The sequence below is a fragment of the Patagioenas fasciata genome, chromosome 13 (assembly GCF_037038585.1).
Source record: "Patagioenas fasciata isolate bPatFas1 chromosome 13, bPatFas1.hap1, whole genome shotgun sequence".
NCBI classification, from domain to species: Eukaryota; Metazoa; Chordata; class Aves; order Columbiformes; family Columbidae; genus Patagioenas; species Patagioenas fasciata.
Window position 1 is genome coordinate 2,624,878 of NC_092532.1, and position 141,586 is coordinate 2,766,463.

The 141,586-nt window shown below is 60.5% G+C and overlaps 1 protein-coding gene and 1 long non-coding RNA gene across 2 annotated transcripts; one reads left to right on the forward strand and one right to left on the reverse strand.

The window, feature by feature from the left end:
* The first annotated feature begins 41,519 nt into the window (after positions 1-41,519).
* On the forward strand, positions 41,520-78,278 carry LOC139829074 (uncharacterized). The gene is made up of 2 exons (XR_011741291.1): positions 41,520-41,765; positions 77,818-78,278. It is a non-coding gene; the product is annotated as an uncharacterized lncRNA (long non-coding RNA).
* Positions 78,279-78,371: 93 nt separating this feature from the next.
* Positions 78,372-84,305, reverse strand: LOC136115613 (uncharacterized). The gene is made up of 6 exons (XM_071814425.1): positions 84,165-84,305; positions 82,207-82,282; positions 81,961-82,049; positions 81,638-81,769; positions 81,136-81,257; positions 78,372-80,982 (listed from the first exon to the last, which is right to left on the reverse strand). Exons 1-6 carry the CDS (start codon positions 84,165-84,167, stop codon positions 78,801-78,803), a joined length of 2,604 nt encoding a protein of 867 aa, XP_071670526.1. The 5' UTR covers positions 84,168-84,305; the 3' UTR covers positions 78,372-78,800.
* Between the last annotated feature and the right edge of the window lie 57,281 nt (positions 84,306-141,586).

The following is a 141,586-nucleotide window of genomic DNA, read 5'->3' on the forward strand; positions in this document are numbered from 1 at the left end:
ACAGGGCCCGAGGAAAGCCGACAGGGCCCGACGGAGCCCGATAGGGCCCGAGCAAACCCGACAGGACCCGATGGAGCCCGACAGGGCTCGAGCAAACCCGACAGGGCCCGAGCAAACCCGAAAGGGCCCGACGGAGCCTGACAGGGCTCGATGGAGCCCGACAGGGCCCGAGCAAACCCGACAGGGCTCGACGGAGCCCGACAGGGCCTGAGGAAACCAGACAGGGCCCGACGGAGCCCGACAGGGCCCTAGCAAACCCGACAGGGCTTGACAAAGCCTGACAGGGCCCGAGCAAACCCGACAGGGCCCGAGCAAACCCGACAGGGCCCGACGGAGCCCGACAGGGCCCGAGCAAAACCGTAAGTGCCCGACGGAGCATGACACGGCTCGATGGAGCCCGACAGGGCCCGAGGAAACCCGACAGAGCCCGACGGAGCCCGATAGGGCCCGAGCAAACCCGACAGGACCTGATGGAGCCCGACAGGGCTCGAGCAAACCCGACAGGGCCTGAGCAAATCCGACAGGGCCCGACGGAGCCCGACAGGGCCCGAGCAAACCCGAAAGGGCCCGACGGAGCCTGACAGGGCTCGATGGAGCCCGACAGGGCCCGAGGAAACCCGACAGGGCCCCACGGAGCCCGATAGGGCCCGAGCAAACCCGACAGGGCCTGATGGAGCCTGACAGGGCCCGGGCAAACCCGACAGGGCACGCTGGAGCCCGACAGAGCCCGAGCAAACCCGACAGGGCCCGACAACGCCCGACAGGGCCCGAGCAAACCTGACAGGACCTGACAAAGCCTGACAGGGCCCGACGGAGCCCGACAGGGCCTGAGCAAACCCGAAAGAGCCCGACGGAGCCTGACAGGGCTCGATAGAGTCCGACAGGGCCCGAGGAAACCCGACAGGGCCCGACGGAACCCGAGAGGGCCGATGGAACCCGAGAGGGCCCGAGGGAATCCGACAGGGCCCGACGGAGCCTGACAGGGCCCGAGCAAACCCGACAGGGCCCGACAGAGCCCGACAGGACCCGAGCAAACCCGAAAGGGCCCGTGCAAACCCGACAGGGTTCAACAAAGCCTGACAGGGCTCGATGGAGCGCGACAAGGCCCGAGGAAACCCGACAGGGCCTGACGGAGCCTGACAGGGCCCGAGCAAACCCGACAGGGCTCCACGGAGCCCGACAGGGCCCGAGCAAACCCGACAGGGCCCGAGCAAACCTGACAGGGCCCAACGGAGCCCGACAGGGCACGAGCAAACCCGACAGGGCCTGACGGAGCCTCACAGGGCCCGAGCAAACCCGACAGGGCCCGAGCGAATCTGACAGGGCCCGACGGAGCCCGACAGGACGCGGGCAAACCCTACAGGTCCCGAGCAAACCCGACAGGGCCTGACAAGGCCCGACAGGGCCCAAGCAAACTCGACAGGGCCCGACGGAGCCCGACAGGGCCCGAGGAAACCAGACAGGGCCGGACAGAGCCCGACAGGGCCCGAGCAAACTCGACAGGGTTCGACAAAGCCTGACAGGGCTTGATGGAGCCCGACAGGGCCCGAGGAAACCCGACAGGGCCCGACGGAGCCTGACAGAGCCCGAGCAAACCCGACAGGGCTCGACGGAGCCCGATAGGGCCCGAGCAAACCCGACAGGGCCTGACGGAGCCCGACAGGGCCCGAGCAAACCCGAAAGGGCCCGACGAAGCCTCACAGGGCTCGATGGAGCCCGACAGGGCCCGAGGAAACCTGACAGGGCCCGACGGAGCCCTATAGGGCCCGAGCAAACCCGACAGGGCCTGATGGAGCCCGACAGGGCTCGAGCAAACCCGACAGGGTCCGAGCAAACCCGACAGGGCCCGACGGAGCCCGACAGAGCCCGAGGAAACCAGACAGGGCCCGACGGAGCCCGACAGGGCCCGAGCAAACCCGACAGGGCCCGACGGAGCCCGACAGGGCCCGAGCAAACCTTAAAGGGCTCGACGGAGCCTGACAGGGCTCGATGGAGCCCAACAGGGCCCGAGGAAACCCGACAGGGCCTGATTGAGCCCGATAGGGTCCGAGCAAACCCGACAGGGCCTGACGGAGCCTTACAGGGCCCGGGCAAACCCGACAGGGCACGCTGGAGCCCGACAGAGCCCGCGGAAACCCGACAGGGCTCGACAAGGCCCGACAGGGCCTGAGCAAACCTGACACGTCCTGACAAAGCCTGACAGGGCCCGACGGAGCCCGCCAGGGCCCGAGCAAACCTGAAAGAGCCCGACGGAGCCTGACAGGGCTCAGTGGAGTCCGACAGGGCCCGAGGAAACCCGACAGGGCCCGACAGAGCCTGACAAGGCCCGAGAAAACCTGACAGGGCTCGACGGAGCCCGACAGGGCCCGAGCACACTCGACAGGGTCCGTCGAAGCCTGACAGGGCTTCAGAAAACCCGACAGGGCCCGAGCAAACCGTCAGGGCCCAACGGAGCCCGACAGGGCCCGAGGAAACCAGACAGGGCCCGACAGAGCCCGACAGGGCCCGAGCAAACCCGACAGGGCCTGAGCAAACCCGACAGGGTTCGACAAAGCGTGACAGGGCTCGATGGAGCCCGACAGCGCCCAAGGAAACCCGACAGGGCCCGACGGAGCCCGACAGTGCCCAAGCAAACCTGACAGGGCCCGACGGAGCCCGACAGAGCACGAGCAAACCAGACAGGGCCTGACGGAGCCTGACAGGGCCCGAGCAAACCCGACAGGGCCCAACGGATCCCGACAGGGCCCGAGCAAACCTGACAGGGCCCGACGGAGCCCGACAGAGCACGAGCAAACCCGACAGGGCCTGAGCGAATCTGTCAGGGCCCGACGGAGCCCGACAGGACGTGGGCAAACCCGACAGGGCCCGAGCAAACCCGACAGGGCCAGACAAGACCCGAGAGGGCCTGAGCAAACCCGACAGGACCCGACAAAGCCTGACAGGGCTCGATGGAGCCCGACAGGCCCCAAGGAAACCCGACAGGGCCCGACGGAGCTTGATAGGGCCCGAGCAAACCCGACAGGGCCCGACAGAGCCCCACAGGACCCGAGCAAACCCGACAGGGCCCGAGCAAACCCGACAGGGTTCGACAAAGCCTGACAGGGCTCGATGGAGCCCGACAGGGCCCGAGGAAATCCGACAGGGCCCGACGGAGCCTGACAGGGCCCGAGCAAACCCGACAGGGCTCGACGGATCCTTACAGGGCCCGAGCAAACCCGACAGGGCCCGAGCAAACCTGACAGGGCACGAAGGAGCCCGACAGGGCCCGAGCAAACCCGACAAGGCCCAACGGATCCCGACAGGGCCTGAGCAAACCTCACAGGGCCCGACGGAGCCCGACAGGGCACGAGCAAACCCGACAGGGCCTGACGGAGCCTCACAGGGCCCGAGCAACCCCGACAGGGCCCGAGCGAATCTGACAGGGCCCGACGGAGCCTGACAGGACGCGGGCAAACCCGACAGGCCTTGAGCAAACCCGACAGGGCCTGACAAGGCCCGACAGGGCCCGAGCAAACCTGACAGGGCCTGACGGAGCCCGACTGGGCTCGAGCAAACCCGATAGGGCCTGACGGAGCCTGACAGGGCCCGAGCAAACCTGACAGGGGCCGAGAGAACCTGACAGGGCCCGACGGAGCCCGACAGGGCACGAGCAAACCCGACAGGGGCTGACAAGGCCCGACAGGGCCTGAGAAAACCCGACAGGACCCGCCAAAGCCTGAAAGGGTCCGATGGAGCCCGACAGGGCCCGAGCAAACCCGACAGGGCCCGAGCAAACCTGACAGGGCTCGATGGAGCCCGACAGGGCCCGAGGAAACCCGACAGGGCGCGACGGAGCCTGACAGGGCCCGAGCAAACCCGACAGGATTCGACGGAGCCCGACAGGGCCCGAGCAAACCCGACAGGGTCCGACGAAGCCTGACAGGGCTTCAGCAAACCCGACAGGGCGCGAGCAAACCCGACAGGACCCGAGCAAACCCGACAGGGTCCGACGGAGCCCGACAGGGCCCGAGGAAACCAGACAGGGCCCGACAGAGCCCGACAGGGCCCGAGCAAACCCGACAGGGCCCGAGCAAACCCGACAGGGTTCGACAAAGAGTGACAGGGCTTGATGGAGCCCGACAGGGCCCGAGGAAACCCGACAGGGCCCGACGGAGCCTGACAGAGCCCAAGCAAACCTGACAGGGCCCGACGGAGCCCGACAGGGCTTGAGCAAACCCGAAAGAGCCCGACGGAGCCTGACAGGGCTCGATAGAGTCCGACAGGGCACGAGGAAATCCGACAGGGCCCGACGGAGCCTGACAGGGCCCGAGCAAACCCGACAGGGCTCGACGGAGCCCGACAGGGTCTGAGCACACTCGATAGGGTCCGACGAAGCCTGACAGGGCCCGAGCAAACCCGACAGGGTTCGACAAAGCCTGACAGGGCTCGGTGGAGCCCGACAGGGCCCGAGGAAACCCGACAGGGCCCGACGGAGCCCGACAGGGCTCGAGCGAACCTGACAGGGCCCGACGGAGCCTGACAGGGCTCGAGCAAACCCGACAGGGCCCGAGCGAACCTGACAGGGCCCGAGCAAACCCGACAGGGCCCGAGCAAACCCAACAGGGCTTGAGCAAACCCGACAGGGCTTGACAGAGCCTGACAGGGCCCGAGGAAACCCCACAGGGCTTCAGCAAACCCGACATGGCCCGAGCAAACCCGACAGGGCCCGAGCGAATCTGACAGGGCCCGACGGAGCCCGACAGGACCCGGGCAAACCCGACAGGTCCTGACCAGGCCCGACAGGGCCTGAGCAAACCCGACAGGACCCGACAAAGCCTGACAGGGTCCGATGGAGCCCGACAGGGCCCGAGCCAACCCGACAGGGTTCGATGGAGCCCGACAGGGCCCAAGGAAACCCAACAGGGCGCGACGGAGCCTGTCGGGTTTGCTCGGGCTCTGTCGGGCTCCATTGGGCCCTGTCGGGTTGGCTCGGGCCCTGTCGGGTTTGCTCGGGCCCTGTCAGGCTCCGTCAAGCCCTGTCGGGTTTGCTCGGGCCCTGTCGGGTTTGCTAGAGCCCTGTCGGGCTCCTTCGGGCCCTGTCTGGTTTCCTCAGGCCCTGTCGGGCTCCGTCGGGCTGTGTTGGGTTTGCTCAGGCCCTGTCGGGTTTGCTGGAGCCCTGTCAGGCTTCGACGGACCCTGTAGGGTTTGCTCGGGCCCTGTCGGACTCCGTCGAGCCCTTTCGGGTTTGCTCGGGCCCTGTCAGGCTCCGTCGGGCCCTGTCGGATTTCCTCGGGCCCTGTCGGGTTTGCTCGGGCCCTGTCGGGTTCCGTCGGGCCCTGTCGGGTTTCCTCGGGCCCTGTCGGAATCTATCGAGCCCTGTCAGGCTCCGTCGGGCTCTTTCGGGTTTGCTCAGGCCCTGTCGGGCTCTGTCGGGCCCTGTCAGGCTTTGTCAGGTCCTGTCAGGTTTGCTCGGGCCCTGTCGGGCCTTGTCGGGCCCTGTCGGGTTTGCTCGGGCTCTCTCACACTCCAGCATGCCCTCTTGGGTTTGCCCGGGCCCTGTCAGGCTCCGTCAGGCCCTGTCGGGTTTGCTCGGGCCCTATCGGGCTCCGTGGGGCTCTGTCGGGTTTGCTCGGGCCCTGTCGGGTTCTGTCGGGCCCTGTCTGGTTTCCTCGGGCCCTGTCGGGCTCCTTCTAGCCCTGTCAGGTTTGCTCGGGCCGTGTCGGGTTCGCTCGGGCTCTGTCAGGCTCCATCGAGCCCTGTCGGGTTTGCTCGGGCCCTGTCAGGCTCCGTCGGGCCCTGTCGGGTTTCCTCGGGCCCTGTCGGGCTCCATCGAGCCCTGTCAGGCTTTGTCAAACCCTGTCGGGCTCCGTCGGGCCCTGTCGGGTTTGCTCGGGCCCTGTCAGGTTTGCTGAACCCCTGTCAGGGTTCGTCGGACCCTGTCGAGTGTGCTCATACCCTGTCGGGCTCCTTTGAGCCCTGTCGGGTTTGCTCGGGCCCTGTCAGGCTCCGTCGGGCCCTGTCGGATTTCCTCGGGCCCTGTTGGGTTTGCTCGGGCCCTGTCGGGTTCCGTCGGGCCCTGTCGGGTTTGCTCGGGCCCTGTCGGGCTCCGTCGGGCCCTGTCGGGTTTCCTCGGGCCCTGTCGGGCTCTATCGAGCCCTGTCAGGCTCCGTCAGGCCTTTTCGGGTTTGCTCGGGCCCTGTCGGGCTCCGTCGGGCCCTGTCAGGCTTTGTCAGGTCCTGTCAGGTTTGTTCGGGCCCTGTCGGGCCTTGTCGGGCCCTGTCGGGTTTGCTCGGGCTCTGTCGGGCTCCGTTGGGCCCTGTCGGGTTTGCTCGGGCTCTGTCGGGTTTGCTCGGGCCCTGTCGGGTTTGCTCGGGCCCTGTCAGGCTCCGTCAAGCCCTGTCGGGTTTGCTCGGGCCCTGTCGGGTTTGCTAGGGCCCTGTCGGGCTCCGTCGGGCCCTGTCTGGTTTCCTCAGGCCCTGTCGGGATCCGTCGGGCCCTGTCGGGTTTCCTCAGGCCGTGTCGGGTTTGTTCTGGCCCTGTCAGGCTTCGTCGGACCCTGTCGAGTGTGCTCGGTCCCTGTCGGGCATTGTCGAGCCCTGTCGGGTTTGCTCGGGCCCTGTCGGGCATTGTCGAGCCCTGTCGGGTTTGCTCGGGCCCTGTCAGGCTCCGTCGCGCCCTGTCGGGTTTCCTCAGGCCCTGTCGGGCTCCATCGAGCCCCGTCGGGTTTGCTCGGGCCCTGTCGGGCTCCATCGGACCCTGTCAGGCTTTGTCGGGTCCTGTCGGGTTTGCTCAGGCCCTGTCGGGACTTGTCAGGCCCTGTCGGGATTGCTCGGGCCCTGTCGGGTTTGCCCGCGTCTTGTCGGGCTCCGTCGGGCCCTGTCAGATTCGCTCGGGCCCTGTCGGGTTTTCTAGGGCCCTGTCAGGCTCCGTCAGGCCCTGTCGGGTTTGCTCGTGCCCTGTCGGGCTCCGTCGGGCCCTGTCAGGCTTTGTCAGGTCCTGTCGGCTTTGCTCAGGCCCTGTCGGGTTTGCTCGGGCCCTGTCGGGTTTGCCCTGTCCTGTCGGGCTCCGTCGGGCCCTGTCAGATTCGGTCGGGCCCTGTCGGGTTTGCTCGGGCCCTGTCGGGCTCCGTCGGGCCCTGTCAGGTTTGCTTGCGCCCTGTCGGGATCCGTTGGGCCCTGTCGGGTTTGCTCGGGCCCTGTCGGGCTCCTTCGTGCCCTGTCAGGTTTGCTCGGGCCCTGTCGGGTTTGCTCGGGCCCTGTCAGGCTCCGTCGAGCCCTGTCGGGTTTGCTCGAGCCCTGTCAGGCTCCGTCGGGCCCTGTCGGGTTTCCTTGGGCCCTGTCAGGCTCCATCGAGCCCTGTCAGGCTTTGTCGAGCCCTGTCAGGTTTGCTCGGGCCATGTCGGGTTTGCTCGGGCCCTGTCAGGCTCTGTCGGTCCCTGTCTGGTTTCCTCGGGCCTTGTCGGGCTCCTTCGACCCCTGTCAGGTTTGCTCGGGCCGTGTCGGGTTTGCTCGGGCCCTGTCAGGCTCCGTCGAGCCCTGGCGGGTTTGCTCGGGCCCTGTCGGGCCTTGTCGGGCCCTGTCGGGTTTGCTCGGGCTCTGTCGGGCTCTAGCATGCCCTGTCGGGTTTGCCCGGGCCCTGTCAGGCTCCGTCAGGCCCTGTCGGGTTTGCTCGGGCCCTATCGGGCTCCGTGGGGCCCTGTTGGGTTTCCTTGGGCCCTGTCGGGCTCCATCGAGCCCTGTCAGGCTCCGTAGGGCCCTTTGGGGTTTGCTCGGGCCCTGTCGGGCTCCGTCGGGCCCTGTCGGACTTGCTCAGGCCCTGTCGGGTTTGCTCGAGCCCTGTCGGGCTCCATCGGGCCCTGTCGGGTTTGCTCGGGCCCTATCGGGCTCCGTCGGGCCCTGTCGGGTTTCCTCGGGCCCTGTCAGGCTCCATCGAGCCCTGTCAGGCTTCGTCGGGCCCTTTCGGGTTTGCTCGGGCCCTGTCGGGCTCCGTCAGGCCTTGTCGGGTTTGCTCGGGCCCTATCGGGCTCCGTCGGGCCCTGTCGGGTTTCCTCGGGCTCTGTCGGTCTCCATCGAGCCCTGTCAGGCTCCGTCAGGCCTTGTCGGGTTTGCTCGGGCCCTATCGAGCTCCGTCGGGCCCTGTCGGGTTTCCTCGGGCTCTGTCGGTCTCCATCGAGCCCTCTCAGGCTCTGTCGGGCCCTGTCGGGTTTGCTCGGGCCCTGTCGGGTTTGCTCAGGCACTGTCGGGTTTGCTCAGGCCCTGTCAGGTTTGCTTGGGCCCTGTCGGGTTTGCTCGGGCCCTGTCGGGCTTCCTCGGGCCCTGTCGGGCTCCATCGAGCCCTGTCAGGCTCCGTCGGACCCTATCAGGCTTTGCTCGGGCCCTGTCGGGCTCCGTCGGGCCCTGTCGGGTTTCCTCGGGCTCTGTCGGTCTCCATCGAGCCCTGTCAGGCTCCGTCGGGCCCTTTCGGGTTTGCTCGGGCCCTGTCGGGTTTGCTCAGGCACTGTCGGGTTTGCTCAGGCCCTGTCGGGTTTGCTTGGGCCCTGTCGGGCTCCGTCGGGCCCTTTCGGGTTTGCTCGGGCCCTGTCGGTCTCCGTCGAGCCATGTCGGGTTTCCTCGGGCCCTGTCGGTCTCCGTCGAGCCATGTCGGGTTTCCTCGGGCCCTGTCGGGTTCCATCGAGCCCTGTCAGGCTCCGTCGGGCCTTTTTGGGTTTGCTCGGGCCCTGTCGGGCTCCGTCGGGCCCTGTCAGGCTTTGTCAGGTCCTGTCAGGTTTGTTCTGGCCCTGTCGGGCCTTGTCGGGCCCTGTCGGGTTTGCTCGGGCTCTGTCGGGCTCCGTTGGGCCCTGTCGGGTTTGCTCGGGCACTGTCGGGTTTGCTCAGGCCCTGTCAGGCTCCGTCGACCCCTGTCAGGTTTGCTCGGGCCCTGTCGGGCTCCTTTGAGCCATTTCGGGTTTGCTCGGGCCCTGTCGGGCTCCATCGAACCCTGTCAGGCTTTGTCGGGTCCTGTCGGGTTTGCTCAGGCCCTGTCAGGCTCCGTCGACCCCTGTCAGGTATGCTCGGGCCCTGTCGGGCTCCGTCGGGCCCTATCAGGTTTGCTCGGGCCCTGTCGGGTTTGCTCAGGCCCTGTCAGGCTCCGTCGAGCCCTGTCGGGTTTGCTCAGGCCCTGTCAGGCTCCGTCAGGCCCTGTCGGGTTTGCTCGGGCTCTGTCGGGTTTGCTGGGGCCCTGTCGGGCTCCGTCGGGCCCTGTCGGGTTTGCTCGGGCCCTGTCGGGCTCCGTCGAGCTTTGTCGGGTTTGTTCGGGCCCTTTCGGTTTTACTCAGGCCCTGTCAGGCTCCGACAAGCCCTGTCAGGTTTGCTCGGGCCCTGTCGGGTTTCCTCGGGCCCTGTCGGGCTCCATCGAGCCCTGTCAGGCTCCGTCGGGCCCTTTCGGGTTTGCTCGGGCCCTGTCGGGCTCCGTCGGGCCCTGTCTGGTTTCCTCAGGCCCTGTCGGGCTCCGTCGGGCCCTGTCGGGTTTGCTCAGGCCCTGTCGGGTTTGCTAGGGCCCTGTCGGGCTCCGTCGGGCCCTGTCTGGTTTCCTCAGGCCCTGTCGGGCTCCGTCGAGCCCTGTCGGGTTTGCTCGGGCCCTGTCAGGCTCCGTCGCGCCCTGTCGGGTTTCCTCGGGCCCTGTCGGGCTCCATCGAGCCCTGTCGGGTTTGCTCGGGCCCTGTCGGGCTCCATCGGACCCTGTCAGGCTTTGTCGGGTCCTGTCGGGTTTGCTCAGGCCCTGTCGGGCCTTGTCAGGCCCTGTCGGGTTTGCTCAGGCCCTGTCGGGCTCCGTCGGGCCCTGTCAGATTCGCTCGGGCCCTGTCGGGTTTGCTCGGGCCCTGTCAGGCTCCGTCAGGCCCTGTCGGGTTTGCTCGGGCCCTGTCAGGCTCCCCTTGTCCTCAGGACTCATTCTCACATCCTGGGCACCCCCCATTGTCCCCAGAGTGCAACTTGTGGGGGTCAGGATTTGGCGTACAGGGTTTGGGGGTGCAGGGTTTAGTGGTGTAGGGTTTGGGGGTGCAGGTCTTGGGGAGGCAGAATTGGGGGTTCAGGTTTTTGGAGTTCAGGGATTTGGGGGTGCAGATTTTGGGTGTTCAGGACCTGGGGGTGCAGGATTTGGGGATGTAGGTTTGGGGTGCAGGGCTTAGGGTTTCAGTACCTTGGGTTGAAGAGGTTTGGGGGGAAGGGTTGTGTACGGCAGGATTTGGGGGTGCAGGGCTTTGGGCTGAATGTTTGGGGGTGCAGGGTTCGCATGTTTAGGAACTGGGGGTGCAGAATTTGGGTTTGCAGGTTTGGGGAATTTTGCGGTAAAGGATTTGGGGTGCAGGGTTGGGGGACGCAGGATCTGAGGGTGCAGCGTTTGGGGTGCAGAGTTAGGGGCTGCAGGATCTGGGGTGCAGGGTTTGGGGGGCACTGTTTTGGGGGGAAGGATTTGCGAGATGCAGGGTTTAAGGGTTTAGAATTGGAGGTGTCGAATTTTGGGGTGCAGGAGGTGTGGGGTTTGGGGTTGCAGGATTTCGGGGAGAATGGTTTGGGGGTGCAAGACTTGAGGGTGCAGGGTTTGGGGGTTTGGGACATGGGGCTGGAGGATTTGGGGATGCAGGATTTGGGGTGCAGTGTGTGGGGGTGCAAGATCTTGGGGTGTACGAGCGTTGGGTGTGGGATTTGAAGGACAATGATTTGGGGGTGCAGGGATTGGGGGTGTAGGGTTTTGGGGTTGCTGCGTTTGGAGATTCGGGATGTGGAGGTCAAGGATTTAGGGGTACAAGGGCTGGTTGCAGGATTTGGGGTGCAGGGTTTGGTTGCAGGATTTGGGGTGCAGGGTTTGAAGTGCAGGGCTAAAGGGGGCAGGATTTGGAGGTGCAAGATTTGGTGGTCTGGGGTACTGGGCTGCAGGGTTTTGGGGTGCGGGATTTGGGGGTGCAGGTTCCATGTCTTTAGGAACTGGGCGGGGAGGGTTTCTTGGTGCGGACTTTTGAGTGCAAGTTTGAGGGGCCTTGATTTTGGGGTGCATGGTTTGGGGGGCAGGATTCCGGGTGTAAGGTTTTGAGGTGCAGGACTTGGGGGCGCAGGTTTCACGCGTTAAGGAACTGGGGCTGCAGAGGTTGGGGGTGCAGCGTTGTGGGCTGCAGGGTTGAAGGGTGCAGGATTTAGGGGTACAGGTTTTGGGGGTGCAGGAGCTGGGGGTGCAGGCTGTAGGGATCAGAATATGGGGGTGCAGGGTTCTGGGGTGCAGGATCTGGGTGAGCAGGCTGTTGGGGTACAGAACCTTGTAGTTCAGCGTTTAGAGGCAGGATTTGGGGGTGCAGGGCTTTGGGGTGAGGGGTCTGGGGTGAGGGGTTCAGGTGTTCAGCACCTGGGGGTGCAGGACCTGAGGGTTGGAGGATTTGGGGGTGCAGGGATTTGGGGGTGCAGGGATATGGGGTGCAACTTGTGGGGTGCAGGGTTTTGGGTATAGGGTTTTGGGGTGCAGAGTTTTGGGGGGGGGGATTGGGGGAGCAGCGTTTCAGGGTGCAAGGTTCAGTGGTGCAGGGTTCTGGGGGTGCAGGGTTTAGCGCCAGAATTGGGGGTGCAGGGTTTGGGATTGCAGGGTGTTGGGGGAAGGATCTGGGGATACAAGATTTGGGGTAGCAGGGTTTTGGGGAGCAGGGTTTCGGGGTCAGGCTTTAGGGGGACAGGGTTTGGGGGGCAGGGCTGGGAGGGATGATTTTGGGGTGCAGGGTTTAGGGCAGCAGGATCTTGGGGTGAAGGGGTTTGGGGTGAAGGGTTGGGTAGGACAGGACTTGGGGTGCACGATTTTAGGGTGCAACTTGTGGGGGCAGGATTTGGGGTACAGGAGGTTGGGGGTGCAGGGTTTGGGGTGTAGGATTTAGTGGAGCAGGGACTGGGGGTGAAGGTCTTGTGGAGGCAGAATTGGGGGTGCAGGTCTTGGGGAGGCAGAATTGGGGGTGCAGATTTTGGCTGTTCAGGACCTGGGGGTGCAGGATTTGGGGATGTAGGTTTTGGGGGGTAGATTTTGGGGTGCTGGGTTCGGCACATGGGTCTGGAGGATTTGGGGGTGCAGGGTTAAGGGGTTTAGGATTTTGGGGTGCACAGTTTAGGGTGCACGTTCTGGGCATGTATGATTTGAGAGTGCAGGGCTTTGGGGTACAGGATTTGGGGTGCAGGGTTTTGGGGTCAGGATCTGGGGGTGCAGGGTGTTGGGGAGAAGGATTTGGGGGTGCAGCATTTTGAAGTGCAGGGTTTGGAGGAGGGAGGTTTTGGGGGTGAAAGATTTGGTGGTTCAGGTTTTGGGGGTGCAGTGTTAAGAGGGTGGAGGATTAGGGGTGCAGGATTTGGGGGTGCACTGTTTGGGGGTGCAGGGTTTAGAAGTCAGGTCTAAGAGTGCAGCATTTGGGGTGCAGGGGCTTGGGGGGAAATTTAAGGTTGCAGAGTGTGGGGTGCACAGGACTGGGGCTCAGGATTTGGGGGTGCGGGGTTTCAGGGTTCAGGATTTGGAGGTGTGGAGTTTTGGGGTGCAGGGGATGGGGGTGAAGGATTTGAGGCTGCAGGGTGGTGGGGGGAGGATTTGGGGGTGAGAGATTTGGGGTGCAGGATGTTGGGGTGCAGAGTTTTGGGAGGCAAGGATCTGGGGCTGCAGGATTTGGGGGTTCAGTGTTTAGGGCAGCACAACCTCGGGGTGCAGGGGTTTGCAGTGAAAGGTTTGGTAGGGCAGGATTTGGGGTGCAGGATTCTGGGGTGCTGGGTTTGGGGTACAGGATTTGGTGTTGCAGGGATGGGGTTGAAGGGCTTGGGTTTCCAGGCCTTTGAGGTGCAGGATTTGGAGGTGCAAGGTTTGGGAGGGAATTCTTTGGGGTGCAGGGTTTAGGGTTCCAGGAGGTGGGGGAAGGACCTTGGGGTGTAGGGTTTGGGGGGGCAGGGTTTTGGGGGAAGGATTTAGGGGTGCAGGGTTTTGAAGTGCAGCGTTTCAGGGGGGCATGATTTTGGGGGTTTGGGGCACTCACCGCCGGGTCCTGGCGCAGCAGCTCCTGAAGCCCCGCCCACAGCCCCTCCCAGCACAGCCATTGGCTGCGGGCCAGCGCCAGCCCCGCCCATGCCTGGGGGTCACCAGAGGTCAGCGGGGTCACCCTGAGCCCCCAATGTCCCATTGACCCCATTGATCCCAATGTCCCCATTGACTCCCATTGATCCCCAATGTCCCCAATACCCTCAATGTTCCATTGACCCCCAATTTCCCCCCAATTTCGCATTGACCCCAATGTCCCATTCACCCCATTGACCCCAATGTCCCATTGACCCCCATTGCCCCCCAATGTCCCATTCACCCCATTGGCCCCAATGTTCCCCCATTGACCCCCATGTCCCCATTGATCCCAATGTCCCCCCATTGACCCCAATGTCCCCCCATTGACCCCCATTGCCCCCAATGTCCCATTCACCCCATTGGCCCCAATGTCCCCATTGACCCCAATGTCCCATTCATCCCATTGACCCCAATGTCCCCATTGCCCCCAATGTCCCCCATTCACCCCAATGTCCCAATTGACCCCAATGCCCCAATTGACCCCAATGTCCCCCCATTGACCCCAATGTCCCATTGACCCCAATATCCCCATTGACCCCAATGTCCCATTGACCCCAATGTCCCCCCATTGACCCCATTACCCCAATATCCCCATTCACCCCAATGTCCCATTGACCCCAATGTCCCCCCATTGTCCCCATTGACCCCAATGTCCCATTGACCCCAATGTCCCCCCATTGTCCCCAATGTCCCATTGACCCCAATGTCCTATTCACCCCATTGACCCCAATGTCCCCCCATTGTCCCCATTGACCCCAATGTCCCATTCACCCCATTGACCCCAATGTCCCCCCATTGTCCCCAATGTCCCATTGACCCCAATATCCCATTCACCCCATTGACCCCAATGTCCCCCCATTGTCCCCATTGACCCCAATGCCCCCACTGACCCCAATTTTCCCCCAACATCCCCAATGTCCCCATTGTCCCAAATGTCCCCATTACCCCCATTGACCCCAATGTCCCATTGACCCCTATTGACCCCATCACCCCAATATCCCCATTCACCCCAATGTCACATTGACCCCAATGTCCCCCCATTGTCCCCATTGACCCCAATGTCCCATTCACCCCAATGTCCCATTCACCCCATTGACCCCAATGTCCCCACCACCCCCATTGTCCCCAATGTCCCATTGACCCCAATGTCCCATTCACCCCATTGCCCCCATTGGTCCCCATTGCCCCCCATTGGCCCCAATGTCCCATTCACCCCATTGTCCCCATTGACCCCAATGCCCCCATTGACCCCAATTTTCCCCAACATCCCCAATGTCCCCATTGTCCCAAATGTCCCCATTACCCCCATTGACCCCAATGTCCCATTGACCCCCATTGGCCCCATTGATCCCCATTGCCCCTCATTGACCCCATTGACCCCAATGTCCCCATCACCCCAATATCCCCATTCACCCCAATGTCCTCCCATTGTCCTCATTGACCTCAATGTCCCATTCACCCCATTGGCCCCAATGTCCCATTGACCCCATTGGCCCCCATTGTCCCATTCACCCCATTGGCCCCAATGTCCCCCCATTGACCCCAATATCCCCAATACCCCAATATCCCCATTCACCCCAATATCCCCCCATTGCCCCCAATGTCCCCCCATTGTCCCCAATGTCCCATTGACCCCCATTGATCTCCATTCACCCCCAATGTCCCATTGACCTCAATGTCCTATTGAGCCCATTGACCCCAATGTCCCCATCACCCCCATTGACCCCAATGTCCCCCCATTGACCCCAATGTCCCATTCACCCCATTGGCCCCAATGTCCCCACTGACCCCAATGTCCCCACCACCCCCATTGACCCCAATGTCCCATTCACCCCACTGACCCCATTGATCCCCATTACCCCCAATGTCCCATTCACCCCATTGACCCCAATGTCCCCCCATTGTCCCCACTGACCCCAATGTCCCATTCACCCCATTGCCCCCAATGTCCCATTGACCCCAATGTCCCATTCACCCCATTGACCCCAGTGTCCCCCCATTGTCCCCATTCACCCCCATGTCCCATTCCCCCCAATGTCCCCATTGACCCCAATGTCCCATTCACCCCCATGTCCCATTCACCCCATTGACCCCAATGTCCCATTGACCCCAATGTCCCATTACCCCCAATGTCCCATTCACCCCATTGACCCCAATGTCCCATTGACCCCATTACCCCCAATGTCCCATTCACCCCACTGACCCCAATGTCCCCACCACCCCCATTGTCCCCATTGTCCCCAATGCCCCCTTACCTGTCTCACCTCCCTCTCCAGCTCCGCTCCCACCCCCCCAATCCCCCTCAGCGGGGCCAGCCCGGGGTGCAGCTCCTGCAACGGCTCCTCCTCTGCATTCATTAACAATTAACACCCTCAGCAGCGCTAATTAACACCCCCCCCCACCCCCCCATATCCCCGCTGCCCCCTAATTACCCCCTAATTCGCGCTAATCACCCCTAATTCCCCCTCATTACTCACCCAGCAGCCCCTCGATGTCCGGAGCCGCCATCTTGCCCCGCCGGGAGGGCCACAAACCACCTCAAAATTGACCCAAAATAGCGCTTTTTCAACCCAAAACCCTCCCGGTGATGCTCCCCGAGCTGTGTCCCCAAAGCCCCCGCTGTTGTCACCTCGGGAAAAGCGCGAAAAAAGCGGCCCCGGGGGTCCCCGCGCTTCGCTTCGCGCTCTGAGGGAAAGCGCGGGAAAACGAGCGGAGACGGAAAGAGCCGAGCGGAGCCGAATGGGCCCGAGCGGAGCCGAACGGCGCCCGAGCGGAGCCGAACGGCGCCCGAGCGGAGCCGAATGGGCCCGAGCGGAGCCGAACGGCGCCCGAGCGGAGCCGAACGGCGCCCGAGTCCCGGCCGGGGCCGAACGCACCCGAAGGGACCTGAAGTCTTCCCGAAGGGGTCCGAGTGGAGCCGAACGCACCCGAAGGGACCCGAACCCACCCGAGTGGACCCGAACCCACCCGAGTGGACCCGAACCCACCCGAAGGGACCCGAACCCACCCGAAGGGACCCGAACCCACCCGAGTGGACCCGAACCCACCCGAAGGGGCCCGAACCCACCCGAAGGAGCCCGAACCCACCCGAGTGGACCCGCACCAACCCGAAGGGGCCCGAAGTCTCCCCGAAGGGACCCGAACCCACCCGAAAGCGCCCCAAAAGGCGCCAAACTCCCAAATCCCCCCCTTTTTACCCCAAAACCCGTGTTCCGCTCCCCCCCCGGCCCCTCCTCTTCCTCCCCGCCACCCCCCCCCCCCCCCCCCACTTTCTCCCCCTTTTTCCGCCTCACGATCGTTTCCCGCCGCGGCGGCGGCTGCGAGCGAGGCCACGCCCCCTTCCTCAGGAGGCGGCCAATGGGAAGCGGCGGGGGGGTGCGTGGCCACGCCCACTGTGCGTGGCGTGCGCGGAGGCGGCTCCGAGAGGAGCCGAAGATACACGAAGGGAGCCGAAGGGACCCGAACGCACCCGAAGGGACCCTAGTGGGGCCCGAACGCACCCGAGGGGACCCTAAGGCACCCGAAGGGACCCGAACGCACCCGAAGGGACCCGAAGGGACCCGAGTGGGGCCCGAACTCACCCGAAGGGACCCGAGGGGACCCGAACGCACTTAGGGGGCTCCATGAGTCACTTATGGGTCACTATGGGGCACTCCTGGGTCCCTAAGGGGGAAATTATGGGGGTCTATGGGGAGTTCAGGAGGGACCCAGGAGTACCCCAAGGGACCCAGGAGTACCCCAAAGGACCCAGGAGTGCCCCAAAGGACCCAGGAGTTCAGGAGGGACCCAGGAGTGCCTCAAAGGACCCAGGAGTGCCCCAAAGGACCCAGGAGTGCCCAAATGTGTTGTGTTTTGTTTTTTCTCTCTTGTTTATGTCCTCTTTTACCTGAAATGGGACAATGGGGGCAATGGGGGCAATGGGGGGCAATGGGAGTCAATGGGGGGCAATGGGGTCAATGGGTCAATGGGGTCAATGGGAGTCAATGGGGGGCAATGGGGATCAATGGGTCAACGGGGTCAATGGGGGCAATGGGAGTCAATGGGGGGCAATGGGGGTCAATGGGGGGTCAATGAAGTCAATGACTCAACGGCTCAATGGGGTCAATGGGGATCAATGGGTCAATGGGGTCAAAGGGGATCAATGGGTCAATGGGGTCAATGGGTCAATGGGGATCAATGGGGGGCAATGGGGATCAATGGGTCAATGGGGTCAATGGGGTCAATGGGTCAATGGGGGTCTGTGGAGAGTTACTGGCTGTGTGCTGTGAACAAGCCAGGGCTTGATGCGGCTGTGCTACACGGAAGGATTTCCCTGAGACACCAGAGACAAAAGGAAAGTAAACAGAAGCTGCTCTGCCCTCGACCCAGGCTGCAGGAGGGGCGTTGCCGCTGCGCATGAACAGTCTGTGAACAGTGCCCTGCAGCCAATCACCATAGTGGGGGGGGGATGAGTGACTGTGAGTGTAACCAATTGTAGCCTGCACTTGCCGCATGGCCTTTTGGTATAGAGTATATAAGGCTTGGAAAAACGTGGTCTCGGGGACATTGATATTCAGTGTTGTTTAAGAGTTCATTAAAGAGTACGGATGGTAAATTCACATTGAATTAGACTCCTTACTCTCGCCCGGCCCGCCCGTTCGATCAAAGAGCTTATGCCGGCGTCTGGATTCGTCGAATTTACTACCACTACAGGGGTCAATGGGAGTCAATGGGGTCAATGGGTCAATGGGGTAAATGGGGTCAATGGGGATCAATGGGTCAATGGGTCAATGGGGTCAATGGGGTCAATGGGTCAATGGGGTCAATGGGGGTCAATGGGGGTCAATGGGTCAATGGGGATCAATGGGGGGCAATGGGGGGCAATGGGGATCAATGGGTCAATGGGGTCAATGGGTCAATGGGGGTCAATGGGGGTCAATGGGAGTCAATGGGGTCAATGGGGTCAATGGGGGTCAATGGGGTCAATGGGGTCAATGGGGTCAATGGGTCAATGGGGTCAATGGGGGTCAATGGGGGTCAATGGGGGTCAATGGGGGTCAATGGGGATCAATGGGGATCAATGGGGGGCAATGGGGGGCAATGGGGGGCAATGGGGTCAATGGGGTCAATGGGTCAATGGGGGTCAATGGGAGTCAATGGGGTCAATGGGTGTCAATGGGGGTCAATGGGTCAATGGGGTCAATGGGGTCAATGGGGTCAATGGGGGTCAATGGGTCAATGGGGTCAATGGGGTCAATGGGGTCAATGGGATCAATGGGGGTCAATGGGGGTCAATGGGGGTCAATGGGGTCAATGGGAGTCAACGGGGTCAATGGGTCCCAGGGTCACATTCCCGCTGTCCCTGTCCCCGCTGTCCCTGCTGTCCCAGGGCTCAGTGCTCACTCTTCATTGGTTCCTGGCCTTTTGCATTCATTAATATTCGGTTAATTATTCGTTAAGGTTTTCTTGCCATAGTTGAGCCCAGCAGGAACCCCCGGGGTCCTAAAACCCTCCCTCTCTATGGGTCCCTATGGGTCTCTATGGGTCCCTATGGAGCTCTATGGGGCTCCTTGGATCTCTATGGGGTCCTATGGGTCTCTATAGGTCCCTATGGGGTTCCATGGGGCTCTGTGGTTTCCTATGGGCCTCTATGGGGCTCTATTGGTCCCTATGGGTCCTTATGGGTCTTAATGGGTCTCTATGGGGCTCCTTGGGTGTCTGTGGGTCCCTATGGGGCTCTTTGGGGCTCTATGGGTCCCTATGGGGCTCCTTGATGCTCTATGGGTCTCTATGGAACCCCCAGGGTCCTAAACCCCTCCCTCTCTATGGGTCCCTATGGGTCTCTATGGGTCCCTATGGGTCTCTATGGGGTTCCATGGGGCTCTGTGGCTCCCTATGGGCCTCTATGGTCTCTATGGGTCCCTATGGGGTCCTATGGAGCTCTATGGGTCTCTATGGGTCCCTATGGGTCTCTACAGGCTCTACGGTCCCTATGGGTCTCTATGGGGTTCCATGGGGCTCTGTGGCTCCCTATGGGCCTCTATGGTCTGTATGGGTCCCTATGGGGTCCTATGGAGCTCTATGGGTCTCTATGGGTCCCTATGGGTCTCTACAGGCTCTACGGTCCCTATGGGTCTCTATGGGGTTCCATGGGGCTCTGTGGCTCCCTATGGGCCTCTATGGTCTCTATGGGTCCCTATGGGGTCCTATGGAGGTGGGTGGTTTTTTCCAACCAAAGTGATTAATGAGTTTTTAGGGTTTATCCCAAATGATGGGAACCCCCGGCTCCTTCCTTCCCTCCTTCCCTCCTTCCTTCCTTCCTTCCCTCCTTCCTTCCCTCCTTCCCTCCCTCCTTCCTTCCCTCCTTCCCTCCCTCCTTCCTTCCTTCCCTCCTTCCTTCCCTCCTTCCCTCCTTCCTTCCCTCCTTCCCTCCTTCCTTCCCTCCTTCCCTCCCTCCTTCCTTCCTTCCCTCCTTCCTTCCTTCCCTCCTTCCTTCCTTCCCTCCTTCCTTCCTTCCTTCCCTCCTTCCTTCCCTCCCTCCTTCCTTCCCTCCTTCCTTCCTTCCCTCCTTCCTTCCTTCCCTCCTTCCTTCCCTCCTTCCTTCCTTCCCTCCTTCCTTCCTTCCCTCCTTCCTTCCCTCCTTCCTTCCTTCCCTCCTTCCTTCCTTCCCTCCTTCCTTCCTTCCCTCCTTCCTTCCTTCCCTCCTTCCTTCCTTCCTTCCCTCCTTCCCTCCTTCCTTCCCTCCTTCCCTCCTTCCTTCCCTCCCTCCTTCCTTCCCTCCCTCCTTCCTTCCCTCCTTCCTTCCTTCCTTCCTTGCCCTCTCATAACCGCACGCGAGCCCCGATGCTGAGGGCCCTTGAGCTCCTCCTCGCCTTTGAAAACAACACGGCCGACCTCATCTTGTTGATGATGGGGATCTCCTGGAGCAGGCCAGGGATCTTCTGGAGATCCTCGGAACGTGGTGCTTTCCTTTGAGCCCACGACTTCTCTGCCTGGGGCCTCTTCCCATTGGACGCTCTTGGAGGAGCCACTGAGTTTTTGGAGCTCGCCACCTCTTTTGGATGAAGCTGGAGCAGCTGGGGATGGGCCTGGGATGCTGGGCAGGAAGAGCCAGGGCCGGTGCTGGACCCTCCCCAGCCCATTTCTCTCTGTTCGCTCCTCCAGAATCCTCTGAATCTGATGGTGAAGATGACGAAGATGACGAAGATGACGAAGATGACGAAGATGACGAGCGCGGCCCCATGCGGGAAGACATCAAGAAGCTGATGGAAAGCAAGAAGAAGCAGCAGTCGCTCCAGGAGAGCTTTGGATACCCCAGACCACCCCTTGTGCTTTGGATGCCCACACCACCCCTTGTGTTTTGGATGCCCACACCACCCCTTGTGCTTTGGATGCCCACACCACCCCTTGTGTTTTGGATACCCCAGACCACCCCTTTGGGGAAGACCCTCCGTATGCTGAGGTGTTGCGTCTCCTTCCTCTTCATCCTCTAAAAGGTGTTTGGTGAAGAGCAGAGATGGAAGCGGGGGTTCCCATCATTTGGGATAAACCCTAAAAACTCATTTTGGTTGGAAAAGACCCTCGAGGTCATGGAGGCCAAGCATAACCCACCCCTGGCACTGACCTGTATCCCTGAGGACGTTGTTTTGTGACACCATGGGGACCCCGCCTTGTCCTCAGGGCCCATTGTGACATCCTGGACACCCCCCATTGTCCCCAGAGCCCATTGTGACATTCCAGGACTTTACTTTGTCCCCAGGGCCCATTTTGGCACCATGGGGGATCCCATTGTCACTGGGGCCCATTGTGACATCCAAGGACCCCCCCTTGTCCCCAGGGCCCATTGTGACATGCTGGGGACTCCCATTGTCCCCAGGGCCCATTGTGACATCCTGGGGACCCCCTTTGTCCCTGTCGAGGGTTAAGATTCCTAACCCCAACTCCTAACCCCAACTCCTAACCCCAACTCCTAACCCAGACCATAACGCTAATCCTAATCCTAAACCTAAGCCTAATTCCTAACCCTAAACCCAATCCTAACCCAATCCCTTAACCCTAACCCAATCTCTTAACCCTTATCCCAATCCCTTAACCCTAACCCAAACTCCTAACTCTAAGCCTAAGCCCAACCCAGACGCCTAAGCCCAACCCAGACGCCTAAGCCCAACCCAGACGCCTAAGCCCAAGCCGAACCCTAACCCAAACTCCTAACACTAAGCCTAACCCTAACGGAAACTCCTAACCCAAACTCCTAGCCTTAAGACTAACCCTAAATCCTAACTCAAACTCCTAACCCTAAGTCTAAGCCTAAACCAAACTCCTAAGCTTAAGACTAAGCCTAACCCAAACTCCTAAGCCTAACCCTAACCCAAACTCCAAAACCTAAGCCTAACCCTAACCCAAACTCCTAACCCTATGCCAACCTTAACCATATTCCTACCCTTTCCCCCTAAACCTGAAGTCTTACTGCTTACACAAACACTATTCCCTAACCTTAATCCTTACTCCTAACATTAACCCTAATACTAACCCTTATCACTAAACACATCCCTACCCATAAGCCCTAAACCTAATCCTAATCAAACCCTAACAATAACCCTAACCCTACCCCTAACACCTATCCCTTCATCTAAACTTCTAATATTAGTCCAATCACTTACTGTAATCCTAAAGCAAGGCTAAATCGAAGACCAACCTCTACCCCTAACTCCAACTCTAAACCTAATGCTTAGCCCTCTTACTCTAATCAGAAATCTATGCCTAAACCTAAAACCAAACTCTATCCCTCACCCAAAACCCCTCACCTTAACTCTAACCCTAACCCTAATCAAACCCTGACCCTACCACTAACTCTAACCCAAACGTAACCCTAACCCCAGCCCTACTTCCTAAAACCAACCCCTAACCCCAACCACTTCCACTGACACTACTCTCTATCCCTAACACTAATCAAATCCTAACCCTAACAGAAACGATCCCAAAGCTCAAAAGTGGCCCAAAGTGCCAAAGCAATCCCAGCTTCGATCTGAAACGGGCCCAAAGGCTCAAAGCGCGCCCTGGGATGGGGCCGTGTGGCACGAGGCTGGGGGGCAGGGAGGGCCCCACAGGGACTCAGTGCTGGTTTCTGCCCTGTGCCAGCACTCCCAGCCCCTGCTTGCCCAGAACCTGCCCCTGAAGCAGCCGCAGCCCCTCTCCCCTCCCTGCGGGTGTCTGCCCCCTGCCCACACCCTGGTGCTGCCTGGCTCGCCCTGCCCGGCCCAGCCCGGCTGCTCTCCCGGCCCCAGCCCCAGCCCTGGCCCCACTGCTGCCCTGCTGAGCTGCTCGGGGCTGGGTGCTGCCCCTGCTCGCCCACCTGCTCCCTGCGCTCGGCTGGAGCAGCCTGGGCGTCCCGGGCTGGCAGGGACACCAGGAGGAGGAACAGGGTGAGGACCATGGCCCCCACGCTCGCCCCATGATGCTGCTGCTGCCAAGACACAGCACAGCACGTCACCGAGGGGCTCTGACCTCACAGTCACATTGGAATCACCACATCTGCACACTGCTGCATGGCCTTGTGCTACACCAGCATGGAAGGAACAGAAGTGGAGAAGGGGGCACCTATTTTGGGAGGCAGCTCTGCCTGTGGGAGTGCACAGGCTCTCACTTCTTGCTTCCCAGAAATCAATCAATCAATCAATCCCAAAAGCTACATATTAATAGTAAATTTAAATAAAAAAAGCCAACTTCAAGGGTCTTTACTTGTAGCTATATTTGTCAGGCAGCTCTCTGGGAAGAAACCAGCTTTTCCTGCTAGTTTGACCACAGCTTCAATGCCTTTAAAGCCACCACTTCTGAGCTCTGCTGCTCCAACACAGCCTCACAGCCCAGCAAAATCATAGTGCAGGCAGAAAGCTTCACCATACAGAGATGGAGACAGTCAGGAATACGTTCCTCTCAAAAGCAGACACTGCAAGCCACTCTTCCTCTTGCTTACCAAATTCAGACAGCGTTAGAAAACAACAACAACAAGGAAGCGAGATTCTTCTTTTATGCACCCCATTGTATGGACCATTCAACATCAAGTCCAACCGAAGTCTGAACCTCCGAATGAGAAATGCCATCTTCAAATTTCTAGGAAAATGAAGGGCTTTGAAGTGGCAAGACCATAAAATGTTCATTAAAGCACTGCCATGCAAGTCCGCACCCCTGATCACAGACCACCTGCCCTGGTACCAAAGGCAGTGATGTTCTCAGCTGACATCTGGAAAGCAGCACAAAGTCTCATGTTCTCCAGTGCCAAACATGTAGTTTGGAACTGAAACAGGGCAGTAAACCATCTCCAGTCAGTCTGTTTTCATTCGAGTACATCAGGACAAGTTCAGTTCACGTTCACCAGGAATCACAGCAGGTCCCACCCGTCCCTGCAGACCCCAACACCGCTCCTGTGCAGGGTCCCCAGGAGCAGTAAGCACAGAACAAGAAACCTCCCTTCCAAAGAAGGCCCACAGCTGCTCTTCCAACGAGCTGCATAAGCAGCAGCTGAGAACAACCTCTGCTGTAGCTGCACCAGGCTCTGCTGTCTGCAGAAGGAGAGCAGCTCCTAAATGATCCCCAGCCCTACAGACACAGCCCAGGGCAGTGATGAGGAACCACCAGAGTGCAGGGACACCTGGCCATTCAGTTGAAGCTGCTGGGGAGAAGGACAGAGGACTAGCAAGAGACAAATCAGACAAGAGAGAAGACAGAGGAGCTGAGAGAGAAACAAACACACAGGGAAAAGGACGGAGAGATGAAGGCAAAAAGGCACAATGAGCTGGGATGAGACAGGGAGGAAGAACCAGCAGGGCTGATGAGCAGGACAGAGAGATGGGGAGGGGGGAGGAGGAGAAGCAGGAAGGGGCTGGAGAAAGACAGGGAGGGGGATGCACAGATGGAGAGACAAAAAGAAAGACAGGGAACAGAACAAAGGGAATGAGAAATAAAGCAAAGTTGGGATCCAAATGAAGAGACTGGAAAGGGGAAACATGCAGCAAGGAGCTGGAGAAAGAGGAAAAGAGGGCTGGGGAGCAGGAAAGAGGAAGAGAAGACAACGAAAAGGCAGAGCCAGCTGGACAGGGGTGATATAGTGAGAAGGGATGGCACTGGGAACAGGGATGGGAGACAGAAAGAAAACCAGGACAGAAAGACATCAAAAGGAAGAGGGGCAGTAATCTGGACAGAGCTGGAGAAAGAAGCAGCCGGGAAAGGGAAGACAGGCAGAAGACAGAAGGGGAGCAGGAGAGAGAAAGAACAACAAGGGTTGGGGGCAGGACAGAGATTGGGGAAAAAATCCTGGGGCGGGCAGCAAGATGGAGAGGGAGTAAAAAAGAAGAGGGGCAGGAACAGGTGCAGGGAGCAGGACAGAGGGATACAGTGAGAAATGATGGGGCAGGGAGCAGGACACAGCAACAGAGCAGAATGTGACAAAGAGAAACCAGGGATGATGAGAAGCACAGAGCAGCGGAGACAGAGAGGGAGATACGAGAAACCCTGCACAGAGGTGGAGACGGGTGGAGGAAACGGTGAGGAAGAAGCAGAGAGGGGCAGAGAGAGAAGAGATGAAGAGAGAGAAGGACACGGTAGGAAAGAGGAGGGAGCAGGGAGGGAGGGAGGGGAGCACAAAACAGGATGAAATGAGCCCAAGGCCCCAGCACTCACCACAGTTCCTGCTCTCTGCACTGCCAGGCAAGCTGTGCAGTTCAGGCCCTTCTGTCTGCCTGCCTTTCCCTCCCCTCCTATTCTGTAGCTCCAGCCGTTTGTCCATCCCGCACCTAAGAGAACACATGGGTGTCTGACAGCTCTCACAGCACGAGGCTCCCCAGACGCACCCCCCCCCCACACACACACTATACGGCCGGACAGTGATTTTCCCCACTTACACAGACCCTGCGGTGCACGTTTGTGATCTGCTCTGCTGAGGCTGCTCACAGGGACTCTTCCTCACCCAGAGGGGCAGCTGTCTCTGGTGCAGCTGCAGCAGCAGCTGTGGGGATCCCCTGCACTCCACCCTCCAGCTGCTTCCCCTTCTCCTGCTCTCTCCAGCCCCAGCCCCAGCAGCTCCTCTCCAGAAAGTGCCCCCTGCCCCCTCCCCCGCCCAGGAGAACAAGGCCAGAGCAGCCCACACACACCTGGGCCAGAGGCAGCAAGACATCTCCAGGGCCCCAGAGGGAGGAAAAAGGGCCCCAGGGCTGGGCCGGGCGCTGCTCGGCCTCGGGCAGCTCCACGGGCGCCATGGCAAAGCTCACGCTGGCCGCCTGCAGAGCAACCGCCTGCTCAGCCTGGGCTGCGCCACCATTGGTCGGGAGGGCTGTCAGTCTCCTCCCCTGAGCTGATCCTGCAGCTCAATGGCTGCCTGGGCAGTGATTCTGTCCTGCTTTGGGGCTCGCCCTGCCCTGAGGTGATACTCTCTCTGATTGGCGGCCTGAGGGGTTACTCCCCCCACAGTGTCCGCCTTCCCTGACCCGCTCTTTTCTCTGATTGGCTGTCTGGGATTTCCCACTGGCTCCCCCCACCAAATAATTGGTCAGGTTATTTGTCAATCATCCCTCTGCTGCACTCCCACCAGGTGTGATTGGTGCAGCCAGCACAGCCCGCCCCTGAGCGCTGCCCAGTTTGTCCAACTGTCGCCAACTGTCCTGCAGGTCTCAAAGCTCGATTGGCTGCTTACGTTTCAATCACATGACTTGCCCCGCCTCCTCAAATGTGATTGGCTGCATTTCATCCCCTGGCTGTCCACAGACTTCCGGGCGGTTGTTGCCAGGCAGCGGCTCCACCTGAAAATGAAGCTGCGGGCCCTGACCAAAGGCCGTGGGTGATGAAAGACGCGTTGGGACCCTAAACATGGGGATTTGGCCCCAAGAAGAGGGCTCTGGGCGCTCAGAAGGACGGGCAGATGCTACAGATGGCGCTTTGGGCCCTGCACACGAGGGGACCCTCTTGGCTCCACCCGAGCTGGGTTTGGTGCCTGTGACCCCACGTTCCAGCTCTGCTGTGCTTTCTGACCTCATGGGCCCTCTTGTCCTGTCAAACTTCTGCTGCCAAACCCTGCTGTGGGAAACAATCCCCTTGCCAAGAGAACAGCCCCGGGCAGGATCTCTCAGCAAAGCGTATTTTATAAACGATTTGGCAAGACCAGGTGTTCTACCCAAGGACAGCACAGGGAATGGGACAAAAAGCCCCCGCTTACACATCCACCAACCCCAGCTGCACATTCCCTGCCCTGCTGCCCAGCGCTTGGCACTGCAGGGGTTACAGACTCCCCAGGGCTGGCCTCAGTTTACCTGTCTCATTCATCTAATTAACAACCCTCTCACCTTATTGATTTATTTGAAATATGGATTCCTGGCTCTTTGGTTGCCCTTCCCCCTCGATTATCTTTTTAAACACAGTGATCAGTTTGGACTGTGAGCACCTTGGTGCCACCCTCGCCACCCTTGGCCACCGCCACCGCCACCCCAGTGACCCCCACGGCTCCACCAACGAACTGGAATGATGGCACGGGGCGTGCGTGTGTCTCTGGGGTCCCTGTGGCCAGCTGTGTGTCCCACGGGTGTGTGTCTGTGCTGGGGCACGTATCCCATGGCTGGCATGGCCAGGACAAGCACGTCTGCAGGATGGAGCTGCCCCAGCCTCCCTGCTCCTGTGCTGGCTCTGACTCGTGCCCATGACCCAGCCCGTCTGCACATCCCAGCAGTCTCTGTGACCCAGGCCATCCATGTCCCAGCCTATCTCTATGTCCCAGCCCACCCCCGTGTCCCAGTCCATCTCCATGTCTCAGCAGCCTCTGCGCCCCACCTGTCCTGGTTTTGGTAAAAACAAGTTTCTCTTTTAGTGAATTTTGCCTGTCAGCCAAAGCCTTCATGTCAGCTGCATTTTCCTGGAGAACCAGACACATGTTTTGGCAAACCCAGCAATGCAATGGAAACTTATTGACAAGCACAGATGGACATCTCGCGAGAGGGGCAACGAGAAACCGGTGAGCAACTGTGTATAACATTCCGTTCACGTGAATACTTCATATAAAAGCGGGAGATCACGAGGATCTTGTCCCTTTTCCTTCCCTTTTGCCTTTTTCCTTCCCTTCTGCTCATGGCCGACATCAGGAGAGGACCTTGCTGGTCGTCCCTGCGAACGGAGGCCAGTGAGAGACTGAATCCAGCTCCGGTTGGCTGCAGAGTCCAGTCCAGAACTTTGGGTGCTGGCTCTGCAGTTGCTCAGACTTACAAGATGGGTTTTGTATATTTGTATTATTTTCTCTGTTCTCATCAGTAGCATCAGTAAAACATCTTGAACTTTTCCAGCTCTCTCCCCTCTGTGCTTCTTCCCCTCCCGATCGCCTGTGCTGAGTGGGAAGGGGGGAGAGGGAGGGACAGAAGGGGGAAGTGGGGGGCAGAGGAGGTTGACAACACATCTGCCAGGGTTTGATTGTCACCCCGCAATCTTAACCCTCGACAGGGACAAAGGGGGACCCAGGATGTCACAATGGGCCCTGGGGACACCGGGGGGTCCTGGGATGTCACAATGGCCCCTGGGGACAACGGGGGGTCCTGGGATGTCACAATGAGCCCCAGTGACAAAGGGGTTCACCATGGTGCCACAATGGGCCCTGGGGACAAAGGGGGTCCCCATGGTACAACAATGGGCCCTGGGGACAAACGAGGTCCCAAGGATGTCACAATCGGCCCTGGAGACAAAGAGAGGGTCCCCTGAATGTCACAATGGGCTCTGGGGACAAGGGGGGTCCCCAGGATGTCACAATGGCCCCTGGGGACAAAGGGGGTCCCCAGGATGTAACAATGGGCCCTGGGGACAAACGGGATCCCCAGGATGTCACAATGGGCCCTGGGGACAAAGGGGGGTCCCCATGATGTCACAATGGGCCTTGGAGACAAGGGGTGTCCCACCCTGTCACAATGGTCCCTGGGGACAAAGGGGTCCCCAGGATGTCACAATGGGCCCTGGGGACAAGGGGAGGTCATGGGATGTCACAATGGGTCCTGGGGACAAAGGGGTCCCCACGGTGTCACAATGGGCCCTGGGGACAAAGTGGAGTCCTGGTATGCCACAATGGGCCCCAGTGACAAAGGGGGTCCCCACGGTGTCACAATGGGCCCTTGTGACAACAGGGTCCCCAGGATGTCACAATGGGGTCTGGAGACAAGGGGGGTCCTGGGATGTCACAATGGGCCCTGGGGACAAACGGGGCTGCCCAGGATGTCACAATGGACTCTGGGGACAATGGGGGTCCCCAGGATGTCACAAAGGGCCCTGGGGACAAGGGGGGTCCCCAGGATGTCAGAATGGGCCCTGGGGACAACGCGGGGTCCTGGGATGTCACAATGGGCCACGGGGACAAAGGCGATCCCCATGGTGTCACAATGGGCCCTGGGGACAAGGGGGTCCCCAGGATGTCACAATGGGCTCATGGGATAAAGGGGGTACCCACGGTGTCACTATAGGCCCTGGGGACAACGGGGGGTCCCCACGGTGCCACGATGGGTCGTGTGGACAAGGGGGTCCCCAGGATGTTCACAACGGGCCCTGAGGACAAAGGGGGTCCCCACGGTGTCACAATGGTCCCTGGGGACAACTTGGTGTCCTGGGATGTCACAATGGGCCCTGGGGACAAAGGCGGTCCCCAGGATGTCACAATAAGCCCTGAGGACAAAGGAGGGTCCCCAGGATGTCGCAATGGACCTTGGGGACAATGGGGGGTCCTAGGAGTCACAATGGGCCCGAGTGACAAATGGGGTCTCCATGGTGTCACAATGGGCCCTGAAGACAAAGGGGGTCCCCTGAATGTCACAATGGGCCCTGAGGACAATGGGGGTTCCTGGAACGTCACAATGGGCCCTGGGGAGAAAGGGAGGTCCCCAGGACGTCACAATGGGCCCTAGGGACACAGGTGGCTCCTGGGATGTCACAATGGGCCCTGGGGACACAGGTGGTCCCCAGGATGTCACAATGGGCCCTGGGGACAAAGTGGGGTCCTAAGATGTCACAATGGGCACTGGGGACAAAGGGGGTCCCCATGGTGCCACAATGGGCCTTGAGGACAATGGGGTCTCCCCAGGATGTCACAATGGGCCTTGGGGACAAAGGGGTGTCCCCTGAATGTGCATAATGGGCCCTGGGGACAAAGGGTGGTCGCCAGGATGTCTCAGTGGGCCCTGGGGACAATGGGGTGTCCTGGGATGTCACAATGGGCCCCAGTGACAAATGGGGTCTCCACGGTGTCACAATGGGCCCTGGGGATAAAGGGGGGTCTCCAGGATGTCACAATGGGCCCAAGTGATGAGTCCCCACAGTGCCACTATGGGCCCTGGAGACAAGGGGGTCCTACGGATGTCACAATGGGCCCTGGGGACAAGGGGGGTCCCCAGGATGTCACGATGGGGCCTGGGGACAACGAGGGGTCCTGGGACGTCACAATGAGCCCTGGGGAAAAAGGGTGGTCCCCATGATGTCACAATGGGCACTGGAGACAGTGGGGGGTCCTGGGATGTCACAATGGGCCCTGGGGACAAAGTAAGGTCCTCGGCTGTCACAATGAGCCCTGAGGACAAGGTGGGTCCCCAGAATTTCACAATGAGCACTGGGGACAAAGTGGGGTCCTGGGATGTCAAAATGGGCCCTGGGGACAAAGGGGGTCCCTTAATTGTCACAATGGGCCCTGGGGACAAGGGGGGTCCCCACGGTGTCACAATGGGCCCTGGGGACAAAGTGGGGTCCTGGAATGTCACAATGGGCCCAGAGGACAAAGGGGGTCCCCATGGTGCCACAGTGGGCCCTGGGGACAAAGGGGGTCCTGAGACGTCACAATGGGCCCTGGGGAAAAGGCGGGGTCCCCACGGTGTCACAATGGGCCCTGGGGACAATGGGGGGTCCTGGGATGTCACAATGGGCCCCAGTGACAAAGGGGGTCCCCATGGTGCGACAACGAGCTCTGGGGATAAAGGGGGTCTCCAGGATGTCACAATGGGCCCTGGGGACAAAGGAAGTCCCCAGAATGCCACAATGGGTCCTGGAAAGAAGTGGGGTCCCCACCGTGTCACAATGGGCCTTGGGGACAAAGGGGGGTCCCCAGGATGTCACAATGGGCCCCGGGGACAAAGGGGTCCCCAGGATGTCACAATGGGTACTGGGGACAAAGGCGGGGTCCCCATGGTGTCACAATGGACCCAAGTGACAGGACGAGTCCCCACGGTACCACTATGGGCCCTGGAGACCAGGGGGTTCCCCGGATTTCACAATGGGCCCTGGGGACAAGGGGGGTCCCCAGGATGTCACAATGGGCACTGGGGACAACGAGGGGTCCTGGGATGTCACAATGAGCCCTGGGGAGAAAGGGGGGTCCCCACCCTGTCAGAAAGGACCCTGGGGACAAGGTGGGGTCCTGGGACGTCACAATGGGCCCTGGGGACAAAGGGGGTGTCCATGGTGTCACAATGGGCCCTGGGGACTAGGGGGGGGGGGTCCCCTCGGTGCCACGATGGGCCCTGGGGACAAGGGGGTCCCCAGGATGTCACAATGGGCCCTGAGGACAAATTGGGGTTCTGGGATGTCACAATGGGCCCTGGGGACAAAGGGGGTCCCCATGGTGCCACAATGGGCCCTGGGGACAAAGAGGGGTCCCCAGAATGTCACAATGGGCCCTGGGGACATTTGGGGTCCCCAGAATGTCACAATGGGCCCTGGGAACAATAGGGGGTCCTGGGACGTCACAATGGGCCCTGGAGTAAAGGGGGGTCCCCAGGATGTCACAATAGGCCCTGGGGACAAAGAGGAGTCCCCTGAATGTCATAATGGGCCCTGAGGACAAGGAGGGTCTCCACGGTGTCACAATGGGCCCTGGGGACAATGGGGGGTCCTGGGATGTCACAATAGGCCCTGGGGACAAAGGGGGTCCCCAGGATGTCACAATAGGCCCTGGGGAAAAAGAGGGCTCCCCAGGATATCACAATGGGCCCTGGGGACAAAGAGGGGTCCACAGGATGTGCACAATGGGCCCTGGGGACAAAGGGGGCTCCCCAGGATATCACAATGGGCTCTGGTGACATAGGGGTCCCCAAGATGTCACAACGGGTCCTGGGGACAAGGGGGGTCCCAAGGATGTCACAATGGGCACTGGAGACAAAGGGGGGGTCCCCACGGTGCCACGATGGGCCCTGGGGACAAAGGGGGTCCCCAGGATGTAACAATGTGCCCTTGGGACAATGGGGGCTCCTGCGATGTCACAATGGGCCCTGGGGACAAAGGGAGGCCCCAGGATGTCACAATGGACCCTGGGGACAAAAGGGGTCCCCGGGATGTCACAATGGGCCCAGGGGACAACGAAGCATCCTGGGACGCCACATTGGGCCCGGGGAAAAAGGGGGGTCCCCAGGTTGTTCACAATGGGCCCTGGGGACAATGGGGGTCCTGGGATGTCACAATGAACCCTAGGGACAAAGGGGGTCCCCAGGATGTCACAATGGGCCCTGGGGATAAAGGGTACTCCCCAGGATGTCACAATAGGCCCTGGGGACAAAGGGGGTCCCCAGGATGTCACAACGGGCCCTGGGTACAAGGGGGGTCCCACACTGTCACAATGAGCACTGGGGACAAAGGGGGTCCCCAGGATGTCACAATGGGCACTGGAGACAAAGGGGGGGTCTCCACGGTGCCACAATGGGCCTTGGGGACAAGAGGGTCCCCACGGTTTCACAATGGGCCCTGGGGACAAGGGGGATCCTCGCCCTGTCACAATGGGCCCTGGGGCCAAAGGGATCCCCAGGATGTCACAATGGGCCCTGGGGACTGCGGGGGATACTAGGATGTCACAATGGGTCTTGGGGACAAAGGGGGTACCCAGGATGTCACAATGGGCCCTGGGGACAATGGGGGGTCCCTTGAAGGTCACAATGGGCCCATGGGACAAAGAGGGTGCCCACGGTGTCACAGTGGGCCCTGGCGACAAAGGGGGATCCCCAGGATGTCACAATGGGCCCCGGGGACAAAGTAAAATCCTGGAATGTCACAATGGTCCCCAGTGACAAAGGCGCTCCCCATGGTGCCACAATGGGCCCTGGGGACAAAGTGGGTCCCCAGGATTTCACAATGAGCACTGGGGACAAAGGGGGGTCCCAGGATGTCACAATGGGCCCTGGGGACAAGGGGGGGTTCCCATGGAGTCACAATGGGTCCTGGGGACAACGAGGCGTCCTGGGACGTCACAATGGGACTTGGGGACAAAGGGGGTCTTCCACAGTCTCACAATGGGCCCTAGAGACAAGGGGAGATCCCCAGGATGACACAATAGGCCCTGGGGACAAAGAGGAGTCCCCCTGAATGTCACAATGGGCCCTGGGGACAAGGGGGGTCCCCATGGTATCACAATAAGCCCTGGGGACAAAGTGGGGTCCTGGGATGTCACAACTGGCCCCAGTGACAAAGGGTATCCCCATGGTGCCACAATGGGCCCTGGGGACAAGGGGGTCCCCAGGATGTCACAATGGGCTCATGGGATAAAGGGGGTACCCACGGTGTCACTATAGGCCCTGGGGACAACGGGGGGTCCCCACGGTGCCACGATGGGTCGTGTGGACAAGGGGGTCCCCAGGATGTTCACAACGGGCCCTGAGGACAAAGGGGGTCCCCACGGTGTCACAATGGTCCCTGGGGACAACTTGGGGTCCTGGGATGTCACAATGGGCCCTGGGGACAAAGGCGGTCCCCAGGATGTCACAATAAGCCCTGGGGACAAGGGGGGTCCCCAGGATGTCACAATGGGCACTGGGAACAAAGGGGGTACCCACGGTGTCACTATAGGCCCTGGGGACAACGGGGGGTCCCCACGGTGCCACGATGGGCCCTGGGGACAAGGGGGTCCCCAGGATGTTCACAATGGGCCCTGGAGACAATGGGGTGTCCCCAGGATGTCACAATGGGCCCTGGGGACAAAGAGGGTCCCCAGGATGTCACAATCGGCCCTGGGCACAAAGGGGGGTGCTCATGGTGTCAAAATGGGCCCTGGGGACAAAGGGCGTCCCCAGGATGTCACAGTGGGCCCTGGGGACAAAGTGGTCCCCATGGTATCAGAATGGGCCCTGGGGACAAAGAGGGGTGCCCTGAATGTCACAATGGGCCCTGAGGACAAAGGGGGGTCCCCAGGATGTCACAATGGGCCCTGGGGACAAAGTGGGGTCCTGGAATGTCACAATGGGCCCAGAGGACAAAGGGGGTCCCCATGGTGCCACAGTGGGCCCTGGGGACAAAGGGGGTCCTGAGACGTCACAATGGGCCCTGGGGAAAAGGCGGGGTCCCCACGGTGTCACAATGGGCCCTGGGGACAATGGGGGGTCCTGGGATGTCACAATGGGCCCCAGTGACAAAGGGGGTCCCCATGGTGCGACAACGAGCTCTGGGGATAAAGGGGGTCTCCAGGATGTCACAATGGGCCCTGGGGACAAAGGAAGTCCCCAGAATGCCACAATGGGTCCTGGAAAGAAGTGGGGTCCCCACGGTGTCACAATGGGCCTTGGGGACAAAGGGGGGTCCCCAGGATGTCACAATGGGCCCCGGGGACAAAGGGGTCCCCAGGATGTCACAATGGGTACTGGGGACAAAGGCGGGGTCCCCATGGTGTCACAATGGACCCAAGTGACAGGACGAGTCCCCACGGTACCACTATGGGCCCTGGAGACCAGGGGGTTCCCCGGATTTCTCAATGGGCCCTGGGGACAAGGGGGGTCCCCAGGATGTCACAATGGGCACTGGGGACAATAGGGGGTCCTGGGATGTCACAATGAACCCTAGGGACAAAGGGGGTCCCCAGGATGTCACAATGGGCCCTGGGGATAAAGGGGGTCCCCAGGATGTCACAACGGGCCCTGGGGACATTTGGGGTCCCCAGAATGTCACAATGGGCCCTGGGAACAATAGGGGGTCCTGGGACGTCACAATGGGCCCTGGAGTAAAGGGGGGTCCCCAGGATGTCACAATAGGCCCTGGGGACAAAGAGGAGTCCCCTAAATGTCATAATGGGCCCTGAGGACAAGGAGGGTCTCCACGGTGTCACAATGGGCCCTGGGGACAATGGGGGGTCCTGGGATGTCACAATAGGCCCTGGGGACAAAGGGGGTCCCCATGATTTCACAATGGGCCCAGGGGACAATGGGGCATCCTGGGACGTCACAATGGGCCCTGGGGACAAAGGGGGTCCCCATGGTGTCACAATGGCCCTGGGGATAAAGGGGGACCCCAGGATGTGTATAATGGGGCCTGGGGACAATGGGGGGTCCTGGGATGTCACAATAGGCCCTGGGGACAAAGGGGGTCTTCAGGATGTCACAATGGGCCCATGGGACAAAGGGGGTACCCATGGTGTCACAATGGGCCCTGGGGACAACTTGGGGTCCTGGGATGTCACAATGGGCCCCGGTGACAAAGGGGGTCCCCGTGGTGCCACAATGTGCCCCTGGGACAAAGGGGGTCCCCAGAATGTCATAATGGGCACTGGGGACAAGGGGGGTCCCCAGGATGTCACAAGTGGCCCTGGGGATAAAGGGGGTCCCCATGGTGCCACAATGTGCCCCTGGGACAAGGGGGTCCCCAGGATGTTCACAACGGGCCCTGAGGACAAAGGGGGTCCCCACGGTGTCACAATGGTCCCTGGGGACAACTTGGGGTCCTGGGATGTCACAATGGGCCCTGGGGACAAAGGCGGTCCCCAGGATGTCACAATAAGCCCTGGGGACAAGGGGGGTCCCCAGGATGTCACAATGGGCACTGGGGACAAAGGGGGTACCCACGGTGTCACTATAGGCCCTGGGGACAACGGGGGGTCCCCACGGTGCCACGATGGGCCCTGGGGACAAGGGGGTCCCCAGGATGTTCACAATGGGCCCTGGAGACAATGGGGTGTCCCCAGGATGTCACAATGGGCCCTGGGGACAAAGAGGGTCCCCAGGATGTCACAATCGGCCCTGGGCACAAAGGGGGGTGCACATGGTGTCAAAATGGGCCCTGGGGACAAAGGGCGTCCCCAGGATGTCACAGTGGGCCCTGGGGACAAAGTGGTCCCCATGGTATCAGAATGGGCCCTGGGGACAAAGAGGGGTGCCCTGAATGTCACAATGGGCCCTGAGGACAAAGGGGGGTCCCCAGGATGTCGCAATGGGCCTTGGGGACAATGGGGGGTCCTAGGATGTCACAATGGGCCCGAGTGACAAATGGGGTCTCCATGGTGTCACAATGGGCCCTGAAGACAAAGGGGGTCCCCTGAATGTCACAATGGGCCCTGAGGACAATGGGGGTTCCTGGAACGTCACAATGGGCCCTGGGGAGAAAGGGAGGTCCCCAGGATGTCACAATGGGCCCTGGAGACAATTGGGGGTTTTGGGATGTCACGATGGGCTCTGACGACAAGGGGAGGTGCCCATGGTGTCACAATGGGTCCTCAGTGACAAGGGGGGTCCCTATAGTGTCACAATGGGCTCTGCAGACAATGGGGGGTCCTGGGATGTCACAATGGGCACCAGTGACAAAGGGGGTCCTCATGGTGCCACAATGGGCCCTGGGGAGTAAGTGGGGTCCTGGGATGTCACAATGGGTCCTGGGGACAAAGGGTGATCCTTTGATGTCACAAGGGGCCCTGGAGGCAAGGGGGTCCCCAGGATGTTACAATGGGCCCTGGGCACAAAGGGGGGTCCCCATAGTGTCACAATGGGTCCCCAGTAACAAGGGGGTCCCCACGGTGCCACGATGGGCCCTGGGGACAAGAGGGGGTCCCCATGGTGTCACAATGGACCCTGGGGTCAAAGGGGGTTCCCAGGACATCACAATGGGCTCTGGGGACAATGGGGATCCTGGGACATCACAATGAGCCCTGGGGACAAGGGGGGGTCCTGGGACGTCACAATGGGTCCTGGGGACAAAGCGGTTCCCCAGGATGTCACAATGGGCCCTGGGGACAAAGCAGGGTCCTGGGACGTCACAATGGGCCCTGGAGACAAAGGGATTCCCCAGGATGTCACAATGGGCCCTGGGGACAAAGGGGGTCCCCACAGTGTCACAATGGTCCCTGGGGACAAAGGAGATCCCCACAGTGTCACAATGGGCCCAGGGGACAATGGGGGGTCCTGGGACGTTATAATGGGCCCTCGGGAAAAAGGGGGTCCACATGGTGCCACAATGGGCCCTGGGGACAACGGGGGTCCCAGAATGCCACAATGGACACTGGGGACAAGGGGGTCCCCAGGATGTCACAATGGGCCCTGGGGACAACGGTGGCTCCTGGGATGTCACAATGGGCCCTGGGGACAACGGTGGTCCCCAGGATGTCACAATGGGCCCTGGGGACAAAGTGGGGTCCTAAGATGTCACAATGGGCACTGGGGACAAAGGGGGTCCCCATGGTGCCACAATGGGCCTTGGGGACAATGGGGTCTCCCCAGGATGTCACAATGGGCCTTGGGGACAAAGGGGTGTCCCCTGAATGTGCATAATGGGCCCTGGGGACAAAGGGTGGTCGCCGGGATGTCTCAGTGGGCCCTGGGGACAATGGGGTGTCCTGGGATGTCACAATGGGCCCCAGTGACAAATGGGGTCTCCACGGTGTCACAATGGGCCTTGGGGACAAAGGGGGACCCCAGGATGTGTATAATGGGGCCTGGGGACAATGGGGGGTCCTGGGATGTCACAATGGGCTCTGGGGACAATAGGGGGTCCTGGGACGTCACAATGGGCCCTGGAGAAAAGGGGGGGTCCCCATGATGTCACAATGGGCACTGGAGACAGTGGGGGGTCCTGGGATGTCACAATGGGCCCTGGGGACAAAGTAAGGTCCTCGGCTGTCACAATGAGCCCTGAGGACAAGGGGGGTCCCCAGAATTTCACAATGAGCACTGGGGACAAAGTGGGGTCCTGGGATGTCAAAATGGGCCCTGGGGACAAAGGGGGTCCCTTAATTGTCACAATGGGCCCTGGGGACAAGGGGGGTCCCCACGGTGTCACAATGGGCCCTGGGGACAAAGTGGGGTGCTGGAATGTCACAATGGGCCCAGAGGACAAAGGGGGTCCCCATGGTGCCACAGTGGGCCCTGGGGACAAAGGGGGTCCTGAGACGTCACAATGGGCCCTGGGGAAAAGGCGGGGTCCCCACGGTGTCACAATGGGCCCTGGGGACAATGGGGGGTCCTGGGATGTCACAATGGGCCCCAGTGACAAAGGGGGTCCCCATGGTGCGACAACGAGCTCTGGGGATAAAGGGGGTCTCCAGGATGTCACAATGGGCCCTGGGGACAAAGGAAGTCCCCAGAATGCCACAATGGGTCCTGGAAAGAAGTGGGGTCCCCACGGTGTCACAATGGGCCTTGGGTACAAAGGGGGGTCCCCAGGATGTCACAATGGGCCCCGGGGACAAAGGGGTCCCCAGGATGTCACAATGGGTACTGGGGACAAAGGCGGGGTCCCCATGGTGTCACAATGGACCCAAGTGACAGGACGAGTCCCCACGGTACCACTATGGGCCCTGGAGACCAGGGGGTTCCCCGGATTTCACAATGGGCCCTGGGGACAAGGGGGGTCCCCAGGATGTCACAATGGGCACTGGGGACAACGAGGGGTCCTGGGACGTCACAATGAGCCCTGGGGAGAAAGGGGGGTCCCCACCCTGTCAGAAGGGACCCTGGGGACAAGGTGGGGTCCTGGGATGTCACAATGGGCCCTGGGGACAAAGGGGGTGTCCATGGCGCCACAATGGGCCCTGGGGACTAGGGGGAGGGGGGTCCCCTCGGTGCCACGATGGGCCCTGGGGACAAGGGGGTCCCCAGGATGTCACAATGGGCCCTGAGGACAAATTGGGGTTCTGGGATGTCACAATGGGCCCTGGGGACAAAGGGGGTCCCCAGAATGTCACAATGGGCCCTGGGGACATTTGGGGTCCCCAGAATGTCACAATGGGCCCTGGGGACAATGGGGGATCCTGAGACGTCACAATAGGCCCTGGGGACAAAGTGGGTCCCCATGGTGTCACAACACCCTGGGGACAATGCAGGGTCCCCAGGATGTCACAATGGCCCCTGGGGACATTAGGGGTCCCCACAGTTTCACGATCTTAACCCTTGACACCCCCCAACTACTGGGTCCTTAGGGTTACTCCCGGGTCCCTCCTGAACTGAATCCCCGCCCGAACTCCTGGGTCTGATAGAGGGCACGAACATTTTAAGGGTTAACAAAACATAATTGGGTGCCCACTAACGAGCCAACACTTTAGGGCTGAGCCACACGAGCCCTTAGTTCAGAGCTTTAGGTGAACTCATGGTAAGGAAACCAGAACCCAGCAGTGCCAGGATCAGGAGTTTTACGGCACCAGCTGTGAACTCGAGGGGACGAGAGAACCGAGATTTACAGCAAAAAGGGGGTGCCAGGCTGGGTTCAACCGACCTGGAGCTTGGGTCCCAGTCCATTCAACACAAGGAGCCAAACCTGAGGAAGCTGAAGGAGCCTTCATCCAAAGACCCCTCCTCCAGAGCACCAGGTGGCGCCGCGCAGGCGAACAGGGGGCGTCCAGGCGGAGACTACGGCAGTGATGAGCGGGAAAGGTTCTGGATGTGTGCGGGCGCTCTGGGGTCGTTGGGACACGAGCACATCGCTGTATTTAAACGCAGCTCCTGCCGCTCGGAGCGGCGCACGAGGGGTGGAACCATCGCTCCCCTTGCGCCCGACGGCGAAACGAACGCAGCTGCTCTGGAGCCCTGCGGGGTGTGGAGGTTCATGGCTCCGGAGGCTGTAAAGTTGTTTCTGCGCCTCCGTTCCCCTCATGGTCCCCCCATTCCCTTCACACCGACCCTCAATCCACCCCCCACCCGACCCCCAGCTCCCCCCAAACCCCGACCCCCAGCTCCCCCCCACCGACCCCCAAATGCCCCCCCGACCCCCAATTCCTCCCCAGACTGACCCCCAATGCCCCCTCACACCGACCCCCAAGGCCGCCCCCGCACACCAACCCCCCAGTTCCCCCCTCAAACACCGACCCCCAATCCCCCCCCGGACCCTAATTCCCCCTCGCACTGACCCCCAACGCCCCCCACACCAACCCCTAATGCCCCTCACATCGACCCCCAAATCCTCCCCAGACTGACCCCTCAAATCCTCCCCAGACCAACCCCCAACTTCCCCCCCACACCGACCCCCAATTCCCCCTCACACCGACCCCCAATGTCCCCCCCCCCACACCAGACCCCAATTCCCCCCCACACCGACCCCCAATTCCCCCCACACTGATCCCCAATGCCCCCCCCCACACCGACCCCCAATTCCTCCCCAGACTGACCCCCAATGCCCCCTCACACCGACCCCCAAGGCCCCCCCTGCACTGACCCCCCCACACCGACGCCCCAATTCCCCCCTCAAACACCGACCCCCAGTGCCCCCCCACTGGACCCTAATTCCCCCTCGCACCGACCCCCAATGCCCCCCCACACACTGACCCCCAGTTCCTGCCCCCCACACCAACCCCTAATGCCCCTCACATCGACCCCCAAATCCTCCCCACACTGACCCCTCAAATCCTCCCCACACCAACCCCCAACTTCCCCCACACCGACCCCCAATTCCCCCTCACACCGACCCCCCAAGCCCCCCCCACCGATCCTCAATTCCTCCCCACACCGACCCCCAATGTCCCGCTCACACCGACCCTCAGTTCCTCCCCCACACCGCCCCCCAATTCCCCCCTCACACCGACCCCAAATCCCCACCACCACACTGCCCCCCAAATCCCCCCCTCACACCGACCCCCAATGCCCCTCACGCCGACCCCAATTCCTCCCCCCACACCGACCCCCAATGCCCCTCACGCCGACCCCCAGTTCCCCTCACAACCTCCACCAAAACGGCGGCGCCTCCCTCTCCTCCCTCCCGCCTTTTCCCGCCACACACTCCCGGACGTGACGCCGGCGAGGGGGCGTGGCCGGCGGCGAGGGGGCGTGGCCGCGGCGCCGGCGGGCGGGAAGCGCCGGGGCGGGAAACACCGGGTGAGGAGATCGCGTCCCCTCGTGTCCCTTCATGTCCCATCGTGTCCCCTCGTGTCCCTCGGGTCCCCTCATCGTCCCCTCGTGTCCCTCGGGGCCCCTCGTGTCCCCTCATCTCCTCAGCACCCCCGCTGGAGCCCGCCCGTCCCTCCCCTCCAGGAGAGACCCCGGGGCTGGGGCGGATCCGCCATCAATCCCCCCACAGACTTTTTCTCTCTTTCATCCCCCTTTTCCCTCTTTTCCCTCTTTCCCCCTTTATCCCTCTTTCCCCCCTTTTTCCCTTCCCCCCCTTTTTCCCTCTTTTCCCTCTTTCCGCCGTTTTTCCCCCTTTTCCCTCTTCCCCCTTTTCCCCCCCTTTTTCCCTCTTTTCCCTCTTTCCCCCTTTATCCCTGTTTCCCCCCTTTTTCTCCCTTTCCCCCCTTTTTCCCTCCTCCCCCTCTTTTCCCCCTTTTTCTCCCTTTTTCCTTCTTCCCCCCCTTTTCTCCCTTTTCCCTCTTTCCCCCTTTATCCCTCTTTTCCCTCTTTCCGCCCTTTTCCCTCTTCCCCCCTTTTTCCCTCTTTTCCCTCTTTCCCCTTTATCCCTCTTTGCCCCCTTTTTCCCTCTTTTTCCTCTTCCCCTCTTCCCCCTCTTCCCCCTTTTTCCCTTTTCCCCCCTTTTCCCCCTTTTTCCTCTTTCCCCCCTTTTCTCCCCTTTTCCCTCTTCCCTCTTTTCCCTTCTTTCCCCCCTTTCCCTCTTCCCCCCTCTTTCCATCTTATCCCTCTTTTCCCCCTTTATCCCTGTTTCTTCCCTTTTCCCCCCCTTTCCCTCTTTCCTCGCTTTTTCCCTCTTTTTCCCTCTTTCCCCCCTTTTTCCCTCTTTCCCCCCTTTTTCCCCCTTTTCCCTCTTTCCTTGCTTTTTCCCCCTTTTCCCTCTTTCCCCCCTTTTCCCCCCTTTTCCCTTTTTCCCCCTTTCCCCCCTTTTCCCTCTTCCCCCGTTTCCCTCTCCCGTTTTCCCGTCCCTCCTCCCATTCCCGTGCAGCCCAACCCCTTCCCCCCTTTTCCCCAGAGCAGTTTTCATACAGATCCCCCCTTTCCCCCCAGCCCCGAACCCCCGGGGGTTTCTCAGCATCAGCAGCCACTTCACTCCCCCCAATTTAACTCTTTGTGTCCCTTTTCCAGGCTCTTTGGGAGCCCGGGTGTCCTGGGGCCGCTCTGGTTTTTGCTCCGGGGTGTTTGGAGCCCGGTGACCATGGACCTGTTTCCCTTGGGCGACGAGCTGCGTGGCTTTGCCCAGAGCCCCGGGCTGCTCTGCGGGGAAGCGCTGGACCTGAGCCTGGAGCCCAGTCTGAGCCTGGAGCCCAACCTGGAGCCCAACCTGAGCCTGGAGCCCGACCTGAGCCTGGAGCCCAACCTGAGCCTGGAGCCCAACCTGAGCCTGGAGCCCAACCTGAGGCTGGAGCCCAACCTGAGCCTGGAGCCCGACCTGAGCCTGGAGCCCAGTCTGTGCCTGGAGCCCAACCTGAGCCTGGAGCCTGACCTGGAGCCCAACCTGAGCCTGGAGCCCGACCTGAGCCTGGAGCCCAGTCTGTGCCTGGAGCCCAACCTGAGCCTGGAGCCTGACCTGGAGCCCAACCTGAGCCTGGAGCCTGACCTGGAGCCCAACCTGAGCCTTGAGCTCAGTATTTACTAATGATGGTCAGTATTTATTAATGATGATCAGTAACTATTAATAACGGCTAGTATTTATTAATGACGCTCAGTATTTATTAATGAGGGTCAGTATTTATTAATGATGATCAGTATTTATTAGTGGTGATCAGTAATTATTAATAACGGTCAGTATTTATTAATGATGGCCAGTATTTATTAATGACGATCAGCATTATTAATAAGGATCAATATTTATTAATGGTGATCAGTATTTATTAATAACAATCAGTATTTATTAGTGATGGTCAGTATTTATTAATGGTGATCAGTATTTATTAATAACAATCAGTATTTATTAGTGATGGTCAGTATTTATTAATGGTGATCAGTATTTATTAATAACAATCAGTATTTATTAGTGATGGTCAGTATTTATTAATCGTGATCAGTATTTATTAATGATGGTCGGTATTTATTAAGGACAATCAGTATTTATTAATGATGGTCAGTATTTATTCATGACAATCAGCATTATTAATAAGGATCAATATTTATTAATGGTGATCAGTATTAATAATGATCAGTATTTATTGATAGCAATCGGTATTTATTAATGATGGTCAGTATTTATTAATGGTGATCAGTATTTATTAATGATGGTCAGTATTTATTAATGGTGACCAGTATTTATTAATAAGGGTCAGTATTAATGATGATCAGTATTTATTAATGATGGTCAGTATTTATTAATGATGATCAGCATTATTAATAAGGATCAATATTTATTAATGGTGATCAGCATTTATTAATAATGATCAGTATTTATTAGTGATGGTCAGTATTTATTAATGGCGATCAGTATTTATTAATGATGGTCAGTATTTATTAATGGCGATCAGTATTTATTAACGATGGTTAGTATTTATTAATGGTGATCAGTATTTATTAATAATGATCAGTATTAATGATGATCAGTATTAATGATGGTCAGTATTTATTAATGATGGTCAGTATTTATTAATGACAATCACCATTATTAATAAGGATCAATATTTATTAATGGTGATCAGCATTTATTAATAACGACCAATATTTATTAATGATGGTCAGTATTTATTAATGGCGATCAGTATTTATTAACGATGGTTAGTATTTATTAATGGTGACCAGTATACATTAATAACGATCAATATTAATGATGATCAGTATTTATTAATGATGGTCAGTTTTTATAATGGTGATCAGTATTTATTAATAACGATCAGTATTAATGATGATCAGTATTAATGATGGTCAGTATTTATTAATGACAATCACCATTATTAATAAGGAGCAATATTTATTAATGGTGATCAGCATTTATTAATAACGATCAGTATTTATTAGTGATGGTCAGTATTTATTAATGGCGATCAGTATTTATTAATGATGGTCAGTATTTATTAATGGTGACCAGTATTTATTAATAACGATCAATATTAATGATGATCAGTATTTATTAATGATGGTCAGTATTTATTAATGGTGATCAGTATTTATTAATGATGGTCAGTATTTATTAATGGTGATCAGTATTTATTAATAACGATCAATATTAATGATGATCAGTATTTATTAATGATGGTCAGTATTTATTAATGGTGACCAGTATTTATTAATAAGGGTCAGTATTAATGATGATCAGTATTTATTAATGATGGTCAGTATTTATTAATGGTGATCAGTATTTATTAATAACGATCAATATTAATGATGATCAGTATTTATTAATGATGGTCAGTATTTATTAATGGTGATCAGTATTTATTAATAACGATCAATATTAATGATGATCAGTATTTATTAATGATGGTCAGTATTTATTAACGGCGATCAGTATTTATTAAGGATCACAGTCTCACAGTATCACAGTATGTTTGGGATTGGAAGGGACCTGGGAAGCTCATCCAGTGCAATCCCCCCATGGAGCAGGAACACCCAGCTGAGGTTCCACAGGAAGGGGTCCAGGGGGTTTGAATGTCTGCAGAGAAGGAGACTCCACAACCTCCCTGGGCAGCCTGGGCCAGGCTCTGACACCCTCACCATGAACAAGTTTCTTCTCATCTTTCAGTGGAACCTCCTGTGTTCCAGCTTGATCCCATTGCCCCTTGTCCTACCATTGTTTGCCACTGAGAAGAGCCTGACTCCATCCTCGTGGCACTCACCCTTTATATATTTATAAACATTAATAAGGTCACCCCTCAGTCTCCTCTTCTCCAAACTAAAGAGCCCCAGCTCCCTCAGCCTTTCTCCATAAGGGAGATGCTCCACTCCCTTAATCATCTTTGTTGCCCTACGCTGGGCCCTCTCCAGCAGTTCCCTGTCCTTCTGGAACTGAGGGGCCCAGAACTGGACACAATATTCCAGATGGGGTCTCACCAGGGCGGAGTAGAGGGGAAGGAGGACCTCTCTCGATCTACTGACCACCCCCCTTGTAATACACCCAAGGATGCCATTGGCCTTCCTGGCCACAAGGGCCCAGTGCTGGCTCATGGTCATCCTGTTGTCCACCAGGACCCCCAGGTCACTTTCCCCTACACTGCTCTCTAATAGCTCATTCCCCAACCTATACTGGAACCTGGGGTTGTTCCTGCCCAGATGCAGGACTCTACACTTTCCCTTGTTAAATTCCATCAGGTTATCCCCCGCCCAACTCTCCAGCCTGTCCAGGTCTCTGATGGCAGCACAGCTTCCAGTGTCAGCCACTCCTCCCAGCTTCGTGTCATCAGCAAACTTGCTGATGGTACACTCAATTCCCTCCTCTAAATCATTAATGAATATATTGAATAACATTGGCCCCAGTACTGACCCCTGAGGCACTGCACTAGGTTCAGGCCTCCAAGTGGACTCCGCACCATTGACCACCTCACTACTCTATTGTCTACACGACACCTCCTCAACTTAGCGGTGAGGATGCTGTGCAGACTGTGTCAAAGGCTTTACTGAAGTCAAGGTAGACCACATCCACCGCTCTGCCATCATCCATCCACCTTGTCACATTCTCATAAAAGGCTATGAGGTTGGTCAAGCATGACTTACCCTTGGTAAAGCCATGCTGACTGCCCCTAATGACCCTCTTATCCCTGATGTGCCTTCAGATGGCACCAAGGATAAGCTGTTCCATTACTTTCCCAGGGACAGAGGTGAGGCTGACCGCTCTATAATTACCCGGGTCCTCCTTCTTGCCCTTTTTGAAGCCTGCAGTGACATTTGCTTTCCTCCAATCCTCGGGCACCTCTCCCGTTTCCCAAGACTTGGCAAAAATGATGGAGAGCGGTCCAGCAATGACTTCAGCCAGCTCCCTCAGCACCCGCGGATGCATTCCATCTGGGCCCATGGATTTATGGACGTCCAGACTATTTAATTGTTCCCTAACCCAGTCCTCATCGACTAAAGCAAACTCCTCCATTAACCTGGCTTCATCCGGGGTCTCAGGGGTACAGGGCTCCCCAGGACAGCCTCCAGCGGAGTAGACAGAGACAAAGGCGGCATTCAGCAATTCTGCCTTCTCTGTGTCTTCTGCCACCAGGGCACCCACCTCATTCATCAGTGGGCCTACATTGCCTCTGGTATTAGTTTTATCTGCTGTGTATTTGGAAAAGTTCTTCTTGCTGTCCTTGACCCCTCTCGCCAGCTGTAATTCTAAGGAGGCCTTGGCTACCCTAGCTGCCCTCCTGCATCCTCTAACAGCAGCCTTATATTCCTCCCAAGTGGCCAGCCCCTGCTTCCATGACCTGTAAACTCGCCTCTTCTGCTTGAGCATACCCAACAGATCCCTATTCAACCACGCAGGCCTCCTGGCTCCCTTCCTCGACTTCCTACGTGTGGGGATGCTCTGATCCTGAGCATGGAAGAAGCAATCTCTGAATGCAATCCAGCTCTCTTGGGCCCCTTTTCCTTCAAGCAGTCTTGCCCATGGGATTTCCCCCAGCAATTGCTTGAAAAGGCCGAAATTAGCCCTGCCAAAGTCCAGGGTTGCAATTCTACTTGCTGTTCTGTTCCTGCCACACGAGATGCTGAACTCCACCATCTCGTGGTCACTGCAACCCAGGCAGCCCTCGACCTTTACTGCTTCGACCAGACCCTCTTTGTTAGTGAGGATGAGATCCAGCAGTGCACCTCTCCTGGTCGGCTCCTCCACCATCTGCATGAGGAAGTGATCATCAATGCACTGGAGGAACCTCCTGGACTGTGGCTGGCTGGCTGAATGGTCCTTCCAGCAAACATCAGGGGAGTTAAAATCACCCACAACAACCAGGGCCTGTGACTGTGAGGCCACTCTCAGCTGCGCATAGAAGGCCTCATCAACTTCCTCAGCCTGATCTGGTGGCCTGTAAGAGACACCTACAACAGTATCACCCCTGCCAGCCTGTCCCTTGATCCTGACCCATACACTCTCAACTCGTTCCTCATCCGCTCCTGGGCAGAATTTAGTACATTGCAGTTGCTCTCTCACATAGAGAGCAGCTCCACCACCACGCCTGGCTGGCCTGTCTTTCCTGAAAAGGGCGTAGCCATCCGTGACCACATTCCAGTCATGTGAACTGTCCCACCACGTTTCTGTAATTGCCACCAGATCATAATCTCCCGACCGAACATAGGATTCTAACTCCTCCTGCTTATTCCCCATGCTGCGCGCATTGGTGCACAGGCATTTCAGGGAGCGAGCAGAGCACACCAATTTCTCCCTAGGGGCACAGGAGGCCACCCGGTCCTCATCTGTTTTAGAATGCTGCCCCACTGGGGCAAGCCCAGCTACAGCCCCATCCCCCTTCGAGCCTAGTTTAAAGCTCTCCAAATGAGCCCAGCTGATTCCTGCCCCAGCATCCTTTTGCCCCTGCGAGATAAGCCTTTCCTACATAACACTGTCCGGACTGGAGTCTTATAAAACCAGCCATTATCAAAAAAACCAAAGCCCTGCCTGTAGCACCAGTCTTGGAGGCAACCATTTAGAGACTGAATTTTCCCATTCCACCCCACATCATCACTTGAAGAGGGAAGGAGTGAAGAGAAGATCACTTGAGCCTCTGAATCTTTCACCATCCTTCCCAAGACCTTGAAGTCATTCTTCATTCCCCTCAGACTACGGGAAGCAGCTTCCTCCCCATCTGTCTGGAAGACCAGCAGCGGGTAGTAGTCTGTCGGGTGCACCAGTCTGGGGAGCTCTCTAGCAATATCCTTGATCCGGGCTCCAGGTAGACTACAGACTTCCCTAAGATGAGGGTCAACCCTGCATATTGGGCCCTCTGTTCCTTTCAGAAGGGAATTTCCTATTACAATCACCCTTCTGTCTTTCTTATCAGAGGTAGTCTGCAGTTGTGTAGTCAACCGCCTCTTCCTATGTGATCTTGTAGGCAGGCTTGGCACCACCTCCTCACCTACCTCTTCTTCAAGATCCAGGGCCTCAAACCTATTACGGACGGGCACCTGGGGAGGCAAATCAGGCAGGGAGGGGGGCTGCCTGTGATGCCGAACTGGAATAAGCTTCCAACCCTCATCTTCTTTTAGGTCGGTTACCTCTGCCCGACAGCAACAAGGGTGGGGCTGTCTCAGGACCTCCGCCTCTGTCCGGGAGGGCAGGAGGTCCGTCTCCTTTTCGGGGGTACCTCCCTGGGGCCTTTCCGACCGGCACGTCAGGGTGTTACTCCACCAGTCGAACTCCCTTTCGCACTCCCTGATGGACCTCAGCGTCTCAACCTCCTCCTTAAGCTTCGGGAGAGCAGACCCAGGAGTTCAGGTGGGGATTCAGTTCAGGAGGGACCCAGGAGTACCCGTAAGGACCCAGTAGTTGGGGGGGGACCCAGGAGTGCCCCAAGGGACCCAGGAGTTCGGGAGAGAGGACCCAGGAGTCCTGGAGAGGGGACCCAGGAGTTCAGGTGGGGATTCAGGTCAGGAGGGACCCAGGAGTTCGGGAAAGGGGACCCAGGAGTGCCCCTAAGGACCCAGTAGTTGGGGGGGGACCCAGGAGTGCCCCAAGGGACCCAGGAGTTCAGGAGAGAGGACCCAGGAGTCTGGGAAAGGGACCCAGGAGTTCAGGCGGGTATTGAGGTCAGGAGGGACCCAGGAGTGCCCCTAAGGACCCAGGAGTTCAGGAAAGGGGACCCAGGAGTACCCCTAAGGACCCAGTAGTTGGGGGGGGACCCAGGAGTGCCCCAAGGGACCCAGGAGTTGGGGAGAGAGGACCCAGGAGTTCAGGTGGGGATTCAGTTCAGGAGGGACCCAGGAGTTTGGGAAAGGGGACCCAGGAGTACCCCTAAGGACCCAGTAGTTGGGGGGGGACCCAGGAGTGCCCCAGGGGACCCAGGATTTCAGGAGAGAGGACCCAGGAGTTCCGGGAAAGGGACCCAGGAGTTCCAGAAAGGGACCCAGGAGTTCTGGAAAGGGACCCAGGCATTCAGGAGAGCGGACCCAGGAGTTCAGGAAAGGGGACCCAGGAGTACCCCTAAGGACCCAGTAGTTGGGGGGGGACCCAGGAGTGCCCCAAGGGACCCAGGAGTTCGGGAGAGAAGACCCAGGAGTCCTGGAGAGGGGACCCAGGCGTCTGGGAAAGGGACCCAGGAGTTCAGGAGGGGATTCAGGTCAGGAGGGACCCAGGAGTGCCCCTAAGGACCCAGTAGTTGGGGGGGGACCCAGGAGTTCGGGAAAGGGACCCAGGAGTTCAGGAGAGAGGACCCAGGAGTTCAGGTGGGGATTCAGTTCAGGAGGGACCCAGGAGATTGGGAAAGGGGACCCAGGAGTGCCCCTGAGGACCCAGTATTTGGGGAGGGACCCAGGAGTGCCCCAAGGGACCCAGGAATCCTGGAGAGGGGACCCAGGAGTACCCCTAAGGACCCAGTAGTTGGGAGGGGGACCCAGGAGTGCCCCAAGGGACCCAGGAGTTCTGGAAAGGGACCCAGGCATTCAGGAGAGCGGACCCAGGAGTTCAGGCGGGAATTCAGTTCAGGAGGGACCCAGGAGTTCAGGAAAGGGGACCCAGGAGTACCCCTAAGGACCCAGTAGTTGGGGGGGGACCCAGGAGTGCCCCAAGGGACCCAGGAGTTGGGGAGAGAGGACCCAGGAGTTCAGGTGGGGATTCAGTTCAGGAGGGACCCAGGGGTTTGGGAAAGGGGACCCAGGAGTGCCCCTAAGGACCCAGTATTTGGGGAGGGACTCAGGAGTGCCCCAAGGGACCCAGGAATCCTGGAGAGGGGACCCAGGAGTACCCCTAAGGACCCAGTAGTTGGGGGGGTACCCAGGAGTACCCCATGGGACCCAGGAGTTCAGGAGAGAGGACCCAGGAGTCTGGGAAAGGGACCCAGGAGTTCCGGGAAAGGGACCCAGGAGTTCTGGAAAGGGACCCAGGCATTCAGGAGAGCGGACCCAGGAGTTTAGGCGGGAATTCAGTTCAGGAGGGACCCAGGAGTTCAGGAAAGGGGACCCAGGAGTACCCCTAAGGACCCAGTAGTTGGGGGGGGACCCAGGAGTGCCCCTAAGGACCCAGTAGTTGGGGGGGGACCCAGGAGTGCCCCAAGGGACCCAGGAGTTCGGGAGAGAGGACCCAGGAGTTCAGGTGGGGATTCAGTTCAGGAGGGACCCAGGAGTTCAGGAAAGGGGACCCAGGAGTACCCCTAAGGACCCAGTAGTTGGGGGGGGACCCAAGAGTGCCCCAAGGGACCCAGGCGTCTGGGAGAGGGACCCAGGAGTTCAGGTGGGGATTCAGTTCAGGAGGGACCCAGGAGTTTGGGAAAGGGGACCCAGGAGTGCCCCTAAGGACCCAGTATTTGGGGAGGGACCCAGGAGTGCCCCAAGGGACCCAGGAATCCTGGAGTGGAGACCCAGGAGTACTCCTAAGGACCCAGTAGTTGGGGGGGTACCCAGGAGTACCCCAAGGGACCCAGGAGTTCAGGAGAGAGGACCCAGGAGTTCAGGTGGGGATTCAGTTCAGGAGGGACCCAGGAGTACCCCTATGGACCCAGTAGTTGGGGGGGGACCAAGGAGTGCCCCAAGGGACCCAGGCGTTCGAGAGAGAGGACCCAGGAGTCCTGGAGAGGGGACCCAGGAGTTCAGGTGGGGATTCAGGTCAGGAGGGACCCAGGAGTTCGGGAAAGGGGACCCAGGAGTGCCCCTAAGGACCCAGTAGTTGAGGGGGGACCCAGGAGTGCCCCAAGGGACCCAGGAGTTCAGGAGAGAGGACCCAGGAGTCTGGGAAAGGGACCCAGGAGTTCAGGCAGGGATTCAGGTCAGGAGGGACCCAGGAGTGCCCCTAAGGACCCAGGAGTTCAGGAAAGGGGACCCAGGAGTACCCCTAAGGACCCAGTAGTTGGGGGGGGACCCAGGAGTGCCCCAAGGGACCCAGGAGTTGGGGAGAGAGGACCCAGGAGTTCAGGTGGGGATTCAGTTCAGGAGGGACCCAGGAGTTTGGGAAAGGGGACCCAGGAGTGCCCCTAAGGACCCAGTATTTGGGGAGGGACCCAGGAGTGCCCCAAGGGACCCAGGAATCCTGGAGAGGGGACCCAGGAGTACCCCTAAGGACCCAGTAGTTGGGAGGGGGACCCAGGAGTGCCCCAAGGGACCCAGGAGTTCAGGAGAGAGGACCCAGGAGTCTGGGAAAGGGACCCAGGAGTTCAGGCGGGGATTCAGGTCAGGAGGGACCCAGGAGTGCCCCTAAGGACCCAGTAGTTGAGGGGGGACCCAGGAGTGCCCCAAAGGACCCAGGAGTTCGGGAAAGGGGACCCAGGAGTACCATAAGGACCCAGTAGTTGAGGGGGGACCCAGGAGTGCCCCAAGGGACCCACGAGTTCAGGAGAGAGGACCCAGGAGTTCCGGGAAAGGGACCCAGGAGTTCCAGAAAGGGACCCAGGAGTTCTGGAAAGGGACCCAGGCATTCAGGAGAGTGGACCCAGGAGTTCAGGAAAGGGGACCCAGGAGTACCCCTAAGGACCCAGTAGTTGGGGGGGGACCCAGGAGTGCCCCAAGGGACCCAGGAGTTCGGGAAAGGGACCCAGGAGTTCAGGAGAGAGGACCCAGGAGTTCAGGTGGGGATTCAGTTCAGGAGGGACCCAGGAGTACCCCTATGGACCCAGTAGTTGGGGGGGGACCCAGGAGTGCCCCAAGGGACCCAGGAGTTCGGGAAAGGGACCCAGGATTTCAGGAGAGAGGACCCAGGAGTTCAGGTGGGGATTCAGTTCAGGAGGGTCCCAGGAGTACCCCTATGGACCCAGTAGTTGGGGGCGGACCAAGGAGTGCCCCAAGGGACCCAGGCGTTCGAGAGAGAGGACCCAGGAGTCCTGGAGAGGGGACCCAGGAGTTCAGGTGGGGATTCAGGTCAGGAGGGACCCAGGAGTTCGGGAAAGGGGACCCAGGAGTGCCCCTAAGGACCCAGTAGTTGAGGGGGGACCCAGGAGTGCCCCAAGGGACCCAGGAGTTCGGGAAAGGGGACCCAGGAGTACCCCTAAGGACCCAGTAGTTGAGGGGGCACCCAGGAGTGCCCCAAGGGACCCAGGAGTTCGGGAGAGAGGACCCAGGAGTTCAGGTGGGGATTCAGTTCAGGAGGGACCCAGGAGTTTGGGAAAGGGGACCCAGGAGTACCCCTAAGGACCCAGTACTTGGGGGGGGACCCAGGGGTGCCCCAAGGGACCCAGGAGTTCGGGAGAGAGGACCCAGGAGTCCTGGAGAGGGGACCCAGGCGTCTGAGAAAGGGACCCAGGAGTTCAGGAGGGGATTCAGGTCAGGAGGGACCCAGGAGTTCGGGAAAGGGGACCCAGGAGTGCCCCTAAGGACCCAGTAGTTGGGGGGGGACCCAGGAGTGCCCCAAGGGACCCAGGAGTTCGGGAAAGGGACCCAGGAGTTCAGGAGAGAGGACCCAGGAGTTCAGGTGGGGATTCAGTTCAGGAGGGACCCAGGAGTACCCCTATGGACCCAGTTATTGGGGGGGGACCCTGGAGTTCCCCAAGGGAACCAGGAGTTCAGGAGAGAGGACCCAGGGGTACCCCTAAGGACCCAGTAGTTGAGGGGGGACCCAGGAGTGCCCCAAGGGACCCAGGAGTTCGGGAAAGGGGACCCAGGAGTTCAGGTGGGGATTCAGTTCACGAGGGACCCAGGAGTTCGGGAAAGGGGACCCAGGAGTACCCCTAAGGACCCAGTAGTTGGGGGGGGACCCAGGAGTGCCCCAAGGGACCCAGGAGTTCAGGAGAGAGGACCCAGGAGTCTGGGAAAGGGACCCAGGAGTTCAGGCGGGGATTCAGGTCAGGAGGGACCCAGGAGTGCCCCTAAGGACCCAGTAGTTGAGGGGGGACCCAGGAGTGCCCCAAAGGACCCAGGAGTTCGGGAAAGGGGACCCAGGAGTACCCTTAAGGACCCAGTAGTTGGGGGGGGACCCAGGAGTGCCCCAAGGGACCCAGGAGTTCAGGAGAGAGGACCCAGGAGTCTGGGAAAGGGACCCAGGAGTTCAGGCAGGGATTCAGGTCAGGAGGGACCCAGGAGTGCCCCTAAGGACCCAGGAGTTCAGGAAAGGGGACCCAGGAGTACCCCTAAGGACCCAGTAGTTGGGGGGGGACCCAGGAGTGCCCCAAGGGACCCAGGAGTTGGGGAGAGAGGACCCAGGAGTTCAGGTGGAGATTCAGTTCAGGAGGGACCCAGGAGTTTGGGAAAGGGGACCCAGGAGTGCCCCTAAGGACCCAGTATTTGGGGAGGGACCCAGGAGTGCCCCAAGGGACCCAGGAATCCTGGAGAGGGGACCCAGGAGTACCCCTAAGGACCCAGTAGTTGGGAGGGGGACCCAGGAGTGCCCCAAGGGACCCAGGAGTTCAGGAGAGAGGACCCAGGAGTCTGGGAAAGGGACCCAGGAGTTCAGGCGGGGATTCAGGTCAGGAGGGACCCAGGAGTGCCCCTAAGGACCCAGTAGTTGAGGGGGGACCCAGGAGTGCCCCAAAGGACCCAGGAGTTCGGGAAAGGGGACCCAGGAGTACCCTTAAGGACCCAGTAGTTGAGGGGGGACCCAGGAGTGCCCCAAGGGACCCACGAGTTCAGGAGAGAGGACCCAGGAGTTCAGGTGGGGATTCAGTTCAGGAGGGACCCAGGAGTTCCGGGAAAGGGACCCAGGAGTTTCAGAAAGGGACCCAGGAGTTCTGGAAAGGGACCCAGGCATTCAGGAGAGCGGACCCAGGAGTTCAGGAAAGGGGACCCAGGAGTACCCCTAAGGACCCAGTAGTTGGGGGGGGACCCAGGAGTGCCCCAAGGGACCCAGGAGTTCGGGAAAGGGACCCAGGAATTCAGGAGAGAGGACCCAGGAGTTCAGGTGGGGATTCAGTTCAGGAGGGACCCAGGAGTACCCCTATGGACCCAGTAGTTGGGGGGGGACCCAGGAGTGCCCCAAGGGACCCAGGAGTTCAGGAGAGAGGACCCAGGAGTCTGGGAAAGGGACCCAGGAGTTCAGGTGGGGATTCAGGTCAGGAGGGACCCAGGAGTGCCCCTAAGGACCCAGTAATTGAGGGGGGACCCAGGAGTGCCCCAAAGGACCCAGGAGTTCGGGAAAGGGGACCCAGGAGTGCCCCTAAGGACCCAGTAGTTGGGGGGGGACCCAGGAGTTCGGGAAAGGGACCCAGGATTTCAGGAGAGAGGACCCAGGAGTTCAGGTGGGGATTCAGTTCAGGAGGGACCCAGGAGTACCCCTATGGACCCAGTAGTTGGGGGGGGACCCAGGAGTGCCCCAAGGGACCCAGGCGGTCGAGAGAGAGGACCCAGGAGTCCTGGAGAGGGGACCCAGGAGTTCAGGTGGGGATTCAGGTCAGGAGGGACCCAGGAGTTCGGGAAAGGGGACCCAGGAGTGCCCCTAAGGACCCAGTAGTTGAGGGGGGACCCAGGAGTGCCCCAAGGGACCCAGGAGTTCGGGAAAGGGGACCCAGGAGTACCCCTAAGGACCCAGTAGTTGAGGGGGCACCCAGGAGTGCCCCAAGGGACCCAGGAGTTCGGGAGAGAGGACCCAGGAGTTCAGGTGGGGATTCAGTTCAGGAGGGACCCAGGAGTTTGGGAAAGGGGACCCAGGAGTACCCCTAAGGACCCAGTACTTGGGGGGGGACCCAGGGGTGCCCCAAGGGACCCAGGAGTTTGGGAGAGAGGACCCAGGAGTCCTGGAGAGGGGACCCAGGCGTCTGAGAAAGGGACCCAGGAGTTCAGGAGGGGATTCAGGTCAGGAGGGACCCAGGAGTTCGGGAAAGGGGACCCAGGAGTGCCCCTAAGGACCCAGTAGTTGCGGGGGGACCCAGGAGTGCCCCAAGGGACCCAGGAGTTCGGGAAAGGGACCCAGGAGTTCAGGAGAGAGGACCCGGGAGTTCAGGTGGGGATTCAGTTCAGGAGGGACCCAGGAGTACCCCTATGGACCCAGTTATTGGGGGGGGACCCTGGAGTTCCCCAAGGGACCCAGGAGTTCAGGAGAGAGGACCCAGGGGTACCCGTAAGGACCCAGTAGTTGAGGGGGGACCCAGGAGTGCCCCAAGGGACCCAGGAGTTCGGGAAAGGGGACCCAGGAGTTCAGGTGGGGATTCAGTTCAGGAGGGACCTAGGAGTTCGGGAAAGGGGACCCAGGAGTACCCCTAAGGACCCAGTAGTTGGGGGGGGACCCAGGAGTGCCCCAAGGGACCCAGGAGTCCTGGAGAGGGGTCCCAGGCGTCTGGGAGAGGGACCCAGGAGTTCAGGAGGGGATTCAGGTCAGGAGGGACCCAGGAGTGCCCCTAAGGACCCAGGAGTTCAGGAAAGGGGACCCAGGAGTACCCCTAAGGACCCAGTAGTTGGGGGGGGACCCAGGAGTGCCCCAAGGGACCCAGGAGTTCGGGAAAGGGGACCCAGGAGTACCCTTAAGGACCCAGTAGTTGATGGGGGACCCAGGAGTGCCCCAAGGGACCCACGAGTTCAGGAGAGAGGACCCAGGAGTTCAGGTGGGGATTCAGTTCAGGAGGGACCCAGGAGTTCAGGAAAGGGGACCCAGGAGTGCCCCTAAGGACCCAGTAGTTGGGGGGGGACCCAGGAGTGCCCCAAGGGACCCAGGAGTTCAGCAGAGAGGACCCAGGAGTCCTGGAGAGGGGACCCAGGCGTCTGGGAAAGGGACCCAGGAGTTCAGGAGGGGATTCAGGTCAGGAGGGACCCAGGAGTTCGGGAAAGGGGACCCAGGAGTGCCCCTAAGGACCCAGTAGTTGAGGGGGGACCCAGGAGTGCCCCAAGGGACCCAGGAGTTCGGGAAAGGGGACCCAGGAGTACCCCTAAGGACCCAGTAGTTGAGGGGGGACCCAGGAGTGCCCCAAGGGACACAGGAGTTCGGGAAAGGGACCCAGGAGTTCAGGAGAGAGGACCCAGGAGTTCAGGTGGGGATTCAGTTCAGGAGGGACCCAGGAGTACCCCTATGGACCCAGTTATTGGGGGGGGACCCTGGAGTTCCCCAAGGGAACCAGGAGTTCAGGAGAGAGGACCCAGGGGTACCCCTAAGGACCCAGTAGTTGAGGGGGGACCCAGGAGTGCCCCAAGGGACCCAGGAGTTCGGGAAAGGGGACCCAGGAGTTCAGGTGGGGATTCAGTTCACGAGGGACCCAGGAGTTCGGGAAAGGGGACCCAGGAGTACCCCTAAGGACCCAGTAGTTGGGGGGGGACCCAGGAGTGCCCCAAGGGACCCAGGAGTTCAGGAGAGAGGACCCAGGAGTCTGGGAAAGGGACCCAGGAGTTCAGGCGGGGATTCAGGTCAGGAGGGACCCAGGAGTGCCCCTAAGGACCCAGTAGTTGAGGGGGGACCCAGGAGTGCCCCAAAGGACCCAGGAGTTCGGGAAAGGGGACCCAGGAGTACCCTTAAGGACCCAGTAGTTGAGGGGGGACCCAGGAGTGCCCCAAGGGACCCAGGAGTTCAGGAGAGAGGACCCAGGAGTCTGGGAAAGGGACCCAGGAGTTCAGGCAGGGATTCAGGTCAGGAGGGACCCAGGAGTGCCCCTAAGGACCCAGGAGTTCAGGAAAGGGGACCCAGGAGTACCCCTAAGGACCCAGTAGTTGGGGGGGGACCCAGGAGTGCCCCAAGGGACCCAGGAGTTGGGGAGAGAGGACCCAGGAGTTCAGGTGGAGATTCAGTTCAGGAGGGACCCAGGAGTTTGGGAAAGGGGACCCAGGAGTGCCCCTAAGGACCCAGTATTTGGGGAGGGACCCAGGAGTGCCCCAAGGGACCCAGGAATCCTGGAGAGGGGACCCAGGAGTACCCCTAAGGACCCAGTAGTTGGGAGGGGGACCCAGGAGTGCCCCAAGGGACCCAGGAGTTCAGGAGAGAGGACCCAGGAGTCTGGGAAAGGGACCCAGGAGTTCAGGCGGGGATTCAGGTCAGGAGGGACCCAGGAGTGCCCCTAAGGACCCAGTAGTTGAGGGGGGACCCAGGAGTGCCCCAAAGGACCCAGGAGTTCGGGAAAGGGGACCCAGGAGTACCCTTAAGGACCCAGTAGTTGAGGGGGGACCCAGGAGTGCCCCAAGGGACCCACGAGTTCAGGAGAGAGGACCCAGGAGTTCAGGTGGGGATTCAGTTCAGGAGGGACCCAGGAGTTCCGGGAAAGGGACCCAGGAGTTTCAGAAAGGGACCCAGGAGTTCTGGAAAGGGACCCAGGCATTCAGGAGAGCGGACCCAGGAGTTCAGGAAAGGGGACCCAGGAGTACCCCTAAGGACCCAGTAGTTGGGGGGGGACCCAGGAGTGCCCCAAGGGACCCAGGAGTTCGGGAAAGGGACCCAGGAATTCAGGAGAGAGGACCCAGGAGTTCAGGTGGGGATTCAGTTCAGGAGGGACCCAGGAGTACCCCTATGGACCCAGTAGTTGGGGGGGGACCCAGGAGTGCCCCAAGGGACCCAGGAGTTCAGGAGAGAGGACCCAGGAGTCTGGGAAAGGGACCCAGGAGTTCAGGCGGGGATTCAGGTCAGGAGGGACCCAGGAGTGCCCCTAAGGACCCAGTAATTGAGGGGGGACCCAGGAGTGCCCCAAAGGACCCAGGAGTTCGGGAAAGGGGACCCAGGAGTGCCCCTAAGGACCCAGTAGTTGGGGGGGGACCCAGGAGTTCGGGAAAGGGACCCAGGATTTCAGGAGAGAGGACCCAGGAGTTCAGGTGGGGATTCAGTTCAGGAGGGACCCAGGAGTACCCCTATGGACCCAGTAGTTGGGGGGGGACCCAGGAGTGCCCCAAGGGACCCAGGCGGTCGAGAGAGAGGACCCAGGAGTCCTGGAGAGGGGACCCAGGAGTTCAGGTGGGGATTCAGGTCAGGAGGGACCCAGGAGTTCGGGAAAGGGGACCCAGGAGTGCCCCTAAGGACCCAGTAGTTGAGGGGGGACCCAGGAGTGCCCCAAGGGACCCAGGAGTTCGGGAAAGGGGACCCAGGAGTACCCCTAAGGACCCAGTAGTTGAGGGGGCACCCAGGAGTGCCCCAAGGGACCCAGGAGTTCGGGAGAGAGGACCCAGGAGTTCAGGTGGGGATTCAGTTCAGGAGGGACCCAGGAGTTTGGGAAAGGGGACCCAGGAGTACCCCTAAGGACCCAGTACTTGGGGGGGGACCCAGGGGTGCCCCAAGGGACCCAGGAGTTCGGGAGAGAGGACCCAGGAGTCCTGGAGAGGGGACCCAGGCGTCTGAGAAAGGGACCCAGGAGTTCAGGAGGGGATTCAGGTCAGGAGGGACCCAGGAGTTCGGGAAAGGGGACCCAGGAGTGCCCCTAAGGACCCAGTAGTTGGGGGGGGACCCAGGAGTGCCCCAAGGGACCCAGGAGTTCGGGAAAGGGACCCAGGAGTTCAGGAGAGAGGACCCGGGAGTTCAGGTGGGGATTCAGTTCAGGAGGGACCCAGGAGTACCCCTATGGACCCAGTTATTGGGGGGGGACCCTGGAGTTCCCCAAGGGACCCAGGAGTTCAGGAGAGAGGACCCAGGGGTACCCGTAAGGACCCAGTAGTTGAGGGGGGACCCAGGAGTGCCCCAAGGGACCCAGGAGTTCGGGAAAGGGGACCCAGGAGTTCAGGTGGGGATTCAGTTCAGGAGGGACCTAGGAGTTCGGGAAAGGGGACCCAGGAGTACCCCTAAGGACCCAGTAGTTGGGGGGGGACCCAGGAGTGCCCCAAGGGACCCAGGAGTTCGGGAAAGGGGACCCAGGAGTACCCTTAAGGACCCAGTAGTTGATGGGGGACCCAGGAGTGCCCCAAGGGACCCACGAGTTCAGGAGAGAGGACCCAGGAGTTCAGGTGGGGATTCAGTTCAGGAGGGACCCAGGAGTTCAGGAAAGGGGACCCAGGAGTGCCCCTAAGGACCCAGTAGTTGGGGGGGGACCCAGGAGTGCCCCAAGGGACCCAGGAGTTCAGGAGAGAGGACCCAGGAGTCCTGGAGAGGGGACCCAGGCGTCTGGGAAAGGGACCCAGGAGTTCAGGAGGGGATTCAGGTCAGGAGGGACCCAGGAGTTCGGGAAAGGGGACCCAGGAGTGCCCCTAAGGACCCAGTAGTTGAGGGGGGACCCAGGAGTGCCCCAAGGGACCCAGGAGTTCGGGAAAGGGGACCCAGGAGTACCCCTAAGGACCCAGTAGTTGAGGGGGGACCCAGGAGTGCCCCAAGGGACCCAGGAGTTCGGGAAAGGGACCCAGGAGTTCAGGAGAGAGGACCCAGGAGTTCAGGTGGGGATTCAGTTCAGGAGGGACCCAGGAGTACCCCTATGGACCCAGTTATTGGGGGGGGACCCTGGAGTTCCCCAAGGGAACCAGGAGTTCAGGAGAGAGGACCCAGGGGTACCCCTAAGGACCCAGTAGTTGAGGGGGGACCCAGGAGTGCCCCAAGGGACCCAGGAGTTCGGGAAAGGGGACCCAGGAGTTCAGGTGGGGATTCAGTTCACGAGGGACCCAGGAGTTCGGGAAAGGGGACCCAGGAGTACCCCTAAGGACCCAGTAGTTGGGGGGGGACCCAGGAGTGCCCCAAGGGACCCAGGAGTTCAGGAGAGAGGACCCAGGAGTCTGGGAAAGGGACCCAGGAGTTCAGGCGGGGATTCAGGTCAGGAGGGACCCAGGAGTGCCCCTAAGGACCCAGTAGTTGAGGGGGGACCCAGGAGTGCCCCAAAGGACCCAGGAGTTCGGGAAAGGGGACCCAGGAGTACCCTTAAGGACCCAGTAGTTGAGGGGGGACCCAGGAGTGCCCCAAGGGACCCAGGAGTTCAGGAGAGAGGACCCAGGAGTCCTGGAGAGGGGACCCAGGAGTTCAGGTGAGGATTCAGGTCAGGAGGGACCCAGGAGTTCGGGAAAGGGGACCCAGGAGTGCCCCAAGGGACCCAGGAGTCTGGGAAAGGGACCCAGGAGTTCAGGCGGGGATTCAGGTCAGGAGGGACCCAGGAGTGCCCCTAAGGACCCAGGAGTTCAGGAAAGGGGACCCAGGAGTACCCCTAAGGACCCAGTAGTTGGGGGGGGACCCAGGAGTGCCCCAAGGGACCCAGGAGTTGGGGAGAGAGGACCCAGGAGTCCTGGAGAGGGGACCCAGGCGTCTGGGAGAGGGACCCAGGAGTTCAGGTGGGGATTCAGTTCAGGAGGGACCCAGGAGTACCCCTAAGGACCCAGTAGTTGAGGGGGGACCCAGGAGTGCCCCAAGGGACCCACGAGTTCGGGAGAGAGGACCCAGGAGTCCTGGAGAGGGGACCCAGGCGTCTGGGAGAGGGACCCAGGAGTTCAGGAGGGGATTCAGTTCAGGAGGGACCCAGGAGTTCGGGAAAGGGGACCCAGGAGTTCCAGAAAGGGACCCAGGAGTTCTGGAAAGGGACCCAGGCATTCAGGAGAGCGGACCCAGGAGTTCAGGAAAGGGGACCCAGGAGTACCCCTAAGGACCCAGTAGTTGGGGGGGGACCCAGGAGTGCCCCAAGGAACCCAGGAGTTGGGGAGAGAGGACCCAGGAGTACCCCTAAGGACCCAGTAGTTGAGGGGGGACCCAGGAGTGCCCCAAAGGACCCAGGAGTTCGGGAAAGGGGACCCAGGAGTGCCCCTAAGGACCCAGTAGTTGAGGGGGGACCCAGGAGTGCCCCAAGGGACCCAGGAGTTCGGGAAAGGGGACCCAGGAGTACCCCTAAGGACCCAGTAGTTGAGGGGGGACCCAGGAGTGCCCCAAAGGACCCAGGAGTTCGGGAAAGGGGACCCAGGAGTGCCCCTAAGGACCCAGTAGTTGAGGGGGGACCCAGGAGTGCCCCAAGGGACCCAGGAGTTCGGGAAAGGGGACCCAGGAGTACCCCTAAGGACCCAGTAGTTGAGGGGGGACCCAGGAGTGCCCCAAGGGACCCACGAGTTCGGGAGAGAGGACCCAGGAGTTCAGGTAGGGATTCAGTTCAGGAGGGACCCAGGAGTTCAGGAAAGGGGACCCAGGAGTACCCCTAAGGACCCAGTAGTTGGGGGGGGACCCAGGAGTGCCCCAAGGGACCCAGGAGTTCGGGAGAGAGGACCCAGGAGTCCTGGAGAGGGGACCCAGGCGTCTGGGAGAGGGACCCAGGAGTTCAGGAGGGGATTCAGTTCAGGAGGGACCCAGGAGTACCCCTATGGACCCAGTAGTTGGGGGGGGACCCAGGAGTGCCCCAAGGGACCCAGGAGTTCAGGAGAGAGGACCCAGGAGTCTGGGAAAGGGACCCAGGAGTTCAGGCGGGGATTCAGGTCAGGAGGGACCCAGGAGTGCCCCTAAGGACCCAGTAGTTGAGGGGGGACCCAGGAGTGCCCCAAAGGACCCAGGAGTTCCGGAAAGGGGACCCAGGAGTACCCTTAAGGACCCAGTAGTTGAGGGGGGACCCAGGAGTGCCCCAAGGGACCCAGGAGTTCGGGAGAGAGGACCCAGGAGTTCAGGTGGGGATTCAGTTCAGGAGGGACCCAGGAGTACCCCTAAGGACCCAGTAGTTGGGAGGGGGACCCAGGAGTGCCCCAAGGGACCCAGGAGTTCGGGAGAGAGGACCCAGGAGTCCTGGAGAGGGGACCCAGGCGTCTGGGAAAGGGACCCAGGAGTTCAGGAGGGGATTCAGGTCAGGAGGGACCCAGGAGTTCGGGAAAGGGGACCCAGGAGTGCCCCTAAGGACCCAGGAGTTGGGGGGGGACCAAGGAGTTCGGGAAAGGGACCCAGGAGTTCAGGAGAGAGGACCCAGGAGTTCAGGTGGGGATTCAGTTCAGGAGGGACCCAGGAGTACCCCTATGGACCCAGTAGTTGGGAGGGGGACCCAGGAGTGCCCCAAGGGACCCAGGAATCCTGGAGAGGGGACCCAGGAGTACCCCTAAGGACCCAGTAGTTGGGAGGGGGACCCAGGAGTGCCCCAAGGGACCCAGGAGTTCAGGAGAGAGGACCCAGGAGTCTGGGAAAGGGACCCAGGAGTTCAGGCGGGGATTCAGGTCAGGAGGGACCCAAGAGTGCCCCTAAGGACCCAGTAGTTGAGGGGGGACCCAGGAGTGCCCCAAAGGACCCAGGAGTTCGGGAAAGGGGACCCAGGAGTACCATAAGGACCCAGTAGTTGAGGGGGGACCCAGGAGTGCCCCAAGGGACCCACGAGTTCAGGAGAGAGGACCCAGGAGTTCCGGGAAAGGGACCCAGGAGTTTCAGAAAGGGACCCAGGAGTTCTGGAAAGGGACCCAGGCATTCAGGAGAGTGGACCCAGGAGTTCAGGAAAGGGGACCCAGGAGTACCCCTAAGGACCCAGTAGTTGGGGGGGGACCCAGGAGTGCCCCAAGGGACCCAGGAGTTCGGGAAAGGGACCCAGGAGTTCAGGAGAGAGGACCCAGGAGTTCAGGTGGGGATTCAGTTCAGGAGGGACCCAGGAGTACCCCTATGGACCCAGTAGTTGGGGGGGGACCCAGGAGTGCCCCAAGGGACCCAGGAGTTCGGGAAAGGGACCCAGGATTTCAGGAGAGAGGACCCAGGAGTTCAGGTGGGGATTCAGTTCAGTAGGGTCCCAGGAGTACCCCTATGGACCCAGTAGTTGGGGGCGGACCAAGGAGTGCCCCAAGGGACCCAGGCGTTCGAGAGAGAGGACCCAGGAGTCCTGGAGAGGGGACCCAGGAGTTCAGGTGGGGATTCAGGTCAGGAGGGACCCAGGAGTTCGGGAAAGGGGACCCAGGAGTGCCCCTAAGGACCCAGTAGTTGAGGGGGGACCCAGGAGTGCCCCAAGGGACCCAGGAGTTCGGGAAAGGGGACCCAGGAGTACCCCTAAGGACCCAGTAGTTGAGGGGGCACCCAGGAGTGCCCCAAGGGACCCAGGAGTTCGGGAGAGAGGACCCAGGAGTTCAGGTGGGGATTCAGTTCAGGAGGGACCCAGGAGTTTGGGAAAGGGGACCCAGGAGTACCCCTAAGGACCCAGTACTTGGGGGGGGACCCAGGGGTGCCCCAAGGGACCCAGGAGTTCAGGAGAGAGGACCCAGGAGTTCAGGTGGGGATTCAGTTCAGGAGGGACCCAGGAGTACCCCTATGGACCCAGTTATTGGGGGGGGACCCTGGAGTTCCCCAAGGGAACCAGGAGTTCAGGAGAGAGGACCCAGGGGTACCCCTAAGGACCCAGTAGTTGAGGGGGGACCCAGGAGTGCCCCAAGGGACCCAGGAGTTCGGGAAAGGGGACCCAGGAGTTCAGGTGGGGATTCAGTTCACGAGGGACCCAGGAGTTCGGGAAAGGGGACCCAGGAGTACCCCTAAGGACCCAGTAGTTGGGGGGGGACCCAGGAGTGCCCCAAGGGACCCAGGAGTTCAGGAGAGAGGACCCAGGAGTCTGGGAAAGGGACCCAGGAGTTCAGGCGGGGATTCAGGTCAGGAGGGACCCAGGAGTGCCCCAAAGGACCCAGGAGTTCGGGAAAGGGGACCCAGGAGTTCAGGTGGGGATTCAGTTCACGAGGGACCCAGGAGTTCAGGAAAGGGGACCGAGGAGTGCCCCTAAGGACCCAGTAGTTGGGGGGGGACCCAGGGGTGCCCCAAGGGACCCAGGAGTTCGGGAGAGAGGACCCAGGAGTCCTGGAGAGGGGACCCATGCGTCTGAGAAAGGGACCCAGGAGTTCAGGAGGGGATTCAGGTCAGGAGGGACCCAGGAGTTCGGGAAAGGGGACCCAGGAGTGCCCCTAAGGACCCAGTAGTTGGGGGGGGACCCAGGAGTGCCCCAAGGGACCCAGGAGTTCGGGAAAGGGACCCAGGAGTTCAGGAGAGAGGACCCAGGAGTTCAGGTGGGGATTCAGTTCAGGAGGGTCCCAGGAGTACCCCTATGGACCCAGTAGTTGGGGGCGGACCAAGGAGTGCCCCAAGGGACCCAGGAGTTCAGGAGAGAGGACCCAGGAGTCTGGGAAAGGGACCCAGGAGTTCAGGCGGGGATTCAGGTCAGGAGGGACCCAGGAGTGCCCCTAAGGACCCAGTAGTTGAGGGGGGACCCAGGAGTGCCCCAAAGGACCCAGGAGTTCGGGAAAGGGGACCCAGGAGTACCCTTAAGGACCCAGTAGTTGAGGGGGGACCCAGGAGTGCCCCAAGGGACCCAGGAGTTCAGGAGAGAGGACCCAGGAGTCTGGGAAAGGGACCCAGGAGTTCAGGCAGGGATTCAGGTCAGGAGGGACCCAGGAGTGCCCCTAAGGACCCAGGAGTTCAGGAAAGGGGACCCAGGAGTACCCCTAAGGACCCAGTAGTTGGGGGGGGACCCAGGAGTGCCCCAAGGGACCCAGGAGTTGGGGAGAGAGGACCCAGGAGTTCAGGTGGAGATTCAGTTCAGGAGGGACCCAGGAGTTTGGGAAAGGGGACCCAGGAGTGCCCCTAAGGACCCAGTATTTGGGGAGGGACCCAGGAGTGCCCCAAGGGACCCAGGAATCCTGGAGAGGGGACCCAGGAGTACCCCTAAGGACCCAGTAGTTGGGAGGGGGACCCAGGAGTGCCCCAAGGGACCCAGGAGTTCAGGAGAGAGGACCCAGGAGTCTGGGAAAGGGACCCAGGAGTTCAGGCGGGGATTCAGGTCAGGAGGGACCCAGGAGTGCCCCTAAGGACCCAGTAGTTGAGGGGGGACCCAGGAGTGCCCCAAAGGACCCAGGAGTTCGGGAAAGGGGACCCAGGAGTACCCTTAAGGACCCAGTAGTTGAGGGGGGACCCAGGAGTGCCCCAAGGGACCCAGGAGTCTGGGAAAGGGACCCAGGAGTTCAGGCAGGGATTCAGGTCAGGAGGGACCCAGGAGTTCGGGAAAGGGGACGCAGGAGTTCAGGAGAGAGGACCCAGGAGTCTGGGAAAGGGACCCAGGAGTTTCAGAAAGGGATCCAGGAGTTCTGGAAAGGGACCCAGGCATTCAGGAGAGCGGACCCAGGAGTTCAGGAAAGGGGACCCAGGAGTACCCCTAAGGACCCAGTAGTTGGGGGGGGACCCAGGAGTGCCCCAAGGGACCCAGGAGTTCGGGAAAGGGACCCAGGAATTCAGGAGAGAGGACCCAGGAGTTCAGGTGGGGATTCAGTTCAGGAGGGACCCAGGAGTACCCCTATGGACCCAGTAGTTGGGGGGGGACCCAGGAGTGCCCCAAGGGACCCAGGAGTTCAGGACAGAGGACCCAGGAGTCTGGGAAAGGGACCCAGGAGTTCAGGCGGGGATTCAGGTCAGGAGGGACCCAGGAGTGCCCCTAAGGACCCAGTAATTGAGGGGGGACCCAGGAGTGCCCCAAAGGACCCAGGAGTTCGGGAAAGGGGACCCAGGAGTGCCCCTAAGGACCCAGTAGTTGGGGGGGGACCCAGGAGTTCGGGAAAGGGACCCAGGATTTCAGGAGAGAGGACCCAGGAGTTCAGGTGGGGATTCAGTTCAGGAGGGACCCAGGAGTACCCCTATGGACCCAGTAGTTGGGGGGGGACCCAGGAGTGCCCCAAGGGACCCAGGCGTTCGAGAGAGAGGACCCAGGAGTCCTGGAGAGGGGACCCAGGAGTTCAGGTGGGGATTCAGGTCAGGAGGGACCCAGGAGTTCGGGAAAGGGGACCCAGGAGTGCCCCTAAGGACCCAGTAGTTGAGGGGGGACCCAGGAGTGCCCCAAGGGACCCAGGAGTTCGGGAAAGGGACCCAGGAGTTCAGGAGAGAGGACCCAGGAGTTCAGGTGGGGATTCAGTTCAGGAGGGACCCAGGAGTACCCCTATGGACCCAGTTATTGGGGGGGGACCCAGGAGTGCCCCAAGGGACCAAGGAGTTCAGGAGAGAGGACCCAGGAGTCTGGGAAAGGGACCGAGGAGTTCAGGTGGGGATTCAGTTCAGGAGGGACCCAGGATTTTGGGAAAGGGGACCCAGGAGTGCCCCTAAGGACCCAGTAGTTGGGGGGGGACCCAGGAGTTCGGGAAAGGGACCCAGGAGTTCAGGAGAGCGGATCCAGGAGTTCAGGTGGGGATTCAGTTCAGGAGGGACTCAGGAGTTTGGGAAAGGGGACCCAGGAGTACCCCTAAGGACCCAGTAGTTGGGGGGGGACCCAGGAGTGCCCCAAGGGACCCAGGAGTTCGGGAGAGAGGACCCAGGAGTCCTGGAGAGGGGACCCAGGCGTCTGGGAGAGGGACCCAGGAGTTCAGGAGGGGATTCAGGTCAGGAGGGACCCAGGAGTTCGGGAAAGGGGACCCAGGAGTGCCCCTAAGGACCCAGTAGTTGGGGGGGGACCCAGGAGTGCCCCAAGGGACCCAGGAGTTCGGGAAAGGGACCCAGGAGTTCAGGAGAGAGGACCCAGGAGTTCAGGTGGGGATTCAGTTCAGGAGGGACCCAGGAGTACCCCTATGGACCCAGTAGTTGGGGGGGGACCCAGGAGTGCCCCAAGGGACCCAGGAGTTCAGGAGAGAGGACCCAGGAGTCTGGGAAAGGGACCCAGGAGTTCAGGCGGGGATTCAGGTCAGGAGGGACCCAGGAGTTCGGGAAAGGGGACCCAGGAGTGCCCCTAAGGACCCAGTATTTGGGGAGGGACCCAGGAGTGCCCCAAAGGACCCAGGATTTCAGGAGAGAGGACCCAGGAGTTCCGGGAAAGGGACCCAGGAGTTCCAGAAAGGGACCCAGGAGTTCTGGAAAGGGACCCAGGAGTTCAGGAGAGCGGACCCAGGAGTTCAGGCGGGAATTCAGTTCAGGAGGGACCCAGGAGTTCAGGAAAGGGGACCCAGGAGTACCCCTAAGGACCCAGTAGTTGGGGGGGGACCCAGGAGTGCCCCAAGGGACCCAGGAGTTCGGGAGAGAGGACCCAGGAGTCCTGGAGAGGGGACCCAGGCGTCTGGGAAAGGGACCCAGGATTTCAGGAGGGGATTCAGGTCAGGAGGGACCCAGGAGTGCCCCTAAGGACCCAGTAGTTGTGGGGGGACCCAGGAGTTCGGGAAAGGGACCCAGGAGTTCAGGAGAGAGGACCCAGGAGTTCAGGTGGGGATTCAGTTCAGGAGGGACCCAGGAGTACCCCTATGGACCCAGTAGTTGGGGGGGGACCCAGGAGTTCGGGAAAGGGACCCAGGAGTCCTGGAGAGGGGACCCAGGAGTTCAGGTGGGGATTCAGGTCAGGAGGGACCCAGGAGTTCGGGAAAGGGGACCCAGGAGTGCCCCTAAGGACCCAGTAGTTGAGGGGGGACCCAGGAGTGCCCCAAGGGACCCAGGAGTTCGGGAAAGGGGACCCAGGAGTACCCCTAAGGACCCAGTAGTTGAGGGGGGACCCAGGAGTGCCCCAAGGGACCCACGAGTTCGGGAGAGAGGACCCAGGAGTTCAGGTGGGGATTCAGTTCAGGAGGGACCCAGGAGTTTGGGAAAGGGGACCCAGGAGTACCCCTAAGGACCCAGTACTTGGGGGGGGACCCAGGAGTGCCCCAAGGGACCCAGGAGTTCAGGAGAGAGGACCCAGGAGTCTGGGAAAGGGACCCAGGAGTTCAGGCGGGGATTCAGGTCAGGAGGGACCCAGGAGTGCCCCTAAGGACCCAGTAGTTGAGGGGGGACCCAGGAGTGCCCCAAAGGACCCAGGAGTTCGGGAAAGGGGACCCAGGAGTACCCTTAAGGACCCAGTAGTTGAGGGGGGACCCAGGAGTGCCCCAAGGGACCCAGGAGTTCAGGAGAGAGGACCCAGGAGTCTGGGAAAGGGACCCAGGAGTTCAGGCAGGGATTCAGGTCAGGAGGGACCCAGGAGTGCCCCTAAGGACCCAGGAGTTCAGGAAAGGGGACCCAGGAGTACCCCTAAGGACCCAGTAGTTGGGGGGGGACCCAGGAGTGCCCCAAGGGACCCAGGAGTTGGGGAGAGAGGACCCAGGAGTTCAGGTGGAGATTCAGTTCAGGAGGGACCCAGGAGTTTGGGAAAGGGGACCCAGGAGTGCCCCTAAGGACCCAGTATTTGGGGAGGGACCCAGGAGTGCCCCAAGGGACCCAGGAATCCTGGAGAGGGGACCCAGGAGTACCCCTAAGGACCCAGTAGTTGGGAGGGGGACCCAGGAGTGCCCCAAGGGACCCAGGAGTTCAGGAGAGAGGACCCAGGAGTCTGGGAAAGGGACCCAGGAGTTCAGGCGGGGATTCAGGTCAGGAGGGACCCAGGAGTGCCCCTAAGGACCCAGTAGTTGAGGGGGGACCCAGGAGTGCCCCAAAGGACCCAGGAGTTCGGGAAAGGGGACCCAGGAGTACCCTTAAGGACCCAGTAGTTGAGGGGGGACCCAGGAGTGCCCCAAGGGACCCAGGAGTCTGGGAAAGGGACCCAGGAGTTCAGGCAGGGATTCAGGTCAGGAGGGACCCAGGAGTTCGGGAAAGGGGACGCAGGAGTTCAGGAGAGAGGACCCAGGAGTCTGGGAAAGGGACCCAGGAGTTTCAGAAAGGGATCCAGGAGTTCTGGAAAGGGACCCAGGCATTCAGGAGAGCGGACCCAGGAGTTCAGGAAAGGGGACCCAGGAGTACCCCTAAGGACCCAGTAGTTGGGGGGGGACCCAGGAGTGCCCCAAGGGACCCAGGAGTTCGGGAAAGGGACCCAGGAATTCAGGAGAGAGGACCCAGGAGTTCAGGTGGGGATTCAGTTCAGGAGGGACCCAGGAGTACCCCTATGGACCCAGTAGTTGGGGGGGGACCCAGGAGTGCCCCAAGGGACCCAGGAGTTCAGGACAGAGGACCCAGGAGTCTGGGAAAGGGACCCAGGAGTTCAGGCGGGGATTCAGGTCAGGAGGGACCCAGGAGTGCCCCTAAGGACCCAGTAATTGAGGGGGGACCCAGGAGTGCCCCAAAGGACCCAGGAGTTCGGGAAAGGGGACCCAGGAGTGCCCCTAAGGACCCAGTAGTTGGGGGGGGACCCAGGAGTTCGGGAAAGGGACCCAGGATTTCAGGAGAGAGGACCCAGGAGTTCAGGTGGGGATTCAGTTCAGGAGGGACCCAGGAGTACCCCTATGGACCCAGTAGTTGGGGGGGGACCCAGGAGTGCCCCAAGGGACCCAGGCGTTCGAGAGAGAGGACCCAGGAGTCCTGGAGAGGGGACCCAGGAGTTCAGGTGGGGATTCAGGTCAGGAGGGACCCAGGAGTTCGGGAAAGGGGACCCAGGAGTGCCCCTAAGGACCCAGTAGTTGAGGGGGGACCCAGGAGTGCCCCAAGGGACCCAGGAGTTCGGGAAAGGGACCCAGGAGTTCAGGAGAGAGGACCCAGGAGTTCAGGTGGGGATTCAGTTCAGGAGGGACCCAGGAGTACCCCTATGGACCCAGTTATTGGGGGGGGACCCAGGAGTGCCCCAAGGGACCAAGGAGTTCAGGAGAGAGGACCCAGGAGTCTGGGAAAGGGACCGAGGAGTTCAGGTGGGGATTCAGTTCAGGAGGGACCCAGGATTTTGGGAAAGGGGACCCAGGAGTGCCCCTAAGGACCCAGTAGTTGGGGGGGGACCCAGGAGTTCGGGAAAGGGACCCAGGAGTTCAGGAGAGCGGATCCAGGAGTTCAGGTGGGGATTCAGTTCAGGAGGGACTCAGGAGTTTGGGAAAGGGGACCCAGGAGTACCCCTAAGGACCCAGTAGTTGGGGGGGGACCCAGGAGTGCCCCAAGGGACCCAGGAGTTCGGGAGAGAGGACCCAGGAGTCCTGGAGAGGGGACCCAGGCGTCTGGGAGAGGGACCCAGGAGTTCAGGAGGGGATTCAGGTCAGGAGGGACCCAGGAGTTCGGGAAAGGGGACCCAGGAGTGCCCCTAAGGACCCAGTAGTTGGGGGGGGACCCAGGAGTGCCCCAAGGGACCCAGGAGTTCGGGAAAGGGACCCAGGAGTTCAGGAGAGAGGACCCAGGAGTTCAGGTGGGGATTCAGTTCAGGAGGGACCCAGGAGTACCCCTATGGACCCAGTAGTTGGGGGGGGACCCAGGAGTGCCCCAAGGGACCCAGGAGTTCAGGAGAGAGGACCCAGGAGTCTGGGAAAGGGACCCAGGAGTTCACGCGGGGATTCAGGTCAGGAGGGACCCAGGAGTTCGGGAAAGGGGACCCAGGAGTGCCCCTAAGGACCCAGTATTTGGGGAGGGACCCAGGAGTGCCCCAAAGGACCCAGGATTTCAGGAGAGAGGACCCAGGAGTTCCGGGAAAGGGACCCAGGAGTTCCAGAAAGGGACCCAGGAGTTCTGGAAAGGGACCCAGGAGTTCAGGAGAGCGGACCCAGGAGTTCAGGCGGGAATTCAGTTCAGGAGGGACCCAGGAGTTCAGGAAAGGGGACCCAGGAGTACCCCTAAGGACCCAGTAGTTGGGGGGGGACCCAGGAGTGCCCCAAGGGACCCAGGAGTTCGGGAGAGAGGACCCAGGAGTCCTGGAGAGGGGACCCAGGCGTCTGGGAAAGGGACCCAGGATTTCAGGAGGGGATTCAGGTCAGGAGGGACCCAGGAGTGCCCCTAAGGACCCAGTAGTTGTGGGGGGACCCAGGAGTTCGGGAAAGGGACCCAGGAGTTCAGGAGAGAGGACCCAGGAGTTCAGGTGGGGATTCAGTTCAGGAGGGACCCAGGAGTACCCCTATGGACCCAGTAGTTGGGGGGGGACCCAGGAGTTCGGGAAAGGGACCCAGGAGTCCTGGAGAGGGGACCCAGGAGTTCAGGTGGGGATTCAGGTCAGGAGGGACCCAGGAGTTCGGGAAAGGGGACCCAGGAGTGCCCCTAAGGACCCAGTAGTTGAGGGGGGACCCAGGAGTGCCCCAAGGGACCCAGGAGTTCGGGAAAGGGGACCCAGGAGTACCCCTAAGGACCCAGTAGTTGAGGGGGGACCCAGGAGTGCCCCAAGGGACCCACGAGTTCGGGAGAGAGGACCCAGGAGTTCAGGTGGGGATTCAGTTCAGGAGGGACCCAGGAGTTTGGGAAAGGGGACCCAGGAGTGCCCCTAAGGACCCAGTAGTTGGGGGGGACCCAGGAGTGCCCCAAGGGACCCAGGAGTTCGGGAGAGAGGACGCAGGAGTCCTGGAGAGGGGACCCAGGCGTCTGGGAGAGGGACCCAGGAGTTCAGGAGGGGATTCAGGTCAGGAGGGACCCAGGAGTTCGGGAAAGGGGACCCAGGAGTGCCCCTAAGGACCCAGTAGTTGGGGGGGGACCCAGGAGTTCCCCAAGGGACCCAGGAGTTCGGGAAAGGGACCCAGGAGTTCAGGAGAGAGGACCCAGGAGTTCAGGTGGGGATTCAGTTCAGGAGGGACCCAGGAGTACCCCTATGGACCCAGTAGTTGGGGGGGACCCAGGAGTGCCCCAAGGGACCCAGGAGTTCAGGAGAGAGGACCCAGGAGTCTGGGAAAGGGACCCAGGAGTTCAGGCGGGGATTCAGGTCAGGAGGGACCCAGGAGTGCCCCTAAGGACCCAGGAGTTCAGGAAAGGGGACCCAGGAGTACCCCTAAGAACCCAGTAGTTGGGGGGGGACCCAGGAGTGCCCCAAGGGACCCAGGAGTTGGGGGGCGACCCAGGAGTTCAGGTGGGGATTCAGTTCAGGAGGGACCCAGGAGTTCGGGAAAGGGGACCCAGGAGTGCCCCTAAGGACCCAGTATTTGGGGAGGGACCCAGGAGTGCCCCAAGGGACCCAGGATTTCAGGAGAGAGGACCCAGGAGTTCCGGGAAAGGGACCCAGGAGTTCCAGAAAGGACCCAGGAGTTCTGGAAAGGGACCCAGGCATTCAGGAGAGCGGACCCAGGCGGGAATTCAGTTCAGGAGGGACCCAGGAGTTCAGGAAAGGGGACCCAGGAGTGCCCCTAAGGACCCAGTAGTTGGGGGGGGACCCAGGAGTGCCCCAAGGGACCCAGGAGTTCGGGAGAGAGGACCCAGGAGTCCTGGAGAGGGGACCCAGGCGTCTGGGAAAGGGACCCAGGAGTTCAGGAGGGGATTCAGGTCAGGAGGGACCCAGGAGTTCGGGAAAGGGGACCCAGGAGTGCCCCTAAGGACCCAGTAGTTGAGGGGGGACCCAGGAGTGCCCCAAGGGACCCAGGAGTTCGGGAAAGGGGACCCAGGAGTACCCCTAAGGACCCAGTAGTTGAGGGGGGACCCAGGAGTGCCCCAAGGGACCCACGAGTTCGGGAGAGAGGACCCAGGAGTTCAGGTGGGGATTCAGTTCAGGAGGGACCCAGGAGTTTGGGAAAGGGGACCCAGGAGTACCCCTAAGGACCCAGTATTTGGGGAGGGACCCAGGAGTGCCCCAAGGGACCCAGGAGTTCGGGAAAGGGACCCAGGAGTTCAGGAGAGAGGACCCAGGAGTTCAGGTGGGGATTCAGTTCAGGAGGGACCCAGGAGTACCCCTATGGACCCAGTAGTTGGGGGGGACCCAGGAGTGCCCCAAGGGACCCAGGAGTTCAGGAGAGAGGACCCAGGAGTCTGGGAAAGGGACCCAGGAGTTCAGGCGGGGATTCAGGTCAGGAGGGACCCAGGAGTGCCCCTAAGGACCCAGTAGTTGAGGGGGGACCCAGGAGTGCCCCAAAGGACCCAGGAGTTCGGGAAAGGGGACCCAGGAGTACCCTTAAGGACCCAGTGGTTGAGGGGGGACCCAGGAGTGCCCCAAGGGACCCAGGAGTTCAGGAGAGAGGACCCAGGAGTCTGGGAAAGGGACCCAGGAGTTCAGGCAGGGATTCAGGTCAGGAGGGACCCAGGAGTGCCCCTAAGGACCCAGGAGTTCAGGAAAGGGGACCCAGGAGTACCCCTAAGGACCCAGTAGTTGGGGGGGGACCCAGGAGTGCCCCAAGGGACCCAGGAGTTGGGGAGAGAGGACCCAGGAGTTCAGGTGGGGATTCAGTTCAGGAGGGACCCAGGAGTTTGGGAAAGGGGACCCAGGAGTGCCCCTAAGGACCCAGTATTTGGGGAGGGACCCAGGAGTGCCCCAAGGGACCCAGGAATCCTGGAGAGGGGACCCAGGAGTACCCCTAAGGAGCCAGTAGTTGAGGGGGGACCCAGGAGTGCCCCAAAGGACCCAGGAGTTCGGGAAAGGGGACCCAGGAGTACCCTTAAGGACCCAGTAGTTGAGGGGGGACCCAGGAGTGCCCCAAGGGACCCAGGAGTTCGGGAAAGGGGACCCAGGAGTACCCTTAAGGACCCAGTAGTTGAGGGGGGACCCAGGAGTGCCCCAAGGGACCCAGGAGTTCAGGAGAGAGGACCCAGGAGTCTGGGAAAGGGACCCAGGAGTTCAGGCAGGGATTCAGGTCAGGAGGGACCCAGGAGTGCCCCTAAGGACCCAGGAGTTCAGGAAAGGGGACCCAGGAGTGCCCCAAGGGACCCAGGAGTTGGGGAGAGAGGACCCAGGAGTTCAGGTGGGGATTCAGTTCAGGAGGGACCCAGGAGTTCGGGAAAGGGGACGCAGGAGTTCAGGAGAGAGGACCCAGGAGTTCCGGGAAAGGGACCCAGGAGTTTCAGAAAGGGATCCAGGAGTTCTGGAAAGGGACCCAGGCATTCAGGAGAGCGGACCCAGGAGTTCAGGAAAGGGGACCCAGGAGTACCCCTAAGGACCCAGTAGTTGGGGGGGGACCCAGGAGTGCCCCAAGGGACCCAGGAGTTCGGGAAAGGGACCCAGGAATTCAGGAGAGAGGACCCAGGAGTTCAGGTGGGGATTCAGTTCAGGAGGGACCCAGGAGTACCCCTATGGACCCAGTAGTTGGGGGGGGACCCAGGAGTGCCCCAAGGGACCCAGGAGTTCAGGAGAGAGGACCCAGGAGTCTGGGAAAGGGACCCAGGAGTTCAGGCGGGGATTCAGGTCAGGAGGGACCCAGGAGTGCCCCTAAGGACCCAGTAATTGAGGGGGGACCCAGGAGTGCCCCAAAGGACCCAGGAGTTCGGGAAAGGGGACCCAGGAGTGCCCCTAAGGACCCAGTAGTTGGGGGGGGACCCAGGAGTTCGGGAAAGGGACCCAGGATTTCAGGAGAGAGGACCCAGGAGTTCAGGTGGGGATTCAGTTCAGGAGGGACCCAGGAGTACCCCTATGGACCCAGTAGTTGGGGGGGGACCCAGGAGTGCCCCAAGGGACCCAGGCGTTCGAGAGAGAGGACCCAGGAGTCCTGGAGAGGGGACCCAGGAGTTCAGGTGGGGATTCAGGTCAGGAGGGACCCAGGAGTTCGGGAAAGGGGACCCAGGAGTGCCCCTAAGGACCCAGTAGTTGAGGGGGGACCCAGGAGTGCCCCAAGGGACCCAGGAGTTCGGGAAAGGGACCCAGGAGTTCAGGAGAGAGGACCCAGGAGTTCAGGTGGGGATTCAGTTCAGGAGGGACCCAGGAGTACCCCTATGGACCCAGTTATTGGGGGGGGACCCAGGAGTGCCCCAAGGGACCAAGGAGTTCAGGAGAGAGGACCCAGGAGTCTGGGAAAGGGACCGAGGAGTTCAGGTGGGGATTCAGTTCAGGAGGGACCCAGGAGTTTGGGAAAGGGGACCCAGGAGTGCCCCTAAGGACCCAGTAGTTGGGGGGGGACCCAGGAGTTCGGGAAAGGGACCCAGGAGTTCAGGAGAGCGGACCCAGGAGTTCAGGTGGGGATTCAGTTCAGGAGGGACTCAGGAGTTTGGGAAAGGGGACCCAGGAGTACCCCTAAGGACCCAGTAGTTGGGGGGGGACCCAGGAGTGCCCCAAGGGACCCAGGAGTTCGGGAGAGAGGACCCAGGAGTCCTGGAGAGGGGACCCAGGCGTCTGGGAGAGGGACCCAGGAGTTCAGGAGGGGATTCAGGTCAGGAGGGACCCAGGAGTTCGGGAAAGGGGACCCAGGAGTGCCCCTAAGGACCCAGTAGTTGGGGGGGGACCCAGGAGTGCCCCAAGGGACCCAGGAGTTCGGGAAAGGGACCCAGGAGTTCAGGAGAGAGGACCCAGGAGTTCAGGTGGGGATTCAGTTCAGGAGGGACCCAGGAGTACCCCTATGGACCCAGTAGTTGGGGGGGACCCAGGAGTGCCCCAAGGGACCCAGGAGTTCAGGAGAGAGGACCCAGGAGTCTGGGAAAGGGACCCAGGAGTTCAGGCGGGGATTCAGGTCAGGAGGGACCCAGGAGTTCGGGAAAGGGGACCCAGGAGTGCCCGTAAGGACCCAGTATTTGGGGAGGGACCCAGGAGTGCCCCAAGGGACCCAGGATTTCAGGAGAGAGGACCCAGGAGTTCCGGGAAAGGGACCCAGGAGTTCCAGAAAGGGACCCAGGAGTTCTGGAAAGGGACCCAGGAGTTCAGGAGAGCGGACCCAGGAGTTCAGGCGGGAATTCAGTTCAGGAGGGACCCAGGAGTTCAGGAAAGGGGACCCAGGAGTACCCCTAAGGACCCAGTAGTTGGGGGGGGACCCAGGAGTGCCCCAAGGGACCCAGGAGTTCGGGAGAGAGGACCCAGGAGTCCTGGAGAGGGGACCCAGGCGTCTGGGAAAGGGACCCAGGAGTTCAGGAGGGGATTCAGGTCAGGAGGGACCCAGGAGTGCCCCTAAGGACCCAGTAGTTGGGGGGGGACCCAGGAGTTCGGGAAAGGGACCCAGGAGTTCAGGAGAGAGGACCCAGGAGTTCAGGTGGGGATTCAGTTCAGGAGGGACCCAGGAGTACCCCTATGGACCCAGTAGTTGGGGGGGGACCCAGGAGTGCCCCAAGGGACCCAGGCGGTCGAGAGAGAGGACCCAGGAGTCCTGGAGAGGGGACCCAGGAGTTCAGGTGGGGATTCAGGTCAGGAGGGACCCAGGAGTTCGGGAAAGGGGACCCAGGAGTGCCCCTAAGGACCCAGTAGTTGAGGGGGGACCCAGGAGTGCCCCAAGGGACCCAGGAGTTCGGGAAAGGGGACCCAGGAGTACCCCTAAGGACCCAGTAGTTGAGGGGGGACCCAGGAGTGCCCCAAGGGACCCACGAGTTCGGGAGAGAGGACCCAGGAGTTCAGGTGGGGATTCAGTTCAGGAGGGACCCAGGAGTTTGGGAAAGGGGACCCAGGAGTGCCCCTAAGGACCCAGTAGTTGGGGGGGACCCAGGAGTGCCCCAAGGGACCCAGGAGTTCGGGAGAGAGGACCCAGGAGTCCTGGAGAGGGGACCCAGGCGTCTGGGAGAGGGACCCAGGAGTTCAGGAGGGGATTCAGGTCAGGAGGGACCCAGGAGTTTGGGAAAGGGGACCCAAGAGTGCCCCTAAGGACCCAGTAGTTGGGGGGGGACCCAGGAGTTCCCCAAGGGACCCAGGAGTTCGGGAAAGGGACCCAGGAGTTCAGGAGAGAGGACCCAGGAGTTCAGGTGGGGATTCAGTTCAGGAGGGACCCAGGAGTACCCCTATGGACCCAGTAGTTGGGGGGGACCCAGGAGTGCCCCAAGGGACCCAGGAGTTCAGGAGAGAGGACCCAGGAGTCTGGGAAAGGGACCCAGGAGTTCAGGCGGGGATTCAGGTCAGGAGGGACCCAGGAGTGCCCCTAAGGACCCAGGAGTTCAGGAAAGGGGACCCAGGAGTACCCCTAAGAACCCAGTAGTTGGGGGGGGACCCAGGAGTGCCCCAAGGGACCCAGGAGTTGGGGGGCGACCCAGGAGTGCCCCAAGGGACCCAGGAGTTGGGGAGAGAGGACCCAGGAGTTCAGATGGGGATTCAGTTCAGGAGGGACCCAGGAGTTCGGGAAAGGGGACCCAGGAGTGCCCCTAAGGACCCAGTATTTGGGGAGGGACCCAGGAGTGCCCCAAGGGACCCAGGATTTCAGGAGAGAGGACCCAGGAGTTCCGGGAAAGGGACCCAGGAGTTCCAGAAAGGGACCCAGGAGTTCGGGAAAGGGGACCCAGGAGTGCCCCTAAGGACCCAGTATTTGGGGAGGGACCCAGGAGTGCCCCAAGGGACCCAGGATTTCAGGAGAGAGGACCCAGGAGTTCCGGGAAAGGGACCCAGGAGTTCCAGAAAGGGACCCAGGAGTTCTGGAAAGGGACCCAGGCATTCAGGAGAGCGGACCCAGGCGGGAATTCAGTTCAGGAGGGACCCAGGAGTTCAGGAAAGGGGACCCAGGAGTGCCCCTAAGGACCCAGTAGTTGGGGGGGGACCCAGGAGTGCCCCAAGGGACCCAGGAGTTCGGGAGAGAGGACCCAGGAGTCCTGGAGAGGGGACCCAGGCGTCTGGGAAAGGGACCCAGGAGTTCAGGAGGGGATTCAGGTCAGGAGGGACCCAGGAGTTCGGGAAAGGGGACCCAGGAGTGCCCCTAAGGACCCAGTAGTTGAGGGGGGACCCAGGAGTGCCCCAAGGGACCCAGGAGTTCGGGAAAGGGGACCCAGGAGTACCCCTAAGGACCCAGTAGTTGAGGGGGGACCCAGGAGTGCCCCAAGGGACCCACGAGTTCGGGAGAGAGGACCCAGGAGTTCAGGTGGGGATTCAGTTCAGGAGGGACCCAGGAGTTTGGGAAAGGGGACCCAGGAGTACCCCTAAGGACCCAGTATTTGGGGAGGGACCCAGGAGTGCCCCAAGGGACCCAGGAGTTCGGGAAAGGGACCCAGGAGTTCAGGAGAGAGGACCCAGGAGTTCAGGTGGGGATTCAGTTCAGGAGGGACCCAGGAGTACCCCTATGGACCCAGTAGTTGGGGGGGACCCAGGAGTGCCCCAAGGGACCCAGGAGTTCAGGAGAGAGGACCCAGGAGTCTGGGAAAGGGACCCAGGAGTTCAGGCGGGGATTCAGGTCAGGAGGGACCCAGGAGTTTGGGAAAGGGGACCCAGGAGTGCCCCTAAGGACCCAGTATTTGGGGAGGGACCCAGGAGTGCCCCAAGGCACCCAGGAATCCTGGAGAGGGGACCCAGGAGTACCCCTAAGGACCCAGTAGTTGGGGGGGACCCAGGAGTGCCCCAAGGGACCCAGGATTTCGGGAGAGAGGACCCAGGAGTCCTGGAGAGGGGACCCTGGCATCTGGGAAAGGGGACCTTCCCTTCCCTTCCCTTCCCTTCCCTTCCCTTCCCTTCCCTTCCCTTCCCTTCCCTTCCCTTCCCTTCCCTTCCCTTCCCTTCCCTTCCCTTCCCTTCCCTTCCCTTCCCTTCCCTTCCCTTCCCTTCCCTTCCCTTCCCTTCCCTCCCCTCCCCTCCCCTCCCCTCCCCTCCCCTCCCCTCCCCTCCCCTCCCCTCCCCTCCCCTCCCCTCCCCTCCCCTCCCCTCCCCTCCCCTTCTCTTCCCTCCCCTTCTCTTCCCTCCCCTTCCTTCCCTCCCCTTCCCTTCCCTCAGAACCCCATTCTGGTTTGGGATGAAGGGATCTCTGGAGATCATCCAGTCCAACCCCCCTGCTCCCGCGGGGTCCCAGAGCAGATCACACAGGATCCCAGGGGTCTGAATGTCTCACAGAAGGAGACTCCACACCCGCTCTGGGCAGCCTGGGCCGGGCTCTGGCACCTCCCAGCAAGCAAGTTTCTCCTTACGTTCAGATGGAGCCTCCTGGGTTTCAGTCTGTGCCCGATGCCCCTCACCCCGGCGCTGGGCACCACTGAACAGAGTCTGCTCCATCCTGACACCCACCTGAGATATTGATCCCATTGATCACATCCCTCTCAGCTTCTCTTCTCCAGCTCAACAGCCCCATCTCTCTCAGTCTCTCCTGATCAGAATGATGCTCCAGACCCCTCAGCATCTCTGTGTCCCTCCACTGGACTCCCTCCAGTAACTCCTTGTCCTTCTTCAACTGGGGAGCCCAGAACTGGACCCAGAACTGCAGATGCAGCTTCCCCAGGGTGGAGCAGAGGGGGAGGATTCACCTCTCTCACCTGCTGCTCACACTCTTCTTAATAAATATCCCCCAGGTACCCTCGGCCTCGTGACCACAAGGACACATTGGTGACTTGTGGCCAACCTGATGTCACCCAGAACTCCCAAGTCCTTCTCGCAGAGCTGCTTTCCAGCGGGTCCACCCCCAAACCGTGCTGGTACTGGACCCCTGCTGCCCCAGGAGGGGCCGGTATCGCCCCGGTATCGCGATGGGTGGCACCGACGGCCCCGGTATCGCGATGGGTGGCACCAACAGCCCCGGTATCGCGATGGGTGGCACCAACAGCACCAGTATCGCGATGGGTGGCACCGACAGCCCCGGTATCGCGATGGGTGGCACCGACGGCCCCGGTATCGCGATGGGTGGCACCGACGGCCCCGGTATCGCGATGGGTGGCACCGACGGCCCCGGTATCGCGATGGGTGGCACCGACGGCCCCGGTATCGTGACAGCAATAAATCTCAAGACCTCCCAAAATAAATCCCCCTTCCATCCCTCCTGGTGTGACAAGACCCTTAATTAACTTTTCATTAATGAAACAACTCAACCCCCCCGTTGTCACAAATCGCTGCATTAACGAACTTCAACTCATTCCAGAACCCAGTTTATTAAGCAAAGCAGAAAGCGCGTTAAATAGAAAGAAAAACACCAAAACCCCTGTTTCTCGGCTCAGATCGGGGCGCTTTACGGCACCATTTTGCCACCATTTCCCTTTCCGGTTCTTCCCACCGCGAGCAGCCGCTGCCCGTTGATCTCACAGCGGCGTTTTTTCCCAATCTCGCAGGATTTCAGCCCAGTTCCGGCCCCGTTCCGTGCGCCCCCTGGTGCCGGAGATGACGATCGGGCGCCAGCTCTTCCCATCAAACCCGATGCCGAGAAACCAAACCCCCCGCGGTCGCTTCTTCAAACACAACGCGCAGATTCACCCCTTTTCTCCCCAAAAACCCCCTCTGGATGCGCCGTCCGGTGGGAAAGCCGACGGTGGTTTCGGCGCGGGGGTTTCCTGAGGGCGCAAACCTACCCCGGGCGCTGCTCCGGCGCCGCGATCCCCATTTCGGCTGGTTCCTCGATTTTAAGGCGCTTCGGGGGCGGCTCGGTCCCGGCTTGCGGCTCCGGCATCGCCATTTCGGATGGTTTGTCCTCAATTCTCCAGCGTTTTGGGGGCTGCTTGGTCCCGGCCTGCGGCTCCAGCACCAGCGCTGCAATCACCATTTCAGCTGGTTTCTCCTCAATTTTAAAGCGCTTCAGGGGCGGCTCGGTCCCGGCCTGCGGCTCCGGGATCACCATTTCGGCTGGTTCCCCTTCAATTCTTAAGCGCTTCAGGGGTGGCTTGGTCCCGGCCTGCGGCTCCAGCATCGCCATTTCGGTTGGTTCCTCCTCAATTTTCAGGTATTTTGGTGGTGGCTCGGTCCCGTCCTGCAGCTCCGGTGCCGCAATCCCCATTTCGGCTGGTTCCCCCTCAATTTTCAGGCGCTTTGGGGGCGGCTCCATCCCAGCTTGCAGCTCCGACTCCGGCATCGCCATTTCACCTGGTTTCTCCTTGATTTCAAAGCATTTTGGGGGCGGCTCGGTCCCCACCTGCAGCTCCAGTGCCACAATCACCATTTCAGCTGCTTTCTCCTCAATTTTAACGCATTTTGGGGGCGGCTCGGTCCCGGCCGGTGGCTCTGGTGCTGGCACCACAATCTCCATTTTAGCTGGTTTCTCCTCAATATTCAGGCACTTTGGTGGTGGCTCAGTCCCGGCCTGCGGCTCTGGCTCCGGCATCTCCATTTCAGCTGCTTTCTCCTCAATCTTCACACACGTTGGGGGCGGCTCGGTCCCGGCCTCCGGCTCTGGCTCCGCAATCGCCTTTTCAGCTGCTTTTTCCTCCATTTCCAGGCAATTTGGAGGCGGCTCGGTCCCGGCCTGCAGCTCCCGCACCGGCATCGCCATTTCGCCTGTTTTTTCCTCAATTTGAAAGCATTTTGGGGGCGGCTCGGTCCCCACCTGCGGCTCCGGTGCCAAAATCACCATTTCCGCTGGTTTTCCCTCAATTTTCAGGCACTTTTCGGGCGGCTCGGTCCCGGCCTGTGGCTCTGGCACCGCAATCTCCATTTCGGCTGCTTTCTCCTCAATTTTCAAACACTTTGGCGGTGGCTCAGTCCCGGCCTGCAGCTCCAGTGCTGCAATCTCCATTTCAGCTGCTTTCTCCTCAATTCTTAAGCGCTTCAGGGGTGGCTCAGTCCCGGCCTCCGGCTCCGGCATCGCCATTTCCGCTGGTTTCTCTTCAATTTTAAAGCGCTTCAGGGTGGGCTCGGTCTCAGCCTGCGGCTCCGGCGCTGGCGCCGCAATCACCGTTTCAGCTGGTTTGTCCTCAATTTGCAGGTATTTTGGCGGTGGCTCAGTGTCAGCCTGCAGCTCCGGTCCCGCAATCACCATTTTGTCTCGTTTCTCCTCAATTTCCAAGCATCTTGGAGGCGGCGCAGTCCCGGCCTCCGGCTCCAGAACCGGCGCAGCAATCGCCATTTCAGCTGGTTTCTCCTCAATTTCCAGGCCCTTTGGGGGTGGCTCAGTGCCATCCTGCAGCTCTGGTCCCACAATCACCATTTTGGCTGGTTTGCCCTCAATTTTGAAGCACTTTAGGGGCAGCTTGGTCTCAGCCTGCGGCTCCAGCGCCACAGTCGCCATTTCAGCTGGTTTCTCTTCAATTTTCACACATTTCAGGGGTGGCTCAGTCCCGGTCTGCGGCTCCAGCGCTGCAATCACCATTTCAGCTGGTTTCTCCTCGATATTCAGGCCCTTTGGGGGTGGCTCGGTGCCATCCTGCAGCTCCGGTCCCGCATTCACCATTTCGGCTGGTTTGTCCTCAATCTTCAAGCATTTTTGGGGCGGCTCGGTCCCCACCTGCGGTTCTGGCACCGCAATCTCCATTACAGCTGGTTTGTCCTCAATTTCCAAGGATCTTGGGGGCGGCTCGGTGCCATCCTGCAGCTCCGGTCCCGCAATCGCCATTTCAGCTGGTTTCTCCTCAATCTTCAAGCACTTTATGGGCAGCTCGGTCCCGGCCTGCGGCTCCAGAACCAGCGCAGCCATCACCATTTTGGCTGGTTTGTCCTCAATTTCCAAGCCCTTTGGAGCCAGCTCGGTCCCCGCCTGCAGCTCCCGCGCCCGGTGCCACCTCATGTGTGCGTTCTTGCCCCGCATCGTGGCAAACGCCCTGCAAATGGGGCGGAAAACCCAGGTTTTAGTGCTTTTTGGCTTCACCCTCTCTGGGTGCGTTTTGGCGCGGGTCCGGCGCCGTTTCTCGGCTCCGCGCCGGGTGGCTTTAACACCTTTTAACCTCTTTATCCCCAAATAAGCAACAACTCACCTGCCGCACTCCGTGCATGGAAAGGACTCCCCGGCGCCCTCATTTTGGGCCATTTGCTGCTTCATTTTGGCCCTTTCCTCGGGCGAGGGACGGGGCTTCTTCTTCGGGGGCTGGAAAGTGGCCTGGAAAGCAGAGATTCCCCTCATTCCCCCCTTTCACCAAAGGTCGAGAGCGCTGAGAATAAACCAGCTTGGAAACAAGACCCTATGGAACAGCCCATAGAGACAACTCAGCCAGGTGAGGCTAAAAGAGCCAAAACCGGCTCTTTTTGTGACACAAACCACCGCTTTTTGGCAGGGAACGCACAGCAATTCCCTTCGGCGGCGAAGCCAAAACCACAGAATATCCCCCAAACCATTCAAACCCCACCAGGATCGTTAATACCTGGAATCACTGCAATCAACCTGCAGCCAATCGAGCCCATTTCGGGCCCAAAAAGCCGCTTTTTTGGCCCCAAGGCGGTTTTCCCGTGGCGCAAATTCCGCGTAAACGCGTTTTCTACCTTCTCCTCGGCCTTTTCCTTGTTTCTCTTGGCTTTTTTGCCCGTCCCTTTTGCTCGGTAGGACTTGAGTTTGGTCGTTTTCTTCCAGATGTAGTAATATTCAACACACTGGGCCACAGTCTTAGTCTGGACCTAAGCGAGGGGATAGGGGCGGTTTAGGATGGAAACGCCGCGGTAAATCACATTTACGCCTCGTTTTGTCTCATTCCGGTGCCTTTTTTGCAGCGTTAAGCAGGAAAATGACATTTGGAGAACGGGAGTTCGATGCGTGACTCAAAAACGCGGCTTTTTGGGTTAAAACCCGATGATTTTGGGGGATTTACCTTCTTGTGGATGCGATAAAAGTCCTTCTTGTGGGTGGCAAAAGCACGGTGGAAAAGCTGCTGCTCCAATGGCGTCCACGTGTCCGAGCCTGCGGGGCAATGAGCGGGTTCGTTATGGGGAACGCAATTAGCAAATGGGGCGGGGGGGTCGTTATCGGCACCCCAAGATGTTTAAATCGGCGTGGAAAGGGTATCGTGGTGTCTGTTTGTGTCCTGGGGGGGGAATGGGCCCCGTTCCTCGTTTACCTGCGTAATGATAATTGGCCAGAGGGTCCGATTCGGACTTGGGGGGCCCCCCCGAAAGCAGCATCTCCAGCGCCTTCTGCAAGAGGAAGAGGCTCGGGGTTCCCCTTCCATTCGGAGCAGGATGCCCCAAGTTGTGATTTTGGGGGTTTTGGGTGATATCGGGGGGGTTTTGGGGAGATATCGGGGGGTTTGGGGGAGGTATCGGGGGGTTTTGGGGTGATATCAGGGGGCTTTGGGGTGATATCGGGGGGTTTTGGAGAGATATCGGGGGGTTTTGGAGAGATATCATGGGGATTTGGGGTGATATCGGGGAGGTTTTGGGGTGATATCGGGGGGTTTGGGGGAGATATCAGGGGGTTGTGGAGTGATATCGGGGGCATGGGGGTGATATTGGGGCTTTTGGGGGTGATATCAGGGGGTTTGGGGTGATACCAGGGGGTTCTAGGGTGATATCAAGGGGTTTTGGGCAGATACCGGGGGGTTTTGGGGTGACATCGAAGGTTTGTAGGGTGACATCGGGGGGTTTTGGGGTGATATCCGGGGGTTTGGGGTGATATCGGGGGCTTTTGGGGTGATATCAAGGGGTTTTGGGGAGATCTCAGGGGATTTTGGGGTGATATCAGGGGGTTTTGGGGTGATATTGGGGGGTACTGGGGTGATATCAGGAGGTTTTCGGGAGATATCAGGGGGTTTGGCGGTGATATCGGGGGCTTTTGGGGAGATATCAGGGGGTTTTGGAGTGATATCGGGGGCATAGGGGTGATATTGGGGCTTTTGGGGTGATATCGGGGGGCTTGGGGGTGATATCGGGGGCTTTTGGGGTGATATTGGGGGCTTTGGGGAGATATCGGGAAGTTTGGGGAGATATTGGGGGGTTTGGGGAGATACCGGGGGGTTTTGGGGAGATATCAAGGGGTTTTGGGGAGATATCAAGTGGGTTTGGGGTGATAACGGGGGGGTTTGGGGTGATATCAGGAGATTTTGAGGTGATATCGGGGGGTTTGGGGAGATATCGGGGGGTTTGGGGTGATATCGGGGGCATGGGGGTGATATTGGGACTTTTGGGGGTGATATCGGAGGGTTCTGGGGTGATATCAAGGGGTTTTGGGGAGATATCAGGGGGTTTCGGGTGATATCGAGGGGTTCTGGGGTGATATCAAGGGGATTTGGGGAGATATCAGGGGGTTTTGGGGTGATATCGGGGTGTTTTGGGGAGATATCGGGGTTTTGGGGTGATATCAGGGGGTTTGGGGTGATATTGGGGCTTTTGGGGTGATGTCGGGGGTTTGGGGAGATATCGGGGGGTTTTGGGGAGATATCAAGGGGTTTTGGGGAGATATCAAAGGGGTTTGGGGTGATATCGGGGGCTTTTGGGGTGATATCGGGGTGTTTGGGGAGATATCGGGGGGTTTTGGGGAGATATCAGGGGGTTTTGGAGTGATATCGGGGGGTTTGGGGAGATATCGGGGGCATGGGCGTGATATTGGGGCTTTTGGGGTGATATCGAGGGGTTCTGGGGTGATATCAAGGGGTGTTGGGGAGATATCAGGGGGTTTTGGGGAGATATCATGGGGATTGGGGTGATATCTGGGAGGTTTTGGGGTGATATCGGGGGTTTGGGGTGATATCGGGGGTTTTGGGGAGATATCGGGGGTTTGGGGAGATACCAGGGTGTTTTGGGGAAATATCAGCGGTTTTGGGGTGATATCGGGGGCATGGGGGTGATATTGGGGCTTTTGGGGTGATATCGGGGGGCTCTGGGGTCACATCAAGGGGTTTTGGGGAGATATCAGGAGGTTTTGGGGTGATATTGGGGGGTTTGAGGGAGATATCGGGGGTTTTGGGGAGATATCGGGCGTATGGGGGCGATATTGGGGGGCTTTGGGGGTGATATCGGGGGGTTTGGGGGTGATATCAGGGGGTTTGGGGTGATATCGGGTGGTTTTGGGGTCACTCACCATCAGGTCGCCGCGCGCTGCGTGCAGGCAGTGCAGGGCCAGCTCCAGGTTGGGGACGGCGCCGGGGACGGCGCTGGAGCTCCCAGGGATGGCGCTGGAGCTCCCAGGGATGGCGCTGGAGCTCCCGGGGATGGCGCTGGAGCTCCCGGGGACGGCACTGGAGCTCCCGAGGATGGCACTGGAGCTCCCGAGGATGGCACTGGAGCTCCCAGGGATGGCAATGGAGCTCCCGAGGATGGCACTGGAGCTCCCAGGGACGGCACTGGAGCTCCCGAGGATGGCACTGGAGCTCCCGAGGATGGCACTGGAGCTCCCAGGGATGGCACTGGAGCTCCCGAGGATGGCACTGGAGCTCCCAGGGACGGCACTGGAGCTCCTGAGGATGGCGCTGGAGCTCCCAGGGATGGCGCTGGAGCTCCCGAGGATGGCACTGGAGCTCCCAGGGATGGCACTGGAGCTCCCGGGGACAGCACTGGAGCTCCCGAGGATGGCACTGGAGCTCCCAGGGATGGCACTGGAGCTCCCGAGGATGGCACTGGAGCTCCCAGGGACGGCACTGGAGCTCCCAGGGACGGCACTGGAGCTCCCAGGGATGGCACTGGAGCTCCCAGGGATGGCACTGGAGCTCCCAGGGATGGCGCTGGAGTTCCCGACGATGGCACTGGAGCTCCCAGGGGTGGCGCTGGAGCTCCCAGGGACGGCACTGGAGCTCCCGAGGATGGCACTGGAGCTCCCAGGGACGGCGCTGGAGCTCCCAGGGACAGCACTGGAGCTCCCAGGGATGGCACTGGAGCTCCCAGGGATGGCACTGGAGCTCCCAGGGATGGCGCTGGAGTTCCCGACGATGGCACTGGAGCTCCCAGGGATGGCGCTGGAGCTCCCAGGGACGGCACTGGAGCTCCCGAGGATGGCACTGGAGCTCCCGGGGATGGCACTGGAGCTCCCAGGGACGGCGCTGGAGCTCCCAGGGATGGCACTGGAGCTCCCGGGGATGGCGCTCGAGTTTCCAGGGATGGCACTCGAGCTCCTGGGGATGGTGCTGGAGTTCCCCAGGATGGCACTGGAGCTCCTGGGGATGGTGCTGGAGTTCCCCAGGATGGCACTGGAGCTCCCAGGGACGGCACTGGAGCTCCCGAGGATGGCACTGGAGCTCCCGGGGATGGCACTGGAGCTCCCAGGGACGGCGCTGGAGCTCCCAGGGACGGCACTGGAGCTCCCAGGGAGGGCACTGGAGCTCCCGAGGATGGCGTTGGAGCTCCTGGGGATGGCGCTGGAGCTCCCGGGGACGGTGCTGGAGCTCGCCATGGACAGCAGGGTCAACACTGCAACCGACACGGGGTGGGGGAAACGGGCTGATGGGACATGGGGATGTTGGGGTTCGGGGGGGAAATGGGGTGATATGAGGTGGGGATGTTGGGGTTTGGGGGGGAAAGGGGGATGTGACATGGGGGTGTTGGGGGGAAAGGGGGATGTGACATGGGGGTGTTGGGGGAAAGGGGGATGTGACATGGGGGTGTTGGGGGAAAGGGGGATGTGACATGGGGGTGTTGGGGGGAAAGGGGGATGTGACATGGGGGTGTTGGGGTTTGGGGAAAGGGGGATGTGACATGGGGGTGTTGGGGGGAAAGGGGGATGTGACATGGGGGTGTTGGGGTTTGGGGAAAGGGGGATGTGACATGGGGGTGTTGGGGTTTGGGGAAAGGGGGATGTGACATGGGGGTGTTGGGGGAAAGGGGGATGTGACATGGGGGTGTTGGGGTTTGGGGAAAGGGGGATGTGACATGGGGGTGTTGGGGTTTGGGGAAAGGGGGATGTGACATGGGGGTGTTGGGGTTTGGGGGTGGAAATATGGGATCCAACAAGGAAAAGCTGGGGTTTTTCAAGGAAAAGCGTGATACGACAATGGGTACAATTCAAGGAAAAGTTGGAGTTGGTCAAGAAAAGATGCGATATGATAAAGGAAATGTTGGGGTTTGTCAAGAAAAGGTGCGATAGGACAAGGAAAAGTTGGGTTTTGTTGAGAAAAGACGTGATAGGACAATGGAAACGTTGGGTTTTGTCAAGAAAAGACACGATAGGACATGCAAAAGTTGGGTTTATGTCAAGAAAAGACACGATAGGACAAGGAAAAGTTGGGTTTGGTTGAGAAAAGATGCGATAGGACAAGGAAAAGTTGGAGTTGGTCAAGATAAGGCGCAATAGGACAAGGAAAAGTTGGGTTTATGTCAAGAAAAGACAATAGGACAAGGAAAAGTTGGCTTTTGTCAAGAAAAGACACGATAGGTCAAGGAAAAGTTGGAGTTGGTCAAGATAAGAACCAATAGGACAAGGAAAAGTTGGGTGTATGTCAAGAAAAGATGCAATAGGACAACAGAAACGTTGGGTTCTGTCAAGAAAAGACGTGATAAGACAAGGAAAAGTTGGGTTTTGTTGAGAAAAAATGCGATAGGACAATGGAAACGTCAGGTTTCGTCAAGAAAAGGTGCGATACAACAATGGGTACGATACGAGAAGGAAAAGTTGGGTTTATGTCAAGAAAAGACGCGCTACAACAAGGAAAAGTTGGGTTTTGTCAAGAAAAGGTGCGATAGGACAATGGAAACGTTGGGGTTGGTCAAGAAAAGGTGCGACATGATAATGGGTACGATACGAGAAGGAAAAGTTGGGTTTTGGGGACAAAAGGCGCGATACGGGACAGCGGAAAACGAGCCAACCAGGTGGAGCGAAGAGCAAGAAAGACACGGAGAAACGTCACTATTTCTACCCAAAAGGCAGCGTTGGGAGCCCCAAGAGCAGCGACGACCCCCCCGGGGCCCAGGTGGGGTGGGCCAGGCACCCAATGCGTGCGATACCTGGGTCGGGCGCCTGCGGGTCGGTGTCCATGTCCCCCCAGGGCTTCCAGACCAGCTCCGCGCGCTCCTCGTCCTGCTGCGCCTGCGCTGGGTCGCGCAGGGCCGGCAGCTCCGCCTGGAAGCCGCTCCCCACGTTGATCTGCCTGGAGAGGGGACGGGAGGCGGTGACGGGGACCGCGGCGGCGCGGCGGGGGGGACGGGGGCGTTCTGAGCGCTCACGGCATCATCGTGCTCCGATCGGCACCGAAACCGCGCGGTTCGGCCGAAAACCACAGGGATTCGCTCCGAGACGCGGCAGAGCGGGAGAGACGCCCTGCGAGGGCTCGGAACAACAAAGCGTTGCCGGGGTTCCGCCGCGACATCAGTGCCGCCGGTGACATCAGCGCCTCGTGTTCCGTTCGGAATGGACGTCAATGGGTCCTGGCGGGCCAAACGAGGGGCAGGAAAAGCGCGACGCACCCGTTTTGCGCCCGTTTTTGGTGGTTTGGGGACTCACGGCCGGACGCTGATTTTGGGGGCGTCCTTCACCAGGCACAATCCCAAGTCGCCGTCCATTCTGCCTGCGGGATATTGAGAAATAGAGGGGAAAAGCAACGCTCGGGATCAAAATCATCGTGCCGAGACCGTTCCTCGGCGTCACAACCACAAATTGTCCCAATTCCCATCGTTTTGGTGAAATCGGTCGCTGATGGATCATCCCAATGGGGTTTTGCAGTCGATCGCAGCACTCGGGTGGTTTTTACACCCGATATCACAGCGAAACCCCGGGGGGGTTGTTTCCATCCCATATTCCACAAAATCACCCATTTTGGGGGTTTTTGGGGAGCACAAGCTCTGCGTTTGCCACCACAAACCAGCGAGGGGACGCCGAACCCAAACCGGGTTCACCGGGCGGTTTTACACCGGGATCGCTCGGCCCGGGTTGAGATAAACCCCCCGTAAACCACAACCATAAAGCGGGGTGTTCCCCCCAAAGCGCTACGTGGGGACATCCGCATCGCACTGAATTAACCCCGCGGGGCGGCCGAAAGCGCTTCAATCCCGGTGTCGGGATCACGAGGGGTTTTGGCCTCCGTCGCCTTTTTGCTGCGAGATCTTCCCATCCGGAGACGCATTTTCGGTGATCTGGGCAACATCGAACGAGAAAAGGGTTAAAGGTGGAAAACGCACAAAATCACACGGGCGTTTATCTGCTTTTCCTCCTTTTTTGGCTCAAAAGCAAGCGGCGAACCCCAAAATGAGGGGTCTGGGGACCCACCAGTCCTGCTGATGCTTCCTCCCTTTCACCCAACTCGAGGCGATCGCCGGGTTCCGTATTTCGGATCAATAACCCAGCGGGAGCCTGGAGCCTCCCAGAGCCCGTCCCTGGGGTAGCGGCCGCCGAGCGCGTCCCCATAGCGTTATTTGGGTGTAATTTGGGGGGTTTTGGGGCACGTAGCACCCTTGGTTCAGCCAGGGACACACACACGGGTGCTCCGGGAAGCGACTCCGGCGCCGCCGGTTGCCGAATCATCGCACAACCATCCAAGTACTCCTCACCCACCTCGTTCCTTGTCACTGGAACCAACACCGGGATCACCAGGGGGGTTTTCAGACAGTGTCGGGGGTTCGGAGGCGCCGTTTCCATCTCCCAACGATGGTTTCGCGGTGTTTGCATCGCCCGCGTCGCGCACCTGAGCACAAACGGAACCGGGAGCGTCGGTGGCGCTGGAGGATATCAAAGCGCTTTGCAAACTGCTCTTCCCAATTATTTCTCCGTTATATAACGAGGATAATAAAACCCGCTACGCTAAACACGACCCAAACCGGGCGGGAGCGCGCAACGTGAATCTTTACACTGCAGCGATTCCCTATTTCTCGTTTTCTCACCCCGTCGTCTCCACTCAATCGGCAGCGACGTTCACAAATCATCCAGTTACGCACAATTTGGTAACGACCCCCGCAAAGGGCTTCGACGGCACCGCCGTCCCCCCCGCCGCCTTCGCTCAGATCCTCGCTCAATGAGCAGCACCCATGGGTGCCCGTTACCTGCCCCCTCTCGGCGTCCACCGACCACCCGTGGTTCCGGCACATGGAGACGCCGCCATCCTCAACCGGAGCAGCCGCCAAGTGGCTAAAGTGACAAAAATCAGGATAAATAGGTAAAAAAATCAACATGATAAAGCCGCGGCGCTTTTAGAACAGATGGCGTAGTCGGCACTGAAGCTCCAGGCAGGTGGAGCTTGCCCGGTGGAATCAATCGGCGTTCGGTCTCAAAGGTTTCAACCCAAAAGGGTTAAATAGCAAGGATTAATAAATACTGACCCTCATTAATAATTACTGATTGTCATTAATAAATAGTGACCGTCACTAATAAATACTGATCGTTATTAATAAATACTGACCATCATTAATAAATACTGATCATCATTAATAAATACTCACAATCATTAATCGATACTGATTGTCATTAATAAATACTGACTGTTATTAATAAATACTGATCATCATTAATAAATACTCGCCATCATTAATCAATACTGATCATCATTAATAGTGACGGTCATTAATAAATACTGATCGTCATTAATAAATACTAACCATTATTAATAAATGCCGATCACCATTAACAAATACTGATCATCATTAATAAATAATAATCATCCTTAATAAATACCATCATTAATCAATACTGATTGTCATTAAGAAATACTGACCGCCATTAATAAATACTGGCCGTTATTAATAAATACTGGTGGTTATTAATAAATACTAATTGTCATTAATAAATACTAACCATCATTAATAAATACTGGTTGTTATTAATAAATACTGATCACTATTAATAAATTATGACCATCATTAGTAAATACTGATCATTAGTAACCAGGCTCAGGTTGGGCTCCAGGTTGGGCTCAAGGCTCAGATTGGGCTCCAGGTTGGGCTCCAGGCTCAGGTTGGGCTCCAGGTCAGGCTCAAGGCTCAGGATGGGCTCCAGGTTCAGGTTGGGCTCCAGGTTGGGCTCCAGGCTCAGGTCAGGCTCCAGGCTCAGGTTGGGCTCCAGGTCGGGCTCCAGGCTCAGACTGGGCTCCAGGTCGGGCTCCAGCGCTTCCCCGCAGAGCAGCCCGGGGCTCTGGGCAAAGCCACGCAGCTCGTCGCCCAAGGGAAACAGGTCCATGGTCACCGGGCTCCAAACACCCCGGAGCAAAAACCAGAGCGGCCCCAGGACACCCGGGCTCCCAAAGAGCCTGGAAAAGGGACACAAAGAGTTAAATTGGGGGGAGTGAAGTGGCTGCTGATGCTGAGAAACCCCCGGGGGTTCGGGGCTGGGGGGAAAGGGGGGATCTGTATGAAAACTGCTCTGGGGAAAAGGGGGGAAGGGGTTGGGCTGCACGGGAATGGGAGGAGGGACGGGAAAACGGGAGAGGGAAACGGGGGAAGAGGGAAAAGGGGGGAAAGGGGGAAAAAGGGGGGAAAGAGGGAAAAGGGGGAAAAAGGGAAAAGAGGGGAAAAGGGGGGAAAGAGGGAAAAGGGGGAAAAAGGGAAAAGAGGGGAAAAGGGGGGAAAGAGGGAAAAGGGGGGAAAGAGGGAAAAGGGGGGAAAGAGGGAAAAGGGGGAAAAAGCAAGGAAAGAGGGAAAAGGGGGAAAAAGGGGGGAAAGAGGGAAAAAGGGGGGAAAGAGGGAAAAAGAGGGAAAAAGCGAGGAAAGAGGGAAAAGAGGGAAAAAGGGGGGAAAGAGGGAAAAATAGGGAAAAAGCGAGGAAAGAGGGAAAGGGGGGGAAAAGGGAAGAAACAGGGATAAAGGGGGAAAAGAGGGATAAGATGGAAAGAGGGGGGAAGAGGGAAAGGGGGGAAAGAAGGGAAAAGAGGGAAGAGGGAAAAGGGGAGAAAAGGGGGGAAAGAGGAAAAAGGGGGAAAAGGGGGGAAAAGGGAAAAAGGGGGAAGAGGGAAAAGAGGGGGAAGAGGGGGGGAAGAGGAAAAAGAGGGAAAAAGGGGGCAAAGAGGGATAAAGGGGAAAGAGGGAAAAGAGGGAAAAAGGGGGGAAGAGGGAAAAGGGCGGAAAGAGGGAAAAGAGGGATAAAGGGGGAAAGAGGGAAAAGGGAGAAAAGGGGGGGAAGAAGGAAAAAGGGAGAAAAAGGGGGAAAAGAGGGGGAAGAGGGAAAAAGGGGGGAAAGGGAGAAAAAGGGGGGAAACAGGGATAAAGGGGGAAAGAGGGAAAAGAGGGAAAAAGGGGGGGAAAAGGGGGAAGAGGGAAAAGGGGGGAAAGAGGGAAAAGAGGGAAAAACGGCGGAAAGAGGGAAAAGAGGGAAAAAGGGGGGGAAGGGAAAAAGGGGGGAAAGAGGGATAAAGGGGGAAAGAGGGAAAAGAGGGAAAAGGGGGATGAAAGAGAGAAAAAGTCTGTGGGGGGATTGATGGCGGATCCGCCCCAGCCCCGGGGTCTCTCCTGGAGGGGAGGGACGGGCGGGCTCCAGCGGGGGTGCTGAGGAGATGAGGGGACACGAGGGGACCCGAGGGACACGAGGGGACGATGAAGGGACCCGAGGGACGCGAGGGGACACGATGGGACATGAAGGGACACGAGGGACCCGAGGGGACGCGATGGGACATGAAGAGACGCGATGGGACATGAAGAGACACGAGGGACCCGAGGGGAGGCGATCTCCTCACCCGGTGTTTCCCGCCCCGGCGCTTCCCGCCCGCCGGCGCCGCGGCCACGCCCCCTCGCCGCCGGCCACGCCCCCTCGCCGGCGTCACGTCCGGGAGTGTGTGGCGGGAAAAGGCGGGAGGGAGGAGAGGGAGGCGCCGCCGTTTTGGTGGAGGTTGTGAGGGGAGCTGGGGGTCGGCGGGAGGGGCATTGGGGGTCGGTGTGAGGGGCATTGGGGGGCCGGGGGGGGACATTGGGGGTCGGTGTGAGGGGGGGATTTGGGGGGCAGTGTGGGGGTGGGGATTTGGGGTCGGTGTGAGGGGGGAATTGGGGGGCGGTGTGGGGGAGGAACTGGGGGTCGGTGTGAGCGGGACATTGGGGGTCGGTGTGGGGAGGAATTGGGGATCGGTGGGGGGGGCTTGGGGGGTCGGTGTGAGGGGGAATTGGGGGTCGGTGGGGGGGGAAGTTGGGGGTTTGTGTGGGGAGGATTTGAGGGGTCAGTGTGGGGAGGATTTGGGGGTCGATGTGAGGGGCATTAGGGGTTGGTGTGGGGGGCAGGAACTGGGGGTCGGTGTGTGGGGGGCGTTGGGGGTCGGTGCGAGGGGGAATTAGGGTCCAGTGGGGGGGCACTGGGGGTCGGTGTTTGAGGGGGGAATTGGGGGGTCGGTGTGGGGGGGTCAGTGCAGGGGGGGCCTTGGGGGTCGGTGTGAGGGGGCATTGGGGGTCAGTCTGGGGAGGAATTGGGGGTCGGTTTGGAGGGGGGCATTGGGGATCAGTGTGGGGGGAATTGGGGGTCGGTGTGGGGGGGAATTGGGGTCTGGCGTGGGGGGGGACATTGGGGGTCAGTGTTGGGGGAATTGGGGCTCGGTGTGGGGGGAAAGTTGGGGCTCGTTCTGGGGAGGATTTGAGGGGTCAGTGTGGGGAGGATTTGGGGGTCGATGTGAGGGGCATTAGGGGTTGGTGTGGGGGGCGTTGGGGGTCGGTGCGAGGGGGAATTAGGGTCCCGGGGGGGGATTGGGGGTCGGTGTTTGAGGGGGGAACTGGGGGGTTGGTGTGCGGGGGCGGCCTTGGGGGTCGGTGTGAGGGGGCATTGGGGGTCAGTCTGGGGAGGAATTGGGGGTCGGGGGGGCATTTGGGGGTCGGTGGGGGGGAGCTGGGGGTCGGGGTTTGGGGGGAGCTGGGGGTCGGGTGGGGGGTGGATTGAGGGTCGGTGTGAAGGGAATGGGGGGCCATGAGGGGAACGGAGGCGCAGAAACAACTTTACAGCCTCCGGAGCCATGAACCTCCACACCCCGCAGGGCTCCAGAGCAGCTGCGTTCGTTTCGCCGTCGGGCGCAAGGGGAGCGATGGTTCCACCCCTCGTGCGCCGCTCCGAGCGGCAGGAGCTGCGTTTAAATACAGCGAGGTGCTCATGTCCCAGCGACCCCGGAGCGCCCGCGCACATCCATAACCTTTCCCGCTCATCACTGCTGTAGTCTCCGCCTGGACCCCCCCCGTTCGCCTGCGCGGCGCCACCTGGTGCTCTGGAGGAGGGGTCTTTGGATGAAGGCTCCTTCAGCTTCCTCAGGTTTGGCTCCTTGTGTTGAATGGACTGGGACCCAAGCTCCAGGTCGGTTGAACCCAGCCTGGCGCCCCCTTTTTGCTGTAAATCTCGGTTCTCTCGGCCCCTCGAGTTCACAGCTGGTGCCGTAAAACTCCTGATCCTGGCACTGCTGGGTTCTGGTTTCCTTACCATGAGTTCACCTAAAGCTCTGAACTGAGCACTCGTGTGGCTCAGCCCTAAAGTGTTGGCTCGTTAGTGGGCACCCAATTATGTTTTGTTAACCCTTAAAATGTTCGTGCCCTCTATCAGACCCAGGAGTTCGGGCGGGGATTCAATTCAGGAGGGACCCGGGAGTAACCCTAAGGACCCAGTAGTTGGGGGGTGTCAAGGGTTAAGATCGTGAAACCGTGGGGACCCCTAATGTCCCCAGGGGCCATTGTGACATCCTGGGGACCCTGCATTGTCCCCAGGGTGTTGTGACACCATGGGGACCCACTTTGTCCCCAGGGCCCATTGTGACGTCTCAGGATCCCCCATTGTCCCCAGGGCCCATTGTGACATTCTGGGGACCCCAAATGTCCCCAGGGCCCATTGTGACATTCTGGGGACCCCCTTTGTCCCCAGGGCCCATCGTGGCACCGAGGGGACCCCCCCCCCCTAGTCCCCAGGGCCCATTGTGGCACCATGGACACCCCCTTTGTCCCCAGGGCCCATTGTGACATCCCAGGACCCCACCTTGTCCCCAGGGTCCCTTCTGACAGGGTGGGGACCCCCCTTTCTCCCCAGGGCTCATTGTGACGTCCCAGGACCCCTCGTTGTCCCCAGTGCCCATTGTGACATCCTGGGGACCCCCCTTGTCCCCAGGGCCCATTGTGAAATCCGGGGAACCCCCTGGTCTCCAGGGCCCATAGTGGTACCGTGGGGACTCGTCCTGTCACTTGGGTCCATTGTGACACCATGGGGACCCCGCCTTTGTCCCCAGTACCCATTGTGACATCCTGGGGACCCCTTTGTCCCCGGGGCCCATTGTGACCCCCCTTTGTCCCCAAGGCCCATTGTGACACCGTGGGGACCCCACTTCTTTCCAGGACCCATTGTGGCATTCTGGGGACTTCCTTTGTCCCCAGGGCCCATTGTGACATCCTGGAGACCCCCTTTATCCCCAGAGCTCGTTATCGCACCATGGGGACCCCCTTTGTCACTGGGGCCCATTGTGACATCCCAGGACCCCCCATTGTCCCCAGGGCCCATTGTGACACCGTGGGGACCCCCCTTGTCCCCAGGGCCCATTGTGACGTCCCAGGACCCCACTTTGTCCCCAGTGCTCATTGTGAAATTCTGGGGACCCCCCCTTGTCCTCAGGGCTCATTGTGACAGCCGAGGACCTTACTTTGTCCCCAGGGCCCATTGTGACATCTCAGGACCCCCCACTGTCTCCAGTGCCCATTGTGACATCATGGGGACCACCCTTTTTCCCCAGGGCTCATTGAGACGTCCCAGGACCCCTCGTTGTCCCCAGGCCCCATCATGACATCCTGGGGACCCCCCTTGTCTCCAGGGCCCATAGTGGCACTGTGGGGACTCATCACTTGGGCCCATTGTGACATCCTGGAGACCCCCCTTTATCCCCAGGGCCCATTGTGACACCGTGGAGACCCCATTTGTCACTGGGGCCCATTGTGACATCCCAGGACACCCCATTGTCCCCAGGGCCCACTGAGACATCCCGGCGACCACCCTTTGTCCCCAGGGCCCATTATGCACATTCAGGGGACACCCCTTTGTCCCCAAGGCCCATTGTGACATCCTGGGGAGACCCCATTGTCCCCAAGGCCCATTGTGGCACCATGGGGACCCCCTTTGTCCCCAGTGCCCATTGTGACATCTTAGGACCCCACTTTGTCCCCAGGGCCCATTGTGACATCCTGGGGACCACCTGTGTCCCCAGGGCCCATTGTGACATCCCAGGAGCCACCGTTGTCCCCAGGGCCCATTGTGACATCCTGGGGACCCCCTTGTCCCCAGTGTCCATTGTGGCATCCTGGGACCCCCGTTGTCCCCAGGGCCCATTGTGGCACCATGTGGACCCCCTTTTTCCCGAGGGCCCATTATAACGTCCCAGGACCCCCCATTGTCCCCTGGGCCCATTGTGACATCCTGGGGTCCCCCTTTTGTCCCCTGGGCCCATTGTGACACTGTGGGGATCTCCTTTGTCCCCAGGGACCATTGTGACACTGTGGGGACCCCCTTTGTCCCCAGGGCCCATTGTGACATCCTGGGGAATCCCTTTGTCTCCAGGGCCCATTGTGACGTCCCAGGACCCTGCTTTGTCCCCGGGGCCCATTGTGACATCCTGGGGAACCGCTTTGTCCCCAGGACCCATTGTGACGTCCCAGGACCCCCCCTTGTCCCCAGGGCTCATTGTGATGTCCCAGGATCCCCATTGTCCCCAGAGCCCATTGTGATGTCCTGGGAACCCCCTTTGACCCCAGGGTCCATTGTGACACCATGGGGACCCCCTCTTGTCCCCAGGGCCCATCGTGGCACCGTGGGGACCCCCTTGTCACTGGGGACCCATTGTGACACTATGGGGACCCCCCTTTGTGCCCAGGGCCCATTGTAACATCCTGGGGACCCCCTTGCCTCCAGGGCCCCTTGTGACATCAAAGGATCACCCTTTGTCCCCAGGACCCATTGTGACATCCCAGGACCCCACTTACTCCCCAGGGCCCATTGTGGCACCATGAGGACCCCCTTTGTCACTGGTGCCCATTGTGACATCCCAGGACCCCCCATTGTCTGCAGAGCCCATTGTGACACTATAGGGACCCCCCTTGTCACTGAGGACCCATTGTGACACCATGGGCACCTCCCCTTGTCGTCAGAGCCCATCGTGACATCCCAAAACCCCCAATTGTCTCCAGGGCCCATTGTGACATCCTGGGGACCTCCCTTTCTCCCCAGGGCCCATTGTGACGTTCCAGGAACCCCCATTGTCCTCAGGGCCCATTGTGACATTCAGGGGACCCCCTTTGTCTTCAGGGCCCATTGTGACACCATGGAGACCCCATTTGTCACTCGGGCCCATTGTGACATCCTAGGACCCCCCATTGTCCCCAAGGCCCATTGCGACATCCTGGGGACCCCCCTTTGTCCTCAGGGCCCACTGTGACATTCAGGGCACCCCTCTTTGTCCCCAGGGCCCATTCTGATACCATGGGGACCCCTTTGTCCCCAGGGCCCACTGTGACATCCTGGGGACGCCCTTTGTCCCCAGGGCCCATTTTGACACCATGTGCACCCCCCTTTGTGCCCAGGGCCGATTGTGACATCCTGGGGACCCTCTTTGTCCCCAGGGCCCATTGTGACATCCTGGGGACACCCCATTGTCTCCAGGGCCCATTGTGAACATCCTGGGGACCCCCTTGTCCCCAGGGCCCATCGTGGCACCGTGGGGACCCCCCGTTGTCCCCAGGGCCTATAGTGACACCGTGGGTACCCCCTTTGTCCCCAGTGCCCATTGTGACATCCTGGGGACCCCCCTTGTCCCCAGGGCTTATTGTGACATCCTGGGGACCGCCTTAGTCCCCAGGGCCCATTGTGACATCCCAGGACCCCAAGTTGTCCCCAGGGACCATTGTGACACCGTGGGGACCCCCTTTGTCCTCAGGGCCCGTTGTGAACATCCTGGGGACCCCCTTGTCCACACGACCCATCGTGGCACCGTGGGGACCCCCCGTTGTCCCCAGGGCCTATAGTGACACCGTGGGTACCCCCTTTATCCCATGAGCCCATTGTGACATCCTGGGGACCCCCTTGTCCCCAGGGCCCATTGTGACACCATGGGGATCGCCTTTGTCCCCGTGGCCCATTGTGACATCCCAGGACCCCGTGTTGTCCCCAGGGCCCATTCTGACATCCTGGGGACCCCCCTTCTCCCCAGGGCTTATTGTGACATCCTGGGGACCCCTTTGTCCCAGGGGCACATTGTGGCACCATGGGGACCCCCTTTATCCCCAGGGCCACTTGTGACATCCTGGGGACCCCCCTTGTCCCCAGTGCCCATTATGACATTCTGGGGACCCCCTTTGTCCCAGGGGCACATTGTGGCACCACGGGGACCCCCTTTGTCACCGGGGCCCATTGTGACATCCCAGGACCCCAAGTTGTCCCCAGGGCCCATTGTGACACCATGGGTACCCCCTTTGTCCCATGGGCCCATTGTGACATCCTGGGGACCCCCTTGTCGCCAGGGCCCATCATGGCACCGTGGGGACCCGCCTTTGTCCCCAGTGCCCATTGTGACATCCTGGGGACCCCCCTTGTCCCCATGGCTTATTGTGACACCCTGGGACCGCCTTTGTCCCCAGGGCCCATTGTGACGTCCCAGGACCCCCCATTGTCCCCAGGGACCATTGTGACATCCTGGGGACCCCCTTTGTCCCAAGACCCCATTGTGACATCCTGGGGACCCCGCCTTGTCCCCAAAGCCCATTGTGACATCCTGGGGACCCTCTTTGTCCCCAGGGCCCATTGTGGCACCATGGGGACACCCTTTGTCACTGGGGCCAGTTGTGACATCCCAGGACCCCACTTTGTCCCCAGGGCTTATTGTGATACCATGGGGACCCCCCTTGTCCCCAGGGCCCATTGTGACATTCAGGGGGACTCCTCTTTGTCCCCAGGGCCTATTGTGTCATCCTGGGGATCTCCCCTTGTCTCTAGGGCCCATTGTGAGACTGTGGAAGACCCCCTTTGTCCCCAAGTCCCATTGTGACGTCCCAGGACGCCTCGTTGTCCCCAGGACCCATTGTGACTCCATGGGAACCCCCCCTTGTCCCCAGGGCCCATTGTGACATCCTGGGACCCCCCTTTGTCCCCTGTGCTCATTGTGAAATCCTGGGGACCCACTTTGTCCCCAGGGCCCATTGTGGCACCATGGGGAGCGCCTTTGTCACTGGGGACCATTGTGACATTCCAGGATTTTACTTTGTCCCCGGGGCCCATTGTGACATCCTGGGGATCCCCCTTTGTCGCCAGGGCCCACTGTGACACCGTGGGCACCCTCTTTGTCCCATGGGCCCATTGTGACCTTCAAGGGACCCCCCATTGTCCCCAGGGCCCATTGTGACATCCTGGGTACCCCCTTTGTCCCCAAGACCCATTGTGACATCCTAGTACCCCCCGCAGTCCCCAGGGCCCATTGTGACATCCTGGGGATCCCTTTGGCCCCAGGGCCCATTGTGACAGGGCGGGGATCCCCCTTGTCCCCAGGGCCCATTGTGAAACCGTGGGGACCCTCTTGTCCCCAGGGCCCATTGTGGCACCGTGGAGACCCCCTCTTTGTCTCCAGTGCCCATTGTGACATCCTGGGGACCCCTTTGTCCCCAGGCACCATTGTGACAGGGTGGGACCCCCCTTGTACCCAGGGCCCGTTGTGACATCCTGGGGACCCCCTTTGTCCCCAGGGCCTATTGTGACATCCTGGGGAGTCCCCTTTATCCCCAGGGCCCATTGTGACATCCTGGGGACCCCCTTTGTCCCTAGGGTTCATTGTGACATCCCAGGACCCCCATTGTCCCCAGGGCCCATTGTGAACAACCTGGGGACCCCCCTTTTTCCCCGAGCCCATTGTGGCGTCCCAGGATGCTTCGTTGTCCCCTGGGCCCATTGTGACATCCCGGGGACCCCTTTTGTCCCCAGGGACCATTGTGACACTGTGGGGATCTCCTTTGTCCCCAGGGACCATTGTGACACTGTGGGGACCCCCTTTGTCCCCAGGGCCCATTGTGACATCCTGGGGAATCCCTTTGTCTCCAGGGCCCATTGTGACGTCCCAGGACCCTGCTTTGTCCCCGGGGCCCATTGTGACATCCTGGGGAACCGCTTTGTCCCCAGGACCCATTGTGACGTCCCAGGACCCCCCTTGTCCCCAGGGCTCATTGTGATGTCCCAGGATCCCCATTGTCCCCAGAGCCCATTGTGATGTCCTGGGAACCCCCTTTGACCCCAGGGTCCATTGTGACACCATGGGGACCCCCTCTTGTCCCCAGGGCCCATCGTGGCACCGTGGGGACCCCCTTGTCACTGGGGACCCATTGTGACACTATGGGGACCCCCCTTTGTGCCCAGGGCCCATTGTAACATCCTGGGGACCCCCTTGCCTCCAGGGCCCCTTGTGACATCAAAGGATCACCCTTTGTCCCCAGGACCCATTGTGACATCCCAGGACCCCCCATTGTCTGCAGAGCCCATTGTGACACTATAGGGACCCCCCTTGTCACTGAGGACCCATTGTGACACCATGGGCACCTCCCCTTGTCGTCAGAGCCCATCGTGACATCCCAAAACCCCCAATTGTCTCCAGGGCCCATTGTGACATCCTGGGGACCTCCCTTTCTCCCCAGGGCCCATTGTGACGTTCCAGGAACTCCCATTGTCCTCAGGGCCCATTGTGACATTCAGGGGACCCCCTTTGTCTTCAGGGCCCATTGTGACACCATGGAGACCCCATTTGTCACTCGGGCCCATTGTGACATCCTAGGACCCCCCATTGTCCCCAAGGCCCATTGCGACATCCTGGGGACCCCCCTTTGTCCTCAGGGCCCATTGTGACATTCAGGGCACCCCTCTTTGTCCCCAGGGCCCATTCTGATACCATGGGGACCACTTTGTCCCCAGGGCCCACTGTGACATCCTGGGGACGCCCTTTGTCCCCAGGGCCCATTTTGACACCATGTGCACCCCCCTTTGTGCCCAGGGCCGATTGTGACATCCTGGGGACCCTCTTTGTCCCCAGGGCCCATTGTGACATCCTGGGGACACCCCATTGTCTCCAGGGCCCATTGTGAACATCCTGGGGACCCCCTTGTCCCCAGGGCCCATCGTGGCACCGTGGGGACCCCCCGTTGTCCCCAGGGCCTATAGTGACACCGTGGGTACCCCCTTTGTCCCCAGTGCCCATTGTGACATCCTGGGGACCCCCCTTGTCCCCAGGGCTTATTGTGACATCCTGGGGACCGCCTTTGTCCCCAGGGCCCATTGTGACATCCCAGGACCCCAAGTTGTCCCCAGGGACCATTGTGACACCGTGGGGACCCCCTTTGTCCTCAGGGCCCGTTGTGAACATCCTGGGGACCCCCTTGTCCACACGACCCATCGTGGCACCGTGGGGACCCCCCGTTGTCCCCAGGGCCTATAGTGACACCGTGGGTACCCCCTTTATCCCATGAGCCCATTGTGACATCCTGGGGACCCCCTTGTCCCCAGGGCCCATTGTGACACCATGGGGATCGCCTTTGTCCCCGTGGCCCATTGTGACATCCCAGGACCCCGCGTTGTCCCCAGGGCCCATTCTGACATCCTGGGGACCCCCCTTGTCTCCAGGGCTTATTGTGACATCCTGGGGACCCCTTTGTCCCAGGGGCACATTGTGGCACCATGGGGACCCCCTTTATCCCCAGGGCCACTTGTGACATCCTGGGGACCCCCCTTGTCCCCAGGGCCCATTGTGACATCCTGGGGATCCCTTTGGCCCCAGGGCCCATTGTGACAGGGCGGGGATCCCCCTTGTCCCCAGGGCCCATTGTGAAACCGTGGGGACCCTCTTGTCCCCAGGGCCCATTGTGGCACCGTGGAGACCCCCCCTTTGTCTCCAGTGCCCATTGTGACATCCTGGGGACCCGTTTGTCCCCAGGCACCATTGTGACAGGGTGGGACCCCCCTTGTACCCAGGGCCCGTTGTGACATCCTGGGGACCCCCTTTGTCCCCAGGGCCTATTGTGACATCCTGGGGAGTCCCCTTTATCCCCAGGGCCCATTGTGACATCCTGGGGACCCCCTTTGTCCCTAGGGTTCATTGTGACATCCCAGGACCCCCATTATCCCCAGGGCCCATTGTGAACAACCTGGGGACCCCCCCTTTTTCCCCGGGCCCATTGTGGCGTCCCAGGATGCTTCGTTGTCCCCTGGGCCCATTGTGACATCCCGGGGACCCCTTTTGTCCCCAGGGACCATTGTGACACTGTTGGGATCTCCTTTGTCCCCAGGGACCATTGTGACACTGTGGGGACCCCCTTTGTCCCCAGGGCCCATTGTGACATCCTGGGGAACCCCTTTGTCTCCAGGGCCCATTGTGACGTCCCAGGACCCTGCTTTGTCCCCGGGGCCCATTGTGACATCCTGGGGAACCGCTTTGTCCCCAGGACCCATTGTGACGTCCCAGGACCCCCCTTGTCCCCAGGGCTCATTGTGATGTCCCAGGATCCCCATTGTCCCCAGAGCCCATTGTGATGTCCTGGGAACCCCCTTTGACCCCAGGGTCCATTGTGACACCATGGGGACCCCCTCTTGTCCCCAGGGCCCATCGTGGCACCGTGGGGACCCCCTTGTCACTGGGGACCCATTGTGACACTATGGGGACCCCCTTTGTGCCCAGGGCCCATTGTAACATCCTGGGGACCCCCTTGCCTCCAGGGCCCCTTGTGACATCAAAGGATCACCCTTTGTCCCCAGGACCCATTGTGACATCCCAGGACCCCACTTACTCCCCAGGGCCCATTGTGGCACCATGAGGACCCCCTTTGTCACTGGTGCCCATTGTGACATCCCAGGACCCCCCATTGTCTGCAGAGCCCATTGTGACACTATAGGGACCCCCCTTGTCACTGAGGACCCATTGTGACACCATGGGCACCTCCCCTTGTCGTCAGAGCCCATCGTGACATCCCAAAACCACCTATTGTCTCCAGGGCCCATTGTGACATCCTGGGGACCTCCCTTTCTCCCCAGGGCCCATTGTGACGTTCCAGGAACCCCCATTGTCCTCAGGGCCCATTGTGACATTCAGGGGACCCCCCTTGTCTTCAGGGCCCATTGTGACACCATGGAGACCCCATTTGTCACTCGGGCCCATTGTGACATCCTAGGACCCCCCATTTTCCCCAAGGCCCATTGCGACATCCTGGGGACCCCCCTTTGTCCTCAGGGCCCATTGTGACATTCAGGGCACCCCTCTTTGTCCCCAGGGCCCATTCTGATACCATGGGGACCCCTTTGTCCCCAGGGCCCACTGTGACATCCTGGGGACGCCCTTTGTCCCCAGGGCCCATTTTGACACCATGTGCACCCCCCTTTGTGCCCAGGGCCGATTGTGACATCCTGGGGACCCTCTTTGTCCCCAGGGCCCATTGTGACATCCTGGGGACACCCCATTGTCTCCAGGGCCCATTGTGAACATCCTGGGGACCCCCTTGTCCCCAGGGCCCATCGTGGCACCGTGGGGACCCCCCGTTGTCCCCAGGGCCTATAGTGACACCGTGGGTACCCCCTTTGTCCCCAGTGCCCATTGTGACATCCTGGGGACCCCCCTTGTCCCCAGGGCTTATTGTGACATCCTGGGGACCGCCTTAGTCCCCAGGGCCCATTGTGACACCGTGGGGACCCCCTTTGTCCTCAGGGCCCGTTGTGAACATCCTGGGGACCCCCTTGTCCACACGACCCATCGTGGCACCGTGGGGACCCCCCGTTGTCCCCAGGGCCTATAGTGACACCGTGGGTACCCCCTTTATCCCATGAGCCCATTGTGACATCCTGGGGACCCCCTTGTCCCCAGGGCCCATTGTGACACCATGGGGATCGCCTTTGTCCCCGTGGCCCATTGTGACATCCCAGGACCCCGCGTTGTCCCCAGGGCCCATTCTGACATCCTGGGGACCCCCCTTGTCCCCAGGGCTTATTGTGACATCCTGGGGACCCCTTTGTCCCAGGGGCACATTGTGGCACCATGGGGACCCCCTTTATCCCCAGGGCCACTTGTGACATCCTGGGGACCCCCCTTGTCCCCAGTGCCCATTATGACATTCTGGGGACCCCCTTTGTCCCAGGGGCACATTGTGGCACCACGGGGACCCCCTTTGTCACCGGGGCCCATTGTGACATCCCAGGACCCCAAGTTGTCCCCAGGGCCCATTGTGACACCATGGGTACCCCCTTTGTCCCATGGGCCCATTGTGACATCCTGGGGACCCCCTTGTCGCCAGGGCCCATCATGGCACCGTGGGGACCCCCCTTTGTCCCCAGTGCCCATTGTGACATCCTGGGGACCCCCCTTGTCCCCATGGCTTATTGTGACACCCTGGGACCGCCTTTGTCCCCAGGGCCCATTGTGACGTCCCAGGACCCCCCATTGTCCCCAGGGACCATTGTGACATCCTGGGGACCCCCTTTGTCCCAAGACCCCATTGTGACATCCTGGGGACCCCGCCTTGTCCCCAAAGCCCATTGTGACATCCTGGGGACCCTCTTTGTCCCCAGGGCCCATTGTGGCACCATGGGGACACCCTTTGTCACTGGGGCCAGTTGTGACATCCCAGGACCCCACTTTGTCCCCAGGGCTTATTGTGATACCATGGGGACCCCCCTTGTCCCCAGGGCCCATTGTGACATTCAGGGGGACTCCTCTTTGTCCCCAGGGCCTATTGTGTCATCCTGGGGATCTCCCCTTGTCTCTAGGGCCCATTGTGAGACTGTGGAAGACCCCCTTTGTCCCCAAGTCCCATTGTGACGTCCCAGGACGCCTCGTTGTCCCCAGGACCCATTGTGACTCCATGGGAACCCCCCCTTGTCCCCAGGGCCCATTGTGACATCCTGGGACCCCCCTTTGTCCCCAGTGCTCATTGTGAAATCCTGGGGACCCACTTTGTCCCCAGGGCCCATTGTGGCACCATGGGGAGCGCCTTTGTCACTGGGGACCATTGTGACATTCCAGGATTTTACTTTGTCCCCGGGGCCCATTGTGACATCCTGGGGATCCCCCTTTGTCGCCAGGGCCCACTGTGACACCGTGGGCACCCTCTTTGTCCCATGGGCCCATTGTGACCTTCAAGGGACCCCCCATTGTCCCCAGGGCCCATTGTGACATCCTGGGTACCCCCTTCGTCCCCAAGACCCATTGTGACATCCTAGTACCCCCCGCAGTCCCCAGGGCCCATTGTGACATCCTGGGGATCCCTTTGGCCCCAGGGCCCATTGTGACAGGGCGGGGATCCCCCTTGTCCCCAGGGCCCATTGTGAAACCGTGGGGACCCTCTTGTCCCCAGGGCCCATTGTGGCACCGTGGAGACCCCCCCTTTGTCTCCAGTGCCCATTGTGACATCCTGGGGACCCCCTTTGTCCCCAGTGCTCATTGTGACAGGGTGGGACGCCCCTTGTACCCAGGGCCCGTTGTGACATCCTGGGGACCCCCTTTGTCCCCAGGGCCTATTGTGACATCCTGGGGAGTCCCCTTTATCCCCAGGGCCCATTGTGACATCCTGGGGACCCCCTTTGTCCCTAGGGTTCATTGTGACATCCCAGGACCCCCATTGTCCCCAGGGCCCATTGTGAACAACCTGGGGACCCCCCTTTTTCCCCGGGCCCATTGTGGCGTCCCAGGATGCTTCGTTGTCCCCTGGGCCCATTGTGACATCCCGGGGACCCCTTTTGTCCCCAGGGTCCATTGTGACATCCTGGGGCCTCCCTTTGTCCCCAGGGCCCATTGTGACATCGCAGGAGCCCCCATTGTCCCAAGGGCACATTGTTACATCCTGGGGACCCCCTTGTCCCCAGGGCCCATCGTGGCACCGTGGGGACCCCCCCTTTGTCTCCAGTGCCCATTGTGACATCCTTGGGACCCCCCTTGTCCCCAGGACCCGTTGTGACATCTTGGGGACCCCTATGTCACCAGAGCCCATTGTGATATCCTGGGGAGCCCCCTTTGTCCCCAGGGCCCATTGTGCACATCCTGTGGACCCCTCTTTGTCCCCAGGGCCCATTGTGATATCCTGGGGAGCCCTCTTTTTCCCCAGGGCCTATTGTGACATCCTGGGGACCCCCTTTGTCCCCCGGGCCCATTGTGACATCCTGAAGACCCCCTTTGTCCCCAGGGCCTATTGTGACATGCCAGGACCCCCCCTTTTCTCCAGGGCCCATTGTGACGTCCCAGGACCCCCTATTGTCCCCAGAGCCCATTGTGACATCCCAGGACCCCCCATTGTCCCCAGGCCCCATTATACACATCCTGGGGTCCCCCTTTATCCCCAGGGCCATTGTGACACCATGGGGACCCCCTTTGTCCCCAGGGCCCATTGTGACGTCCCAGGATGCCCCATTGTCCCCTGGGCCCATTGTGAAATCATGGGGACCCCCTTTGTCCCCAGGGCCTATTGTGACATCCCAGGACCCCCCATTGTCCCCAGGGCCCATTGTGACACCGTGGAGACCCTCCTTGTCCTCAGGGCCCATTATGACATTCAGGGGACTCCTCTTTGTCCCCAGGGACTATTGTGACATCCTGGGGACGCCCCTTTACTCCAGGGCCCATTGTGACACCGTGGAGACCCCATTTGTCACTGGGGCCCATTGTGACATCCCAGGACACCCCATTGTCCCCAGGGCCCACTGAGACATCCCGGCGACCACCCTTTGTCCCCAGGGCCCATTATGCACATTCAGGGGACACCCCTTTGTCCCCAAGGCCCATTGTGACATCCTGGGGAGACCCCATTGTCCCCAAGGCCCATTGTGGCACCATGGGGACCCCCTTTGTCCCCAGTGCCCATTGTGACATCTTAGGACCCCACTTTGTCCCCAGGGCCCATTGTGACATCCTGGGGACCACCTGTGTCCCCAGGGCCCATTGTGACATCCCAGGAGCCACCGTTGTCCCCAGGGCCCATTGTGACATCCTGGGGACCCCCTTGTCCCCAGTGTCCATTGTGGCATCCTGGGACCCCCGTTGTCCCCAGGGCCCATTGTGGCACCATGTGGACCCCCTTTTTCCCGAGGGCCCATTATAACGTCCCAGGACCCCCCATTGTCCCCTGGGCCCATTGTGACATCCTGGGGTCCCCCTTTTGTCCCCTGGGCCCATTGTGACACTGTGGGGATCTCCTTTGTCCCCAGGGACCATTGTGACACTGTGGGGACCCCCTTTGTCCCCAGGGCCCATTGTGACATCCTGGGGAATCCCTTTGTCTCCAGGGCCCATTGTGACGTCCCAGGACCCTGCTTTGTCCCCGGGGCCCATTGTGACATCCTGGGGAACCGCTTTGTCCCCAGGACCCATTGTGACGTCCCAGGACCCCCCCTTGTCCCCAGGGCTCATTGTGATGTCCCAGGATCCCCATTGTCCCCAGAGCCCATTGTGATGTCCTGGGAACCCCCTTTGACCCCAGGGTCCATTGTGACACCATGGGGACCCCCTCTTGTCCCCAGGGCCCATCGTGGCACCGTGGGGACCCCCTTGTCACTGGGGACCCATTGTGACACTATGGGGACCCCCTTTGTGCCCAGGGCCCATTGTAACATCCTGGGGACCCCCTTGCCTCCAGGGCCCCTTGTGACATCAAAGGATCACCCTTTGTCCCCAGGACCCATTGTGACATCCCAGGACCCCACTTACTCCCCAGGGCCCATTGTGGCACCATGAGGACCCCCTTTGTCACTGGTGCCCATTGTGACATCCCAGGACCCCCCATTGTCTGCAGAGCCCATTGTGACACTATAGGGACCCCCCTTGTCACTGAGGACCCATTGTGACACCATGGGCACCTCCCCTTGTCGTCAGAGCCCATCGTGACATCCCAAAACCCCCAATTGTCTCCAGGGCCCATTGTGACATCCTGGGGACCTCCCTTTCTCCCCAGGGCCCATTGTGACGTTCCAGGAACCCCCATTGTCCTCAGGGCCCATTGTGACTTTCAGGGGACCCCCTTTGTCTTCAGGGCCCGTTGTGACACCATGGAGACCCCATTTGTCACTCGGGCCCATTGTGACATCCTAGGACCCCCCATTGTCCCCAAGGCCCATTGCGACATCCTGGGGACCCCCCTTTGTCCTTAGGGCCCATTGTGACATTCAGGGCACCCCTCTTTGTCCCCAGGGCCCATTCTGATACCATGGGGACCACTTTGTCCCCAGGGCCCACTGTGACATCCTGGGGACGCCCTTTGTCCCCAGGGCCCATTTTGACACCATGTGCACCCCCCTTTGTGCCCAGGGCCGATTGTGACATCCTGGGGACCCTCTTTGTCCCCAGGGCCCATTGTGACATCCTGGGGACACCCCATTGTCTCCAGGGCCCATTGTGAACATCCTGGGGACCCCCTTGTCCCCAGGGCCCATCGTGGCACCATGGGGACCCCCCGTTGTCCCCAGGGCCTATAGTGACACCGTGGGTACCCCCTTTGTCCCCAGTGCCCATTGTGACATCCTGGGGACCCCCCTTGTCCCCAGGGCTTATTGTGACATCCTGGGGACCGCCTTTGTCCCCAGGGCCCATTGTGACATCCCAGGACCCCAAGTTGTCCCCAGGGACCATTGTGACACCGTGGGGACCCCCTTTGTCCTCAGGGCCCGTTGTGAACATCCTGGGGACCCCCTTGTCCACACGACCCATCGTGGCACCGTGGGGACCCCCCGTTGTCCCCAGGGCCTATAGTGACACCGTGGGTACCCCCTTTATCCCATGAGCCCATTGTGACATCCTGGGGACCCCCTTGTCCCCAGGGCCCATTGTGACACCATGGGGATCGCCTTTGTCCCCGTGGCCCATTGTGACATCCCAGGACCCCGCGTTGTCCCCAGGGCCCATTCTGACATCCTGGGGACCCCCCTTGTCCCCAGGGCTTATTGTGACATCCTGGGGACCCCTTTGTCCCAGGGGCACATTGTGGCACCATGGGGACCCCCTTTATCCCCAGGGCCACTTGTGACATCCTGGGGACCCCCCTTGTCCCCAGTGCCCATTATGACATTCTGGGGACCCCCTTTGTCCCAGGGGCACATTGTGGCACCACGGGGACCCCCTTTGTCACCGGGGCCCATTGTGACATCCCAGGACCCCAAGTTGTCCCCAGCGCCCATTGTGACACCATGGGTACCCCCTTTGTCCCATGGGCCCATTGTGACATCCTGGGGACCCCCTTGTCGCCAGGGCCCATCATGGCACCGTGGGGACCCCCCTTTGTCCCCAGTGCCCATTGTGACATCCTGGGGACCCCCCTTGTCCCCATGGCTTATTGTGACACCCTGGGACCGCCTTTGTCCCCAGGGCCCATTGTGACGTCCCAGGACCCCCCATTGTCCCCAGGGACCATTGTGACATCCTGGGGACCCCCTTTGTCCCAAGACCCCATTGTGACATCCTGGGGACCCCGCCTTGTCCCCAAAGCCCATTGTGACATCCTGGGGACCCTCTTTGTCCCCAGGGCCCATTGTGGCACCATGGGGACACCCTTTGTCACTGGGGCCAGTTGTGACATCCCAGGACCCCACTTTGTCCCCAGGGCTTATTGTGATACCATGGGGACCCCCCTTGTCCCCAGGGCCCATTGTGACATTCAGGGGGACTCCTCTTTGTCCCCAGGGCCTATTGTGTCATCCTGGGGATCTCCCCTTGTCTCTAGGGCCCATTGTGAGACTGTGGAAGACCCCCTTTGTCCCCAAGTCCCATTGTGACGTCCCAGGACGCCTCGTTGTCCCCAGGACCCATTGTGACTCCATGGGAACCCCCCCTTGTCCCCAGGGCCCATTGTGACATCCTGGGACCCCCCTTTGTCCCCAGTGCTCATTGTGAAATCCTGGGGACCCACTTTGTCCCCAGGGCCCATTGTGGCACCATGGGGAGCGCCTTTGTCACTGGGGACCATTGTGACATTCCAGGATTTTACTTTGTCCCCGGGGCCCATTGTGACATCCTGGGGATCCCCCTTTGTCGCCAGGGCCCACTGTGACACCGTGGGCACCCTCTTTGTCCCATGGGCCCATTGTGACCTTCAAGGGACCCCCCATTGTCCCCAGGGCCCATTGTGACATCCTGGGTACCCCCTTTGTCCCCAAGACCCATTGTGACATCCTAGTACCCCCCGCAGTCCCCAGGGCCCATTGTGACATCCTGGGGATCCCTTTGGCCCCAGGGCCCATTGTGACAGGGCGGGGATCCCCCTTGTCCCCAGGGCCCATTGTGAAACCGTGGGGACCCTCTTGTCCCCAGGGCCCATTGTGGCACCGTGGAGACCCCCCCTTTGTCTCCAGTGCCCATTGTGACATCCTGGGGACCCCCTTTGTCCCCAGTGCTCATTGTGACAGGGTGGGACCCCCCTTGTACCCAGGGCCCGTTGTGACATCCTGGGGACCCCCTTTGTCCCCAGGGCCTATTGTGACATCCTGGGGAGTCCCCTTTATCCCCAGGGCCCATTGTGACATCCTGGGGACCCCCTTTGTCCCTAGGGTTCATTGTGACATCCCAGGACCCCCATTGTCCCCAGGGCCCATTGTGAACAACCTGGGGACCCCCCTTTTTCCCCGGGCCCATTGTGGCGTCCCAGGATGCTTCGTTGTCCCCTGGGCCCATTGTGACATCCCGGGGACCCCTTTTGTCCCCAGGGTCCATTGTGACATCCTGGGGCCTCCCTTTGTCCCCAGGGCCCATTGTGACATCGCAGGAGCCCCCATTGTCCCAAGGGCACATTGTTACATCCTGGGGACCCCCTTGTCCCCAGGGCCCATCGTGGCACCGTGGGGACCCCCCCTTTGTCTCCAGTGCCCATTGTGACATCCTTGGGACCCCCCTTGTCCCCAGGACCCGTTGTGACATCTTGGGGACCCCTATGTCACCAGAGCCCATTGTGATATCCTGGGGAGCCCCCTTTGTCCCCAGGGCCCATTGTGCACATCCTGTGGACCCCTCTTTGTCCCCAGGGCCCATTGTGATATCCTGGGGAGCCCTCTTTTTCCCCAGGGCCTATTGTGACATCCTGGGGACCCCCTTTGTCCCCCGGGCCCATTGTGACATCCTGAAGACCCCCTTTGTCCCCAGGGCCTATTGTGACATGCCAGGACCCCCCCTTTTCTCCAGGGCCCATTGTGACGTCCCAGGACCCCCTATTGTCCCCAGAGCCCATTGTGACATCCCAGGACCCCCCATTGTCCCCAGGCCCCATTATACACATCCTGGGGTCCCCCTTTATCCCCAGGGCCATTGTGACACCATGGGGACCCCCTTTGTCCCCAGGGCCCATTGTGACGTCCCAGGATGCCCCATTGTCCCCTGGGCCCATTGTGAAATCATGGGGACCCCCTTTGTCCCCAGGGCCTATTGTGACATCCCAGGACCCCCCATTGTCCCCAGGGCCCATTGTGACACCGTGGAGACCCTCCTTGTCCTCAGGGCCCATTATGACATTCAGGGGACTCCTCTTTGTCCCCAGGGACTATTGTGACATCCTGGGGACGCCCCTTTACTCCAGGGCCCATTGTGACACCGTGGAGACCCCATTTGTCACTGGGGCCCATTGTGACATCCCAGGACACCCCATTGTCCCCAGGGCCCACTGAGACATCCCGGCGACCACCCTTTGTCCCCAGGGCCCATTATGCACATTCAGGGGACACCCCTTTGTCCCCAAGGCCCATTGTGACATCCTGGGGAGACCCCATTGTCCCCAAGGCCCATTGTGGCACCATGGGGACCCCCTTTGTCCCCAGTGCCCATTGTGACATCTTAGGACCCCACTTTGTCCCCAGGGCCCATTGTGACATCCTGGGGACCACCTGTGTCCCCAGGGCCCATTGTGACATCCCAGGAGCCACCGTTGTCCCCAGGGCCCATTGTGACATCCTGGGGACCCCCTTGTCCCCAGTGTCCATTGTGGCATCCTGGGACCCCCGTTGTCCCCAGGGCCCATTGTGGCACCATGTGGACCCCCTTTTTCCCGAGGGCCCATTATAACGTCCCAGGACCCCCCATTGTCCCCTGGGCCCATTGTGACATCCTGGGGTCCCCCTTTTGTCCCCTGGGCCCATTGTGACACTGTGGGGATCTCCTTTGTCCCCAGGGACCATTGTGACACTGTGGGGACCCCCTTTGTCCCCAGGGCCCATTGTGACATCCTGGGGAATCCCTTTGTCTCCAGGGCCCATTGTGACGTCCCAGGACCCTGCTTTGTCCCCGGGGCCCATTGTGACATCCTGGGGAACCGCTTTGTCCCCAGGACCCATTGTGACGTCCCAGGACCCCCCCTTGTCCCCAGGGCTCATTGTGATGTCCCAGGATCCCCATTGTCCCCAGAGCCCATTGTGATGTCCTGGGAACCCCCTTTGACCCCAGGGTCCATTGTGACACCATGGGGACCCCCTCTTGTCCCCAGGGCCCATCGTGGCACCGTGGGGACCCCCTTGTCACTGGGGACCCATTGTGACACTATGGGGACCCCCTTTGTGCCCAGGGCCCATTGTAACATCCTGGGGACCCCCTTGCCTCCAGGGCCCCTTGTGACATCAAAGGATCACCCTTTGTCCCCAGGACCCATTGTGACATCCCAGGACCCCACTTACTCCCCAGGGCCCATTGTGGCACCATGAGGACCCCCTTTGTCACTGGTGCCCATTGTGACATCCCAGGACCCCCCATTGTCTGCAGAGCCCATTGTGACACTATAGGGACCCCCCTTGTCACTGAGGACCCATTGTGACACCATGGGCACCTCCCCTTGTCGTCAGAGCCCATCGTGACATCCCAAAACCCCCAATTGTCTCCAGGGCCCATTGTGACATCCTGGGGACCTCCCTTTCTCCCCAGGGCCCATTGTGACGTTCCAGGAACCCCCATTGTCCTCAGGGCCCATTGTGACTTTCAGGGGACCCCCTTTGTCTTCAGGGCCCGTTGTGACACCATGGAGACCCCATTTGTCACTCGGGCCCATTGTGACATCCTAGGACCCCCCATTGTCCCCAAGGCCCATTGCGACATCCTGGGGACCCCCCTTGTCCCCATGGCTTATTGTGACACCCTGGGACCGCCTTTGTCCCCAGGGCCCATTGTGACGTCCCAGGACCCCCCATTGTCCCCAGGGACCATTGTGACATCCTGGGGACCCCCTTTGTCCCAAGACCCCATTGTGACATCCTGGGGACCCCGCCTTGTCCCCAAAGCCCATTGTGACATCCTGGGGACCCTCTTTGTCCCCAGGGCCCATTGTGGCACCATGGGGACACCCTTTGTCACTGGGGCCAGTTGTGACATCCCAGGACCCCACTTTGTCCCCAGGGCTTATTGTGACACCATGGGGACCCCCCTTGTCCCCAGGGCCCATTGTGACATTCAGGGGGACTCCTCTTTGTCCCCAGGGCCTATTGTGTCATCCTGGGGATCTCCCCTTGTCTCTAGGGCCCATTGTGAGACTGTGGAAGACCCCCTTTGTCCCCAAGTCCCATTGTGACGTCCCAGGACGCCTCGTTGTCCCCAGGACCCATTGTGACTCCATGGGAACCCCCCCTTGTCCCCAGGGCCCATTGTGACATCCTGGGGATCCCCCTTGTCCCCAGGGCCCATTGTGAAACCGTGGGGACCCTCTTGTCCCCAGGGCCCATTGTGGCACCGTGGAGACCCCCCCTTTGTCTCCAGTGCCCATTGTGACATCCTGGGGACCCCCTTTGTCCCCAGTGCTCATTGTGACAGGGTGGGACCCCCCTTGTACCCAGGGCCCGTTGTGACATCCTGGGGACCCCCTTTGTCCCCAGGGCCTATTGTGACATCCTGGGGACCCCCTTTGTCCCTAGGGTTCATTGTGACATCCCAGGACCCCCATTGTCCCCAGGGCCCATTGTGAACAACCTGGGGACCCCCCTTTTTCCCCGGGCCCATTGTGGCGTCCCAGGATGCTTCGTTGTCCCCTGGGCCCATTGTGACATCCCGGGGACCCCTTTTGTCCCCAGGGTCCATTGTGACATCCTGGGGCCTCCCTTTGTCCCCAGGGCCCATTGTGACATCGCAGGAGCCCCCATTGTCCCAAGGGCACATTGTTACATCCTGGGGACCCCCTTGTCCCCAGGGCCCATCGTGGCACCGTGGGGACCCCCCCTTTGTCTCCAGTGCCCATTGTGACATCCTTGGGACCCCCCTTGTCCCCAGGACCCGTTGTGACATCTTGGGGACCCCTATGTCACCAGAGCCCATTGTGATATCCTGGGGAGCCCCCTTTGTCCCCAGGGCCCATTGTGACATCCTGGGGACCCCCTTTGTCCCCCGGGCCCATTGTGACATCCTGAAGACCCCCTTTGTCCCCAGGGCCTATTGTGACATGCCAGGACCCCCCCTTTTCTCCAGGGCCCATTGTGACGTCCCAGGACCCCCTATTGTCCCCAGAGCCCATTGTGACATCCCAGGACCCCCCATTGTCCCCAGGCCCCATTATACACATCCTGGGGTCCCCCTTTATCCCCAGGGCCATTGTGACACCATGGGGACCCCCTTTGTCCCCAGGGCCCATTGTGACGTCCCAGGATGCCCCATTGTCCCCTGGGCCCATTGTGAAATCATGGGGACCCCCTTTGTCCCCAGGGCCTATTGTGACATCCCAGGACCCCCCATTGTCCCCAGGGCCCATTGTGACACCGTGGAGACCCTCCTTGTCCTCAGGGCCCATTATGACATTCAGGGGACTCCTCTTTGTCCCCAGGGACTATTGTGACATCCTGGGGACGCCCCTTTACTCCAGGGCCCATTGTGACACCGTGGAGACCCCATTTGTCACTGGGGCCCATTGTGACATCCCAGGACACCCCATTGTCCCCAGGGCCCACTGAGACATCCCGGCGACCACCCTTTGTCCCCAGGGCCCATTATGCACATTCAGGGGACACCCCTTTGTCCCCAAGGCCCATTGTGACATCCTGGGGAGACCCCATTGTCCCCAAGGCCCATTGTGGCACCATGGGGACCCCCTTTGTCCCCAGTGCCCATTGTGACATCTTAGGACCCCACTTTGTCCCCAGGGCCCATTGTGACATCCTGGGGACCACCTGTGTCCCCAGGGCCCATTGTGACATCCCAGGAGCCACCGTTGTCCCCAGGGCCCATTGTGACATCCTGGGGACCCCCTTGTCCCCAGTGTCCATTGTGGCATCCTGGGACCCCCGTTGTCCCCAGGGCCCATTGTGGCACCATGTGGACCCCCTTTTTCCCGAGGGCCCATTATAACGTCCCAGGACCCCCCATTGTCCCCTGGGCCCATTGTGACATCCTGGGGTCCCCCTTTTGTCCCCTGGGCCCATTGTGACACTGTGGGGATCTCCTTTGTCCCCAGGGACCATTGTGACACTGTGGGGACCCCCTTTGTCCCCAGGGCCCATTGTGACATCCTGGGGAATCCCTTTGTCTCCAGGGCCCATTGTGACGTCCCAGGACCCTGCTTTGTCCCCGGGGCCCATTGTGACATCCTGGGGAACCGCTTTGTCCCCAGGACCCATTGTGACGTCCCAGGACCCCCCCTTGTCCCCAGGGCTCATTGTGATGTCCCAGGATCCCCATTGTCCCCAGAGCCCATTGTGATGTCCTGGGAACCCCCTTTGACCCCAGGGTCCATTGTGACACCATGGGGACCCCCTCTTGTCCCCAGGGCCCATCGTGGCACCGTGGGGACCCCCTTGTCACTGGGGACCCATTGTGACACTATGGGGACCCCCTTTGTGCCCAGGGCCCATTGTAACATCCTGGGGACCCCCTTGCCTCCAGGGCCCCTTGTGACATCAAAGGATCACCCTTTGTCCCCAGGACCCATTGTGACATCCCAGGACCCCACTTACTCCCCAGGGCCCATTGTGGCACCATGAGGACCCCCTTTGTCACTGGTGCCCATTGTGACATCCCAGGACCCCCCATTGTCTGCAGAGCCCATTGTGACACTATAGGGACCCCCCTTGTCACTGAGGACCCATTGTGACACCATGGGCACCTCCCCTTGTCGTCAGAGCCCATCGTGACATCCCAAAACCCCCAATTGTCTCCAGGGCCCATTGTGACATCCTGGGGACCTCCCTTTCTCCCCAGGGCCCATTGTGACGTTCCAGGAACCCCCATTGTCCTCAGGGCCCATTGTGACTTTCAGGGGACCCCCTTTGTCTTCAGGGCCCGTTGTGACACCATGGAGACCCCATTTGTCACTCGGGCCCATTGTGACATCCTAAGACCCCCCATTGTCCCCAAGGCCCATTGCGACATCCTGGGGACCCCCCTTTGTCCTTAGGGCCCATTGTGACATTCAGGGCACCCCTCTTTGTCCCCAGGGCCCATTCTGATACCATGGGGACCACTTTGTCCCCAGGGCCCACTGTGACATCCTGGGGACGCCCTTTGTCCCCAGGGCCCATTTTGACACCATGTGCACCCCCCTTTGTGCCCAGGGCCGATTGTGACATCCTGGGGACCCTCTTTGTCCCCAGGGCCCATTGTGACATCCTGGGGACACCCCATTGTCTCCAGGGCCCATTGTGAACATCCTGGGGACCCCCTTGTCCCCAGGGCCCATCGTGGCACCATGGGGACCCCCCGTTGTCCCCAGGGCCTATAGTGACACCGTGGTTACCCCCTTTGTCCCCAGTGCCCATTGTGACATCCTGGGGACCCCCCTTGTCCCCAGGGCTTATTGTGACATCCTGGGGACCGCCTTTGTCCCCAGGGCCCATTGTGACATCCCAGGACCCCAAGTTGTCCCCAGGGACCATTGTGACACCGTGGGGACCCCCTTTGTCCTCAGGGCCCGTTGTGAACATCCTGGGGACCCCCTTGTCCACACGACCCATCGTGGCACCGTGGGGACCCCCCGTTGTCCCCAGGGCCTATAGTGACACCGTGGGTACCCCCTTTATCCCATGAGCCCATTGTGACATCCTGGGGACCCCCTTGTCCCCAGGGCCCATTGTGACACCATGGGGATCGCCTTTGTCCCCGTGGCCCATTGTGACATCCCAGGACCCCGCGTTGTCCCCAGGGCCCATTCTGACATCCTGGGGACCCCCCTTGTCCCCAGGGCTTATTGTGACATCCTGGGGACCCCTTTGTCCCAGGGGCACATTGTGGCACCATGGGGACCCCCTTTATCCCCAGGGCCACTTGTGACATCCTGGGGACCCCCCTTGTCCCCAGTGCCCATTATGACATTCTGGGGACCCCCTTTGTCCCAGGGGCACATTGTGGCACCACGGGGACCCCCTTTGTCACCGGGGCCCATTGTGACATCCCAGGACCCCAAGTTGTCCCCAAGTTGTCCCCAGCGCCCATTGTGACACCATGGGTACCCCCTTTGTCCCATGGGCCCATTGTGACATCCTGGGGACCCCCTTGTCGCCAGGGCCCATCATGGCACCGTGGGGACCCCCCTTTGTCCCCAGTGCCCATTGTGACATCCTGGGGACCCCCCTTGTCCCCATGGCTTATTGTGACACCCTGGGACCGCCTTTGTCCCCAGGGGCCATTGTGACGTCCCAGGACCCCCCATTGTCCCCAAAGCCCATTGTGACATCCTGGGGACCCTCTTTGTCCCCAGGGCCCATTGTGGCACCATGGGGACACCCTTTGTCACTGGGGCCAGTTGTGACATCCCAGGACCCCACTTTGTCCCCAGGGCTTATTGTGATACCATGGGGACCCCCCTTGTCCCCAGGGCCCATTGTGACATTCAGGGGGACTCCTCTTTGTCCCCAGGGCCTATTGTGTCATCCTGGGGATCTCCCCTTGTCTCTAGGGCCCATTGTGAGACTGTGGAAGACCCCCTTTGTCCCCAAGTCCCATTGTGACGTCCCAGGACGCCTCGTTGTCCCCAGGACCCATTGTGACTCCATGGGAACCCCCCCTTGTCCCCAGGGCCCATTGTGACATCCTGGGGATCCCCCTTGTCCCCAGGGCCCATTGTGAAACCGTGGGGACCCTCTTGTCCCCAGGGCCCATTGTGGCACCGTGGAGACCCCCCCTTTGTCTCCAGTGCCCATTGTGACATCCTGGGGACCCCCTTTGTCCCCAGTGCTCATTGTGACAGGGTGGGACCCCCCTTGTACCCAGGGCCCGTTGTGACATCCTGGGGACCCCCTTTGTCCCCAGGGCCTATTGTGACATCCTGGGGACCCCCTTTGTCCCTAGGGTTCATTGTGACATCCCAAGACCCCCATTGTCCCCAGGGCCCATTGTGAACAACCTGGGGACCCCCCTTTTTCCCCGGGCCCATTGTGGCGTCCCAGGATGCTTCGTTGTCCCCTGGGCCCATTGTGACATCCCGGGGACCCCTTTTGTCCCCAGGGTCCATTGTGACATCCTGGGGCCTCCCTTTGTCCCCAGGGCCCATTGTGACATCGCAGGAGCCCCCATTGTCCCAAGGGCACATTGTTACATCCTGGGGACCCCCTTGTCCCCAGGGCCCATCGTGGCACCGTGGGGACCCCCCCTTTGTCTCCAGTGCCCATTGTGACATCCTTGGGACCCCCCTTGTCCCCAGGACCCGTTGTGACATCTTGGGGACCCCTATGTCACCAGAGCCCATTGTGATATCCCGGGGAGCCCCCTTTGTCCCCAGGGCCCATTGTGCACATCCTGTGGACCCCTCTTTGTCCCCAGGGCCCATTGTGATATCCTGGGGAGCCCTCTTTTTCCCCAGGGCCTATTGTGACATCCTGGGGACCCCCTTTGTCCCCCGGGCCCATTGTGACATCCTGAAGACCCCCTTTGTCCCCAGGGCCTATTGTGACATGCCAGGACCCCCCCTTTTCTCCAGGGCCCATTGTGACGTCCCAGGACCCCCTATTGTCCCCAGAGCCCATTGTGACATCCCAGGACCCCACATTGTCCCCAGGCCCCATTATACACATCCTGGGGTCCCCCTTTATCCCCAGGGCCATTGTGACACCATGGGGACCCCCTTTGTCCCCAGGGCCCATTGTGACGTCCCAGGATGCCCCATTGTCCCCTGGGCCCATTGTGAAATCATGGGGACCCCCTTTGTCCCCAGGGCCTATTGTGACATCCCAGGACCCCCATTGTCCCCAGGGCCCATTGTGACACCGTGGAGACCCTCCTTGTCCTCAGGGCCCATTATGACATTCAGGGGACTCCTCTTTGTCCCCAGGGACTATTGTGACATCCTGGGGACGCCCCTTTACTCCAGGGCCGATTGTGACACCGTGGAGACCCCATTTGTCACTGGGGCCCATTGTGACATCCCAGGACACCCCATTGTCCCCAGGGCCCACTGAGACATCCCGGCGACCACCCTTTGTCCCCAGGGCCCATTATGCACATTCAGGGGACACCCCTTTGTCCCCAAGGCCCATTGTGACATCCTGGGGAGACCCCATTGTCCCCAAGGCCCATTGTGGCACCATGGGGACCCCCTTTGTCCCCAGTGCCCATTGTGACATCTTAGGACCCCACTTTGTCCCCAGGGCCCATTGTGACATCCTGGGGACCACCTGTGTCCCCAGGGCCCATTGTGACATCCCAGGAGCCACCGTTGTCCCCAGGGCCCATTGTGACATCCTGGGGACCCCCTTGTCCCCAGTGTCCATTGTGGCATCCTGGGACCCCCGTTGTCCCCAGGGCCCATTGTGGCACCATGTGGACCCCCTTTTTCCCGAGGGCCCATTATAACGTCCCAGGACCCCCCATTGTCCCCTGGGCCCATTGTGACATCCTGGGGTCCCCCTTTTGTCCCCTGGGCCCATTGTGACACTGTGGGGATCTCCTTTGTCCCCAGGGACCATTGTGACACTGTGGGGACCCCCTTTGTCCCCAGGGCCCATTGTGACATCCTGGGGAATCCCTTTGTCTCCAGGGCCCATTGTGACGTCCCAGGACCCTGCTTTGTCCCCGGGGCCCATTGTGACATCCTGGGGAACCGCTTTGTCCCCAGGACCCATTGTGACGTCCCAGGACCCCCCCTTGTCCCCAGGGCTCATTGTGATGTCCCAGGATCCCCATTGTCCCCAGAGCCCATTGTGATGTCCTGGGAACCCCCTTTGACCCCAGGGTCCATTGTGACACCATGGGGACCCCCTCTTGTCCCCAGGGCCCATCGTGGCACCGTGGGGACCCCCTTGTCACTGGGGACCCATTGTGACACTATGGGGACCCCCTTTGTGCCCAGGGCCCATTGTAACATCCTGGGGACCCCCTTGCCTCCAGGGCCCCTTGTGACATCAAAGGATCACCCTTTGTCCCCAGGACCCATTGTGACATCCCAGGACCCCACTTACTCCCCAGGGCCCATTGTGGCACCATGAGGACCCCCTTTGTCACTGGTGCCCATTGTGACATCCCAGGACCCCCCATTGTCTGCAGAGCCCATTGTGACACTATAGGGACCCCCCTTGTCACTGAGGACCCATTGTGACACCATGGGCACCTCCCCTTGTCGTCAGAGCCCATCGTGACATCCCAAAACCCCCAATTGTCTCCAGGGCCCATTGTGACATCCTGGGGACCTCCCTTTCTCCCCAGGGCCCATTGTGACGTTCCAGGAACCCCCATTGTCCTCAGGGCCCATTGTGACTTTCAGGGGACCCCCTTTGTCTTCAGGGCCCGTTGTGACACCATGGAGACCCCATTTGTCACTCGGGCCCATTGTGACATCCTAGGACCCCCCATTGTCCCCAAGGCCCATTGCGACATCCTGGGGACCCCCCTTTGTCCTTAGGGCCCATTGTGACATTCAGGGCACCCCTCTTTGTCCCCAGGGCCCATTCTGATACCATGGGGACCACTTTGTCCCCAGGGCCCACTGTGACATCCTGGGGACGCCCTTTGTCCCCAGGGCCCATTTTGACACCATGTGCACCCCCCTTTGTGCCCAGGGCCGATTGTGACATCCTGGGGACCCTCTTTGTCCCCAGGGCCCATTGTGACATCCTGGGGACACCCCATTGTCTCCAGGGCCCATTGTGAACATCCTGGGGACCCCCTTGTCCCCAGGGCCCATCGTGGCACCATGGGGACCCCCCGTTGTCCCCAGGGCCTATAGTGACACCGTGGGTACCCCCTTTGTCCCCAGTGCCCATTGTGACATCCTGGGGACCCCCCTTGTCCCCAGGGCTTATTGTGACATCCTGGGGACCGCCTTTGTCCCCAGGGCCCATTGTGACATCCCAGGACCCCAAGTTGTCCCCAGGGACCATTGTGACACCGTGGGGACCCCCTTTGTCCTCAGGGCCCGTTGTGAACATCCTGGGGACCCCCTTGTCCACACGACCCATCGTGGCACCGTGGGGACCCCCCGTTGTCCCCAGGGCCTATAGTGACACCGTGGGTACCCCCTTTATCCCATGAGCCCATTGTGACATCCTGGGGACCCCCTTGTCCCCAGGGCCCATTGTGACACCATGGGGATCGCCTTTGTCCCCGTGGCCCATTGTGACATCCCAGGACCCCGCGTTGTCCCCAGGGCCCATTCTGACATCCTGGGGACCCCCCTTGTCCCCAGGGCTTATTGTGACATCCTGGGGACCCCTTTGTCCCAGGGGCACATTGTGGCACCATGGGGACCCCCTTTATCCCCAGGGCCACTTGTGACATCCTGGGGACCCCCCTTGTCCCCAGTGCCCATTATGACATTCTGGGGACCCCCTTTGTCCCAGGGGCACATTGTGGCACCACGGGGACCCCCTTTGTCACCGGGGCCCATTGTGACATCCCAGGACCCCAAGTTGTCCCCAGCGCCCATTGTGACACCATGGGTACCCCCTTTGTCCCATGGGCCCATTGTGACATCCTGGGGACCCCCTTGTCGCCAGGGCCCATCATGGCACCGTGGGGACCCCCCTTTGTCCCCAGTGCCCATTGTGACATCCTGGGGACCCCCCTTGTCCCCATGGCTTATTGTGACACCCTGGGACCGCCTTTGTCCCCAGGGCCCATTGTGACGTCCCAGGACCCCCCATTGTCCCCAGGGACCATTGTGACATCCTGGGGACCCCCTTTGTCCCAAGACCCCATTGTGACATCCTGGGGACCCCGCCTTGTCCCCAAAGCCCATTGTGACATCCTGGGGACCCTCTTTGTCCCCAGGGCCCATTGTGGCACCATGGGGACACCCTTTGTCACTGGGGCCAGTTGTGACATCCCAGGACCCCACTTTGTCCCCAGGGCTTATTGTGATACCATGGGGACCCCCCTTGTCCCCAGGGCCCATTGTGACATTCAGGGGGACTCCTCTTTGTCCCCAGGGCCTATTGTGTCATCCTGGGGATCTCCCCTTGTCTCTAGGGCCCATTGTGAGACTGTGGAAGACCCCCTTTGTCCCCAAGTCCCATTGTGACGTCCCAGGACGCCTCGTTGTCCCCAGGACCCATTGTGACTCCATGGGAACCCCCCCTTGTCCCCAGGGCCCATTGTGACATCCTGGGACCCCCCTTTGTCCCCAGTGCTCATTGTGAAATCCTGGGGACCCACTTTGTCCCCAGGGCCCATTGTGGCACCATGGGGAGCGCCTTTGTCACTGGGGACCATTGTGACATTCCAGGATTTTACTTTGTCCCCGGGGCCCATTGTGACATCCTGGGGATCCCCCTTTGTCGCCAGGGCCCACTGTGACACCGTGGGCACCCTCTTTGTCCCATGGGCCCATTGTGACCTTCAAGGGACCCCCCATTGTCCCCAGGGCCCATTGTGACATCCTGGGTACCCCCTTTGTCCCCAAGACCCATTGTGACATCCTAGTACCCCCCGCAGTCCCCAGGGCCCATTGTGACATCCTGGGGATCCCTTTGGCCCCAGGGCCCATTGTGACAGGGCGGGGATCCCCCTTGTCCCCAGGGCCCATTGTGAAACCGTGGGGACCCTCTTGTCCCGAGGGCCCATTGTGGCACCGTGGAGACCCCCCCTTTGTCTCCAGTGCCCATTGTGACATCCTGGGGACCCCCTTTGTCCCCAGTGCTCATTGTGACAGGGTGGGACCCCCCTTGTACCCAGGGCCCGTTGTGACATCCTGGGGACCCCCTTTGTCCCCAGGGCCTATTGTGACATCCTGGGGAGTCCCCTTTATCCCCAGGGCCCATTGTGACATCCTGGGGACCCCCTTTGTCCCTAGGGTTCATTGTGACATCCCAGGACCCCCATTGTCCCCAGGGCCCATTGTGAACAACCTGGGGACCCCCCTTTTTCCCCGGGCCCATTGTGGCGTCCCAGGATGCTTCGTTGTCCCCTGGGCCCATTGTGACATCCCGGGGACCCCTTTTGTCCCCAGGGTCCATTGTGACATCCTGGGGCCTCCCTTTGTCCCCAGGGCCCATTGTGACATCGCAGGAGCCCCCATTGTCCCAAGGGCACATTGTTACATCCTGGGGACCCCCTTGTCCCCAGGGCCCATCGTGGCACCGTGGGGACCCCCCCTTTGTCTCCAGTGCCCATTGTGACATCCTTGGGACCCCCCTTGTCCCCAGGACCCGTTGTGACATCTTGGGGACCCCTATGTCACCAGAGCCCATTGTGATATCCCGGGGAGCCCCCTTTGTCCCCAGGGCCCATTGTGCACATCCTGTGGACCCCTCTTTGTCCCCAGGGCCCATTGTGATATCCTGGGGAGCCCTCTTTTTCCCCAGGGCCTATTGTGACATCCTGGGGACCCCCTTTGTCCCCCGGGCCCATTGTGACATCCTGAAGACCCCCTTTGTCCCCAGGGCCTATTGTGACATGCCAGGACCCCCCCTTTTCTCCAGGGCCCATTGTGACGTCCCAGGACCCCCTATTGTCCCCAGAGCCCATTGTGACATCCCAGGACCCCCCATTGTCCCCAGGCCCCATTATACACATCCTGGGGTCCCCCTTTATCCCCAGGGCCATTGTGACACCATGGGGACCCCCTTTGTCCCCAGGGCCCATTGTGACGTCCCAGGATGCCCCATTGTCCCCTGGGCCCATTGTGAAATCATGGGGACCCCCTTTGTCCCCAGGGCCTATTGTGACATCCCAGGACCCCCCATTGTCCCCAGGGCCCATTGTGACACCGTGGAGACCCTCCTTGTCCTCAGGGCCCATTATGACATTCAGGGGACTCCTCTTTGTCCCCAGGGACTATTGTGACATCCTGGGGACGCCCCTTTACTCCAGGGCCCATTGTGACACCGTGGAGACCCCATTTGTCACTGGGGCCCATTGTGACATCCCAGGACACCCCATTGTCCCCAGGGCCCACTGAGACATCCCGGCGACCACCCTTTGTCCCCAGGGCCCATTATGCACATTCAGGGGACACCCCTTTGTCCCCAAGGCCCATTGTGACATCCTGGGGAGACCCCATTGTCCCCAAGGCCCATTGTGGCACCATGGGGACCCCCTTTGTCCCCAGTGCCCATTGTGACATCTTAGGACCCCACTTTGTCCCCAGGGCCCATTGTGACATCCTGGGGACCACCTGTGTCCCCAGGGCCCATTGTGACATCCCAGGAGCCACCGTTGTCCCCAGGGCCCATTGTGACATCCTGGGGACCCCCTTGTCCCCAGTGTCCATTGTGGCATCCTGGGACCCCCGTTGTCCCCAGGGCCCATTGTGGCACCATGTGGACCCCCTTTTTCCCGAGGGCCCATTATAACGTCCCAGGACCCCCCATTGTCCCCTGGGCCCATTGTGACATCCTGGGGTCCCCCTTTTGTCCCCTGGGCCCATTGTGACACTGTGGGGATCTCCTTTGTCCCCAGGGACCATTGTGACACTGTGGGGACCCCCTTTGTCCCCAGGGCCCATTGTGACATCCTGGGGAATCCCTTTGTCTCCAGGGCCCATTGTGACGTCCCAGGACCCTGCTTTGTCCCCGGGGCCCATTGTGACATCCTGGGGAACCGCTTTGTCCCCAGGACCCATTGTGACGTCCCAGGACCCCCCCTTGTCCCCAGGGCTCATTGTGATGTCCCAGGATCCCCATTGTCCCCAGAGCCCATTGTGATGTCCTGGGAACCCCCTTTGACCCCAGGGTCCATTGTGACACCATGGGGACCCCCTCTTGTCCCCAGGGCCCATCGTGGCACCGTGGGGACCCCCTTGTCACTGGGGACCCATTGTGACACTATGGGGACCCCCTTTGTGCCCAGGGCCCATTGTAACATCCTGGGGACCCCCTTGCCTCCAGGGCCCCTTGTGACATCAAAGGATCACCCTTTGTCCCCAGGACCCATTGTGACATCCCAGGACCCCACTTACTCCCCAGGGCCCATTGTGGCACCATGAGGACCCCCTTTGTCACTGGTGCCCATTGTGACATCCCAGGACCCCCCATTGTCTGCAGAGCCCATTGTGACACTATAGGGACCCCCCTTGTCACTGAGGACCCATTGTGACACCATGGGCACCTCCCCTTGTCGTCAGAGCCCATCGTGACATCCCAAAACCCCCAATTGTCTCCAGGGCCCATTGTGACATCCTGGGGACCTCCCTTTCTCCCCAGGGCCCATTGTGACGTTCCAGGAACCCCCATTGTCCTCAGGGCCCATTGTGACTTTCAGGGGACCCCCTTTGTCTTCAGGGCCCGTTGTGACACCATGGAGACCCCATTTGTCACTCGGGCCCATTGTGACATCCTAGGACCCCCCATTGTCCCCAAGGCCCATTGCGACATCCTGGGGACCCCCCTTGTCCCCATGGCTTATTGTGACACCCTGGGACCGCCTTTGTCCCCAGGGCCCATTGTGACGTCCCAGGACCCCCCATTGTCCCCAGGGACCATTGTGACATCCTGGGGACCCCCTTTGTCCCAAGACCCCATTGTGACATCCTGGGGACCCCGCCTTGTCCCCAAAGCCCATTGTGACATCCTGGGGACCCTCTTTGTCCCCAGGGCCCATTGTGGCACCATGGGGACACCCTTTGTCACTGGGGCCAGTTGTGACATCCCAGGACCCCACTTTGTCCCCAGGGCTTATTGTGACACCATGGGGACCCCCCTTGTCCCCAGGGCCCATTGTGACATTCAGGGGGACTCCTCTTTGTCCCCAGGGCCTATTGTGTCATCCTGGGGATCTCCCCTTGTCTCTAGGGCCCATTGTGAGACTGTGGAAGACCCCCTTTGTCCCCAAGTCCCATTGTGACGTCCCAGGACGCCTCGTTGTCCCCAGGACCCATTGTGACTCCATGGGAACCCCCCCTTGTCCCCAGGGCCCATTGTGACATCCTGGGGATCCCCCTTGTCCCCAGGGCCCATTGTGAAACCGTGGGGACCCTCTTGTCCCCAGGGCCCATTGTGGCACCGTGGAGACCCCCCCTTTGTCTCCAGTGCCCATTGTGACATCCTGGGGACCCCCTTTGTCCCCAGTGCTCATTGTGACAGGGTGGGACCCCCCTTGTACCCAGGGCCCGTTGTGACATCCTGGGGACCCCCTTTGTCCCCAGGGCCTATTGTGACATCCTGGGGACCCCCTTTGTCCCTAGGGTTCATTGTGACATCCCAGGACCCCCATTGTCCCCAGGGCCCATTGTGAACAACCTGGGGACCCCCCTTTTTCCCCGGGCCCATTGTGGCGTCCCAGGATGCTTCGTTGTCCCCTGGGCCCATTGTGACATCCCGGGGACCCCTTTTGTCCCCAGGGTCCATTGTGACATCCTGGGGCCTCCCTTTGTCCCCAGGGCCCATTGTGACATCGCAGGAGCCCCCATTGTCCCAAGGGCACATTGTTACATCCTGGGGACCCCCTTGTCCCCAGGGCCCATCGTGGCACCGTGGGGACCCCCCCTTTGTCTCCAGTGCCCATTGTGACATCCTTGGGACCCCCCTTGTCCCCAGGACCCGTTGTGACATCTTGGGGACCCCTATGTCACCAGAGCCCATTGTGATATCCCGGGGAGCCCCCTTTGTCCCCAGGGCCCATTGTGCACATCCTGTGGACCCCTCTTTGTCCCCAGGGCCCATTGTGATATCCTGGGGAGCCCTCTTTTTCCCCAGGGCCTATTGTGACATCCTGGGGACCCCCTTTGTCCCCCGGGCCCATTGTGACATCCTGAAGACCCCCTTTGTCCCCAGGGCCTATTGTGACATGCCAGGACCCCCCCTTTTCTCCAGGGCCCATTGTGACGTCCCAGGACCCCCTATTGTCCCCAGAGCCCATTGTGACATCCCAGGACCCCCCATTGTCCCCAGGCCCCATTATACACATCCTGGGGTCCCCCTTTATCCCCAGGGCCATTGTGACACCATGGGGACCCCCTTTGTCCCCAGGGCCCATTGTGACGTCCCAGGATGCCCCATTGTCCCCTGGGCCCATTGTGAAATCATGGGGACCCCCTTTGTCCCCAGGGCCTATTGTGACATCCCAGGACCCCCCATTGTCCCCAGGGCCCATTGTGACACCGTGGAGACCCTCCTTGTCCTCAGGGCCCATTATGACATTCAGGGGACTCCTCTTTGTCCCCAGGGACTATTGTGACATCCTGGGGACGCCCCTTTACTCCAGGGCCCATTGTGACACCGTGGAGACCCCATTTGTCACTGGGGCCCATTGTGACATCCCAGGACACCCCATTGTCCCCAGGGCCCACTGAGACATCCCGGCGACCACCCTTTGTCCCCAGGGCCCATTATGCACATTCAGGGGACACCCCTTTGTCCCCAAGGCCCATTGTGACATCCTGGGGAGACCCCATTGTCCCCAAGGCCCATTGTGGCACCATGGGGACCCCCTTTGTCCCCAGTGCCCATTGTGACATCTTAGGACCCCACTTTGTCCCCAGGGCCCATTGTGACATCCTGGGGACCACCTGTGTCCCCAGGGCCCATTGTGACATCCCAGGAGCCACCGTTGTCCCCAGGGCCCATTGTGACATCCTGGGGACCCCCTTGTCCCCAGTGTCCATTGTGGCATCCTGGGACCCCCGTTGTCCCCAGGGCCCATTGTGGCACCACGTGGACCCCCTTTTTCCCGAGGGCCCATTATAACGTCCCAGGACCCCCCATTGTCCCCTGGGCCCATTGTGACATCCTGGGGTCCCCCTTTTGTCCCCTGGGCCCATTGTGACACTGTGGGGATCTCCTTTGTCCCCAGGGACCATTGTGACACTGTGGGGACCCCCTTTGTCCCCAGGGCCCATTGTGACATCCTGGGGAATCCCTTTGTCTCCAGGGCCCATTGTGACGTCCCAGGACCCTGCTTTGTCCCCGGGGCCCATTGTGACATCCTGGGGAACCGCTTTGTCCCCAGGACCCATTGTGACGTCCCAGGACCCCCCCTTGTCCCCAGGGCTCATTGTGATGTCCCAGGATCCCCATTGTCCCCAGAGCCCATTGTGATGTCCTGGGAACCCCCTTTGACCCCAGGGTCCATTGTGACACCATGGGGACCCCCTCTTGTCCCCAGGGCCCATCGTGGCACCGTGGGGACCCCCTTGTCACTGGGGACCCATTGTGACACTATGGGGACCCCCTTTGTGCCCAGGGCCCATTGTAACATCCTGGGGACCCCCTTGCCTCCAGGGCCCCTTGTGACATCAAAGGATCACCCTTTGTCCCCAGGACCCATTGTGACATCCCAGGACCCCACTTACTCCCCAGGGCCCATTGTGGCACCATGAGGACCCCCTTTGTCACTGGTGCCCATTGTGACATCCCAGGACCCCCCATTGTCTGCAGAGCCCATTGTGACACTATAGGGACCCCCCTTGTCACTGAGGACCCATTGTGACACCATGGGCACCTCCCCTTGTCGTCAGAGCCCATCGTGACATCCCAAAACCCCCAATTGTCTCCAGGGCCCATTGTGACATCCTGGGGACCTCCCTTTCTCCCCAGGGCCCATTGTGACGTTCCAGGAACCCCCATTGTCCTCAGGGCCCATTGTGACTTTCAGGGGACCCCCTTTGTCTTCAGGGCCCGTTGTGACACCATGGAGACCCCATTTGTCACTCGGGCCCATTGTGACATCCTAAGACCCCCCATTGTCCCCAAGGCCCATTGCGACATCCTGGGGACCCCCCTTTGTCCTTAGGGCCCATTGTGACATTCAGGGCACCCCTCTTTGTCCCCAGGGCCCATTCTGATACCATGGGGACCACTTTGTCCCCAGGGCCCACTGTGACATCCTGGGGACGCCCTTTGTCCCCAGGGCCCATTTTGACACCATGTGCACCCCCCTTTGTGCCCAGGGCCGATTGTGACATCCTGGGGACCCTCTTTGTCCCCAGGGCCCATTGTGACATCCTGGGGACACCCCATTGTCTCCAGGGCCCATTGTGAACATCCTGGGGACCCCCTTGTCCCCAGGGCCCATCGTGGCACCATGGGGACCCCCCGTTGTCCCCAGGGCCTATAGTGACACCGTGGTTACCCCCTTTGTCCCCAGTGCCCATTGTGACATCCTGGGGACCCCCCTTGTCCCCAGGGCTTATTGTGACATCCTGGGGACCGCCTTTGTCCCCAGGGCCCATTGTGACATCCCAGGACCCCAAGTTGTCCCCAGGGACCATTGTGACACCGTGGGGACCCCCTTTGTCCTCAGGGCCCGTTGTGAACATCCTGGGGACCCCCTTGTCCACACGACCCATCGTGGCACCGTGGGGACCCCCCGTTGTCCCCAGGGCCTATAGTGACACCGTGGGTACCCCCTTTATCCCATGAGCCCATTGTGACATCCTGGGGACCCCCTTGTCCCCAGGGCCCATTGTGACACCATGGGGATCGCCTTTGTCCCCGTGGCCCATTGTGACATCCCAGGACCCCGCGTTGTCCCCAGGGCCCATTCTGACATCCTGGGGACCCCCCTTGTCCCCAGGGCTTATTGTGACATCCTGGGGACCCCTTTGTCCCAGGGGCACATTGTGGCACCATGGGGACCCCCTTTATCCCCAGGGCCACTTGTGACATCCTGGGGACCCCCCTTGTCCCCAGTGCCCATTATGACATTCTGGGGACCCCCTTTGTCCCAGGGGCACATTGTGGCACCACGGGGACCCCCTTTGTCACCGGGGCCCATTGTGACATCCCAGGACCCCAAGTTGTCCCCAAGTTGTCCCCAGCGCCCATTGTGACACCATGGGTACCCCCTTTGTCCCATGGGCCCATTGTGACATCCTGGGGACCCCCTTGTCGCCAGGGCCCATCATGGCACCGTGGGGACCCCCCTTTGTCCCCAGTGCCCATTGTGACATCCTGGGGACCCCCCTTGTCCCCATGGCTTATTGTGACACCCTGGGACCGCCTTTGTCCCCAGGGGCCATTGTGACGTCCCAGGACCCCCCATTGTCCCCAAAGCCCATTGTGACATCCTGGGGACCCTCTTTGTCCCCAGGGCCCATTGTGGCACCATGGGGACACCCTTTGTCACTGGGGCCAGTTGTGACATCCCAGGACCCCACTTTGTCCCCAGGGCTTATTGTGATACCATGGGGACCCCCCTTGTCCCCAGGGCCCATTGTGACATTCAGGGGGACTCCTCTTTGTCCCCAGGGCCTATTGTGTCATCCTGGGGATCTCCCCTTGTCTCTAGGGCCCATTGTGAGACTGTGGAAGACCCCCTTTGTCCCCAAGTCCCATTGTGACGTCCCAGGACGCCTCGTTGTCCCCAGGACCCATTGTGACTCCATGGGAACCCCCCCTTGTCCCCAGGGCCCATTGTGACATCCTGGGGATCCCCCTTGTCCCCAGGGCCCATTGTGAAACCGTGGGGACCCTCTTGTCCCCAGGGCCCATTGTGGCACCGTGGAGACCCCCCCTTTGTCTCCAGTGCCCATTGTGACATCCTGGGGACCCCCTTTGTCCCCAGTGCTCATTGTGACAGGGTGGGACCCCCCTTGTACCCAGGGCCCGTTGTGACATCCTGGGGACCCCCTTTGTCCCCAGGGCCTATTGTGACATCCTGGGGACCCCCTTTGTCCCTAGGGTTCATTGTGACATCCCAAGACCCCCATTGTCCCCAGGGCCCATTGTGAACAACCTGGGGACCCCCCTTTTTCCCCGGGCCCATTGTGGCGTCCCAGGATGCTTCGTTGTCCCCTGGGCCCATTGTGACATCCCGGGGACCCCTTTTGTCCCCAGGGTCCATTGTGACATCCTGGGGCCTCCCTTTGTCCCCAGGGCCCATTGTGACATCGCAGGAGCCCCCATTGTCCCAAGGGCACATTGTTACATCCTGGGGACCCCCTTGTCCCCAGGGCCCATCGTGGCACCGTGGGGACCCCCCCTTTGTCTCCAGTGCCCATTGTGACATCCTTGGGACCCCCCTTGTCCCCAGGACCCGTTGTGACATCTTGGGGACCCCTATGTCACCAGAGCCCATTGTGATATCCCGGGGAGCCCCCTTTGTCCCCAGGGCCCATTGTGCACATCCTGTGGACCCCTCTTTGTCCCCAGGGCCCATTGTGATATCCTGGGGAGCCCTCTTTTTCCCCAGGGCCTATTGTGACATCCTGGGGACCCCCTTTGTCCCCCGGGCCCATTGTGACATCCTGAAGACCCCCTTTGTCCCCAGGGCCTATTGTGACATGCCAGGACCCCCCCTTTTCTCCAGGGCCCATTGTGACGTCCCAGGACCCCCTATTGTCCCCAGAGCCCATTGTGACATCCCAGGACCCCCCATTGTCCCCAGGCCCCATTATACACATCCTGGGGTCCCCCTTTATCCCCAGGGCCATTGTGACACCATGGGGACCCCCTTTGTCCCCAGGGCCCATTGTGACGTCCCAGGATGCCCCATTGTCCCCTGGGCCCATTGTGAAATCATGGGGACCCCCTTTGTCCCCAGGGCCTATTGTGACATCCCAGGACCCCCATTGTCCCCAGGGCCCATTGTGACACCGTGGAGACCCTCCTTGTCCTCAGGGCCCATTATGACATTCAGGGGACTCCTCTTTGTCCCCAGGGACTATTGTGACATCCTGGGGACGCCCCTTTACTCCAGGGCCCATTGTGACACCGTGGAGACCCCATTTGTCACTGGGGCCCATTGTGACATCCCAGGACACCCCATTGTCCCCAGGGCCCACTGAGACATCCCGGCGACCACCCTTTGTCCCCAGGGCCCATTATGCACATTCAGGGGACACCCCTTTGTCCCCAAGGCCCATTGTGACATCCTGGGGAGACCCCATTGTCCCCAAGGCCCATTGTGGCACCATGGGGACCCCCTTTGTCCCCAGTGCCCATTGTGACATCTTAGGACCCCACTTTGTCCCCAGGGCCCATTGTGACATCCTGGGGACCACCTGTGTCCCCAGGGCCCATTGTGACATCCCAGGAGCCACCGTTGTCCCCAGGGCCCATTGTGACATCCTGGGGACCCCCTTGTCCCCAGTGTCCATTGTGGCATCCTGGGACCCCCGTTGTCCCCAGGGCCCATTGTGGCACCATGTGGACCCCCTTTTTCCCGAGGGCCCATTATAACGTCCCAGGACCCCCCATTGTCCCCTGGGCCCATTGTGACATCCTGGGGTCCCCCTTTTGTCCCCTGGGCCCATTGTGACACTGTGGGGATCTCCTTTGTCCCCAGGGACCATTGTGACACTGTGGGGACCCCCTTTGTCCCCAGGGCCCATTGTGACATCCTGGGGAATCCCTTTGTCTCCAGGGCCCATTGTGACGTCCCAGGACCCTGCTTTGTCCCCGGGGCCCATTGTGACATCCTGGGGAACCGCTTTGTCCCCAGGACCCATTGTGACGTCCCAGGACCCCCCCTTGTCCCCAGGGCTCATTGTGATGTCCCAGGATCCCCATTGTCCCCAGAGCCCATTGTGATGTCCTGGGAACCCCCTTTGACCCCAGGGTCCATTGTGACACCATGGGGACCCCCTCTTGTCCCCAGGGCCCATCGTGGCACCGTGGGGACCCCCTTGTCACTGGGGACCCATTGTGACACTATGGGGACCCCCTTTGTGCCCAGGGCCCATTGTAACATCCTGGGGACCCCCTTGCCTCCAGGGCCCCTTGTGACATCAAAGGATCACCCTTTGTCCCCAGGACCCATTGTGACATCCCAGGACCCCACTTACTCCCCAGGGCCCATTGTGGCACCATGAGGACCCCCTTTGTCACTGGTGCCCATTGTGACATCCCAGGACCCCCCATTGTCTGCAGAGCCCATTGTGACACTATAGGGACCCCCCTTGTCACTGAGGACCCATTGTGACACCATGGGCACCTCCCCTTGTCGTCAGAGCCCATCGTGACATCCCAAAACCCCCAATTGTCTCCAGGGCCCATTGTGACATCCTGGGGACCTCCCTTTCTCCCCAGGGCCCATTGTGACGTTCCAGGAACCCCCATTGTCCTCAGGGCCCATTGTGACTTTCAGGGGACCCCCTTTGTCTTCAGGGCCCGTTGTGACACCATGGAGACCCCATTTGTCACTCGGGCCCATTGTGACATCCTAAGACCCCCCATTGTCCCCAAGGCCCATTGCGACATCCTGGGGACCCCCCTTTGTCCTTAGGGCCCATTGTGACATTCAGGGCACCCCTCTTTGTCCCCAGGGCCCATTCTGATACCATGGGGACCACTTTGTCCCCAGGGCCCACTGTGACATCCTGGGGACGCCCTTTGTCCCCAGGGCCCATTTTGACACCATGTGCACCCCCCTTTGTGCCCAGGGCCGATTGTGACATCCTGGGGACCCTCTTTGTCCCCAGGGCCCATTGTGACATCCTGGGGACACCCCATTGTCTCCAGGGCCCATTGTGAACATCCTGGGGACCCCCTTGTCCCCAGGGCCCATCGTGGCACCATGGGGACCCCCCGTTGTCCCCAGGGCCTATAGTGACACCGTGGGTACCCCCTTTGTCCCCAGTGCCCATTGTGACATCCTGGGGACCCCCCTTGTCCCCAGGGCTTATTGTGACATCCTGGGGACCGCCTTTGTCCCCAGGGCCCATTGTGACATCCCAGGACCCCAAGTTGTCCCCAGGGACCATTGTGACACCGTGGGGACCCCCTTTGTCCTCAGGGCCCGTTGTGAACATCCTGGGGACCCCCTTGTCCACACGACCCATCGTGGCACCGTGGGGACCCCCCGTTGTCCCCAGGGCCTATAGTGACACCGTGGGTACCCCCTTTATCCCATGAGCCCATTGTGACATCCTGGGGACCCCCTTGTCCCCAGGGCCCATTGTGACACCATGGGGATCGCCTTTGTCCCCGTGGCCCATTGTGACATCCCAGGACCCCGCGTTGTCCCCAGGGCCCATTCTGACATCCTGGGGACCCCCCTTGTCCCCAGGGCTTATTGTGACATCCTGGGGACCCCTTTGTCCCAGGGGCACATTGTGGCACCATGGGGACCCCCTTTATCCCCAGGGCCACTTGTGACATCCTGGGGACCCCCCTTGTCCCCAGTGCCCATTATGACATTCTGGGGACCCCCTTTGTCCCAGGGGCACATTGTGGCACCACGGGGACCCCCTTTGTCACCGGGGCCCATTGTGACATCCCAGGACCCCAAGTTGTCCCCAAGTTGTCCCCAGCGCCCATTGTGACACCATGGGTACCCCCTTTGTCCCATGGGCCCATTGTGACATCCTGGGGACCCCCTTGTCGCCAGGGCCCATCATGGCACCGTGGGGACCCCCCTTTGTCCCCAGTGCCCATTGTGACATCCTGGGGACCCCCCTTGTCCCCATGGCTTATTGTGACACCCTGGGACCGCCTTTGTCCCCAGGGCCCATTGTGACGTCCCAGGACCCCCCATTGTCCCCAGGGACCATTGTGACATCCTGGGGACCCCCTTTGTCCCAAGACCCCATTGTGACATCCTGGGGACCCCGCCTTGTCCCCAAAGCCCATTGTGACATCCTGGGGACCCTCTTTGTCCCCAGGGCCCATTGTGGCACCATGGGGACACCCTTTGTCACTGGGGCCAGTTGTGACATCCCAGGACCCCACTTTGTCCCCAGGGCTTATTGTGATACCATGGGGACCCCCCTTGTCCCCAGGGCCCATTGTGACATTCAGGGGGACTCCTCTTTATCCCCAGGGCCTATTGTGTCATCCTGGGGATTTCCCCTTGTCTCTAGGGCCCATTGTGAGACTGTGGAAGACCCCCTTTGTCCCCAAGTCCCATTGTGACGTCCCAGGACGCCTCGTTGTCCCCAGGACCCATTGTGACTCCATGGGAACCCCCCCTTGTCCCCAGGGCCCATTGTGACATCCTGGGGATCCCCCTTGTCCCCAGGGCCCATTGTGAAACCGTGGGGACCCTCTTGTCCCCAGGGCCCATTGTGGCACCGTGGAGACCCCCCCTTTGTCTCCAGTGCCCATTGTGACATCCTGGGGACCCCCTTTGTCCCCAGTGCTCATTGTGACAGGGTGGGACCCCCCTTGTACCCAGGGCCCGTTGTGACATCCTGGGGACCCCCTTTGTCCCCAGGGCCTATTGTGACATCCTGGGGACCCCCTTTGTCCCTAGGGTTCATTGTGACATCCCAGGACCCCCATTGTCCCCAGGGCCCATTGTGAACAACCTGGGGACCCCCCTTTTTCCCCGGGCCCATTGTGGCGTCCCAGGATGCTTCGTTGTCCCCTGGGCCCATTGTGACATCCCGGGGACCCCTTTTGTCCCCAGGGTCCATTGTGACATCCTGGGGCCTCCCTTTGTCCCCAGGGCCCATTGTGACATCGCAGGAGCCCCCATTGTCCCAAGGGCACATTGTTACATCCTGGGGACCCCCTTGTCCCCAGGGCCCATCGTGGCACCGTGGGGACCCCCCCTTTGTCTCCAGTGCCCATTGTGACATCCTTGGGACCCCCCTTGTCCCCAGGACCCGTTGTGACATCTTGGGGACCCCTATGTCACCAGAGCCCATTGTGATATCCTGGGGAGCCCCCTTTGTCCCCAGGGCCCATTGTGCACATCCTGTGGACCCCTCTTTGTCCCCAGGGCCCATTGTGATATCCTGGGGAGCCCTCTTTTTCCCCAGGGCCTATTGTGACATCCTGGGGACCCCCTTTGTCCCCCGGGCCCATTGTGACATCCTGAAGACCCCCTTTGTCCCCAGGGCCTATTGTGACATGCCAGGACCCCCCCTTTTCTCCAGGGCCCATTGTGACGTCCCAGGACCCCCTATTGTCCCCAGAGCCCATTGTGACATCCCAGGACCCCCCATTGTCCCCAGGCCCCATTATACACATCCTGGGGTCCCCCTTTATCCCTAGGGCCATTGTGACACCATGGGGACCCCCTTTGTCCCCAGGGCCCATTGTGACGTCCCAGGATGCCCCATTGTCCCCTGGGCCCATTGTGAAATCATGGGGACCCCCTTTGTCCCCAGGGCCTATTGTGACATCCCAGGACCCCCCATTGTCCCCAGGGCCCATTGTGACACCGTGGAGACCCTCCTTGTCCTCAGGGCCCATTATGACATTCAGGGGACTCCTCTTTGTCCCCAGGGACTATTGTGACATCCTGGGGACGCCCCTTTACTCCAGGGCCCATTGTGACACCGTGGAGACCCCATTTGTCACTGGGGCCCATTGTGACATCCCAGGACACCCCATTGTCCCCAGGGCCCACTGAGACATCCCGGCGACCACCCTTTGTCCCCAGGGCCCATTATGCACATTCAGGGGACACCCCTTTGTCCCCAAGGCCCATTGTGACATCCTGGGGAGACCCCATTGTCCCCAAGGCCCATTGTGGCACCATGGGGACCCCCTTTGTCCCCAGTGCCCATTGTGACATCTTAGGACCCCACTTTGTCCCCAGGGCCCATTGTGACATCCTGGGGACCACCTGTGTCCCCAGGGCCCATTGTGACATCCCAGGAGCCACCGTTGTCCCCAGGGCCCATTGTGACATCCTGGGGACCCCCTTGTCCCCAGTGTCCATTGTGGCATCCTGGGACCCCCGTTGTCCCCAGGGCCCATTGTGGCACCATGTGGACCCCCTTTTTCCCGAGGGCCCATTATAACGTCCCAGGACCCCCCATTGTCCCCTGGGCCCATTGTGACATCCTGGGGTCCCCCTTTTGTCCCCTGGGCCCATTGTGACACTGTGGGGATCTCCTTTGTCCCCAGGGACCATTGTGACACTGTGGGGACCCCCTTTGTCCCCAGGGCCCATTGTGACATCCTGGGGAATCCCTTTGTCTCCAGGGCCCATTGTGACGTCCCAGGACCCTGCTTTGTCCCCGGGGCCCATTGTGACATCCTGGGGAACCGCTTTGTCCCCAGGACCCATTGTGACGTCCCAGGACCCCCCCTTGTCCCCAGGGCTCATTGTGATGTCCCAGGATCCCCATTGTCCCCAGAGCCCATTGTGATGTCCTGGGAACCCCCTTTGACCCCAGGGTCCATTGTGACACCATGGGGACCCCCTCTTGTCCCCAGGGCCCATCGTGGCACCGTGGGGACCCCCTTGTCACTGGGGACCCATTGTGACACTATGGGGACCCCCTTTGTGCCCAGGGCCCATTGTAACATCCTGGGGACCCCCTTGCCTCCAGGGCCCCTTGTGACATCAAAGGATCACCCTTTGTCCCCAGGACCCATTGTGACATCCCAGGACCCCACTTACTCCCCAGGGCCCATTGTGGCACCATGAGGACCCCCTTTGTCACTGGTGCCCATTGTGACATCCCAGGACCCCCCATTGTCTGCAGAGCCCATTGTGACACTATAGGGACCCCCCTTGTCACTGAGGACCCATTGTGACACCATGGGCACCTCCCCTTGTCGTCAGAGCCCATCGTGACATCCCAAAACCCCCAATTGTCTCCAGGGCCCATTGTGACATCCTGGGGACCTCCCTTTCTCCCCAGGGCCCATTGTGACGTTCCAGGAACCCCCATTGTCCTCAGGGCCCATTGTGACTTTCAGGGGACCCCCTTTGTCTTCAGGGCCCGTTGTGACACCATGGAGACCCCATTTGTCACTCGGGCCCATTGTGACATCCTAGGACCCCCCATTGTCCCCAAGGCCCATTGCGACATCCTGGGGACCCCCCTTTGTCCTTAGGGCCCATTGTGACATTCAGGGCACCCCTCTTTGTCCCCAGGGCCCATTCTGATACCATGGGGACCACTTTGTCCCCAGGGCCCACTGTGACATCCTGGGGACGCCCTTTGTCCCCAGGGCCCATTTTGACACCATGTGCACCCCCCTTTGTGCCCAGGGCCGATTGTGACATCCTGGGGACCCTCTTTGTCCCCAGGGCCCATTGTGACATCCTGGGGACACCCCATTGTCTCCAGGGCCCATTGTGAACATCCTGGGGACCCCCTTGTCCCCAGGGCCCATCGTGGCACCATGGGGACCCCCCGTTGTCCCCAGGGCCTATAGTGACACCGTGGGTACCCCCTTTGTCCCCAGTGCCCATTGTGACATCCTGGGGACCCCCCTTGTCCCCAGGGCTTATTGTGACATCCTGGGGACCGCCTTTGTCCCCAGGGCCCATTGTGACATCCCAGGACCCCAAGTTGTCCCCAGGGACCATTGTGACACCGTGGGGACCCCCTTTGTCCTCAGGGCCCGTTGTGAACATCCTGGGGACCCCCTTGTCCACACGACCCATCGTGGCACCGTGGGGACCCCCCGTTGTCCCCAGGGCCTATAGTGACACCGTGGGTACCCCCTTTATCCCATGAGCCCATTGTGACATCCTGGGGACCCCCTTGTCCCCAGGGCCCATTGTGACACCATGGGGATCGCCTTTGTCCCCGTGGCCCATTGTGACATCCCAGGACCCCGCGTTGTCCCCAGGGCCCATTCTGACATCCTGGGGACCCCCCTTGTCCCCAGGGCTTATTGTGACATCCTGGGGACCCCTTTGTCCCAGGGGCACATTGTGGCACCATGGGGACCCCCTTTATCCCCAGGGCCACTTGTGACATCCTGGGGACCCCCCTTGTCCCCAGTGCCCATTATGACATTCTGGGGACCCCCTTTGTCCCAGGGGCACATTGTGGCACCACGGGGACCCCCTTTGTCACCGGGGCCCATTGTGACATCCCAGGACCCCAAGTTGTCCCCAAGTTGTCCCCAGCGCCCATTGTGACACCATGGGTACCCCCTTTGTCCCATGGGCCCATTGTGACATCCTGGGGACCCCCTTGTCGCCAGGGCCCATCATGGCACCGTGGGGACCCCCCTTTGTCCCCAGTGCCCATTGTGACATCCTGGGGACCCCCCTTGTCCCCATGGCTTATTGTGACACCCTGGGACCGCCTTTGTCCCCAGGGCCCATTGTGACGTCCCAGGACCCCCCATTGTCCCCAGGGACCATTGTGACATCCTGGGGACCCCCTTTGTCCCAAGACCCCATTGTGACATCCTGGGGACCCCGCCTTGTCCCCAAAGCCCATTGTGACATCCTGGGGACCCTCTTTGTCCCCAGGGCCCATTGTGGCACCATGGGGACACCCTTTGTCACTGGGGCCAGTTGTGACATCCCAGGACCCCACTTTGTCCCCAGGGCTTATTGTGATACCATGGGGACCCCCCTTGTCCCCAGGGCCCATTGTGACATTCAGGGGGACTCCTCTTTGTCCCCAGGGCCTATTGTGTCATCCTGGGGATCTCCCCTTGTCTCTAGGGCCCATTGTGAGACTGTGGAAGACCCCCTTTGTCCCCAAGTCCCATTGTGACGTCCCAGGACGCCTCGTTGTCCCCAGGACCCATTGTGACTCCATGGGAACCCCCCCTTGTCCCCAGGGCCCATTGTGACATCCTGGGACCCCCCTTTGTCCCCAGTGCTCATTGTGAAATCCTGGGGACCCACTTTGTCCCCAGGGCCCATTGTGGCACCATGGGGAGCGCCTTTGTCACTGGGGACCATTGTGACATTCCAGGATTTTACTTTGTCCCCGGGGCCCATTGTGACATCCTGGGGATCCCCCTTTGTCGCCAGGGCCCACTGTGACACCGTGGGCACCCTCTTTGTCCCATGGGCCCATTGTGACCTTCAAGGGACCCCCCATTGTCCCCAGGGCCCATTGTGACATCCTGGGTACCCCCTTCGTCCCCAAGACCCATTGTGACATCCTAGTACCCCCCGCAGTCCCCAGGGCCCATTGTGACATCCTGGGGATCCCTTTGGCCCCAGGGCCCATTGTGACAGGGCGGGGATCCCCCTTGTCCCCAGGGCCCATTGTGAAACCGTGGGGACCCTCTTGTCCCCAGGGCCCATTGTGGCACCGTGGAGACCCCCCCTTTGTCTCCAGTGCCCATTGTGACATCCTGGGGACCCCCTTTGTCCCCAGTGCTCATTGTGACAGGGTGGGACGCCCCTTGTACCCAGGGCCCGTTGTGACATCCTGGGGACCCCCTTTGTCCCCAGGGCCTATTGTGACATCCTGGGGAGTCCCCTTTATCCCCAGGGCCCATTGTGACATCCTGGGGACCCCCTTTGTCCCTAGGGTTCATTGTGACATCCCAGGACCCCCATTGTCCCCAGGGCCCATTGTGAACAACCTGGGGACCCCCCTTTTTCCCCGGGCCCATTGTGGCGTCCCAGGATGCTTCGTTGTCCCCTGGGCCCATTGTGACATCCCGGGGACCCCTTTTGTCCCCAGGGTCCATTGTGACATCCTGGGGCCTCCCTTTGTCCCCAGGGCCCATTGTGACATCGCAGGAGCCCCCATTGTCCCAAGGGCACATTGTTACATCCTGGGGACCCCCTTGTCCCCAGGGCCCATCGTGGCACCGTGGGGACCCCCCCTTTGTCTCCAGTGCCCATTGTGACATCCTTGGGACCCCCCTTGTCCCCAGGACCCGTTGTGACATCTTGGGGACCCCTATGTCACCAGAGCCCATTGTGATATCCTGGGGAGCCCCCTTTGTCCCCAGGGCCCATTGTGCACATCCTGTGGACCCCTCTTTGTCCCCAGGGCCCATTGTGATATCCTGGGGAGCCCTCTTTTTCCCCAGGGCCTATTGTGACATCCTGGGGACCCCCTTTGTCCCCCGGGCCCATTGTGACATCCTGAAGACCCCCTTTGTCCCCAGGGCCTATTGTGACATGCCAGGACCCCCCCTTTTCTCCAGGGCCCATTGTGACGTCCCAGGACCCCCTATTGTCCCCAGAGCCCATTGTGACATCCCAGGACCCCCCATTGTCCCCAGGCCCCATTATACACATCCTGGGGTCCCCCTTTATCCCCAGGGCCATTGTGACACCATGGGGACCCCCTTTGTCCCCAGGGCCCATTGTGACGTCCCAGGATGCCCCATTGTCCCCTGGGCCCATTGTGAAATCATGGGGACCCCCTTTGTCCCCAGGGCCTATTGTGACATCCCAGGACCCCCCATTGTCCCCAGGGCCCATTGTGACACCGTGGAGACCCTCCTTGTCCTCAGGGCCCATTATGACATTCAGGGGACTCCTCTTTGTCCCCAGGGACTATTGTGACATCCTGGGGACGCCCCTTTACTCCAGGGCCCATTGTGACACCGTGGAGACCCCATTTGTCACTGGGGCCCATTGTGACATCCCAGGACACCCCATTGTCCCCAGGGCCCACTGAGACATCCCGGCGACCACCCTTTGTCCCCAGGGCCCATTATGCACATTCAGGGGACACCCCTTTGTCCCCAAGGCCCATTGTGACATCCTGGGGAGACCCCATTGTCCCCAAGGCCCATTGTGGCACCATGGGGACCCCCTTTGTCCCCAGTGCCCATTGTGACATCTTAGGACCCCACTTTGTCCCCAGGGCCCATTGTGACATCCTGGGGACCACCTGTGTCCCCAGGGCCCATTGTGACATCCCAGGAGCCACCATTGTCCCCAGGGCCCATTGTGACATCCTGGGGACCCCCTTGTCCCCAGTGTCCATTGTGGCATCCTGGGACCCCCGTTGTCCCCAGGGCCCATTGTGGCACCATGTGGACCCCCTTTTTCCCGAGGGCCCATTATAACGTCCCAGGACCCCCCATTGTCCCCTGGGCCCATTGTGACATCCTGGGGTCCCCCTTTTGTCCCCTGGGCCCATTGTGACACTGTGGGGATCTCCTTTGTCCCCAGGGACCATTGTGACACTGTGGGGACCCCCTTTGTCCCCAGGGCCCATTGTGACATCCTGGGGAATCCCTTTGTCTCCAGGGCCCATTGTGACGTCCCAGGACCCTGCTTTGTCCCCGGGGCCCATTGTGACATCCTGGGGAACCGCTTTGTCCCCAGGACCCATTGTGACGTCCCAGGACCCCCCCTTGTCCCCAGGGCTCATTGTGATGTCCCAGGATCCCCATTGTCCCCAGAGCCCATTGTGATGTCCTGGGAACCCCCTTTGACCCCAGGGTCCATTGTGACACCATGGGGACCCCCTCTTGTCCCCAGGGCCCATCGTGGCACCGTGGGGACCCCCTTGTCACTGGGGACCCATTGTGACACTATGGGGACCCCCCTTTGTGCCCAGGGCCCATTGTAACATCCTGGGGACCCCCTTGCCTCCAGGGCCCCTTGTGACATCAAAGGATCACCCTTTGTCCCCAGGACCCATTGTGACATCCCAGGACCCCACTTACTCCCCAGGGCCCATTGTGGCACCATGAGGACCCCCTTTGTCACTGGTGCCCATTGTGACATCCCAGGACCCCCCATTGTCTGCAGAGCCCATTGTGACACTATAGGGACCCCCCTTGTCACTGAGGACCCATTGTGACACCATGGGCACCTCCCCTTGTCGTCAGAGCCCATCGTGACATCCCAAAAC

Bases quoted from the DNA above. Each gene is read 5' to 3' on its own strand.
- LOC136115613 (XM_071814425.1), bottom strand. The intron at 82,050-82,206 runs GTAAACGAGGAA...ATTGCCCCGCAG, and splicing joins GGCCAATTATCATTACGCAG to GCTCGGACACGTGGACGCCA. The intron at 81,258-81,637 runs GTAGAAAACGCG...TCTGCTTTCCAG, and splicing joins AGGAAAAGGCCGAGGAGAAG to GCCACTTTCCAGCCCCCGAA.